General features: G+C 42.8%; 4 protein-coding genes and 1 long non-coding RNA gene across 6 annotated transcripts; all 5 read left to right on the top strand.

Annotated features, from left to right (window-relative positions):
- Window positions 1–31,894: 31,894 nt before the first annotated feature.
- Window positions 31,895–34,175, top strand: ptger1a (prostaglandin E receptor 1a (subtype EP1); the record flags this gene model as incomplete). Its single annotated transcript, XM_084318591.1, has 2 exons — window positions 31,895–32,663; window positions 33,903–34,175. The coding sequence occupies exons 1-2, from the start codon at window positions 31,953–31,955 to the stop codon at window positions 34,173–34,175; spliced, it is 984 nt and encodes a 327-aa protein (XP_084174717.1). The 5' UTR covers window positions 31,895–31,952.
- Window positions 34,176–38,815: 4,640 nt separating this feature from the next.
- On the top strand, window positions 38,816–41,509 carry ap4m1 (adaptor related protein complex 4 subunit mu 1). The gene has a single exon (XM_084318810.1). It carries the CDS (start codon window positions 39,109–39,111, stop codon window positions 40,435–40,437), a length of 1,329 nt encoding a protein of 442 aa, XP_084174936.1. The 5' UTR covers window positions 38,816–39,108; the 3' UTR covers window positions 40,438–41,509.
- Window positions 41,510–45,400: 3,891 nt separating this feature from the next.
- ilf3a (interleukin enhancer binding factor 3a) lies at window positions 45,401–126,554 on the top strand. Of its 2 annotated transcripts, none has more exons than XM_084318119.1 (20): window positions 45,401–45,482; window positions 45,971–46,130; window positions 57,437–57,551; window positions 58,521–58,705; window positions 61,511–61,682; window positions 71,111–71,258; window positions 72,527–72,618; window positions 73,384–73,479; window positions 77,927–78,038; window positions 80,632–80,729; window positions 80,816–80,921; window positions 82,341–82,484; window positions 92,447–92,637; window positions 93,820–93,930; window positions 111,663–111,794; window positions 111,949–112,128; window positions 114,186–114,312; window positions 114,594–114,632; window positions 117,471–117,824; window positions 125,198–126,554. In XM_084318119.1, exons 2-20 carry the CDS (start codon window positions 46,015–46,017, stop codon window positions 125,311–125,313), a joined length of 2,634 nt encoding a protein of 877 aa, XP_084174245.1. In that variant the 5' UTR covers window positions 45,401–45,482; window positions 45,971–46,014; the 3' UTR covers window positions 125,314–126,554. The 2 variants fall into 2 exon arrangements, with proteins under 2 accessions (XP_084174245.1, XP_084174246.1); XM_084318120.1 differs by having other exon boundaries at window positions 45,435–45,482; window positions 45,988–46,130.
- Window positions 126,555–128,691: 2,137 nt separating this feature from the next.
- Window positions 128,692–132,575, top strand: acp5a (acid phosphatase 5a, tartrate resistant). The gene is made up of 6 exons (XM_084318874.1): window positions 128,692–128,747; window positions 129,376–129,466; window positions 129,588–129,787; window positions 130,168–130,292; window positions 131,239–131,587; window positions 131,876–132,575. The coding sequence occupies exons 2-6, from the start codon at window positions 129,376–129,378 to the stop codon at window positions 132,113–132,115; spliced, it is 1,005 nt and encodes a 334-aa protein (XP_084175000.1). The 5' UTR covers window positions 128,692–128,747; the 3' UTR covers window positions 132,116–132,575.
- Window positions 132,576–133,955: 1,380 nt separating this feature from the next.
- Window positions 133,956–140,560, top strand: LOC311231278. Its single transcript, XR_014619855.1, has 4 exons — window positions 133,956–134,083; window positions 137,515–137,613; window positions 140,074–140,159; window positions 140,286–140,560. It is a non-coding gene; the product is annotated as an uncharacterized lncRNA (long non-coding RNA).
- The last annotated feature ends 3,619 nt before the right edge of the window (window positions 140,561–144,179 follow it).

The raw sequence follows: 144,179 nt of genomic DNA, 5'->3' as shown, positions 1-144,179 counted from the left end.
ATAATAATAATAATAATAATAATAATAATAATAATAATAATAATAATAATAATAATAATAATAATAACTGGACTTTTGGAGAAGTCTTTATTCGGCATGCAAGCAGACACACGGCACACACACACATGCAGTTAGTTGGGTTGCCGATGCGATTGAGTCTCTGCACAGCCGGGAGCAGATAGGGGCGTTGGCGAGGGGCCGCGCCCCGGGGACCAATCCAAGTGCTCCTGTCCGTCTTCGTCGTTAGCGATCTGTTGTTGTGCATGTTTTTCCATTGGGTTTCTCTTATCGGGGGGGAAACCCTTGCAAGCACGGGGAGAACGTGCAAACTCCACACAGAAAGGCCCGGGAGATACCCCACCTGGGTACCTGGCAACGTGGAAACCTGGGCCCTCATTCACCAACGTGACTTACGCACAGATATGTGCTTAAGCTGTGCGTACGACCATTTCTAAGCAAAGAGTGGGATTCATCAATTTCAACTTGAACTTGACTTCGTGCTTATGTGTACGCACAGCTCTGAGCATGCTTAGCTGACGCCCAGTGGTAGAATATCGTTACTACGGCACAAGCGCTCCTCAGTACATGCATTCGTTTCAACGCAGAAATAAAGACACTGGCGCGTTCTGTATGACCCCCGTAATTCATTATAGTTCATTGTGAAATAGCGATATTAGTGTAATTATTGTCAAACCCTAAATAGCATGTGGAATAGGTCTTTCTCTCCGAATGAATGCAGGTTTATATATATAGCGTTATCGGGTGCACTGACTGCGCTCGCAGGAACTGTTTTCAGAGCATCAGATAGGGATGAATGAATGAATGAGGGGCAGTCTAATTGCAGAGAGAACATAATATTAACTAGAGTCCACTACCCGAGACACCTCCTTCATTTGTACCGCAATTTGGGACCCAAATTGGAGCTATGAGCTTAAAAGCTTTTCCGTGCTTATTTGAGAAGGTCCAGCTGCAGAGCCGGAGAGACAGACAGCAGAGAGACAGACAGACAGACAGATAGACACTGTTCCACAGTGTGTGTGTGACCACTAGTCTCCTAGTAGAGACCCCCCCCCCCCCCCCCTGGACCACCTCCCAGTAGAGACCCCCCCCCCTCTGGACCACCTCCTAGTAGAGACAAGTTTTCTGAAATTTATGTTTATATATGCAAATGAGGCACTTCCCCATTAAATATGTGGACATTTATGGATGCAATAAGGCAAAATGAAGTAAAATGAACAACTAAATGTGTGTTATTGACGTTTTATTGTCACTAGTTTCATAGAAGACATGTTTAGGAAGCAAAATATAACAAAATCTCAAAATCAACAAAAAAAGTATATTTGCCTATTCACCTGCAGTGTCTCGCCTTAATCCTCATCTTCGTCTTCTTCCTAGAGAAGTCTCTACTAGGAGGTGGTCCAGAGGGGGGGGGGGGGGCTGAGTCTCTACTATTAGACTAGTAGTCACACACACGCACGCACGCACGCACACACACACACACACACACACACACACACACACACACACACACACACACACACACACACACACACACACACACACACACACACACACACACACACACACACACACACACACACACACACACACTGTGGAACAGTGTCTGTCTGTCTGTCTGTCTCTCTGCTGTCTGTCTCTCTGCTGTCTCTCTCAAAATAGTATAAGTGCTATCTTGGCCCTGAGAGTTGCTCTCCGGCTCTGCAGCTGGACCCTTCTCCAATCAGCACGAAAAAAGCTATAAGCTTATAAAACGATTTAATATGCTAAACTTTGTTTTTAAATTCTTTAATTCACTTTTGTTTATTTCATAAGGATTTTCCCGACATAATGCTACCTGCCCCGACCAGATCCGTGACTCTGTTGCGATACAGATGAATTATCTACTCAGAATAGTATTATAAAGTGGCTATCTTTTATGCTGTAGATCACTGCTGGTATGTGCGTGCAGAACCTTTATTTCAGCAGGGACTGTAGTATTTATTTGACGTTACTGTACAATATATGTGTATTAAAAGACGGAGCTGTCTTTTATTGTATTATAATAATTATTAATATTAAAAATAAATTAAGAAAGGCATTCTTATTCCAGCATGCATTAATGACACTAACGGGCAACGGCAAAACAGTGGTTAATGGTCTTTATTAGTGTTTGCGGTGTCCAGGCAGCAATGGTCTTTTAGGAAGTTAATAGATATAATATCCGACAGTGTACAACACCCTAGGCTTAGTCCACTTTTCCACATTTCATGGGGGTGGTCCATTACCGTATATGGTTAATCGGGGCGGTTCTGGTATGCAAATACGTGAAAGTGTGCACGAGCCTCGGCGCAGGGCCAAGGTGATATTTATCATGACAGGTGTGCGTAGAACCTGCGTACGCACGTGTGGTAAATCCCGTTTATTTTGTGCGTGCACTCATTCTAAATTCTGTGCTTACGTGTGGAAATAGAACATTTTCCACGTCACGTTGATGAATGAGGGCCCTGGTCCCCAAGTGGGAATCGAACCCTGGACCTTTTAGGTGTGAGGCGACAGTGTTAACCACTACACCACCATGCCGCCTAGAGGGCAGGAGTGGGAATGGTGACGTAGTAAAAACACCCACAGCCAAATACATCACACTCACCCACTTAATTGTGTTGCTGTCCCCACCCCCAAACCCAGTACCTAATAAAGTGATAAAGTGCCCCTGAACTACCCCTCATACTATATACCACCAAAATACAATAATGCAATAACCCCCATAGCCCAACTGAGTCTGTCAGAACGTCCCGCTCACAATGTGAGGCGATCAGGGGGCTTAGTTACCCTCAACAGGTACCTCCTACTAGTCTCTGTGGATGTTCTGGTTGGCTCAGAGTCAGTTGCCTCGGTGTGCGTGACTGATAGGCCTTTCACACACCGGCCGGGCTCCGAGCCGGAGCCGGTTCCCGAACGTAATCTCAAACCGGCCGGCACGCTCACACCGGGAATAATTGGTTCGGAACTTCGGAACATGACGGAGGCTTTAGTTCGGCCCTCTAAGAAAACACTGAGCACCGATTTTTCATGTTCCAAACCAATTATTCCCGGTGTGAACGCACCGGCCGGTTCGAGATTACGTTTGGGAACCAGCTCCGGCACAGAGCCCGGCCGGTGTGAAAGGCCTATCTGTGACCGGTTAGGGAGGACTCCTGTCCGCCCGCTGGGGAAACGGTCACTGGATCTGGCATAAGGACTGTAGCTGTTTGAGCCAGTGGGGCTGGTGGTGTTGGCTCCCCTGATGTGAGCAGCATCGGGTCACTGGCCCGCATCTGTTCTGTGTGGCGTTTCCAATGCCCCGAGCCGACCCCAATCGTGTAGGACACTGGCCCCTCCTGGGAGACCACCACCCCTGGCATCCACTTCTCCTCCCCCGTCTATAATCATGGACCAGCACCGGGTCTCCCGATGCAAAGTCCTTTTCTGTGGCGAACGGGGCTCTGCGACCCTGCTGGCACCTTTGTCATTAAGGATAGGCTATTAAAGAAAATATTTGCTTTGGAGGGTTTGGTGGGTCGCTAAATTAAATTGACCCTCAGTCATCAAAAACATTGAAAAGCCCTGCTTTAACAGGTTTTATGTCCTTGAGTCAGAATCTCTCGCTGTGCCAATAAAGATGCTTGGCTGGTGTTCTACTTGCTGTTACACAAATGGACAATATATATTTATTACACTCCACACCTGTCAATCTTGACATTTACACTCGTATAGAATCACCATAGCACAATATACCTGGCAGATGAACTAATAAAAGGCTTGTGCTAATGCAATCTTGTAAGCCAAGAGTAGAGAGAGGTTATATTTGAGTTAAGCACAGCATGATAAAGATCTATAGCATTATTAAACACACTGGGGTGTAACAGCGGTAGCCTTATCTTCTGAACATGTTCAAAGGGAGTGTCCGACTGAGTGCAGGGCCTCTACTAGGTCTATCACACATCTGCTACTGCTGCTCAGGGCAGAGAACAAAAGCGTAGGAAGTAAGCGGAGGCAAGGGTTCAGCTTCTTATGTAAGTCCATGCCTAAAAGACTAAACATTGCACAATATGCCATCAAAAACCACTCCCTAACCTAAACCCTAAACATAATTGACCAACTTGTTCACTTGTCAACTATTGACACAAACCAGTTGTATTAAGCTTAATAAACAGTCAGCTCTAGGGGTAACTGCAAACCAACTGACCACAGATTATTAATATTTTGGCTAATTTTAGTCATGAGCTCTTAATGGTATGGGTCAGGCCTACCTTTACAGTGTGTGGGTTGTCTCTATGAGCCCAAGCAAGTGTCCGTATCCACTGGTTAGCCCAAGTCGTAGTAGTATACCTAACTGGGAGTCTGCCAAATCAAATCAAATCAAATGTATTTGTAAAGCCCGCAATCACAAGTTAATGTCCCCATGGGCCGGACAAGTCTTCTTTAAACAAGTCAAGAAGAAACATCACAACAAATCAAGAACAAAAAACCCACCATGAAATCCGAAATAAATGTAAAATAAATAAATTCAACACTTCCAGACATACCCCAGCGAAGGTAAGGAAAACTCACTAAAAACCTAGCAATAGGAAAAAAGCACCACAGGCAATGTGGAGGAGAGAAACCTTAGAACGGCCGTTCAAGGCCAAGCAGTCGATTTAAAAAGAAAGAAAGAAAGAAAGAAAGAAAGAAAGAAAGAAAGAAAAAGAAAGAAAGAACTCCTAAACTACTCATTTTACACAACTACTATCTGCCAACAATTAACCTACAACTCAACCTAGGATCAGATTGTTTACTGTAACATGCAAGAATTCAGTGTGAGAATGCAAGAAAGAAAAAAAGTCTACCCACACATATTTTGGGCTAGCTGATGACAGAGGAGAGAAATGATATGTGAGTGTGTACTATGTGTATGAGATTGAGAAAATCCCAAAACATGTGTTGATGGATTAATCTGGTAAAATCAAGACAGTTGGTAATAATAAACCGTCTCTCATGTTCTGGCTGGGTCCAATACCACACAGCTCTCAGAGTGCTAGCTAATGGATAATTCCAGGAGCAGGTTGCAATGTGTCTCCATTAGGCAGAGCTTCACGTCACCCGGGCTTAGTTGGGTAATCATTCTGCATCGAGCTTTGATGTCACAATCAATGAACAGGAGCTGAGCTGCACTTCAGTGGTCAGCAACACCCTTTTCTGTAATTGTACATTGGGATATTAGGGCCATGCCACACATTGCCACAGTATCCAGAAGGAGACATTTTTATTATGCTCTATTTATCTCAGGGTCAACTGGTTTATACCTGCAAGCTGTCATTGTTTTTACGTGGTTTGGTAGTCCTGTGATGGACAGCTGTCAATCACTGGATTCTGTAGATGTATTCCTGTGATGGACAGCTGTCAATCACTGGCCTCTGTGGTTAATTACTCCTTAGTAGGACAGGTAGGACTTCAGTGCAGCTGCGCCTAATTGTAGCTGGGCCTTTAAGTTTGAATTTTGCAGGGTTAGCTGCTTTCTCATTCTCTTTTGTGTTGGCTATCCTTACGGTCAGGCTTTCTAGAACTAAGTGTAGTGCTGTTCTCTGCCCTGTTGAGCATTTAACCTTTCATGGTAGCTGTTCTTGTGGCTATATTTTGCACTTTGTTTTTAGAAGCTGTTTTGAGTTGAACCTTTTATTGTGTGTTTCATTTCATCACAGTTTCCTTTTGTTTTATTTGAACTGTCATTTTTACATACGTTTTTTATATAAACTCCTTTTTAGGAGATGCCTTTGTGGCTTATTTTCTCTTTATTGAGTGTTAACCTGTTTTATTTTTTATTTGATTTATTTGCTTATCTACTCCTCATTTTCCACTTGAAAAGGTAGTTTTTTTGTTTATTTTCTCCCTTCTCCTTAGTGTCTGCTTAGCATTTTGTGGTTATTTTTTATTAATAATTTAGAGTCCCTATTTTCTGTTAGTGACCCAAACACCCGCAGCATCAACACTGAATTCCAACATGCATAATTATAAAGAGGGTTATTCAACATGTACAGCCTTAACACAACTAACAGATGACTGGTTACAACAGATTTGGTTACAACAGATTGACAGAAAGTTAATGGTAGGGACTGTACTATTGGACTTCAGTGCAGCCTTTGATCTAATAGATCATGGGTTGATACTTATCAAATTATCTGCTTATGGATTTAAAACATCAGCTATCAATTGGATGAAAAGTTATTTATTTAATAGACAACAGTGTGTTTTATTTAATGGTAGGGCCTACCATGTCAAGCTTTAGATCACTATACAATGCGGAATTCCACAGGGGAGCTGTTTAGGACCTCTCCTATACAGCATATTCACAAATATTCTGCCATGTGTCTTAACAAATGCATCTATGGTTTTGGCTATGTATACTGATGATACTACCATGTATGCATCAGCAGACAAGACTGAGGAGCTTAGCAAAGTCCTCCAAAGTGAGTTGATGCTGGTAACGGATTGGGTTTCTAAAATCGAATATCTCAAAAACGAATAGTCTGTTACTAGGCTCCAAGCATGCTTTAAAAATAGACAAGAAGCTAATCATATCTTTACAAGGAGTGATGATTGAGCAGAACGCTTTCATGGTCCACTCACATTGATAAGCTGGTTGCCAAAATTAGCAGAGGCATTTCAGTCATTAGAAGGTGTGCCTATTTCTTAACAGAAATTACAATGATTCAAGTAATACAATCCCTAGTCTTCTTGACTACAGTCCAGCAGTCTGGTCTGGTCTAGTGCCTCAAAACAAGATCTTAACAAGATCCAACTGACTCAGAACAGAGCTGCCCGCCTGGCCCTTCACTGTTCAATGAGGGACAGTCAAGGGATGCATGCCAGGCTGTCATGGTTGAGGGTGGAAGACAGACTGGCTTGTAGCATCATCCTCTTTGGTAGAAATATCTGTACTGTGAGAGTGCCTATATGTTTAAATACACAGATGATAGATACTAAAGTTCAACATGTTTATAATACCAGACATGCAGCTATGGAAAGATTCACGCTTCCACTACCCAAAACGAATTCATTCATTCAGAAAACTGTAATGTATGAGCTATGTCAAACTGGAACAAACTGCCATTACATCAAACACATATTACCAGTAAGACAAGTTTAAAAAAAGAAATTGAGAACAGCAATTTTACAGAAAGAAATCATTTTATGATATTTTTTTTTTTTTTTATCCAAATTAGGGCATTTGTGTGGTGGTAGGTGAGAGTTGGGACCTCTGTGACCTCTCCACTTCTGTGGAGCTTCATTCATGTAGACAGACAAATTACTATCTTTACTGTCGTTATTATTCTTTGTTTTGGTGTTGTTGCTTGTACAATGTGTATGGAAGTATTGTTTTATTCTGATTGTACAATGATTTTATGTTTGAATGTGTTATGTTATTTTGAGAGGACCCCAGGAAGAGTAGTTGTTACTGTGGTAACAACTAATGGGGATCCTAAATAAACTAAACTAAACTAAACACCTGCAGCCCTCACACAAGCAAGGCCCAACAACCATAGGAAGGGTTCAATCCATCATTTCACCAAATGTGTTATGCTAAATTGGTTTCATGAATATCTTCATGTCATTCGGCTGACATAGCCCAATGCAACACAAATACTGTAACCAAAATGTGCTCCAGTCAGAACATGACTCTGAGATGTACAGAAACGACATTATAAAACTGCTTCCCAGATGCTTCTGGTCAAACACGTTGGCTACGGAGTTACACTGGATTTTGGAAAACATTTTGCGAATTATCTGCGAATAATCCTTCAGCCAATTTGAGTAAAAGTGGAGCCAAGGAAGGGACGCGCTGTAGATCCCAGAAAGTATTGCCCTTCTTGCTGAAATGTCCTTGAAGCCATTGTAATGTCATGATTGAATGATGATACCACATACCTTCCATGACTTCCAAATCATTTTAACAAGTGTTGCATCACACCCTGGATCGATGGTATGTCAGTATCTTCCTTGCACTTAGACTCATGTTTGTTGTACATGACTGAATTTATTCATGGTGGCACACAGCCATCAGAATGGATCCAAGCAATCAACATTCTGCTTTGGTACGGTAGGTAGCCAGGCATTCTGCTCTGTCTCTGCTGTGGTACGGTAGGGCTGTAGTATGGTATGATTGTGGTAGGGTAGAGTTGTGGTACGGTAGGTAGCCAGGCAGTGTGGTTCTGCTCATTATCTGCTATGGTACAGTAGGGTTGTGTTGTATAGTAGTTTTGTGGTATAATAGAGTCAGGGGTAGGGTTGTGGTATAATATGGTACGGTAGTGTTGTGGCACGGTAGAGTTGTGGTACGGTAGGGCTGTGGTACGGTAGGGTTGTGGTAGGGTAGGGTTGTGGTACGGTAGGGTTGTGGTAGGGTAGGGTTGTGGTAGGGTTGTGGTAGGGTAGGGTTGTGGTATGCTTTGGCTGTGGTACAATATGGTTGTGGTATGCTTTGGCTGTGGTACAATATGGTTGTGGTATGGTAGGGTTGTGGTACAATAGGGTTGTGGTATTGTAGGGTTGTGGTATGGTAGGGTTGTGATATGGTTGTGATATGGTTGTGTAGGGTTGTGGTACAATAGGGTTGTGGTACGGTAGGTAGACAGGCAGTGTGGCAGCGAGGAGACAGTGCTATTTGTATCCTTAAAACCTGCTGAACCTCTAAATATTTGAATGTTATGTAGGCCTATACGTATGATTTCCTTAGTTGTGTGTACTGTGTGTGTGTGTGTGTGTGTGTGTGTGTGTGTGTGTGTGTGTGTGTGTAATAGCTGTTTTCCCGAAACCCCCCCCACTGTTAGTGATACAACCAATGTGTATAACTACTATAAAGCCAAATGTCAAACTGCACCAAGCGCTGTCACTCCCCTGGCCACGCCCCCTTGGTGCAATTCCATTGACAAAATAGAGCCAGGCTATTTCCCAGACACCCATGATTTTACAACAGAGGAGGTGGATGCAGTTCTGACTTCTCTTCCCAATAACAAGGCTAGCGGATCTGATGGGGTCATCTATGAGACGTTGAGAGCTACCAGGCCCACGTCAACACAGACACTCACACATATCTTCAATGCCTGCCTGATCAATGAGAAGGTGCCTGATTCATGGAAAGGGGCCCTCATCCATAGAATACCAAAAAAGGAAAATATCCCAGATGATCCTTCCACTTGGCGTGACATTTCACTATTGCCCACTATATATAAAGTTTTTATGAAGTGCCTACTCACCCGCATCTTACCCTGGCTGGTGGACACAGGGATTCTCTCCCCCCATCAGAAAGCTTATATCAACAGACAGGGAATGAACGAACATGTGTTTTGCTTAAAAACCGGAATAGACGATTTCAAACATGAATCATCCAAATTCTACACAGTGTTTTTGGACTTTAGAGACGCATTTGGTACACTCTCCCATGAGGTGATGTTAAAAACATTAGAGGAAATACACCTGCCTCAGCCTTTTGTGAATATTGTATCCAGTGTATACCAAGGTTCATTTATCCAAGTTATCTGTGGGCAGCAGCTCACAGAGCCGATTGCACTGAAGGTGGGAATAAAAACTGGCTGTCCCTGGAGTGCCGTGAACTTCATCCTAGCACTCAACCAGTGGATGAAGTGGATTTACCAGTGCGCTCCTCTGCATGTCCGATCCCCAAATCCTGTTCAGGGATATGCGGACGACGTGCAGGTGTCATCACGACAGGAAGATGTCATCATTAACATGCTGGCACGCACTGATGAGTTCCTCCAGTGGTCAGGGCTGGAGGTGAAGCAAGCCAAGTGCGCCGTACTCCATGAGCGCCGCAGTGGAGGCAACCGCTGGTATAAGGCCAAGAACGACAAGCCCCCCTCCTTTCTTGTAATGGGCCAACCCATCAAGGTGTATTCCCGTAATGAGACCTACCCATACCTTGGCCACAGGTTTAACATCGCTGGAGAGTGGGGGGAGCAGGTCGAGGAGCTCACTACAGAGTTTCTCCATCGTCTACACCTGATTGACCTGTCCCCCCTCCCCGTCATCATGAAGTTCCAGGCTGTGAGAGAGGTGGCTCTGGCTAAAATCCAACACCTTTTTGCCAATGTACACATCCCTCTCAAGGCACTGAGAGAAATGACAAACAAAACTGTTCAGCTGGTCAGAAAGTGGGTAGGCCTCAACACACACTCCACACGGGGCATGATCTTTCTCCCATGTGGAGAGGGAGGGCTGGGAGTCCCCAGTGTCGAGTGGACCTACATCGCCACCAGGCTAGCCCACCTGCTCCACATGCTTAACAATGATGATGTCACCGTCAGAGAAATGGCCAGGGCCTCTCTCCTGCTGGATCTACGCAGAAGGAAGATCCCCCTGGCCACCGCAGACCAGAATAACTTCCTCGGCTTCAGGAAGAAAGACTCTGGGAAACTGGACTCTCGGGCCAAGGGCTTCGGGGTCTGGTCTGACTGGCCAGATCTCAATGACCTCTGCAACCAGACCGGAGTTCAGCTGAAATGGACAAGACCCACCAACACACAGAATGAAGTCCCTGTCTCTGATGAACTTATCACAGACCCCTGTGTGGTTGTGAAGGCCAACATCACAACACCGCAGGAAGAGACTGTCGAACTGCACAGAGACTCTGCAAGGAGGGTTCTGCTTAGCATGAAGCAGTCTGAGATCAGGCAGCACTGGTGTGGACTCAGACTACAGGGCAAACTAGCTTGTTTGGAGTTTGCTGACCACTCAGTCTCACACTCAGTGTATAAGAACGCCGCTGTTGGTGAGGATGTTTTAAAATTTACCATCAAAGCAAGACTGCAGGTATTACCCACCCAATACAATCTGTCCACTTGGTATCCTCAAACTCACAGTCCATTCTGTTTAAACCATCAGGATTCACAACACCTAGAATCCATTGCACACATAACAAACGGATGTAATGCATACAAACACCTGTACATCGCTCGTCATGACCGTATTGTGGACATTGTGTCTGATGCGGTACGGAACATATCACCATCTAGTGCAACAATGTACAAACATGCCAGAGTGAAACCAGAGTGGTTTGGCCTTACCAACGATGTTTTTGCTAACATACCCAATACACCGGACGTTGTTTTTGTTGACACCAGCCACGGAGAGGTGCTGGTCATAGAAGTAGGCTGTACCTTTGACCTGTACATGGACCAGGCCTTCCGGGACAAGTATATCAAATACCAACCACTGCTCAGTGTGATGACTGACCTTGGGTATAGGTGTAGATATGGTGTACTTGTGTTCGGAAGTCTTGGCCATGTACACAAATCCACCATGACCGGTCTGAGAATTGCTGCAATGTCTAAAAGAAAAGCCAAACAAATTGCCAAATATTGCTCTGTCTCAGCTATTATTGGCAGCTTAGCCACGTGGAGAAGGAGGTGCTATGTGTACCCTTAAGTGTTCAGTGCTGCTTGGCCCCGATACATTTGATTCCCTGTTTTATGTAATATAATTTGTGGAACCAAATAAAGTATTAAAATGTGTGTGTGTGTGTGTGTGTGTGTGTGTGTGTGTGTGTGTGTGTGTGTGTGTGTGTGTGTGTGTGTGTGTGTGTGTGTGTGTGTGTGTGTGTGTGTGTGTGTGTGTGTGTGTGTGTGTGTGTGTGTGTGTGTGTGTGTGTGTGTGTGTGTGTGTGTGTGTGTGTGTGTGTGTGTGTGTGTGTGTGTGCATGCATGCATGCGTGTATGTGTGTGTGTGTGTGTGTGTGTGTGTGTGCATGTGTGATTGATTGATTGCTGACTTGATTAGCGGCTTACGGTTAATAAATTGCACTGTGCTGCAGACCCACTGGAATTACCTACTCTGTTATATCCCCCCACAAGCCCCTTCATTTGTACTGAGAAGACAGGCGTTCCAGTTTTATTGCTGCACACGCCAGGCAATGAGTTTATGGCTCAGACCATGAGGTATTAGTGTTGGGTTGTGACATCAAAGTGCTCCCTCAAATGGTTAATGTGTTGAATCTAACAGCCAAGCCCCCGTTCCCTTTTATCTGTGCTGGGGCGGGGCAGATTAGTGATGCACTGCAAATGTAGTTTGTCACTTTTTTTATCTCCATGGAATGTCTTCTGGAATTGGAATGTTGGTTGGAACTCGTATATCTCAAGACTGCAGCAGAGAAAAAACGCTTTTCGTCAAGCTCACAATTTATGTCCGTGGTCATTTTCTTTTAAATCCCAGAATTACCTATTAAAAATGAATTAATGAATTCATAAATTTCACCTTTCAGTTGTCAGTGGAGTATGCAATGTGTAGTTGGTTGTTTTGTTTTAGTATGTTTCAGTACTTGAAGCTCAACTGTTACAGTGGCGTTAAACTGGAGCCCATGAGCAGAACAGGGAGAGGAGAATGGAGCGGTTTAGGACGGTTGTTTAATCCGATAGGTGCCATGCAGACAGGTTACAAAGAATACAGGAATGTACAAAGATGCGAGCAGGAGCACTCCTCGTGTTCCGCGGGAGCGTCCAGGCGGGTGGTGTCTCGTGAGACAGCGAGAGTCGGCGGCAGCTGAGCCTGGGCACAGGGAGACAGATGTTAGAGCAAGGCAGAGAGACAAGGTGGGTTACGTCCGCGTACCTATAGGTAGGAGTAGCAACACTCGGACAGTGAGTGGCAGGAAGCGTAGAGCTCATATCAGTGTCGGTGATGAGCAGACGATTCTCAGCTGCGTTGATTGATCCCAGGTGACAGCGTGTGAACGCTGGAGTAGGAAGTTGCCCATATAAGGGCATGGAAACAGCAGGGCAGAGAGCGGCTCTGGCCGTGGTTGTAACATCAACGAGTGTCCGAGGCACCCGGAAAGGTAGAACAATCATGGTGCATAGAATCCCCCAAGGCAAATAATTTAGCAGTGGGACATTAAACACAGCCAGAGTGCGCTCAGAGAAATGGAGGATGTTTTCAGAGAGGAGGAGGATGTTTTCAAAGAGGCCGTGAGTTTGTCTAGGGCACAGGATGAGTGTGGTTTGGCTCAGCCACCATGGAGAGTGCTGGCCTAATTATCAGCGATATTGAGATTTTGTTATATTTTGCTTCCTTAAATGTCTTATTTCAAACTAGTGGCAATAAAATATCAAAAACAGACAATTAGTGGGTGGCGGCTGGGTGGCGCAGCGGACATTGCACTCGTCACCAACGCAAGAGACACCGGCTTGGACCAGTCGTCATACTAACTCAATTGGCAGAGTTAGCAGGTGGAAGTCGATGGGTGGTAATCTGGACGTTGTGGACAGCGACTCGTACAGGTCGGTTGGGGACGCCTGCACAGCAGAGACAGGAAATAGCGGGGGTAGTGTGAGCCTCCCATGCGTTACACCTCGCCAATGAGAGTCCGCACTGGCAGATGAAAAGATGTGACAGGCTGCCTCCTCGTGTATCGGAGGGGACACGTGATGCAAGGCTTCTATCCTCCCTACAACTGGCCAGTGGGGGGCATATACGAGCAACGTTCAAGACAGGGGAGGGGAGAATTGGCACAGTGGGTAATTGGGATGGGAGAAAAAGAGGAGAAAAAGTGGATCAAACAAAAAAAAAACAGACAATTAGTTCTTTATTTTACTTAATTTTGTCTGATTGTGTCCATAGATCACAATTACAATACAGAACTTTGAGGGCGTTTTCTGAAAAACTAGTTTTTATGCATTTTAGATACGGAACTCCATTTCCTTAGTACCTACACACACCAAACTTTCCACATTTCTTCCGATCCATATTATGCTTCTTATTTCAGAAGGGTTTGTTGATATATCATTCATAGCCAGGTTTATAGTACATTTTATACCAAAACTCGGCGAAAATCTACAGTAGACAGTATTTCCTGATGTATGGGCTGATAAGAGGACATCCCTTCTGAAAAAAGTTTCGTTTTGAATGTATTGAACCACTATGATTTATGTAAAAAATTAAATTTGCAGTAATACTGGGTGTGATAATAGACCACAAACTCAACTGGAAACCTCATATCAAATATGTCAGGACTAAATTGGCACGGAGTGTTGGTGTTCTATGCAAGATAAAACACATTCTAAACCAAAAAACACTGTATACTATACACTGTACTGTAAACTCTTCCTACCATATATGAGCTACTGTGCGGAGGTGTGGGGTAATACCTACAAAAGCACTCTACAGCCAATATGCACCATGCAAAAAAAAGCAATAAGAATAATCAACAATGTAGGATATTATGAACACACCAATAACTTATTTATAAAGCTACAAGCATTGAAATGTATGGACCTAGTGGATTACAAAACTGCCCTCATTGTATAAAATATATAAACTAATCCCAGGCAACATTCAAAAATGGTTCAGAGACAGGGAAGGAGAATATAACTTAAGAGGGAGAGGGAATCTTAAACAACCAATGGTACACACTACGCTGAAAAGCATGTGCATATCGGTGTGTGGAGTGAAGTTGTGGAATAATTTACCAGAATACATCAAACAGAGTAAACATGTGGCACAATTTAAAAAGCAGCTAAAAAAATACACATTGGAAAAATACAGAAATGAGTATTGAGGATAAACAAAGTTATGTTATATTGTGTATGTAGTGCTGTACTATATTCACTGCTGTCAAAATAATCAAGTTTTTTTTTCCTTGTAATCTTTTAATATAAGTAAAAGTATATTCTATATTGTAATACACTAAATTATGTTATATCTAGTAAAATTAATGGAAGAACAAATATAAATGTAAGGGGGTAGGGATCAATAAGCTTAGCTTCCCTCTACTCCTTTTTTGGACATGTCTGCTAACCAAACACATTGCTCTTGACCTTTTGTTTATAATTCCTTATTTTTTTTTTGTTTTTTTTATGTTTTTCTCTTAATGTTTTTTTTTATTTGTTGCTATGATTGTTTGGTTCGACGGAACAAGATATCGTGAGTTGTTTGGAGAAATATGGAGAATAACATGTCCAAAAATAAACGCAATCTTTCAAAACATGAAATAAACACAAAAAAGTGCAACTATTGCTAAAAACCCAATGAAATCAAATAATAATAAATAATTATGCTTAGCAGATTTCTTAGCTTAACATAACAGACCTAAGTTTGGGGGAAATAATGGGATAACTGGGGTTGCAACAAAAGTGCAACTATAGGGCTAAAAACCCAATGAAATAAAATAATAATAATAATAATAATAAATAATTATGCTTCTTAGCAGACTTTTTAGCTTATCATAACAGACCTACAGTAAGTTTGGGGGAACTAATTGGATAACTGGGGTTGCAACAAAAGTGCAACTAGGGCTAAAAACCCAATGAAATAAAAATTATAATAAATAATATGCTTCTTAGCAGATTTCTTAGCTTAACATAACAGACCTAAGTTTGGGGGAACTAATGGGATAACTGGGGTTTCAACAAAAGTGCAACTAGGGCTAAAAACACAATGAAATAAAATTATAATAATAATAATAATAATAATAATAATAATAATAATAATAATAATAATAATAATAATAATAATAATAATAATAATAATAATAATAATAATAATAATAATAATAATAATAATAATAATAATAAATAATTATGCTTCTTAGCTTAACATAACAGACCTACAGTAAGTTTGGGGGAACTAATGGGATAACTGGGGTTGCAACAAAAGTACAACTAGGGCTAAAAACACAATGAAATAAAATAATAATAATAATAATAAATAATATTTCCTTCTTAGCAGACTTCTTAGCTTAATTAACATCCCAGGGAACTAATGGGATAACTGGGGATGTTGTTTGCTCCTGACAAGAAGAGTCTTAAAGTCTGGGGTGATGGTAGACAAAGCAACTCTGAGGTCATGCTCAATGTCCAATCTGTTCCTCTTATTTGTCTTCAGCTGGACCAGAGCTGAGGAGGCCACTTTCACAAAGATAGGTAGCGGGAAAAAAAATTATATAAAAAAAGAAAAACATAATTTTTTTTATTTTTATTTTTTTATTTTTTCACACATCCGCGACCCACTCAAGATGGCCCCGCGACCCACTTTTGGGTCGCGACCCACCAGTTGAGAAACACTGTATTAGGGGGTACTGTCTCTTCTTAAGGTATGGAAATCTATCATTGGTTTAGTCTGCAAGATAAATGTCCAGCAATCTTTTTTTAGATTAATGTCTTATAAACAGAAGAGCAAAATATGGATTGGCTGAATAACAATAGTTATAATAAATTTTTTTTAAGATTGTTGACAATTATATGCTTTACACATGACATTTTTATTTTAATCTACAGCAGGTGAGGTGAGTTAAACCAGGGGTTCCCAAACTTTTCAGGCCGCGACCCCCAAATAACGGTGTCAGAGAGCCGCGACCCCCACTATTATAGGAGGTAAAAAAATAATAATAATAAAAAAAGATTATAATTTTTTTTTTAATAAATGGAAATGTATGGTTGAAACAAGCTCACGTTCAAACGCACAGACGCTAATAAGCATTGGAGGCTTTTAACCAGGGCCGGACTGGGGAAATCATTCAGGCCAGGAAATATAGTGCGAAATATAGCCCCAGTCAGGCCACTTTTTAAGCAGGGGGTCTGGGGGTCCCCCACCAGGAAATCTTTTGTTACAAAGACTTAATTTCCTGCATTCTGGTGCAGATTTTCTTTTTATTTGTACCCTTTAAAACAGTGTTTGTGATGGCATCACAAATTATTGTTAAAAAACAGGCTAGCATAATGTATGATTAGCAACAACACTGATTTTGATGGATTTTCTGTTTTTTTGTAATGTCAGATTGAAAAAAATACAATCTTTTATTCAACTTCAGCCCTGATCATAACACCACATATTCATTTTATAAGTCTAACCCTTTAAATGCCAGTGTGTGTGATGGCATATATTTGCAATATATCAAATGCAAAGTAGATTTTTCTGGGGGGGATTATTACTAGCTAGCATGTGTCAATGATTAGCAACAACAGTTTTTTGTAAGGGTCCCGCCTCCACCAATCACATGCGGCTCCCTTTGTGTGTGTGTGAGAGCAAGAGAGAGAGAGAGAGAGAGAGATAGTTCTCCAACTTGTGTGAGTTGCAGTGATCTCCTGGTTGTTCCCCACCTAGGTTATCTAACTATTGCGCTGCTGCAACTAGAAACACTGGCCTGGCCTGCTTCTAAGTTCAGTGGCCTGACTGCATAAAAATAAAAATAAATTAAAAAAATAAAAATAAAAGCGTGGCGGCTCGCAACCCCCACTTTGGGAACCCCTGAGTTAAACTGCTATCCAGCTAGTGAACTCCAGCATTTTCAGGCATACACAACATTTCTTACACACAAAAAATTATAATAATAATAATGAATAATAGTAATAATAATAATAATATAATCAAACATATGATGTATTCATTATTCATGTATTTGATACCATTGTTTGGTGTCATCAAGCAAAGCCTTCTGGAGCTGCTCCATTATCAGGGAATAAGAGGATGTGGATTCATTGAATGACTGTAATAGGAACCAGAAAATCCATTCCTGTAGAGACACAGAGTCTCCTGATGACATCACAGATTTGGTGTTTTGGCTCTTTTGTTTTCATCTTTAGGAGGGACATACATTAAATTGCCCAATATCATACAAATAACATCCGATCATAAAAAACACACCGGAATCATGTGTTTGGGGGTATTGGGGTGAATATCAAATTAACTTAGAGCAGTGTTCAGTGGTAGCAATATCTGGTAGGTCCACATTTCACACTGACTGTTGTTGCAGGCTTGCAGTCATGCACCATGTTCTCTCAGCACCACATGTCGAAGTAACACCAGGAAGAGAGAGAGCGAGAGAGAGAGAGAGAGAGAGAGAGAGAGAGAGAGAGAGAGAGAGAGAGAGAGAGAGAGAGAGAGAGAGAGAGAGAGAGAGAGAGAGAGAGAGAGAGAGAGAGAGAGAGAGAGAGAGAGAGAGAGAGAGACAGACAGACAGACAGACAGACAGACAGACAGACAGACAGACAGACAGACAGACAGACAGACAGACAGACAGACAGACAGACAGACAGACAGACAGACAGACAGACAGACAGACAGACAGACGGACGGACGGACGGACGGACGGACGGACGGACGGACGGACGGACGGACGGACGGACGGACGGACGGACGGACGGACGGACGGACGGACGGACGGACGGACGGACGGACGGACGGACGGACGGACGGACGGACGGACGAGACAGACGGACAGACGACAGACGGACAGACAGACAAACAAAGTGAGAGAGAGAGAGAGAGAGAGAGAGAGAGAGAGAGAGAGAGAGAGAGAGAGAGAGAGAGAGAGAGAGAGAGAGAGAGAGAGAGAGAGAGACAGGAGAGACAGAGACAGAAAGGGCTGAACTTGTTCGCAAAAACCTTGCTTCTTCTTCTCCTTCTCTCATCTCTTGTCTTCTCTCCAGCTCTCTGAGGCGTCTCCTGTCTCCTTTCCTTCTAACTCCTCAAGGCCCAGCTATTAATCCTGACAGGGTCTATAAATTCAGATAGCCGTTTCATCATGTTGGCCTCGCCAGTATCTGGTCAGGGACACATTGCTCTATTCCTTAAACTCTTCCACTAACGCTAATCTCATCTCGTCTTGTTTTTATAAGATCCAAATTGTGAAGCCACATGGTCGTTTCTTGCTTACTCTCAGATCTAGTCATTGTGCTATGTCTTCGGAGAGGTTTATTGATTGCATGGTTATTTATAGGCCCATTGACTGCAGGGTTATTAATACCCAATATATGTGGAAAGAAAGCCAGTAGTTTGAGGAAGTCGTGATCACGTCGATTAGTGCAGCTTGATACCCGCTTGAATTAAAGTGCCAGTCTCGAAGATCTCATCAGGAAACGTAAATAAAGTACTAATCAACCACAGGAAAAAAGGTATATAATGTATGTGACAAAATGGCATCCAATGTAATAAAAAAAGTCAACCAACCGCCTAAGTCTATGCGTCTTTTGAGGATGGATGTGAGAGTGAGTTTAACCCATAGCACCACTACTCACCCCAGCCCTTCTTGACTGCGCTTCATGATACCATCCGTTACTTACACATATACATACTAGATACTTACTACATATTTTAAGTGACATCTTTTCCAGAGAATGTTGCCAGAGAATGACAGTTCATAATACTTGGTAATGCTGCATAGGCAAGGGCTTTGATCAGTGGGCCATAGGCTCATTCACCATTGTCTTACCTCAATCGGCGATAGATAGTGACTTAACAGACATTTATTTAAATATAGATGTTCGAGATGAGCACTTTAAACTATTGATTTGTTTCCAACATTTTATTATATGCTAATATCACAGCTTGAGGTACTTTTTACATGATTGTAAAAGCTGTTTAAATTGAGCCAATGCAGCAAAAATGATCGTTGTGGGGACATTGATATTATTGATTTGTTGCACATTCACCACCACGACACTGTCATACTTTATTCTCTCTGCTGGTCCTGATCAATACCAACAGATCAGGTGACAGGCAGCCATAGCATCGCTCCTTACCAGTTGGCCTTTCTATTGTACTTATTCATTTTGAGGACCATTTCCTCGTCAGGTCTGGGAGCCAGAACCTCAGATCCATGTGGGACCATCCATCTAAAAGAGATGCAAATGTGGTGAAAGACACATTGAAAGAGTTGAATGAAATAGGAGGAATTCAGGGATGTGGATAGTCCTGCAATATGGATCAATTATACACACACACACACACACACACACACACACACACACACACACACACACACACACACACACACACACACACACACACACACACACACACACACACACACACACACACACACACACACACACACACACACACACACACACACACACACACACACACACACACACACACACACACACACCATCTCAGTCTGCCTTCTCCCTGCCAGTTGTCCACAGTGGCAGCAGGTTCACGTGAGCAGAGGACCTCACAGATGAGGAGCGAGGTCTGACCGGATGGTCTGATTTATGCTTGAGGGAATTAAGTTATCCTCCAGACCAGACCTCAAAGCTTGAAGGTTTTACCAGATCATATTTAGGGGCTTCATTTCATATGCAGACAGATGGCTGAGAATTGATGAGAGAAGAGCAGTGGGGGGGGGGGGGCACACTCTACTAAGAAGTCATCATTATCTATATGAATGACACACAAATCATCAGCACTAAATGTTACAATAATTGATACATAGAGGCCCAAGTAGTATTCACCCCATCATTATATCCAGAATGAAAGTATCTGTTATAGGAGACACAGAGGAGCAGTGTCTCCTTAGCCTTTATTTAAACAGATCAAATCACATTGAGACCAAGATCTCATTTACAAGTGCGACCTGTTCAGACAGCAGCCCATACACCAGTTACACAAGTAAACAGCAACAGTACACTCACCAGTCAACACACAATAAATTACAACAACAACACAAAGCATAAAGTGCCAAAGGGGGGGGCGGAGAAAAAAATGCAGCCTTAAAAACAAGAGCAGAGCATAGAAGCTCCTCTCCAAGACACCCAACATCAATTTAAAACTCGCTAGGGGGACTAAGCTGGCCAGACTCTGCTGTAGCGTGTTCCAGGTGGAGGGGGCAGAGTAGGAGAACGCCTTCTTACCACGCTCAGTACGGACTGAGGGGATGGAATAAGTGATGATATTTTGAATGCGTAAGCTATAACTGGTCTGTTTGCGAAGTAGATAAGACAGATAAATAAGTGGGAAGCAGACCTAGGATGGATTTGTAAATGAAAGTATGCCAGTGCAAGGTTCTGCGCATGGAGAGAGATGACCAATTAACTAAGGAATACAGCAAACAGTGATGTGTAAGGGGTTTACAGCCATATTTGTATATAGTGTTGGGACTTTATTCCTCTTTTACTTACTTTATTTACTGTATGAAGCACATTCTCAGGCGCTCATACAGAACCAAGCATTTCACTGTAATGTACATGTACTTTATACGTGACAAATAAAAGCAAACTTGAAATGAACAATATTTGTTCATTAGAACTATAGGATTGTTGGATACTGATGTTCTGTAGTGAGTAGATAGAGAGGATGTAGCCTATACCACATGCTGACCCTGAGTCATAAATGGAGCATGGCCACCACCTCGATCCATTTAAAACACGTGATGATTGTGATGATGACTTAGCCCCAGATTTACAAGCAATAAATTCTTAAAACATTTTATACACACACTATTTGGACATGGCACAATACACAGAGTGCAAAGATGAACAAAGGCATTGCTTTCAGCGCTGGGTGAGAGATAATATTTAGGTTTAGATAAGCTACTGTGAACTCCAAATAAAACACAGTCGCCAAATAAATGTGTGTGGTCCTATTCTACTACCTCACACTGCCTCAATCTAACATCGACCCTAAGGCCTTGGCTTTCCTTCAGATCATATCTCTTCAGGAGCACTTTGTGTCATTGTGTAGAGAGAGACGCAGGCCAATTCACTGTCACGCTCACAGGTTAAACGCCACTGTGCGGAACAGCTGTTGCTCTGCTCAGGAAGGTACTCAACTGCCCCAATAAACAGTCACCTGTGTCAACACAAGGCTCTTGTAGTTACGGATTCCTTCCTGCACATCTGCTCTCGTATCCCGCGTACTTGCTAACATGAAGAAATGTGTATGTAGTATTTGATAGTATCATTATGTATCACACATTTGCCGCTGTGTTTATTGTAGAGAACACTAGAACTATGAGCTGAGCCTGCTGCTGAACATGCGGTGATCCTTCATCAACGTTTCAAACGACGAACATCAAGCAGCTCCCTCTGGTGATTGATATGAAACGTGAAGTTGGTTTTGTCATTTGCATACATTTGCGTTACTTGATTTTATCTGTACACCGGATTAGCGTCATTCCACATTCACACTTCACTGGTGTTGTGACCCAAGACCGTTCATTCACGTCAGCGCTGTTTAGTTTATTGCTGTCTGTGTTTCTACACGAGAGGAGAGATGTTCAGCCATGATAAACATCGAGGTTCCCCCAAAGCTGGAATGAAATGTCGGTGCTCGTGGATTTATACCACATGGAAAAAGTGCAGCAGCTTATTCCAAGGTTGTGGAGCACTGTCAACTGTCAGACCCCCCCCCCCCTCCCCTGACAAATCAAATTGTAATTTAAATATTTTCCAATGATTTTCATTTGCTTGAACTTGCCCCTAGAACCACACAGGTTTGGAGGGTTGCATTTCTTGTGGGGTTTATTCCCCCCCATGTTCCCCACCAGTTCTCATCTACATACCTGCATGCAGACATTCCGATGTTTTTGTTTTGTTTTTGTTGTTTTTGAAGTGGTCTAGACAGATAGCATGTGGCTTTCCAGTCATGGTAGCCACCATCTCAGAATGCACAAGCACACCGCTTGTGGTTTCCTTAGTCGGACTGAATTGAATTTGATGTGATGTCACATCATTCAATTCAAAATAGCACATTTGCAATTGTGGATATATGGACAGTTTGGCGAAGTAAGCCATTATTATGGGAATGAACTTTTTCGCCCCTGGTGTCAACAGTTTTTCACATTTCAAGTATTAGACGACACAGTATTTGTCACCGGCTGGAAGGGTTATTCTAAGGGTAAGACAGGCAGAGGAGAAACTAGTTTCCCGTTACCCAGGGGAGTTAGGGCTACATTGTGTTACATCACATAAACCTACATATTGACATGACTGTACATCAGAGTCTTGGTGGACAGAGTGGAGAGTCACTTTAATCAAGTGCTGAGTTAGAAGCTAGTGTGTATGTGTGTGTGTGTGTGTGTGTGTGTGTGTGTGTGTGTGTGTGTGTGTGTGTGTGTGTGTGTGTGCGCGTGTGTGTGTGTGTGTGTGTGTGTGTGTGTGTGTGTGTGTGTGTGTGTGTGTGTGTGTGTGTGTGTGTGTGTGTGTGTGTGTGTGTGTGTGTGTGTGTGTGTGTGTGTGTGTGTGTGTGTGTGTGTGTGTGTGTGTGTGTGTGTGTGTGTGTGTGTGTGTGTGTGTGTGTGTGTGTGTGTGTGTGTGTGTGTGTGTGTGTGTGTGTGTGTGTGTGTGTGTGTGTGTGTGTGTGTGTGTGTGTGTGTGTGTGTGTGTGTGTGTGTGTGTGTGTGCGTGCGTGCGTGCGTGCGTGCGTGTATGTGTGTGTGTGTGTGTGTGCATATCTATCTATACACACGATCCCCCACCCCTTTCTCTCTCTTTCTATGACACACAAATGCATTCACATAGCCACACATATGCACACACATTGCCTTCTCATAGTCTGCATATCTATAAGTCATAGTCTGTACGTCAAGGTACCACTTAATTTTGTCAACTCTCCAGCAAAAATACGTTGTTAGCTCGCCATTCTACAGATCTAGGCTAGCTGTAACCCAGATAGGTCTCTCCATGTTGCAACATGTCATTCTGTCAGTAAACTCTATCCTTAATCAAAGACTGTTGTCCGCCTCCGTGAATAATCTGGTCAAATTATTCCACATGGGGGGGGGGGGGGGGCAGGAAGTGTAGAATTTGGAATACCTGGCAGTGACCAAGAGTACTAGCCTCTGCTTTTCTTCAAGTATTACATTTCCAACTTCATGAATAGATAGAGATCTCCCTCTCAAACCCTGGAGCCTCGTTTTCCCAACGCCTCCAAGTTGAGAGCCTCTCCATCCGAGAGGGCTTCAAAGGCCATCAGGTTGACTTTTTTGGAGACTTGGGGGAAGAGTCAGTGGTTTTTCAAGACCACTTTGTGGTCAACGGAATTGGGGGAAGGGAGTGAAACGAGCCTCAAACCCCAGACTTGGTGTTGGAAGGGCCAAAGGACTGCGTGGGCCAAATGGCACCATTTGCGAGACCCGAACGATGAAGAAAATGGAGGCAACGGGGTCTCCTTTCAGGGGAAGCTGGAGAAAAAAACTCCACAAAGGGCCAAAACGCTTGACTGCTGCTCTCAGGGTTTGAATAGCGCCATAGAAAAATGGAGGATGACTGGAGATTAAAGAAAGAAAGAGAAAAAAAATCCCAGTGGTGTCTTGGTCCTGAATCCTGGATCCAAGATCAATAAGGGCTGAAATTGTCGGGCTCTTTGAGACGTGCTAAATGGGAAAGGCTGAAGTGTTCCAAACTCTGTCATGTTTTTTCACTTGGTGGATGAAGTTGTCCCACAGCATCCTGCTGAATATTATCAGATTCAGAATTCCGTCCGAGGGCTTTGAAATCAACACGGGTCCTGTCAATGTTCGGCAGGTTTCTAGTGGATGTGTTGGGAGTCAGTTTCTGCTTGGCTGTTACTGTATCCTGTTACTAGGTTTCCTACCTAATTGAAAAGAATATAAGGGGAATTTATTTGGGGGAATGTTCCTTTCAAAGTGTCTCGAGACAACGTTAGATGAAAGAGTTGGTGATACAACACTCCACTTCCTACTTTGTTCCTTTTCAAATTGTTTTCGTGCGAAACAGTGTTCCCTCCCATTCTGAACGTTCCTCTCTCCACACACCATCTCTTCGGAGAGTCTAGTCGGTTTCACTGGCATTATAAACTTGGGTCCATCTACGAATGTTACAGTGTTACTGTTGTCACTTTTGAAAACCGTCTACAACTGCTCCTTTGTAGATCACGCACCGGTTTGGACTATACTCTAAAAAATAAACAAGACGGTTCTCTCACCTTGTAAGTGAACAAAGCTTTCCTCTCTGTGAAAGATGTTTTTGATATTTTTGCCAATTGCTCTTGTCTAGTATACACTTCCAAATGAACGGCTCAAAAGAGTGTTCGTCTAGAACATTTCTGTCAAACCATATTCTAGTGGATGTATTGTGCTGCGGCCAACCTCTAAACACATCTCCTTCCCCCCTTTTGCGCTTCTATCGCTGCCTGTGCCCACCTGTTGTTCTTATGTCTGTTGCCAGACCACAATCCTGTGTGTGTGTGTGTGTGTGTGTGTGTGTGTGTGTGTGTGTGTGTGTGTGTGTGTGTGTGTGTGTGTGTGTGTGTGTGTGTGCGTGTGCGTGTGCGTGTGCGTGTGCGTGTGCGTGTGCGTGTGCGTGTGCGTGTGCGTGTGTGTGTGTGTGTGTGGCCAGTCAGGGTTGCCAGGTCCTGATTGAATTAAAACAAACATGCACATGTCTCTCCAGTAGGCAGCATGAGAACCAAAAGTTGAGATGCACCCATGAATGACACATTCTAACAGTGTAGTAGGATCTGTAGGATCTGGACAAAGAGGAATTAATAATGATATGTGGATGTTTAAAAAAACAAATTGGGTAAAGCCGTTATCTAGAATGAGAACGATACATTCTTAACAATAGGCTAATCAATAAGGGTAAACATTTAAATATTATTGTTCTTCTGAGTGTTTAGTGCATGTGAAACTGCAATCTTCAGTTATATATACAGGTAAGTATTTAATCTTGAGTTGCTTGATATTCAGAGAATAAAGCACCACAACAAGGCATATTCAATATACTGCATCTGCCTGATAACATCATCTCAAGGATTATTTTGACAGCAGCACATTGAGCAACATAATGCATGTATGATTACCATCTAATCAGTTACTGATTGCAGACTAACTCAAGCTATTAGTCTAGCAGGATTTCTGAAAAGTGACCCTGTATAAGGCTCTATGAGCATTTTTGGCATAATTTAGTTTTTTAGCTTCTAATTTGCATAACAAAATGACCACATTTCCCATGTTCTCCAATAACTCTGTAACCAGGGAAGCAAAAAGAAAGTGTCTATACATATGTTTTGAGGGTCAGACCATGTGATTAACCCATCTAGACGTAAAACGCCTGCTATAATGCATTATATTGCATACACACAAATGTGTTTCCCGGTTTCAATGGGTTAAAAAAAATGTTTAGTAGTGGTAATCCTACTGCAATCCTATTACTACTGTAATCCTATGCAAATTAGCGGCCACCATTACAGAAAACATTTTCTCCAATATCTCTGTAACTAGGCAAGCAAACTTGAGAAATTAGTGATATATATGTTTTGAGGGTCTGAGAATGTGATCAATGATAAGCCAGATGCTTAATTATGCAAATTAGCTACCAATGAATTATCAATAATATTCAATAATAATGCAGGACATGCTCAGAGGTCTTTAATTGGCATGCAATTATCCTCAACACACACACACACACCGGAACACACACGCATGCATTGTCTCTGTAGGATCGCCGATGCGATTAGTCTCTGCGAATAACCCATCCCGTCGTCCTTCCCCCCCAGGGGCAGCCGGGAGCAGACAGGCGTCAACGTGAGCCGCGCCAGGGGACCAATCCAAGTGCTCCTGTCCGTCTTCGTCAAGGACGCCACAGCGTTAGCTATCTGTTGTTGTGCATGTTTTTCCATTGGGTTTATCTTATCGGGGGGGAAACCCTTGCGAGCACGGGGAGAACATGCAAACTCCACACAGAAAGGCCTGGGAGATACCCCACCTGGGTACCTGGCATCATGGAAACCTGGTCCCCAAGCGGGAATCGAACCCTGGACCTTCTTGCTGTGAGGCGACAGTGTTAACCACTACACCACCGTGCCGCCCATTACACAACAATCCAACAATGCTCAATGCACAGATTCCCAACTTTAACCCATTAGAACCCACACCCATTTCTACTTCAAGGAAAATTATGAGGGGCATAAGACTGACTAAATAGACTACAAAGAACACATTTCTGAATTTATTTTCAAAATTGTGCCCCCTAATGGCAAAGATCTGAAAAGTTACATATATGTCACATTGGGCGTTAAGCATTAAACTTATTCCTAATTCCCATGTAGTGCACTACATGGTACTATATGGTACTACAGGGTACTACATGGTACTACATAGTACTACAGGATACTACATGGTACTACATGGTACTACATGGCACTACATGGTACTACAGGATACTACATGGTACTACAGGGTACTACATGGCACTACATGGTACTACATGATACTACATAATAATAATAATAATAATAATAATAATAATAATAATAATAATAATAATAATATAATAATGCAGGACCTGCTCAGAGGTCTTTAATTGGCATGCAATTATCCTCAACACACACACACCGGAACACACACACATGCATTGTCTCTGTAGGATCGCCGATGCTATTCGTCTCTGCGATTAACCCATCCCGTCGTCCTTCCCCCCCAAGGGCAGCCGGGAGCAGACAGGCGTCAACGTGAGCCGCGCCAGGGGACCAATCCAAGTGCTCCTGTCCGTCTTCGTCAAGGACGCCACAGCGTTAGCGATCTGTTGTTGTGCATGTTTTTCCATTGGGTTTATCTTATCGGGGGGGAAACCCTTGCAAGCACGGGGAGAACATGCAAACTCCACACAGAAAGGCCTGGGAGATACCCCACCTGGGTACCTGGCATCATGGAAACCTGGTCCCCAAGCGGGAATCGAACCCTGGACCTTCTTGCTGTGAGGCGACAGTGTTAACCACTACACCACCGTGCAGCCGTACTACAGGATACTACATGGTAGGCCTACTACATGGCACTACATGGTACTACAGGGTACTACATGGCACTACAGGGTACTACATGGTACTACATGGTACTACAGGGTACTACATGGCACTACATGGTACTACATGGCACTACAGGGTACTAGTATATGGTACTACATGGCACTACATGGTACTACATGGCACTACAGGGTACTACATGGTACTACAGGGTACTACATGGTACTACATGGCACTACAGGGTACTACATGGCACTAAAGGGTACTACATGGTACTACATGGCACTACAGGGTACTACATGGCACTACAGGGTACTACTACATGGCACTACAGGGTACTACATTGAAATATGACTGATATTTGTTTTAATATGAACAATTGAACAATATAAAATATATTAACTAAATATCATTGAATCAGACAAATTAACTGAGCAGATCATAATAATTGTTCGCATTGTGACATATGTGTCACAGCAAATTTTCATGAACATTTTAAGGTGATATGCCCGGTGTGACGTATGTGTCACAGCGATTTTTATCAATTGTTTTCTTTATCATTTTATTCAAGAAATGTGTTCACAACAGGTTATATATCATAAAGACCATGTTATGTAAGCATTATAATTCTTAAATGGGCAAATCTTACCTTTTAGCAACAAAAATCTAGCTTTTGAATGTTACTTCTGTAATTTAGTCACCACCATCAGTCATCATTGTGGAAAGGTGGTTTATGGGAGCACAACATCACATGATCTGTCACATGACCCCACCAGGATGTTCCACTGGTGTCCCTTTGGGACTTCATGAGGTAAAATCAAGAAAAACGCTTTATATGGACATTTCCAGGACATGCAAAGTACGTGTGACACCTGTGTTAACCCAAAATACTTCTTGATGCTTATTCAGGCATGACAGGGCAACATGTCAATCCCTCCCAATGGCCATTGAGCCACACAAGGACTATTGCGGTCATGGTTTTGAAGGAAGGATTTTTAAATGAATGGATAAAGAATAAACAGTACCATGAAAGAGAGTTGGTTGTAGTTTGAGACACATTTGTAAACAGTTCAATAAATACAAATAAGCAGAGATGTGAGTTAAAAAAAAATAGTCTTACTGACTCCAAACTGAAATCATGATTTAGAATTGAAAAAAAAAGTATATCTGGTAGAACACACTGTGTTGGACTAGAACATATTCATGCCTCGTCCTGATGTCTGGTGTAATCTGTGTTGGACTAGAACATAATGCCTCGTCCTGATGTCGGTAGAATAAACTGTGTTGGACTAGAACATAATGCCTCGTCCTGATGTCGGTAGAATAAACTGTGTTGGACTAGAACATAATGCCTCGTCCTGATGTCGGTAGAATAAACTGTGTTGGACTAGAACATAATGCCTCGTCCTGATGTCGGTAGAATAAACTGTGTTGGACTAGAACATAATGCCTCGTCCTGATGTCGGTAGAATAAACTGTGTTGGACTAGAACATAATGCCTCGTCCTGATGTCGGTAGAATAAACTGTGTTGGACTAGAACATAATGCCTCGTCCTGATGTCGGTAGAATAAACTGTGTTGGACTAGAACATAATGCCTCGTCCTGATGTCGGTAGAATAAACTGTGTTGGACTAGAACATATTCATGAAGGAGTTTGATCACACTCATAATTTCTGAAACACACACATTGCTGTGCATTGTCGTAAACCCGGGTTTGTGACATTTGTAACAACGTGTCTTGCATTGCATGGCATTCACACAAAATAATTTCCAGGCAACCTTCGGGATTGGTCTCAATGACATCAGAATGGGCTGTGGTCTGAATCACAGTGTTTCCATCCCATGTCCACAGGTGCAGGAAGCTCAGGAACGGAACAGTGAGCATTTCTCCAGGCTTTTTTCTTTTATAGTGTATACTCACATCAAATGGAACTGGAGAGCATCACTTGTCGGTGGCATTGCTTCTGGTTTAAGTCTTTGAGGACAGTATATGCCTTGCTGCATCAACAGAGTCTGGTTTGTGCACATCATATTCTGCAGACAAAGCCTTTTGAAGATCTATTGGTCTCCTCTGTGAGTTAACCAATTCCCAAGTATATGAGTAATTGATGGTGTTCTTTGAAGACTTTCCACGATGACCTTTTGGTGTGATTTGCGATGTATATGACATGGTGTCGCAACCGGTTAATGCATGGAATGGTAACAGGGCTGTTACCGAATCTCTTGCATGTTTAAAACCGCATCAATATCGTTATATATCACCGTTTCTTGGTGATACCAGACATCATGTTCACAACAATGTGGGAAGTGGGAAACTAAAAGCAGGAGAACATCAGTGTCCCTTAATTGTTGACACACTACAAGTATTGTGACACAAGCATGAAACATCAACCTCATCAACATTGCAGGCAAATGTTGACGTTTTTTTTTTTTTTTTTTTTTTTTTTACAATAGCTAAATTTTTTATGGCAATTTGCCACATTTTCATCATCAAATAGTTATAATGCAGGATATTTCATATTTGTGTTAAGAGAAGAAGATAATTAGCAGATAATGACGCAGATGACGGTAAATGATGATGACATCAAGGTATACTATACTTCTACTACTTCTGTTAAGTAAACAACAAGAGCGGAGACCTGAACTTGACTCAGTCAGTGCGCAGAGCAGGGCCGCCCATGGAGGCTGCAGGCGGAGGGGAAGACGCGCTATATATAGATGAGCGCTCAGAAGACCTGCGGTGTATAGTGGCAGCATGGACGAATCCAACCACACAACTCATCTCCGATCATGAAACTCTGATCAAAGGAATTTGACACAATGGAAAATGTTAAACGAACGATATCAATTCTAGCTTTCCCCGGCGGACAGCTCGTCGACAGTTATTATCAAATGGAAACATGATTGTTGCTGTTCGGGCCGGCAAAGGACATTTGTTCATCAGTTCGTTGAAGACTTTGGCGAAGGTGTTTCTTCGCTCTTTGGGATTTCTGGATTATTTGTTTGGAAAGGATTAACATTTTACAACGTTCCTTTTGGATATTCTGCTTTACTGAAAATGATCCGTCTCCAATGCTGTGGTGAGTGAGCCTTGATATCTTTCAGTCCAAATCATATAGGCCTTCAGCTAATAAAAGTTAATAAATTAGTCCGCCACATTAGAATACAACTTAGTAAAGTAAGTAAATTAGAGGAAATGTTGATTATGAAAACAACATTAAAGTTTATTGTTTATAGATAACCTAAAGGACAATAAACCAAGTGAAAATGTATCACCAACATGTATGTAATTACGTTATTTAATTTGTGTTTATTGTTTATTTATAAATTTGTCATGCATGAATACCATACATTACAGAAATTATTATGGAGAAATCTACACTACAAGATTTGATTATTTGTTTTGTGTCATGCAAGGTTCCAGTACAGGCAACGCAAAGGTGCATGTATAGCACATAAAACATAAAAGTCAACACCAATATAGACTGCAGGTCACAAAGTGTTCCATGCTTTACATTATTATATTAATAATGTTATTGAATTGTAAAACTATCTATGACTATATGTTTTCTACATGGACTTGCTTCAGCATTTGGAGTGAGCAGGTTGTATAAGAAATCTATACCATCTACGTTTTACTATACATTATTGTGCATATTGATTGCTTTATTGTATTGCCTGAAGGTTTGCCATCAACGTGGCCTGCTCATGAATGAACTTCAATTAAACTAAATATATAGGCTATGTGGTCAGAGTCCATTTTGTTAAGTGGCCTTCTCTAAAACACTCTCAAAGACTCTGACAGAGTTTGAAGCTTGAGGAATGTGTCTTTATTTCTGTGCCTGTCAACGAGAACTGTTATAACTTGCCCTTTGTTCTAACTTGTCGGCCTGGGCAGAGTGCGCAGCGCTGAGCAGCTGTCATGTTGGGTTTAAGAGGTTCTAAAGGATCATTTGTGGGAGATGGATTGTTGACAGAAGGTTCGGTAGCCTAAATCTTGTCTGGTAAATATTTTGTCACCGAGGTATAGAAATTATATGAATGTCAGTCTAGCAATTCTCAATAAAGGTTATCAGTAAATGAGATTGGGTTTAATCACTATAATTTAGTTTAATTTAGATTAAATAAACTGTAAACATGCTGGTGTTCACTGAATCATTTAGCTTACTACATCAGCAACAATAATGCTTTATTGGCTTCCGGCTCATATACCGCGCAAATGCATTGATTGGCCTCTTCTCTCTCTTGCAGCCTCTCTGAGTTAGGGGCCTCGTAACCTCCAGTGATGTTAGCCATGGGCCACTGCAACTCCTCCGCCTTATCGCACCTCACACCCTTCTCCAACCACAGCCAGGGCATGGCGGAGGACGAGGTGGCCATGGAGGGACTGACTCGCCAGGGGAACCTCACCTCAGACCGGCCCGCCTCCAGCGGCCCCATCTCGGCCATGCTGTCCATGACCCTGGGCATCATCTCCAACATCGTGGCCCTCTTCATTCTGGCCAACGCCTACTCGCACCAGCGCCGGCGCTCCAAAGCCACGTTCCTCCTCTTCGCCAGTTCGCTGGTGGCGACCGACTTCACCGGGCACGTGATCACCGGGGCGCTGGTCCTCCGGCTCTACCTCTCCGGGGGGGTGCCCGCCGAGGACTACGACTCGGCCGACGCCATGTGCCAGTTCCTGGGCGGCAGCATGGTCTTCTTCGGCCTGTGCCCACTCTTCCTGGGCTGCGCCATGGCGGCCGAGCGCTGCCTGGGCGTGACGCGGCCCATGCTCCACTCCTACCTGGTCACCACCACCCGCGCCAAGATCTCCCTCTCCGTCATCTGGCTGGCGGTCCTCTGTGTGGCCATGTTGCCCTGCTTCCAGCTGGGCTCTTACGCCTACCAATACCCAGGGACCTGGTGCTTCATCAAGGTGCTGGAAGACACACAGGAAGCCGACGTGGCATTTGTGCTGCTTTTCTCCGGACTGGGCCTGGCCTCTCTGGCTGTGGCGCTGGTGTGCAACACCATCAGCGGGCTGACACTGGTGCTGGCCCGGCTCAGGAGGAAGCCCTGCTCCCACCACTCGGCCAAGTCCCACCATGACATCGAAATGGTGGTGCAGCTCGTGGGCATCATGGTCACCTCCTGTATCTGTTGGAGCCCCCTGCTGGTGAGTAGAGGGATGTAGGAGCAAGACTCTGCATACTGGGTGGATAAAGGCTTTCCAACACACACACACACACACACGCACACACACAGACACACACGCCACGCACACACACACACACACACACACACACACACACACACACACACACACACACACACACACACACACGCAGCAAGCACCCAGATAACTTCTGGGAAAAGGTGTCAAGCTAAGTCAATGTTCATAAAGAATGTCAAAGTAGGAGTGCTTATCTTGGATCAGCTGTGTCAATGTTGTTCCCATCAGAATGTTGTGTAAGAGAGAACATTCTATCAGGAGGCGTTTGGTGCTATTGGAGGTTCTGTATATTAGTACAACTCCATTAGCACTTTGTGCTCATGCTTGTGAGCTGCCTCAGTCTGGCCCTGCTCCCTATGGCTGCCTCAGTCTGGCCCTGCTTCCTATGGCTGCCTCAGTCTGGCCCTGCTCCCTATGGCTGCCTCAGTCTGGCCCTGCTCCCTATGGCTGCCTCAGTCTGGCCCTGCTCCCTATGGCTGCCTCAGTCTGGCCCTGCTCCCTATGGCTGCCTCAGTCTGGCCCTGCTCCCTATGGCTGCCTCAGTCTGGCCCTGCTTCCTATGGCTGCCTCAGACTGGCCCTGCTCCCTATGGCTGCCTCAGTCTGGCCCTGCTCCCTATGGTTGCCTCAGTCTGGCCCTGCTCCCTATGGCTGCCTCAGAAGGCCCTGCTCCCTATGGCTGCCTCAGTCTGGCCCTGCTCCCTATGGTTGCCTCAGAAGGCCCCTGCACCACAACAGAAAGCACATTGTAGTTGTAAGGCACTGGCCGGATACACAGAGCAGCCTAGTCCTAGGGGGGATGCTTCGCCTATTGGCAAGCATCAATAAAGGCTTTATGTCAAATAGCAGACTGGTGACCTCATGCTAGCAACAAAGACAGAACACTGCTTTTTCATAATTCTATTCTCTATTTACAATTTATTTACATTATATTTTATATATGCATTATATGCATCATGGAAATTGATTAATCTATTCAGATTGAATTGAATTTAATCTAAATCTTTGTAAATATGAATGCCCCCAATACAATCTGTGCCTTAGCAACGCCAAATCCCATGTACTGTATATACTGCAATACAAATGAATGTTGGATAATGATATGCTAGCTACGAGTAAACCTCTCAAAACCAGATGGTCTAGTTCAAATAATTCACAGTGCTTGTGCCGTCTTGTTGTACAGATCTTTGGCCTGATGTCGGTGATACACTCCTACAGAGACTCTATTGGGGACGAACTGTCCACCTATAAGACCCTGATGGTGATGGGTGTGAGACTGGCCTCCTGGAACCAGATCCTGGACCCGTGGGTCTACATCCTGCTGCGCCGCGCCGTCCTGCGCAAGATCTACCTCATCACCAAGCGCCAGGCGACCATGAAGGGCAGCATGTTGCGCCGCTGGGAGCCCACCTCCTTCCACAGCTCAGAGAAGAAGAACACAGTCAACCAGATCTGAACTGAGAGAGAGAGAGCGAGAGAGAGAGAGAGAGAGAGAGAGAGAGAGAGAGAGAGAGAGAGAGAGAGAGAGAGAGAGAGAGAGAGAGAGAGAGAGATTATGTTCTGGCTTGACTTGCCTCACGAGTGCTCGAAGGAGTTGACTTTGTCCGAGGGCAGCAACCGTTGTGATTGGAGGATCAACAAAAGAGGGCGGGACTTGAGATAGGTCCGTTAGGCATTTGGGGTGCCAAGAGCAGTGAAAGAGTGGCACAGTTGTACGGTAGCAAGCTCAAGAGTGGCCATGGTGGTGGTGGACAAAGGTGTCATCATTTTCCCCTGGATCCAGACCAGCCATTATATATAATATATGACATCTGGGATGGCCACAATAAGACAGTTTCTTCCATCTCAGTACAATGCTTGTTTACTTTATAACACTTAATGGGGTCTATCAAATGATCCTATGATTGAATCTGTTTCCTACTCCGTCAAAGCTTGCAGATGAGTTTATTCTCTATAAAGCTATCTAATCATGTGATTGCACATCACTTTTGGTCATATGTTTGCTGATAATAGGTGAACATTCCTTGTTTCGTGGATTCAGATGGACTAGCAGTTGTATGTTACCCCTGATAACAAAAATCTAAACGAGAGCCTGATACAGAGGATTGTAACGGATGCCTTTATGAGGGATACAATGTATTAATGGCTTAATGCTATTTGGATGTATGTTTCAACCATGTTTTATTGGTCTAGAAGGCACTTGCAAGAGACGTTGATGTTTCATGGTATTGGGCCCGCGTTTATCTGAAACATTTTGTAAATACACTTTTAGATCCAGCCTGTTGTTTATTATCCCACAAACTATGGTTTAGAAATACTCAATGGACCTATCTCGAGCCCGCCCTCTTTTCTTGATCCTCCCATCACAACTGTTGCTTGAATTGGAAGCTCAAGAGAAGAGGACCGGGTTTGAGATAGGTCAATTGAACTTGCATAATGACTCATTTTGAGGTTTGGAGAGTGTGAAACAATAGAGCTATATCAGCAAAACCTTAGAGAGGGCGTCCCAGAACCTAGAAGGTACATCATATTCATAAGTAGGCCTGCGGATATCACATATCCAAATGATTGTATCTAATTCTGGAATTGTTAACCTTACGTTATGTGGTATTCATATCAAAGATATACTGTACTAAGCAGCCTTGGCTATTTTTAATGTAAGCAATACTATGCTTGTAAAGCAAAAGATAGAAAGTATGATTCCCCTGAATTTATACAGTGTGAAAAGGCTACACCGTGTGAAATATTGTAAAGTTGTATAAGTTATTACTTGAATTGTTCCCTCAATTTTCTGAGGATATGTACCTTGAATGTAAATAAAGTTGTTGAATGTGACATATAAACTGTTGTTCTGGGTTTTGCATTTCCATTTCTGATTAACCGCACCAAGGATTAGGCTGTGAAAGAAATTAAATCGTTTCAGCAACTACTGTAAAGAAAGATATAACAGCAGTGATGGAAAGGCTGTAAGCGATATAGTAGGTTTGGCTGGATCCCCCTGAATCCCCCACTTCTGCCTTTTTTTGCATTATTATTGCATTTAAATGATAATGTATGGCAGTTTAATATAAAAAAGAATTGGAGCAAAGATTTGAGCAAATAATTGCCACTGATTGAAGGGAGGATACCTATAATTAAATCGGCATTGATTTTAAAACTCAAAACTAATTCAAATGTAACGCTATTGAATTTCAATTGTAATTTATGGGCGTTTAATATAAAAAATAAATGGAGCCAAAATATAATTTGGAAGGGAGATACATGGATACATTTTGACTCGATCATTACATTGCGATGCTATTTATGGTTTTATACCCCCGGAAAATATATAAAATAAAAAAGGTTGCTGATTGTTGTCCACCCTACTCTGAATATGAAAATAAACATTTGAACTTCCCCACATGCAAAGGGACAGAGGTATTGAAGATAAAAAAATATATATATATATAGTTGCTGAAGCGCAGGTTTGAGCAGATGTAACAGGACCACATGACGAGATTCCAGGCTGTGCACTTGTACGTGAAGAACCTGGATGATGGCTTGGATGACGAGAATAGTTCTCTCCCTTTGGGTTAGGTAAGTGTTAGGGTGGTTGATTGATTGATTGATTGATTGAAAACTTTATTAACAGATTGCAGAATGGGTACAGTACAGCTAAATACATACAATTGTTAAGGGGATGCAGACCAGAGAAAGACTTTCGTCTTGTTTACATCAGGGTCCCCCATTTTCAATTCATCATAACATATATGACATACACGACATACAGATAGACAGTACTGCTACACTACATCTATACATTTATGACATACCAGATTTTCAAATACAGTACTGTTTGTGATACAAAAAGAGTCCAGAAAAGAGAGTATATATATTTGACGTAGAAACTGTACATTGGAGGAGGTTGGGTAGGTGGGGTGGGGTTGGGGGGGTGCTGGGGGACTGTACATTGGAGGTGGTTGGGTGGGTGGGGTGGGGGGGTTGGGTAGGAGGGGTGGGTGGGTGGGGGACACTGTACAACTGTACAAGCAAAACTGTACATTGGAATATTGACAAAACCATACTTGGTCATTTACTGTACATTGGAGGGGGTTGGGTTAGGACATTTACAGGGGCCAGTTTCGAATTGCAGTCTCCCGTAGGTGTTCTTTGAGAGTGTTTTTGAAAGTGGGTAGTGGTTCACATTCCTTTAAAGCTTTGGGTAGGGCATTCCACATTGATGTGGCATAATTGCGAAATGTGTTTAGTCCCTAGTTTGAGCCAAATCTGGGTTTAACATGATTTCTGGAGCTCCCTCTGGTGTTGTGATCGTGGTATTCACTGACCTTTGGGAAGTATTTTGACATGTACATGGGTACCTTGGTCGTGTAGTGTATCTTGTAGACCAGGCCCATTGCAAGTTGCTGTACTCTGTCGTCTACTCTAAGCCATCCTAGGTTGTCAAAGTGGGCAGGGGTGAGGTGGGTTCTATGAATAAGGTCAAGCAGTAGTCTGACCAGTTTGTTTTGAGATGTTTGTAATTTTTGTTTTTAGTGCCTTTGAGGTGCTTTGGTTTGGTACCATGAGATGCAAGCATAGTCGTAGTACCCTTGAATGAGTGCTCCTGCCAGAGTCTTCAGGGTATTCTTGTTTACCAGTGAGGAGATCCGGTACAAGAATCTAGTTTGTTGGTTGACTTTTTTTTATTACATTGGATGCCATTTTGTCACAGGAAAGATTTGCCTCTAGGATGGAACCCAGGTAGGTAATTTCTTCTTTCCTTGTGACAATATTGTCACCCACTGTAACTGAGAAGCCGTCGGTCTTGCTGAGTTTGTTATTTGAACCGAAGAGAATGGACTCTGTTTTGCCCATGTGTAATGATAGTTTGTTATCAGCAAGCCATATGCAGATTTTGCCTAGTTCCGAGCTGAGGGTTTTTTCAACCTGTAACTTGTTCTTGTCAGAGACCAGCAGGGCTGAGTCGTCCGCAAACAGGAACAAGTTGCAGTCACAAGCTGATGACATGTAATTTGCATAAATTAGGAACAGTAGCGGTCCTAGTATGCTTCCTTGTGGAACACCACAGCTCACTGTGAGGGGGGGGATAGGGTACCGTTTACCTCCACCATCTGTTCTCTCCCCTCCAGGTAGGATTGCATACAGCTCACTGATAGACTATCAAAACCAATTGCTTTTAGCTTGTCAATCAGAATCGTGTGATTGACAGTGTCGAAGGCCTTTTGTAGGTCCAGCATGACTATGCCGTAGTATTTGTGATGGGGATATTGGTGATGGAGGGCGGCCACAGCAAGGGATCCAGCCTCATCTGTTTCTCCTTGCCTGAGGAAGCCACCAAGGCCACGACAGAGATGAACAAGCGTTGCCACCAAGCCGCTCAATGTGACCCTGGCCCAGCATAAAGAGGAGTGCCAGGCCCACCTGACCAACCAGTCCAATCCTGTCATCAACCCCTACCAGCCCACGCTTCATGGCTGGTATTCCCCAGGCTTAGAACCATGCTGCATACTCTCAGCCAACCAATTGGAACAACTCCACTCTAGCCCCCACTGGTCCACGGGTGTGAGACCGTTTTTTTTTCTCTCATTACATGCAAACATCTGATTTTGTATAGTTGCCAGTTGATTGCTTGCATTTAGGTATACAACTTTAAGCACCCAGTGGGTCCATAAAACCAGGCCTGCATTTATTGTCTACAGTACAGACAGCCTGATATTTTACATTCTGAGTTCATTGGTTTGACTCTTTTTTTCAGTCTACAGCAGTCCCAGACCGGAATAAAATAACGCTATGGAACTTTATTTCCCACCAGGTGGCAGCAAAACGCTACTTTTAGAATTGGAAGCCAAGGCATCTTTGGACTATTTCATTTGAATATATTCGTAAACCATGATTTTATTTAATGGTTTCCCCATTTGTTATAATTAATGTCCCATCTGCTGCCTCAAGTGGTCCTAAAGGTTTATAAACCCACCCAACAATAGTAGACTACATACATTTCACTTGGTTAAACAACTTTTATTTTGAAAATGTAAGGGGGAAACTCACGCATTACTTCCAGGTCAGTGTCAGTCTCGGTTGGTGCTGCAGTGTAAACAAAGATGCTGTAAGTAATTGAGTCTTAGCTAACGTTTAGCTAACTTAGCTAAAGTCCACATTTACAAGTGACATTAATTGAATTAGTGTCGTTGACGGGGATCTTAGGTGTTACTTCTTAATAGAAAGAGACGAATGTAGGATCGGTAAAACAACTTGCTGGCCATGGCTTGGTAGAGTGAAGAAGTCAGCTACCGTTAGCTAAAGTCTTGAGACTGTTGGTCGACCACTAAGCACTAACGTTAGTAGCCCTACCACAAATTCAAGTTGAGTTCTGCACGTCTCTGAAGAGTATGATTTCCCAGCTGTTCATCTTGTCCTCCAAGGGGGATCACCTCATCTACAAAGACTTCCGTGGCGAAGCTGGAAACGATACCATAAACATATTCCATGAGATGGTCACTGGACTGACCGGTGACCAGCCTCCAGTGGTCATGAGTCACAAGGAGCTGCGTTTTGTCCACATCAGACAGGGAGGACTCTATTGGGTTGTCACAACGACCGCCAACGCCTCCCCATTCACCATTATTGAATTCCTCAACAGATTAACTGCCCTGATAAAAGACTATTGTGGCAACCTGTCAGAAAAGTCAGTCAGGATGAACTTTGCCCTTATATATGAGTTATTGGATGAGGTTGTGGACTTTGGCTACATCCAGACCACCTCCTCTGACATCCTGAAGAACTTCATCCAGACTGAGGCGGTCTGCTCCAAACCCTTTAGCCTGTTTGATCTCAGTAACGTTGGCCTGTTTGGTGCTGAAACACAGCAGAGCAAAGTAGCTCCCAGTGCTGCGGCCACGAGGCCCATCATGGCTAGCAGGGGAGAGCAGGGAGGGAAGAACGAGATATTTGTGGATGTTATTGAGAGGATGTCCATAGTTATCGGCACCAATGGTGTTCTAATGAAGGCTGATGTTGAGGGGGAGATCAGGGTGAAGTGTTACATGCCCAGCTGTTCTGAGATGCGTATTGGACTGAATGAGGAGTTCAGCATTGGGAAGTCTCAGCTCCGTGGATACGGAGCAGCTGTCCGTGTGGATGAATGCAGTTTCCACCAGGCTGTCAAACTGGATGAGTTTGACACCTACAGAATCCTAAAAGTCTGCCCCAGCCAAGGAGAGCAAACCATGATGCAGTACCAATTATGTGATGACCTGCCGTCGGCCCCTCCATTCCGTCTGTTCCCCACCATAGAGAGGGACAACGGGGGCAGGCTGCTGATGTATCTCAAACTGCGCTGTGACCTCCCACCCAAAGGTGCTGCTATCAAAGTCTCTGTAACCATACCCGTTCCCAAAGGATCATTAAGTCTGTCTCAAGAGCTGAGCAGCCCTGACCAGAGCGCTGAGCTACAGCCCAGGAACAAGGCTGTCCACTGGGAGATTCCTAGATTCCCTGGAGGAGCCCAGCTCTCTGCACTCTTCAAACTGGAGGTGCCTGGCCTCAGTTCTGCCTCTATGTTGGAAGTAGGTCCAGTTAGCCTGAGCTTTGAGCTGCCAAATTACACCTGCACTGGACTACAGATCCGATTCCTCCGCCTGTCTCCTATACAGCCTGGGCCTTCCCAGCGTTGGGTCCGCTATGTGACCCATTCGGATTCCTACACCATCCGCGTCTGATCTGCCACAAGCTTGAAGTGGAAAGGCACTGAATGCTGTTTTGGATCCATTGTTGGTTTTATTTTGGGGAGTAAACGCATTTGTTTGTAAATATTATTTGACCCGTTCAGATTTCCTACACCATCTTACACACCACAGACTTGAAGGATAACAAGGACAATGTGTCATAGATGTGAAGCCTCACAGGGGAGCTGTGGTCCGTGTCTCGTTTAGCTCAGGGTGCCCTTGGCACAACAAACACACATGCATACGTGATCACTGATCAGTGATTCCTGCAGAAATGAAATATACTTTGGGGGAATGACTCCAAATCCTGCATTCTAGTGAATTTTCATAGTAACACTGCACTTCAGACAACCTACAACTGGTGATAATAATAATTCATTTAATTTATATAGTGCTTCTCAATAACCCGAAGTCTAGGTCTTTAAGTGTTAAACAGCTGAGAGCAGTCACTGCTGTTTTTTGTGGTCTTCTTTCATACACACATGACACATCTTATGGGTGGCTCCCCCCAAAGTATAATTTATGGTTTTTTAAAAAAAGAATTACTCACTGAGCACTCATTGCCACCAATGCAAATGAGTGCTCACTGAGTAAAAAAATAAACAAACACAAATTATACTTTGGGGGGAGCCATTATACTTTGGGGGCCCCCCAAAGTATTAACATGCAGCGGGAATCACTGGTGATGAAAGAGTAACATCGTGCATCAACTGTGATACCTATAAACACGGCTCAGAATGTCAGTAAAATACTGTGATGTTGAGATAGTTTGCCCTGGGTGGGTACACTGTGTTGACACAGTCTGCAAGTGTTGTACATGGTGATTGTTGTTGTCGAGATGTAAAGTAATAGATTGAACTGGTTTTACACAATGCAATGCCCTTGAGCTGCCACTAGGGGCAGAGTGGCTAAGTGTGAGTGATTGAATGACTGTGTGAATGAGTGAGTTAGCGACATTGCCAGTTTCCCCCTCCCTTACCTGAACCAGCCATCACCCCTGCACCCATCCCTCCACCCAGCACACACACGCATTCTGGAACACACACAAGGCCCCGCGCGCAAGCACTGATCCAAATTCAGTTTTTTGACAAGTCGTTGATTTTTGAGAATTTTATTTATTTGTAAATAACATTAAAAATGATATTACATTTGAGGATGTTATGTCATATGTAGTATGATGTCACGGTGTTATGTATGGAGTATGATGTCTTGGTGTTATGTCATAATGGAGTAATGCTAATTCCCAGAAAATATACAGCAAATTGCATATTAGATTCTTCTATCACATCAAATTAAACACACAAGAATTTTAAGCTTGTAACACCATAATCATAACTAATGAAATTGGCCATGTCACCTGGATGAAACATCTGTGGCTGCTCCCAGGGTATATAGACAATGAATGGGGCACTGTGTGAACCCAAGGCCAAATTAGGTTTATATTCTAGTATTGCTAGCAGGTGTTAACTGGAATTTAAATTTGGGTGTAAAGAGTTCACACAAACATTTCAAGGGGCCTGAAGTCAATGCCCTATGGAACAGCCCCTGATTTCACATCCAGGTTGTCTCTTATTTAGGCTGTTCCCTAAGCCTATGCACAGAGAAGAAAGGGGTATGTATATGCTTGTCTAACTCCAGGGTAGATAGCAAGTAAGCAAATTTCCCAAAAAGTTGGCGTGTTCCTTTTAATGTGCCACTTTTATCAGTGTCCAACTATACAGTTACGTCCATAAATATTTGGACATCGACAAGATTGTCACAAGTTTGGCTCTGTACACCAGCACAATGGACTTGAACAATCAAGATGTGCTTTAAGTGCAGACTTTCAGCTTTAATTTGAGGGTACTTACATCCAAATCAGTGTAGAAATTACAACAGTTTCTACACGTGCACCCCTTTTTAGGGGACCAAAAGTAGGCCTAATTGGACAAACTAACAATCCACAAATAAAATGGTCACTTTAATACTTGGTTGCAAATCCTTTGCAGTCAATGACAGTCTGAAGTCTGGAACCCATATAGACATCACCAGACGCTGGGTTTCATCCGTGGTGATGCAGCTCTGCCAGGCCTCTACTGCAACTGTCTTCAGTTCCTGCTTGTTTGTGGGGCATTTTCCCTTCATTTTTGTCTTCAGCAAGTGAAATGCATGCTCAATTGGATTCAGGTCAGGTGATTGAATGAATGAATGAATGAATGAAAACTTTATTTAACAGATTGCAGAATGGGTACAATACAGTACGGCTCAATACACACAATTGTTAAGGGGATGCAGACCTGAGAAAGACGTTTGTCTTGTTTCCATCAGGGTCCCCCATTTTCAATTCATATAGACATTTATGACATACATGACATTTATGGCATAGGGACATATAGGTATTTAGTACTGATACATTTGTGACATAAACGGTATTCAAATATACAGTACTGTTACCCCTAGATCCTGACAGAGTATATACATATGATGGGGAGGGGACTGTACATTAGGAGGGGGTGGGTGGGTGGGAGAGAGATATACATACGGCGGGGAGGGAATATATACATGCGGTGGGGAGGAGACTGTCTATTAGGAGGTGGTGGGGGTTTTGGGCATTTACGGTGGCCAGTTTCGAATTGCAGCCTCCCGTAGGTGCTCTTTAAGAGCGGTTTTGAATGTGGGTAGGGATTCACATTGACTTGGCCATTGCATAACATTCCACTTTTTTACCTTAAAAAACTCTGGGAGGGGTCATCGTCCATCTGCACTGTGAAGCGCCATCCAATGAGTTCTAAAGCATTTGGCTAAATATGAGCAGATAATATTGCCCAAAATAGTGATACCGATAGTGACAGCTCTTTGGACCTCAAATTGAGAGTTGACAGCAACAGATTCCAAATGCAAATACCACACTTCAAATGAACTCTAGACCTTTTATCTGCTCCATTAAAATTAAATAACACATGACCTTTTATCTCTTAAAAAGGAGGCACATATAGAAATAGTAATTCCTACGCTGTTCACCTGATTAGGATTTGAATACCCTTACATTAAAGTCTGCATTTTAAAAGCACGTAGATTGTGGTGGCGTTCAGAGCCAAAATGCAATGCCTGGTGGATGAGAGAAACCTAGAGATTATTTAGCATGGAGCATATTTCTAAACCATTGCAGTCTCATTCATCTATGATTCACCAACCAATAACCCAGCAGTAGATCGGTTGATTGATTGATTGAAAATGTTATTAACAAATTGCAGAATGGGTACAATACAGTACAGCTCAATACACACAATTGTTAAGGGGATGCAGACAAGAGAAAGACTTTCGTCTTGTTTACATCAGGGTCCCCCATTTTCAATTCATCATATGACATACAGATACAGTACTGCTACATCTATACATTTATAACATACCAGATTTACAAATACAGTACTGTTTGTGATACAAAAAGAGTCTAAAAAAGAGAGTATATACATTTGACGAAGAAACTACATTGGAGGAGGTGTGTGGGGGGGTTGGGTAACTACATTGGAGGGGGTTGGGTTAGGACATTTACTGTACATTGGAGGGGGTTTGGTTAGGACATTTACAGGGGCCAGTTTCGAATTGAAGTGACTAGTTAGCTAGCTAAGTATTTTAACAAACATATATTATATTAATTGAATTCCCATTGTAGAAGGCTATCATAACGCTAGCCTCTCTAACTCAACTAAAAGAGGCAGAGAGTCATTATGAATTGAAAAATGGGGGACCCTGATGTAAACAAGACGAAAGTCTTTCTCTGGTCTGCATCCCCTTAACAATTGTGTGTATTGAGCCGTACTGTATTGTACCCATTCCACAATCTTATAAAGTTTTCATTCATTCATTCATTCAGCTGAGCACAAATCAATCAATCAAGCAATCACGCTACTACATGGCTAATGCGGTGGGGATTTATAAAGGGATAATTCACAAAAAGAAATGCTGATTTATTTTGGGCATGATCTCACAGTCACACATCCAAAACCTCAAAACAGTTGTGCACACATTATTTTAGTTTGACAGATTGGAAGTAGATGAGTTTGAATACGGCCTCCAACTAACTCGTGCTGTTAGTTACAACTCAATTAAATGATAAAGTAGCATGTATATATTCTCTCCCCACCATATGTATATTTCTCTCCCACCCACCCACCCCCTCCTAATGTACAGTCTCCGCCCCACCGTATGTATATATTCTCTCCCCACCATATGTATATTTCTCTCCCACCCACCCACCCCCTCCTAATGTACAGTCTCCATATTCTCTCCCCACCGTATGTATATTTCTCTCCCACCCCCTCCTAATGTACAGTATCGTCCCCACCGTATGTATATTATTCTCTCCCCACCGTATGTATATTTCTCTCCCACCCACCCCCTCCTAATGTACAGTCCCCTCCCTATTTTTCATTTAATGGTGCTGTAATTGACACAACACAAGAAGAAGCCAATGTCCCCGACTGATCACTGATGGCCATACCACCTTTACTCTCAATAACTGTCAAACTAAATTAATATATGCAAAATTGTTTAGATTTGGGATGTGTGTGAAATTATGTGGGGGGGGGGAATCTGCATTGTTTGATGCTGTTTGGTGAACTGGCCTTTAACAAGCACACTGGAGGCGACATTATGATGAATTGAAAATGGGGGACCCTGATGGAAACAAGACGAAAGTCTTTCTCAGGTCTGCATCCTCTTAACAATTGTATGTATTGAGCTGTACTGTACTGTACCCATTCTGCAATCTGTTAATAAATTTTTCAATCAATCAATCAATCACACTACTGAGTAGGGTATATCTGCAGAGCCGCAAGCCCAACGTCCAAGCCCCGCGAGATGCTTCCAGCTGCAGACCTTCAGACCAGCGCTTACAAGCCCCGCACATACAAGCACCGCACATAGCACGGTACTATTGGGCCCCGCTCAGACGTTGGGCTTGCGGCTCTGCAGATATCCCCTATTGACACCACTGCAGTCAGCGAGCTAACGGAGCTGAAGCGGCACGAGTGACTCTCTGCAGCTCATTGTACCACCAGGTGAGCTTTGAAACAACAAATGATGCACATCGCACACACATCGCCAACTGTCTAATACGACGTTGCGTGAACTTAACGTTACTTAACAAACAGTAGTTAGCTGTATGTGGCCACCAAGCTAAGCTAGCGAGTCGTTTAGCGTCAATCGTATAAATGGTGTTAGCAAAACTGGCGTGAACGTAAGATGGCCAGTAGCTACTAGCTACTACAAACGTTAGCTTCCCTAAAATGGCGATTCCTTTGCATACGTTACCTAACCAATTTATGTGGCCCTTGTGCAATGAAACCAGCACTCGCATGTCGATTCGTTGCACGATAACAAGTTCTGATGTGAATGCAGTATAAACAATAACGTTAGTTAATTTGGTAATGTTACGCGTTAGTGCAAGGCATGCCTGTTGTGTTGAGCTAACTTGGCTGTCTCCTTACTTTGCTTGCCTGCTTGACCAGTTGTACGGTACCTACTGTGATATTTTACTCCACTGCAGTGTTTTCTGCAAAACAGGTAGAAAACATCCTGATATTGCAAACAATGTCCCAATCAGCGCCACCAATTGGGTGGGATGAGCGCAAGGCCTATGAAGAGCTCCTTTACTGGGACAACCTGATACAACAGGGTCATCGCCTCCTTCCACCCGATTTTGACAGGTAACGTTGAAGATGCATTGAGTGCAACAAGGAAGCAACAGCTGTTACAGTACTTAATAACACGCGAGGCTAAGTGATGTTGTTGTAACAACGTCTTGTTTACATCAGGGTCCCCCATTTTCATTCAATTCATCGTAACATGCATGACATACAGATAGACAGTACTGCTGCATCTATACATTTGTGGCATACCAGATTTGCAAGTGCAGTTCTGTTTGTGATACGAAAAGAGTCCAGAGAAAAGAGTATACATTTGACGTAGAAACTGTACATTGATTGATTGAAAATTCCCCTACCCAACCCCCCCTCCCCACCCACCTCTTACAATGTACAGTTTCTTCATCAAATGTATATACTCTCTTCTTCTTTTTGTAACACGTCACAAACAGTACTGTATTTGTAAATCTGGTATGTCATAAATGTATAGATGTAGCAGTAATGTCTACCTGTATGTCATGTATGTCATAATATGTTATGATGAATTGAAAATGGGGGACCCTGATGTAAACAAGACGAAAGTCTTTCTCTGGTCTGCATCCCCTTAACAATTGTGTGTATTGAGCTGTACTGTATTGTACCCATTCTGCAATCTGTTAAAGTTTTTCAATCAATCAAAGTTGCTTGCTTCATATCACATTTGATCTCCCAGGTGACTCTTACGTCATGTAATTTTACTTTACTTACTCGGAAGCATTTTATATGACTTATAATACCTAAACATACAATCATAATATTATGCTACGTTTGATTGATTTGTGAGAACAGATGGTGGAGGTGAACGGTACACTGCCCCCCCTCCCCCCTCCCAGTGAACTGTGGTGTTCCACAAGGAAGCATATTAGGACCTTTACTGTTCCTAATTTATGACATGTCATCAGCTTGTGACTGCAACTTGTTCCTGTTCGCGGACGACGCAGCCCTGCTGGTCTCTGACAGGGACAAGTTGCAGGTTGAAAAAGCCATCAGCTCTGAACTCGGTAGAATCTGCACCTGGCTCGCTGATAACAAAAAAAAATGGAATCCATTCTCTTTGGATCAAATAACAAACTCAGCAAGGCCAACGGCTTCTCTGTTACAGTGTGGGTGACAATATTGTCACAAGGAAAGATTAAATGACCTACCTGGGTTCCATCCTAGAGGCAAATCTTTCCTGTGACAAAATGGCATCCAATGTAATCAAAAAAGCCAATCAACTAACAAGATTTTTGTACAGGATCTCCTCTCTGGTAAATAAGAATACCTTGAAGACTCTAACAGGAGCACTCATTCAAGGTTTCTACGACTATGCTTGCACCTCATGGTACAAAGGCCCTAAAAACAAGGCTCCAAACATCACAAAACAAACTGGTCAGACTACTGCTTGGCCTTACTCCTAAAACACACCTTAAGTCCAACGCACACGGCGGGCGGTTTTTGCCAGGCGACCGACTTTTTAAGCGAGGCGACCGACAGAATTGTATCGTGTCCATTGTTATGAATGAGACAACCCACACGGCAGGAGATTTTCGAGCGACGATCGCGCAGCAACTTCTGTCGCCTGGCTAAATATCGCCTCAATCCTATTTTTTGAGGCGACGGCAGGCGACACAGCAAGGACAATGAGGAAATAACATGACTTCTACTGGTGTATCATTTGTAATATAAATTAATTTATCAATACATTCATTGATCAATAACTAGGGGTGCACCGATGTATCGGTATCGGCCGATAAGTGCCTTGTTGACTGCAATCGGCCTATCGGCCGATAAGCTCGAATGTGCCGATGGCAATAGCCGATAAATATCCATCAATTTGTGTAGCGTCAAGACAAAAAAAAGTTCACTCGCGAGTCGCGACCTACCTGCACAACGCCGGCCCACACACACACACACAAGCTACTGCATCAAAGTTACTACTTATGATTAACAAGGCATTCGTTTTGTGGCATTAACATTATATAGTTAGTGTTACACATTCATAACATCAGCATATTATTTACCCGATCGTAGCAAGCGTTCATACTAGCTCAGTTCCTTACGTTGCTCACAGAGCCCTGAGTTTTACCCATTCTGCAATCTGTTAATAACGTTTTCAATCAGACACATGTATAGAAAGGCTTTGTTTTATTATAACATGGCAGTAGTCGATAAATATCCATCAATTTGTGTAGCGTCAAGACAAAAAAAAGTTCACTCGCAACCTACCTGCACAACGCCGCCCCCGGCCCACACACACACACACAAGCTACTGCATCAAAGTTACTACTTATGATTAACAAGGCATTCGTTTTGTGGCATTAACATTATATAGTTAGTGTTACACAGTGGTGCAGTCCTAATATGGGAACTGGTAACACGCCACGCCACGTGCACGCGCGGGTACGTGCATGCGCACATAACTGATTTATACACACACACACGCACGCACACACACACGCACACACACACACACACACACACACACAAGCGCATATACGCAAGTGCAATCTTTCTATCATACAAGCTCTTCTTGCTCTCTATTTGTGTGAATGTGCGCGTGGAAAGCTGGCGCGCAGCACAGACGCTTGATTCAATATCATAAGCAGGTAGACCCCATCACGAATTCCGAGCCACATTAGTATTCACCTCCACTGCCTGTGTCACACAGAATGAAGGGGGAGATGCATTCAGATAGCCAACACCCAGACACTTAGTCTACCTGCGCTTTTTGTTATGTAAAACGGTGGCCGGGTACTAGTCACAACGAATGGATACAGCGCATTTTTGTGTGCGCGTACACGCGAGTACACATCCGTGCGCGATCACGCGTACTTCTGCCTCAGTGATCTGGTAACACGGCGTGTAACCAGGTGTGACCGCGACTGCACCACTGGTGTTACACGTTCATAACATAAGCATATTATTTACCCGAACGTAGCAAGCGTTCATACTAGCTCAGTTCCTTCCGTTGCTCACAGAGCCCTGAGTTTTACCCATTCTGCAATCTTTTTTTTTTTTTTTTTTTTTTTTTTATATATTATCATTCTTCCCCTCCTTTTTCCCGATTTTTCTCCCATCCCACCCTTCCTGGTTGTTGCGTACTTTCCCCTACTGTTGGTCCGGGAGACCGGAGACTGTCACATGCTTTCCTCCGACGCATGTGCAGCCTGGGGCAGGCCAACCTGGCCGCGCAGGTTCTCACCGGGGAGAGTGTAGCGTGTGGGAGGCCACACTATCTCTCCTCAGATCCAACCCTCGCTGAGCAGGCGCCCCGACCGAACTGTAGGGGTCGCTGTCCACAACGCCCAGGACCCACCCTTCAGCTTCCCACCCCCTGATACAGCCAATTGTATCAGCGTGAGAGGACAGCCAAGCTGATAGCAACGCCGGGAGCTGGATTCGAACAGCGAATCTGCAATCTGTTAATAACGTTTTCAATCAGACACATGTATAGAAAGGCTTTGTTTTATTATAACATTAGTTGCAGTAAAATCATTATACCTCATTTAAGTCATCCTGCGGAGCTAAAAGCTAAACGTCAGCCGAGCCGTGTTGTTGTTCTAGAAAACCTTGTCAACTCAAAATCAATGGCGGACAAAAGCAGGAGTAAAAAATGCAACACGCTTGCCGATTGGTGGTAACAGCAGAGGCGGGTGCAAGCGGTGTGTGACGTAATTGGCAGAATCGACTGTCTATCAAAATGTCATTGGTTGAGACAATAGTATCTCGCTGCAGCCCAGCAGGTAGACCATGCTGGGAGAACTAGTATCTAGCTGCAGCCCTGCAGAACATACTGGGAGAGAGATAGTGCTATTTCTTGATGTTTCCTTTTTTTAAGTAAGTAAAGAGGCCTATGTTCATATCGGTGAGCACAATTTGTAAGACAAATATACAGTAGTTTCATAAAAAAAAGATTACAAAAAAAAAAGATTACAAAAAATATCTATATTTAAAAAATATTTAAAAAAAATATTTTGCCACAAGTATCGGTATCGGCCGATTGTGTTAGTTGAACAATCGGTATCGGTGGCAAATTTTCATTTCGGTGCATCCCTATCAATAACCTATGTATTATTACCATGCTACTTATGTTTATTATTAACAGGAACAATTTAAATAAATAACGTTAGTTTGAGAACTTAAGGTTTAGTGGCCGCTTGTCATTATCTAATAAATTGACAATGCGCCACGATGCACCTACTAGATGTTTTTATACTCGGGTAACAAAAGAAGTTGTGGATGTTGACAGAGTTTAATGTCCAGGCTGCAGCTGATGTAGTTTGTAAGGTTTATTGTCCAAAGAAAATTATGGTTGAGAACAGAACGGGCATCTTCCGTGAAAAAACATTCTCTCTCAGCAGGTGCATAACAATACTTGTCCAATCGGTGGTAGTGAACGTATTGTAGTGATCAGTCATGCAGTAATGTCAGGAAGAATGAGGAGAGGTTGTATTCGTATATGGTGGTTTAATTCCAGCTCAATATGGGTTTTACAGGTTAATACTTCCCTCGTAATTCACAACACAGCTACCTGCTAATACACTCGCTTCACGACAACCTAACATCCGGTCCGTCCTCTCATATCTCCCGGGGGGAAACAACACCCCCAGCTAATTATTATACCTGAACGGTCTGGTGTGGGGTGCTAAGGCGTCTGCGGTCGGCTTTAGCCCTGCCCATTTTGACAATCTAGGATGGTTTAGAGTAGACAACAGAGTACAGCAACTTGCAATGGGCCTGGTCTACAAGATACACTACACCACAAAGATACCCATGTACCTGTCAAAATACTTCCTAAAGGTCAGTGAAATCCACGACCACAACACCAGAGGGAGTTCCACAAATCACGTTCAACCCAGAATCGCCTCTAACAAGGGACTAAACACGTTTAGCAATTATTCCACAATAGTGTGGAACACCCTACCCACAGCTGTAAAAGAATGTGAATCCCTACCCTCCTTCAAAACCGCTCTCAAAGAGGACCTACGGGTGGCTGCAATCAGAAACTGGCCCCTGTAAATGTTAAAAATCCCCCCCCACTCCCCCACCCCACCCCCTAAGTCGAAAGTATTTTTCATCTTCTTAGCAGTTGTTTGTATTGAGCCGTACTACCCATTCTGCAATCTGTTAAAAGTTTTCAATCAATCAAACGTTTGCATTTAGCACTTACCCCGAAGTTGTTGAAATGGCCCAACTTCTCTAAATTTCAATGGAGTCTGTCTGTTTACTGGGGGCTGACATCTTGAGTCTTTCCACTACAAGTCTAATTTGATTCATTATGGTAGTGCTCAGTATTTAGGTAATATTAAATGGTTTTAAGTAAGCAAAAATAAAATTACATGACATAGATCAAAAGTTAATTTCAGTCCATGTTAATTTGCCTGGCTGTGATGTGAAGTGAGCAAAGCGTAGTGGAATCATTACTATGAAAAGATTAACCACGTATGTGTGCAGGGCCAAATGTCATAGTCTGGGGCAAAAGCAAGTATCCAACTATACAATTTGTTATGTTCAGTCGCTAGGGCTGAACGATGAATCGATTTTTAATCGAAATCGCGATTTGAAATTATGCAATAAAAAATTAATTAATATATTTTTTTATTTTTTATTATGTGGCTCCCTAAGGATTTCGACGAAAATTAGCCTTTTTTCAAAGCCATATAACTTTAACTGTTTACTATTTTTTTTAAATGTTTTCCCCCATGATTAACAGTAATAGCCTAATCTCAATATATCTCTAACAGATTACTTATATTTCGGAATTATAACCACTTAAATCTGTGTTTGTTTGATACCACGTCTTTTTTCATCGAAAAAAAAACTGATAAATAGCCATATTTATCATATTTCTACACATTTCTGATGCCACATTACACATTATGTAATCTCGACGAAATACCTCTGAATAAGAATCAGAAAAAAAAGAAAAACGATGACTAATTCGGCCAGAAACAGCAGAGACGCGAGACGTTACTAGACGCTTATAAATACCACAATCTCCTGCGGGCGTTTTCAAGGTGGAATCTTGAACTCTGGTCGCTGGTGGGCAGGCGACCGGAGGTGGTCCGTGAAATGCACTTCCTCATTGGAGCGCGGCGGCTCTGGGGGGCTCGTGTTTCGGCGTCTGGCACGCTGTGGACCACGGGGGTCCGGTTCACGTCCGGTTCTGTGTTGAAAATACGCTCGCTTCCCCCCCACCACCCCAAAGCATGTATCCGCAGTGTCAGCCACTTCAGCCCGCAAGAGCACCTCCCATCCTTCCCCTGAATTGTGGCAAAGTTAGCTGTAGAGCAATTACGCCACCATGTGTTTTACATCGGTAACAGCACATCTTAACGCTAGACGGGCTTCTTGGGTCGTGGAATATGCAAAGCATTTGGTAATTATATCGAGAATTTAACGAATGAGAGCAGATTAAAAATGGTTAAAAATGCCATTTAACATGGGAGCGGATGGAGTAGAAAACATGACCAAGTCCACCTGGGGACTAAACACTATAACTTTTTTTTAGAGTGTTTCAAATTATAAGCTTTTGACACAATGAACATATATGTAAAATGAAGATATTTTCCCAATTTCATGAAATAATAATAAACAGACACCGCTGTGCTCACACACACACACACACACACACACACACACACACACACACACACACACACACACACACACACACACACACACACACACACCCACACACACACACAAAACTAGTTTTCATGACCAGGGAGCCACAAGGGTTAACCAGGAAGTCCCTTCCTTACGCCTGCTACCCCTTCTGGGGCATAGGCCGTCAACAAGTGATCTCCAAGCATCTCTGTCTTGAGCTGTTCTCTCCAGTTGGTTCCAGGTCATCTTCATGGTCTTGGTGTCTGCCTCCAGGTCTCTGCGCCAGGTGTTTCTCGGGCGGCCCCTTTTCCGCTTGCCCTGCGGGTTCCATGTTAGGGCTTGTCTGGTGATGGTACTTGCGGGCTTTCGCAGGGTGTGGCCTATCCAGCGCCATCTGCGTTTCTTAATTTCTTCTTCTGCTGGCAGCTGGTTTGTTCTCTGCCAGAGTTCGCAGTTGCTGATGGTGTCTGGCCATCGGATGTTGATGATCTTCCGCAGGCAGCTGTTAATGAAGACCTGCACTTTCCTGATGGTTGCAGCTGTAGTTCTCCACGTCTCTGCTCCATATAATAGGACTGCCTTGACGTTGGTGTTAAAGAATCTGACTTTGGTGTTGGAAGTCAGTTCTTTTGAGCTCCAGATGTTCCGTAATTGCACGAATGCTGTACGTGCTTTCCTTATTCGTGCTCTAATGTCAGCATCTGTGCCGCCCTGCTTGTCAATAACACTGCCAAGGTAGGTAAAGGCTTCAACTTCTTCCAAAGCCTCGCCATCCAGCATGATTGTGTTGGTGTTGTTTGCTGCATTGGTCTTGAGGATCTTAGTCTTGCCTTTGTGGATGTTGAGTCCCACTTGCGCGGAAGTGGATGCCACGTTGTTGGTCTTCTCCTGCATCTGTTGTTGGGTGTGCGACAGTAGTGCCAAATCGTCAGCATAGTCCAAGTCGTCAAGTTGCGTCCAAGGTGTCCACTGAATCCCGTACCTTCTCTGTGCTGTGGAGGTCTTCATTATCCAGTCAATGGCCAGCAGGAAGAGGAAGGGCGAGAGCAGACAACCTTGTCTGACCCCGGTCTTCATTTGGAATGCCTCTGTGAGCTGCCCTCCGTGGACCACCTTGCATGTCAGTCCCTCATAGGAGTTCCTGATGATGGAAACAATCTTGGTCGGCACCCCGTAATGTCGGAGAAGCTTCCAGAGGGTCTCTCTGTCTAGGCTGTCAAAGGCTTTCTCATAGTCCACAAAATTTATGTACAGGGGCGAGTTCCACTCTATCGACTGCTCCACGATGATGCGCAGCACTGCAATTTGGTCTGTGCAGGATCGGTCCTTGCGGAAACCAGCTTGCTCATCGCGGAGTTGTCCATCGATGAGGTCCTTCATCCTGTTCAAGATTACTCTGTTAAAAACTTTCCCTGGCACTGATAGCAGTGTGATCCCTCTGTAATTTGCGCAATTGCTAAGGTCGCCTTTCTTTGGGATCTTGATGAGATAGCCCTCTTTCCAATCTCCTGGCACGTCTTCTTCCTCCCATATCTTCATGAAGAGTGGGTGGAGCATCTTCACTGTGGTTTCTATATCCGACTTCAGTGCCTCCGCAGGGATGTTGTCTGGTCCTGCAGCCTTTCCGTTCCTCAGCTGCTTGATAGCCTTCCTAATTTCTTCCCTGGTTGGTGCGTTGCAGGCTATGGGTAGGTCTGTGTCAGCCTGTGCGATGTCTGGTGGGTTCTGTGGTGCTGGCCGGTTTAGAAGTTCTTCAAAATACTCCATCCATCTGTTCTTTTGTTGCTCCTCTCCCGTTATCGGTCTTCCCTCTTTGTCCTTCACAGGTCGTTCTGGTTTGCTGTACTTTCCTGCCAGCTTCTTGGTGATGTTGTACAGTTCTCTCATATTCCCCTCTCTTGCTGCTTGCTCTGCCTCTGTTGCCAGGTCATCCATATACCTTCGCTTGTCTGCTCTGATGCTCTTCTTTACTAGCTTGTTTCCTTCTGCATACCTTTCTTGTGCCTTGGCCTTCTCTGCTCTTGTCCGGCTGTTGTTCACTGCCGCCTTCTTCTCCCTCCTCTCTTGGATCTTTCGCAGACTGTCCCCTGAGATCCACTCCTTGTGCTGGTGCTTCTTGGGGCCAAGAACTTCCTGGCAGGTAGACGTTACTGCCTCTTTTATCTCCTTCCAACTGTTCTCCAGGGTGCACTCGTCCTCTTCCAACAGCTCCTGTAAAACTTGGAACTTGTTGCTGAGTGTTACTCTGAACTCTTCCAGCTTACTGGCGTCTCTCAAGGAAGCTGTGTTGTACCTGTGTCGTGTTGTATGTGCCGACATCCAATTCTTTCTCAGCTTCAGCTTCAGGCTGGCTACGACAAGGTGGTGGTCTGAAGCCACATCTGCTCCTCTCTTTACTCTTATATCCTGCATGGACCTCCTGAATTTCTTGCTGATACAGACATGGTCAATCTGGTTCTCGGTTATGTGGTCTGGCGATACCCAAGTGGCCTTGTGGATGTTCTTATGGGGAAAAACACTGCCGCCAATGACCAAGTTGTTCATAGCGCACAGGTCCGCCAGCCTCTCCCCATTTTCATTCATGGCCCCCAATCCGTGTCTTCCCATTATATCTTCGTACCCCCTGTTGTCACTTCCGATCTTGGCATTAAGGTCTCCCATCAGGATTGTGATGTCTCTCTCTGGGTGCTTTTCTATAATGGACTGCAGTCTGTTGTAGAACTGGTCTTTGTCTGCTTCCTCGCTGTCATTGGTAGGAGCGTAGCACTGTATGATGTTCATATTGATCCTCTTCTTCTTGGTTCGAAAGGATGCGGTGATGATCCTTGGACCATGGGCTTCCCATCCTATGAGCGCCGTCTGTGCTGTTTTAGATAGCAATTTAGATAACAATCTCTCTACTGGTTCAATTCATGTAGAAAAACGTTGCACTATAAAAACGAACTGGATAGTTGATGATAATAAACATTTAACTTCATTAGCTGAAGTATTCTAAAATCATTTAAGCCATTCTCCTTTTCTGTGTGTGTGTGCACGCGTCTCATATCTGGTCTGACATCAGAGCAGTTTGATAGTATTTACTGAGGATTGCCAGATAATGTTTATATTTAAACACAAAAAAAATTATAATACAAAATAAATATACATGATCATGCAACATAAAAAAAATTGTTCTAGGAACAGTTTGGGAGAGGGAGGTAAGGGGTTTTAGATTGTGTGTTGTGAAGTTTAGACTTCAGAGAGGGAGAGTAAAGTACAGAAAAAAAGGTACCGTTGGGTACCGTACCGGTATCGATTCCCAGGTAAAAAGAAACATTTTCAGACTCGGTGTTCCGAACAGACCCACCGCGTAGGTCAGATGCAAGCCGCGTTTTACAATAAACCTCAGTGGGGCTGCTTAAAAAAATATATATAATCGCAAATGTAATCGCAATCGCAATATCTGTCCGAAAAATCGCAATTAGATTATTTCCCAAAATCGTGCAGCCCTACCAGTCGCACTATTTACTCAATCAAAGGTCACTTTGCAAGGGTCATGCTTAACTTAGACACATGTCCCCAACGGAAAACCTTTTCAACATCTGCAATAAAAATATATATACATCATCTGTTTTTTATAATAATTAAGGCTGTCAAAGTTAACACGGTATTAACGCGTTATCGCCCGATTCTATTAACGCCACTATTTTTTTTAACTCACGATAAACCTTTAAGAATTTTTTTTTTTTTTTTTTTTTACACTAGACTTCACTCAGGTGTATTATTGATGCTCTCATTGATACTATGTTTGTTTCTGAAGTGTGTGTGTGTGTGTGTGTGTATATATAGAGAGAGAGGGGGGTGAGAGAGATGAGGAAGGGGCAAGAGAGAAAGAGAGCTGGGAGAGTGTGTGTGAGAGAGGGGGGGTGTGTGATTACTCAGCCCTTGTGTGGGTGAATGTAACAAGTTCCTAACGTTTTCTTTCCCCTATTATTTCATGCACACTTTATTCTTTTTAAATTATTTTCTTTTAAGTTATTTTGTGCATCACTCTGTTTTGAAATTTGCGATTTAAAAAAAAATGCGATTAATTTGCGATTCATCACGAGTTAACTATGGACAATCGATTAAATATTTTAATCGATTGACAGCACTAATAATATTTTCAGTCTGTTCACCTCACTCCTATCATTTTCATTACAGCAAAATAAGATTCTTGAGCAAAAAACTAATATAAATAAATGTATAGCCTAATGGATGCACTGCACCATTACATATATATATAATGGTACTTGACATCAGTGTATCGATATATCGGCATGCAAAATATCCTAATATATTTCTGTATCGATCCCCCCCCATCTCAAATACCTATACAAAAAAAGAAGTTAAGAAGTTGGCAGATATAATCATCAACGCTTTTCTTTAAAAAAAATATTTGCCAGACTTTTTTAATCATGCTCCATATCAGAATGCTGCAATTAAATGTGTTGTACTGTTGCATTTCCACACAGTGCCAAACGCCCCACTTCAGCTAATCAGAACCTGCCTGTGGATTATATTGACTTATCTCAAGCCCTGCCCTCTTTTCTTGATCCTCCAATTGCAACTTTTGCTTCCCAGTTTTACCAACTAGTGATCGGGGCTATATAATGGCATATATAAAACATATAAGACATCTTGTTAAGACATTGCTTTTATCTTGGAAATTGCAATTGGTTGAGCATAGCACCTTAATCCTGAAACGTTTTTCCTTGTAGATATGAGGATCTGCGTTACTGGTATGACTGTCTGTGCTACGAGGAGGAGCTAAGGCAGTATCATGACTTCATCTCAACCATAGAAGAGATCGAGGACACGCCGCGGAGTCACAAGGTTCATGTTCTTCCTTTTTTTCTTTCTAATCTTCCTTGAAATTCAGTTTACCCAGTTTATCAAAACCAGATAAATGAGTCGTCATTCATTTTTTTCAGTGGTGGTTATTTCCTTAATGTCTGATTCCTTCACTTCTGTTCATTATGCTCCTTGATCACCACCAGTCTTTCTGTCCTTTCCAGGTCTTTTAATACATTCAAGTTGAGCCAGATTACTTAATACATGTGGAACACATGAAAGCAGTGTCAATAGACAAGATATGGTACTTGAGCGCCAAATGTCCTAAAGGTACATTAAACAAATTTTAAATGTGTTTTTGAGGGAACTTGATAAATAAAAAATAAAGATTTGGTTACCACCAAGTACATCCACCAAAAGTGCTTGTTTTTGCCCCTGAAACAGTAATCTCGCTCTGAAATCCCGCTCTGAAATCCCACAAGGCGTCAGTTGTTGCAGGAAGATAACACTGGAAGCTGTGGAGCATGAGAGTGTAAGGAGGATTCTATGAATAGTACGCTGCAAAAAGCTGCAAAAAGTTTGTTGCGTTGATATACAGCTAACTTGGCATTATCTAAAAGATAAAAATTGATTCAGAAATATGCCGTTTCATGATCGGAGAGACCTGCTGCAGACAGAGTGGAGGTAATGTAATTATTGCAAATGGTAACTTGACTGCTTTGACTCAAACGCATTAAGCATCTGGTATATATTGCTGTGCATTGTCATTGCTGCTGCCAGGCTCTTTTAAGATGCGTTCCAAAAATAGATTTCCCTAAAAAAGTACTCAAGCACTACTCGAGTAATTCATGCGAGTACTGGATCTAGGGAAAACATTACTCACGCCTTGAAAAAGTAAACTTTATTTATCACACCTAACCCCCCCCCATCCCTTTCCTGCCCTTTTCAACAACTTCTCCATCACTACTTCCAGACTTCATCACTACTTAACCCTTTTGATTTCCCCTCAAGGTGCAGCCCATCCTGCGGCCTTACGACCGCCACATGATGGCCAAACACTCGTCCGTGTACCCCTCCCCGGAGGAGCTGGAGGCGGTGCAGACGGTCATCTCCCACGTGGAGTGTGCCCTCAAGGCAGTCTCCGACCTGTTCGACAAGCAGGAAGAAGACGCAGAAGCAGATGAAGGGAAGGAGAGGTGAGAGGCTTCCCAACTGGTGCTAGGAGGTTCTACTGTATTTAAAGGTTTACCGGACTTCCGGAATAGCCCGTCCATGGAGTAGGTCGCATGTGACAGAGCTGCTCACCTGTTTATTTTTATTTTAGTTTTAAAAACATATTTATATACCACCAATGCGTTTAAAACTTGACGCATATATCAACTGAGATTATCAACTAACTATATTGACTGAAAGACTCGTGATGTCACCGAAGAGAGATAAAACGATTGCAAAACCAAGCTCAGAGGACCCGCCTATGGTCGCGGGATACGTGCGTAAAGCAGCAGAGGATATTGACGAGATGGCCTCCTCCTCAACCGCTATAAACACCTCCGCAGATACAGAATATATCATCCGGGAAATGAAAAGAATGGAGAAGACAATAACCGAAAAAGTAGATGCTATCAAAGAATCTATCGAATCCAATATCGAAGCGCTAAGGGTGGCTGCCGATGCACATATCAAGCGCACCGTAGCATTGGAAACTTGTTTGGAAGAACATCAACATAATTTCGGACTCATCTACAAAGACATAGCTGAGCTCAACGATAAGCTAACGGTTGAGATGAAGGGAAACTACAAAGAACACAAGCAGGGATTCGAAATAATGGACGTATCCATAACGGATCTCAACGATATAACGGCTGAGCTTAAGCGAAACAATGAAGAACAAAAAGCTAAAATATTCGAGCTCGAATATCAATTTCGTAAGCTGAATATCCGTATAGTTGGACTGGACGAGTCGGTGAGCTGCGCACACCCTGAAGCGTTTGTGACAGAATTACATAAAATCCTGGGATCAACTATCCTTCCTATGGTACCTGAGGTGGATCAGTGTTACAGATTGGGGACCCGATCTAACGACAACAACGGCAGACCTAGAGTGATTATGGCTGTCCTACGTCAAGTCAGAATAAAATAAATTATCATTCTGGAGACGCGCAGGATGAAAGGCAACCTGAAATACAAGGATGTATCAATATACTTCTTTGAAGATTATTGTCGGGAAGTGGTGCTTTTTTTTAAATCTTTTGTGTGGGAAGGCTCCCGGATGGCATGGTATCCCACCAGAACTTTACCTCATGTTGGGAAGCAATTGGACCCCTATTACTGGATATGATTTTATACTCAATCAAAGAGGGGAACTTCCCCAGGGACGTCAATATGGAACTCATATCTGTCCTCCTTAAAAAAGACAAAGACCCCAGTGAACTACTGGGAGCATGTACTCTGGTCAGATGAGACCAAAATGTTACTTTCTGGCTGTCACACAACACACCATGTTTGGAGGAGAAATGGCACTGCACATTACCCGAATAACACTATACCAACAGTGAAGTTTGGAGGTGGAAGTATCATGGTGTGGGGCTGCTTCTCCTCTCCTGGTACTGGCAGACTTCATGTCATTGAAAGAACAATGAATGGAGCCATGTACAGAGACATTCTTGAGAGGAACCTGCTACCATCCACCAGGATGCTGAGGATGACGTGGGTGGACCTTCCAGCAGGACAACGATCCAAAGCAAACAGCAAAGGAAACTCGCAGTTGGTTTCAGAGAAAGAAAATCAACTTGTTGGAATGGCCCAGTCAATCACCTGACTTAAACCCAATTGAACATTTGTGGAAGCATCTGAAGATCCAGATTCACAAGAGGCCCCCTCCGCAATCTTCAAGATTGAAAGACAATCTGTAGAGGAATGGGCCAAAATTACACCTGAATAATGCGGGTGATTAGTTACATCATACAGAAAGCGTCCTTGAAGCTGTCATTACAAACAAAGGCTTCTCCACTAAGTATTGAATTAATTTCAGTTAATGTGTTCAATGCTTTTTTCCTATGTCATTCCACTTTATTACACATAACTTTATTTATGTATGGACTTTAATGTTTAGATTTTTTCTGGATTATACCAAAGTCTGGTGAAAATGTCACTTGAATGGCCACATTGGAAATATATTTACGGGACAAAATGCTGATGTGTTCAATACTTATTTCCCCCATTGTATACAGGAGAGTAGACAACACGATGTTGTACCTTGATGTACAGACTATGAGTTATAGATATGGTATGAAGAAGGCTATATAGAGAGAGGGAGAATATGGTATACTATGCAGACAGAAGGCTGTTTTGGATGTGAGTATATGTGTGTGCAATATGTGAAGGTTATGTCCGTGGCTGTGTGTGTTTGAGAGAGAGTGAAAGTGTGTGTGTGGGTGAATCTGTCTTATCTTTGCTAAATTTATCTCTAGAACATTCAATTTAGGTGTGTAATAATAATCCAATCCAACTTTATTTATGTAGCATGTTTAAAAACAACAAAGTTGGCCAAAGTGCTTCACAATCAATCAATACAGTAAAAAAGCACATGGACTAATCACAATACAATGCACACAGAACTACAAACGGATTACGGCAGTAGATTGTAAATTCTTTTTAAATGCTAGGGAGAACAGATGTGTTTTTAGATGGGATTTAAACATTGGGAGTGTTGGGGCCAGCCTAATGTAGGGAGGCAACTCGTTCCAGAGTTTGGGGGCTATAACCGCAAACGCACGGTCCCCCCTGTTCTTTAGCCTGGATTTGGGGACAACAATGAGGGACTGGTCAGCAGACCTCAGAGACCGTAATGGGGTGTAGGGGTGCAGGATCTCTGTGAGGTAGGGTGGGGCCAGAGACCACTCATTGCTTTTATAAGCAAACAGGATCTTAAAATGTATCCTAGACTGCACAGGCAGCCAATGAAGTTATAATAATAAGTTACCTCCCTTTCCTGTGTCAAGTGGTGACGTGAAGACCCAGCGTGTCCTGCGTGGGGTGATGAGGGTCGGCCTGGTGGCCAAAGGCCTGCTGCTGAAGGACGACCTGGACCTGGAGCTGGTGCTGCTGTGTGCCGGGAAGCCCTCTGTCCTGCTGCTCAACCAAGTGGCAGAAATGCTCACTGCCCAGTTAGAGGTAGGATGGATTTCATCCTTCTGGTGTCCATATGTGGGCCGTCTTGTCACATTCTTGGAAAAGAGACATTGCAGATATTACTAGGGTTGGGTACCATTCACATTTGAACCGGTACCTGTGAATCGATAGCGGTACCCAACGGTACCTTTTTTAGGTACTTTAGTCTCTAAAAATGTAATCTACCTACCTCAGTTGTAAAAAAAAAAAAAAAAAAAAAAAATCATTTTATTTAGAACTATTTGTTAATATATTATATAATATTGCAGTGAGCGTTGTCTGCATCTAGCTTTGTAAAGTGTAACAACACTTGCAACTAGGGATGTCCGATATTATCGGCCGATATCGGCATTAAAATGTGATATCGGAAAATATCGGTATCTGTTTTCAAAAATAAAAATAAAAAACTATTTTTTTTTACATTTCTATAACCTTTATTTACCCAGGCAAGCAAGTAAGAACAAATTCTGATTTTATTTATTGTCAAAAGTATGCATAATGTTGTGTTAATTCCACAACAAGAGATATGTAATGTTAATTACCTGAAATTATTCAATTTTGGGGGGGGGGGGGGGGGACCCTGCTGCTGCATATATCGGTATCGGAAATTAAGAGTTGGACAATATCGGTGTATCGGTAAAAAAGCCAATATCGAGCATCCCTACTTGCAACGTTTTCGACTTGCCATTTCCCCGACTGCTTTGTTGTTGAATCAAGTCAAATCCTAGGTAAGTGTGTATTGTGTGTGTGTTTATTTTTTTTTATTATTAGTATTTTTTACAGTGCCAGTTTTTTACGTGAATCTGTAGTACCGATGTGATTCGGTCGGTAGTACCCTTAACTCATTGAGCGCCACCCTCTTTCCCCATCTGTACTGCCTGGCGGCAATTTTTCTGACCATTTTCACGATATTTCACAATCTTTGCGGAGCTATTGTATATTCTAATCTATGTTATAGCTATGAAGAGGATAGTATGGCTCATTTGACGAACACTATTTATAGTCCAACGTTTTGTGCAGCGTAAGCGCAAATCTTGCGGCTGCTCGCTTGAAACCTATATTATTGCCAGGTCAAAGGTAAACACATGACCTTGTTTCATCACAAAGCCGGGGGGGGGGGGGGTCGTTTATCCGACGCTGCGATCATATAAACACATGTTTTATGATGGAGTTTCTATAAAGTACACGTAAAATAGACGTTACCTTTGGTTTAGAGGTACTCCATTTCTTACTTCAAGTCCAAAAGTGTCTTGAATCGGAACAGGATCAATACATATAACGTTAGGTAGCCCTCATCCGTCTTCTTCATCTGCTCGGGCCAGACTATAGACGGAGCCGAATAGGTTTCCTCATCGGTCGGTTTGATTATAGTTTTTTTTACGTTTTACCAGTAGTGCTGAGTCCAACATAGTCCAACATCATAGTCTGGTGGAAACGCACCTTATCATCCATAATCATCATCATCCATATAATCCATTTTGTCTTCTTCATAATATCCAATAGTTCGCTCGCCATTGCATTGCAGCCAGGTTACTATTGTGTGCTCGGGCCAGACTATACCACGGAGCCGAATAGGTTTCCTCATCGGTCGGTTTGATTATAGTTCTTTTACGTTTTACCAGTGGTGCTTAGTCCAACAGAGTCGGGTGGAAACGCACCTTATCGTCCATAATCATCATCCATATAATCCATTTAGTCTTTCATAATATCCAATAGTTCGCTCTAGGCGATCGCGATTGTCGAAAGTGTCCTGTTCACTGCTGCTCACAACGAGTACCTAGTTGTTTGGGGGCTGGCACTAACGCACTAATAGCTGGCCCATGATGTGCATAAGGTAGGCGATACTGCCACCTGGCGAGATTCGATCGGCATTGCAATTCCAACGTAGGTAGATGTGCCAGGGAGTGTTTAGAACGGGATCAAAGGAAAAAGATCAAAGCATCCAAAAACTAGTATACTCGTTATTGGCGCTCAAGCATTTTGTAATTTACGTGACAAAGATCTCACCATGAGCCGGTTGGATCCCCCCGAGCATTTCCCAGTTATCGATTGCCATCTGGTAGATCGATATGTCCATTGGCTGATGATAAATCCCCTTATTACATAGTGAAATCCGCGATCCAAAACGTATTCCGTGCAACAGACAATAGCGCTTGCTTCAGGTGAGTAGAAAACTACATTAGAGATCCTAAAAAAAAAGACAGCTTTTGCCACAGGGAACACTGCATTATCGATACAGCGCCCCTAAGAGGATCTGGCCGGTAATGCACTTTCTCGAATTCAAAGAGTAGGGTAAATCTGCAGTGCCGCTCAGCGACCTTGAATAGGTTATTAACACTTTGGCTGCCATGGGTTAAATTCATGATATACCATAGATTGCCAGCTCTATTTGTCTATGGAGAAAGTCCCCTTCTTTGCAGGGCTATAACTTTTTAAATTCTATTGCTACATTGCCATTATTAGGGCCCATTCAAAGTCCTATATGTATTGTTCATTGTGTAGCAACGTTAAACTTTTTCATTCACATATTCATAGTAAAGTATGGTCTAATGTATAAGTATGTTTTGATCTCTTTCTGCAGCTTTCTCCAGAACGTGATATATAGCCCCAAATGCATTATATTGATGATGAAATACAGTTTGATGGCAATCAGCGCGATATAAAAAATTCCAACTAGACGTACTTCTAGAAGTTACTACACGTCATCTGATGTTGACCGGATGGGCGAGGGGGCGTTTATAATTCCGTGGGCAGCGTTATACCAATCATCTAATGTGGGTCAAATGTTGATAATAGCAGTTAGTATCGAAGACGGTAACGTTACACGCTAAAACTCACCCCAGTCTCCGCGCGCCGTTGGGCGATCATCGTAGAGTAGAAATTGTATCATTATGGGATGGCGATTTACCCGGTCCATCTCCAGCTTGTATAATGGTATATACGTCCAAATCATGTTGTTTATCGAGTTATTGGCAATCGATCGCTATTTAGTGTGACGAGCCAGAGTCCCGGGACATGTACCGAGTGCCCGGAAGTAATACGGCCGTCCAGCAAAACCTCTACTGCGCTTCCTGTTAAGCGATTGCGCCGATCGGCCACCAGATGGCGCTCCTGAACCGCCAGAGAGCTCAGTGGGTCCTCCTGGTGGATCTCAGGCCAGCGGAGGGGACATATGAATCCGATTCCAGATTTTTGAAATATTGATATTAAAGACGCTGTAAAGCGTCATCGGCAACTTGAGCATGGCCGGGAATGACGCTTTAACACGGCTCCTGGCAGCCAAAGTGTTAAAATTAAATAAAAGCCGAAACAACTTGCCACGGATATATCCGTCCTTGGGCGCCATTGTGTTAATCCCCAAACATGCACTAATGCACGCACCGCAAGTACTACATACGTAACGTTATGTAACATAGCCTATAGTCCAGCGTTTCCGTTAGCCGGTAATTACCGGTATTTGACTGGCAAAATCTGTTGAAGTCCGACATATTTAATCTCTCCGGTCATAATGTCCGGTGAAAATAATTCCCTCTAAACACAATTAGATTATTTGAATTGTATTAAAATAGGCTAAAATTATATAGCCTATGCGATGAACGAAACAATCTCACCAAGCAGCCGGTCTAATAATGACATCCTGCTGTCAGCGCGAGCTGGCTGCTGATATATTTACGTGAAGCATGGCTTGGCAGGGTGCAGTACTCCAATTCAGCCATTGGCAATTCAGCTGTTGGGTGGGGGCGCTGCTGACACCACTGCTCTGCTCTGCCTGCTCCAAGTGCTCCATGCTTCACGTAAATATATCAGCAGCCAGCTCGCGCTGACACAGCGGTGCCAAATTTCTCAGTTCTTCGCTTGATATAATTAATACAAATGTCCAATATAACGGAATTAGTTAGCTCATAAAAATGTGATTATAACAGACTGCTGTTTATTAAGGTCGGGCAGACTGCCCACCGACACCTCAAGTCGGCAGCAGCAGCACGAAGTCTCGAGGGACTTATTTTATTTGGAATATATTAATGACTGATACGCAAAAGTAGCCTAGTTTTAAGTTAAAATATTATAAATGCCTTGATGATGTCATTCTTTATATAGGTCTATCAATTGTTTTTAAGCTCAATAAACTCTGACCGGAATTTATCCCATTTGTCCGGTAGATTGAAATCTACCGGACACTCAGACCTGCAAAAAAAAATTCTAACGGAAACCCTGCTATAGTCTAGACCAGGGGTTCTCAACCTTTCTGCTGCCAAGGCACCCCTGTGTTCAATAAAATATTCCAGGGCACCCCTACATACGATAAAGACTTTCCCGGTCCTGTCTTTTTTGCTACAATGATGATACAATGACTCTTTATTTGCCGTGCTGTCGTTGAGATGTTTTGTTGTTTGTTTGTCTTTGTTGCTTGTTGGTGAATCTGCAAATATGAATTGCCCCACGCGGGATCAATAAAGTTGTCTGAATCTGAATCTGATGACAAACGTTTTTTTTTTTAAATACAGAAAAGGATCACTAAAGTGCTATCTGTTGCAGCTGCACTGTTCTCCATAAAAATAGCATATTTGGATAAGTTTGACAATTTCTCAAAAACAGAAAATCACCAAGTTACCATTTCTCAAAAAATATAAATAAATACAGAAAATAAGCACTTGTTCACTCAGTGGACATTTCTAGCTCAATGCGAGGTCCGCTGCTGCTGGCTAATAATACGGTCAATACGTGGGGAGATCTTTGACAAGGCAACACGCATGTCATCATCAAGGCTCAACTTGGCCCTATATTTTGTTTTCAGAGCTGTCATGGATGAAAAGCCAGCTTCACACAGATATGTGGGGCTGAATGGTATCAACACCTTAACTGCAGCATCATGAGATACTTGGTACTCAGCACCACACTCTGAAACTAGCTCTCCAGGTGGTATCAGATGAGATTTCAATGAGTTCTTCCAAGAGTTTGGATGGAGATGTGTCAGGAAGCTTTGTCTCAATGTTGTCTGTAAAGTTTTTTTTTATCCAGAGTAACTTGGTGATCCTTTTCTGTGTTTTATTAAATAATGATTTTCAGATTTTTAGAAATGGTCAAACTTATCCAAATATGGTATTTTCATGGAAAACAGTGCAGCTGCAACAGATAGCACTTTAGGGATAATTTTCTGTAATCCAAAAAGAATTAGGATTCACTATAAAGTGCATGTTCACTATAAAGTGCCACGTTTTGATATATTGAGCTTTAAACTTTAAGTACATTTTTTGGAACACGCAACCTAAAACACCTTCCTCTCCCAAACCGTTCCTGCAATTGTTTTATGTTGCATGATGATCATGGATACATTTATTATGTATTGTATTTTTTATGTTTAAATATCAACATAATCTGTCTGTCCACCCTCAGTACATTTACTATCAATATAATATAGTAGTCTGCCTTCATCATCTTTTAAAACGCACACACATAGAGGGAGAATGCCCCCCCCCCCTCCTTCCCAGTCATCCTTCCAAGTCCCCACCCTGCTGTTCTCTGTCGCTCTGAACAGGGCTTTAACTTGTTGTTAGCTTATGGTAACGGGACATTAATTCCGGTCTTAAACACAACGTGGTCATAAAGGAATGGCAAGGATTGCAAAGCATGTTATATGCATTTGACCCGTTGCGGAATAAAACAGCAGGGATTTGTTTTGGGTCGCAAAAACACTACCCTTGCTGTGTTTCAATGTCCGCGTTCCAGATCCAGACGCTACTGCTGCTGCTGAGCTGAGAGACGCTACTGCTCACTGCTCAGCTGCATCCTATTGGCTGTGTGCTGGAGCGGATATGAGTCACGACACCACGGATTTTCAAAATAAGAGTATCATAATGACCTTAATGTTGCTAGCTTTTGGAGCCTAGTTATTATAGCTGGAGCTGCGCGTGGGCATAAATGAGACCCGCTATAGGATTTTCAAAATAAGACTGTTGTCATTCTATATTTTTAAAGAACATTGCCAGGCATCTTGCGGAACCCCTGACAGCTCTCCGCGGAACCCCTGTGTGCCGCGGAACCCCTGTTGAGAACCGCTTGTCTAGACCAGTGGTTCCCAACCTTTTTCCCCCCAGGGACCCCCAAACAGCTCTGATGAAATTCGCGGACCCCCTCCTAATAAGATACCATAAAATACTTTTTTTTTTTCATTTTAATAACAAACTGCTTATACACAGGCATATGCATCACAATTAGACCCACTATGCTTCTTTGACTTGTGCCTTCAATCAACAAATCTCATCTTGCACCATATGCATTTCAAAATGTTTGGCCAATATTCAAATGCTGTATTCATCCTCTCAAATCAGGCCCTAATGGTGAACGGTTTGCATTTATGGAACAAATCAATGCAACAAATTAAACTAAATATGAGACAGGAAATTCCAATCAGTAGCAGAGAGAATCTGTCCTAGCTGGGTTTAATACCTTTTTTTTGTCATTTTAATAACAAACTGCTTATACACAGGCATATGCATCATAATTAGACCCACTATGCTTCTTTGACTTGTGCCTTCAATCAACAAATCTAATCTTGCACCATATGTATTTCAAAATTTTGGCCAATATTCAAATCCTGTATTCATCCTCTCAAATCAGGCCCTAATGGTGAACGGTTTGCATTTATGTTGAATGAAGTAAGAATCCACTGCAGTAAAAATATCCTCACCTCGAGTGGTGGTAGTAAGGTTGACTGACATGAGAATGTCCTGCTTCAGATCCTCATTTTCGATATATTGCACATAAACGATGAGCACAGCCTCGTCTGCGACAGTTGTAGTTTCATCAAGTTGTATGGCAAATGGACCCTTTCTAAGCTTTTCTGACAGCTGCTGCTCGCAATCACTTGACATCTTATCAATTCGCTCTTTCACTACATTGTTCGAGAGTGGTACTGATTTTAGTTTATCCGCCACCTGTGGGCCGCACAGTTTCTAAACCATTTTGATGCAGGCTGGTTTGATGAGCTGCTCGCCAATATTGTGCGGTTTCTTTGCTTTTGCAATTAAAAGCGAACACTCAAAGGAGGCTTCGGTAGCCTTCTGTAAATCACTGCCACCCCTGCTCCACGCTACTCTAACATCAACAGGCTTGTTCGCCTTGAGAGACTGTTCTTTCCTCCGAAAAAAGTCCGGATCTTTCCCAACGGTTTCTGGGTGCTTAGACGCCTGATGTCTCTTCAGCTTGCTGGGCTTCAGGCTCGAGTTTGCCAACTTTTCTCCACAAATCACACACTCAGGTCGTTTGTCTGGTCCCTCAGTGAAGCCCATGGTGATGTAATTTTCGCGATTGCTTTAGGTCCTAACTTTTTTTGCAGATGAGCTGCCGTCATCTCCTTTTCGTTTGTCACACATTTTCGCCTCTGGCGGCTGACTGCAGACGAGCCGAGAAAGTTAACTAGCGTGCTAGGCTAGCTACAGAAAGTGATACAGTCAACTGATTCGCGTTTTAGCGGCTACCCGGTAGCCTACTGTTAACGTTCAAAAATCATGTCTAGATGTTTATTTATTTATCTTTATTTTTTATTGTAGTGGAGAGACTATTCATGCTTCTGATGATACAAATATGCTAATTAAATATTTCTCTGAAAGAAAAAAAATAATAATAATAAAAAAAAAAAAAAAAAAACTCAAATCATCTGTGGTCTGGCGGACCCCCTGCGCCCCCTGGCGGACCCCCAGGGGGTCCGCGGACCCCAGGTTGGGAATCACTGGTCTAGACTCTAACCAGCACGAGCGCATTATATAGTACCTGGCGCGAAGTTGCGTGGCAATAAACAGCTTGCGCCAGGTACTATATATAATGCAAGCTCTTATTGGCGCCTTTAGTGTACAACAACAACAACAACTGTATCTCCACTCATGCTGGGGCTGCCTGCGATCATAGCTGTCTCTCTACCCTGCGTGGGAAACTCCAGCAAAGGCTCACGGATTCCTTCTTTGGAACAGAGGCCAGTGTCCTTCTCCGCCACTTCCCAGATGCGAGAGTGGCAAAGACAAGAGCAGACTTCACATCCGTTCTACAGGTCTGCCATCGTCTACCTCGAGAAGTGGTTCGATTTCTCCGATGAGAATGATCTGAAGGCTCTTTCTGTCATGTCTCTAAAGAGAAACGTCAGCTTCATTGACCTGTGCGCTACAGCTGAAGCCCTTATGGTTAGACATGGATGCGCTCTATGAGGAGTTTTGTTTAATCGTTCCACGTCAGAAGGAAGTGTTGGAGATGGAGGCGACTGTTGGAGTGAAGTGGGGGCTGCTGTTGAAGGACATCCAGACCCCCAACCTGACCCAGCTGGCTTCATTCTTCCTGAGCATCCCGGTCACAAATGCGTTCGTAGAGAGGTTGTTCTCCCTCATGACCGGCGCGTGGACGGACCAGAGAAATAGATGCAGCGTGGAGCTCGTGAAGAGAGAAATACAAGTCAAAACTAATTTCTCTCTCACATGTGAAGCTTTTTATAAATATGCTCTTGGTCAGAAGGCTCTACTGGAAGCTGCACGGTCCAGTAATATAGATTCCTCAAGCACTAAGGCACTATGGTGCTCTCCATGGTGCTGAAACTTTCCAGCATATGTCCAGGCCAATGCGAATGGTGTGTTACAGCTATTTGCTTAGCCTATAGCCTACTGTTCCCCATAGGCTATATTTTGTATATATAGTTGTTTCCTGTTGTTCACTGCTGTTTTCATTTGTATATGTATTTCACTTAGAGGATAACACTCTAGAGGCCATAACACAGGCCTACTAATGCTCTTGTTATTATAGTCATCCTGTATATAACTATTTACATTTAACCTGTTAATTAAAGTTTAAAAAAATGTATAAATGATAAAAAAAAGTATTAAGTATTATCATTTTAATAATTGTACAATTTTGTCAGATTATCATTGAATGAAAAATGAAATGTTTGTAGTGTTCTGCACAGGTTTAGAATCAAGGAAGCCACTACCATTGTAATTTGTAGACAATGTAATACATGTATGCACTTCAGTATCACATTACAAGAGAGATCACAGGGTACATGTATCTTAACTCTATAGCCATATAACCTCTAGGAGTCGGTAGGTAATTTAACAGCATGTTGGATTGCATGGTATTCTTCTATACAGTGATCATGAGTATAATAAGCAATTAAGACGCAACACTATTGTGTTTTTAATACATTAAATGCTTATATTTTTATCAAAATGAATACATTATGTAAACATGATTATTGTATACATATTCATTACTGTCCCGCAATTTCAACAAATGTCCCGCAAAATCGACACGCTGTCCTGCATTTAGATCATATGGATTTGGTCACCCTACTGTCTTCTGTTTTATAGAAGCTGGTGTTAGGAGAGCTCTTCTTTCTTTTTGAATCCACATTTGCCATCTAACCCTCTGTCCCCGTTCTATTCTTTGAATAGGTTGTCACAGAGGACAAGTATGAAGTAACCCAGAGCCCCGAGGACGCAGCCATGATCGTGAAGAGTATCAAGGAGCCCGTCCTCATCCTCACCATCCACCTGACGTCCCCCCTGGTCAGGATGGAGATGGACGATGCTGAAGCGGGAGGTACGCTTCTTGGCCACGCCCTCCATCCAGGGAACCAGCCTCCACCAGCCCTGCAGTTCCACTACTGAACTGTTTTCTCCTCCACAAGCGGGTCCTGTGCCGCTCCACTGATCTTACATCCGTTCTGTCCATCCTCGAGATGCAGAAATCAGTGAAGCTGCACAGTGTGCCCTCTCCGTCCGATGCCAGTGAACAGTCAACAAACGTTGGCTCTTCACTTGAGCTTGGATGTTCTGCCGTCGCTTACAAGTAGCAAGTTGAAAGTAGCAGCGCTGCAATGCCTCTGTAATCGTTAATGCATTGTGTAAATGTTTTTTATATGACAATGGCACAGTAATGAACGACTTTCTTTATTCCTGTAAAATTGTATTTAAGTTTAAAGTGAAGGCTTATTAAGAATAACTAGTTGAAGCGCGAAATGCATGTGTTTTATGCAGAAATTGTACGTTTGGCTCTAATTGCAGCAAAACTGATCGGCACAGAGTGGATTTCCTTTGGCTCTGCCTTAGGTGAATCAAAATTTAACCAGACATATGAAAAGAAACTAGAGCAGCAAGTCAGTGTTTGTCTATCTTAAGGGAGTGTTTGGTTCTTGTGTGAATGAGCATGGACTGTATGAAAGGGAGAGGCAGAAATGGGCTCATTTGGTGAAGATCAGAAGAAGACACTTAAGCTAACTTGAGCGTATCAATCGGCAAAAGAGACCCATTCTAAATGGACGCTTGGATCTTAGGTAATATCTGGGTAAGGGAAGCCATCAGTTTTGCTGCAGTGTGGAGCAGATTTCCAGACTCTTTAAAAAATGCTTCTGATTTTACAACTGATTGTTGTTACAAATCTTGATTCTCTCCACTAAGCCTTCTAGTGTGTCAAGTCTTTTTAGGGACGCTGGACCTTTGACCAACTGGAATACACTCTGTCTCGGAAGGGGTTAAACAGCAAACCCAAGCCCAAGGGGCTGAGGGAAGGGGACACATATTTTAGCATACCAGGGTTATGGGACACGTTAAGGATGACAACATGGCACTTTGTTATAAATAGTTATAAAATACTGATAACATCATCTTCTGTATACCATCATCTTCACCGTGTAGGATTTGGCTCACATTTATAATGGGTAACTACCGGACTACATTATAGTGGGGAACCCTGCCCCCCTTCCCTGCTGCTGGTGCTTTGGGGAAGGCTGCTACTCCCTGAGCTGCGAGACAGAACCAAACCCCCTTGGTCAAACTGTACCTTGTCTTCTTACTCCACCTCGCCAATAGAAACGCAAACAGTCAGCGATCCGCCGGACGTTCTGGACAGGCAGAAATGCCTAACTGCCTTGGCGTCTCTCCGCCACGCCAAGTGGTTCCAGGTTTGCATCCTCGTCCTTTTACTTGTCCATGAATCTGTGAGTTCTTAACTCTCGATAATCTCTTGTTTTCCATGCATTCACCTAGAAAGTGGAAATTGCAAAGAAAATGTTAACTCTGCCCTCCGCTCTCTGCTATTGCTGACCGATGGCATACTACATTAATGGATGGTCCATCACTGTAATGTCAATGGATTCTACATATTAAGATAAATGTTTGTTCCGTTGGTCCGTATACCAGTGATTTTAAATCAACAGGTTCACATAAATCACCGGTATGGACGACAACCGTTTGTGGGATATTATACCAATGGTATGCAGTCCATGCAATGTTCCTGATGCCATTGTCCGTGAAGTTCTCTGAAAATGGTCGACCTTACCTTATATCTATCAGACAGAGCTGTATCGTTTTCATTTTCGACTGCACTAATATTGTGAAAGCCACCTAGTTACACATCATATCTTAGATCAGATAATATATAAATATTATTTATTATTATAAATTTTTTTAACACACTGTCCAGGAATATTGCCTCTCAAAGATCTAATTTTCCTTCTTTGCCAAAAACAGCATCCAAAAATGGCATCTATAATGTAACTTTTCAATCATTACAATTGATTGATTGTGAGATGCCGCAGTTATACAGGACCTAATATGCCCACTAGTTGGGGTTCAACCTCACGTTGTTGAACCCCAAAAGGGACAGGGGGTTGTGCCACTGAAGGCGATGGCTCCTCTGACTCAGCTGGCCATGCTTGTGTCTCCAGGCCAAAGTGAACGACCTGAAGTCTGCCGTCATCGTGATCCGCATCATGAGGGACCTGTGTAACCGTGTTCCTACCTGGGCTCCACTGTCAGGATGGGTGAGTATCGCTTACTGTTAATAACCACCACTACTCCCTATGTACATTGTAGGGCTGACCTCGACTAGTCAAATAGTCGACTAATCGATCGAAAGGAGCCGTAGTCGACTGCCAATCTCTGTTAAATGCACACACAAAAAAAAGATTTTTCCTAGTTCCGACTTCAATGGAATGCACCATTAAGAAGCATGGAGGTGGGCATGGATAAGCAAGGATGGTGGCGCTCTTATTTGTTTTAAAACAATAGAAATGCCATTTTAAACAAATGTATTTTTTATTGGAAGAGACGATACAATGTACTAGGCCTGTCCCCGACTAAGGATTTGTATAGTCGACTTTGATTTGCCAACATTTGCAGATAGTCGACTGGCCCTATTAAAAAATAATGTATCATTCCATTTGGGCTGTGGAGGGTGCTTAACACATTGGACGCCAAAAACGAGTATACTCGTTATTGCCCGCCATGCGTTGTGCGCCAGAAACAAGTTACTATTTCATTTTTTCGCCATGGCATTCATAATTCATCCAGCCTCCCTCCGTGACTGCAGCTGGACCCGGTCTGATATTGCAACGCCTCAATACGCGGTACGCCTGGTGGATGTCGGGCGAGTTACACTCCAAGCCAAACCGGAAGTGGCGCTCGGTGCATCGAGGCAATTCCTCCGGCAGTAATATCTTGTAACGTGGGTCTAGATACACACTCGAGTGCATGGGATCGCTTTCGAAACGCAATAATCAATATGATTTTGCCGTTTATTGCGTCATACAAACGGGAAATGGATCTAGCAGATCGACTTCAAATAATTGGAATATTTTTCCTCCAGTCTCATCGGCGAACGGTAAGAGGAATATAACGTTATTTTCAGCCCGATTGTTTATTAATTTCACGGCAATCCATCTGATCAACATATCAACCCATACTAAATAAAGCCGTTACTGACTATCAAGGAATTATAAACGACCCCCCCCCCCCTTTCCTTCACGCATGATGAAGCATAATGTATACCGATTGTAACTGAGGGGTACAATTCCCTGACTGTATTGTTAAGTATGGTAATATTAAACCACTACCTCTTGTACTTTAACTTCTGGCCATCCAGTACATGATATAAATATGATGAACACTTTCCCACCTGATGAAACGAAGTCCACACAAATGTACAAATCGAATATTTAATATAGCAAAAGGTATATACAACGTTCACTTGTTTACACTTATGATTTGAAATGCACTTGTATGGCAAATGAGTATTCGTAGGTAAATCAACATTGAATGTCCAATCTCTGGTTACGCAGGGAGTAAGTATACAACCTGTTTCTTTAGGAAACTATAGCGATGGTACTTAAATGATTATAGCTGGATACACTAAGGGGGGGGGGGGTCCCGCTGGTTGTAAGACAGTAGGAGGGGGGGGTTAGAGAAGCCGCTGGCGGTATCCCATCTGGCCGACGATTTCTTGGGAGAATTCAAAGTCTTGAACACGGTGCCCACAGAACCTCGGTCCGCAGACGAATACAGCTGGACCCTCTGGTGGACGGTAGCTGCCGGTCCACAACGGAGAGACGTGAGGCGACCTCACTGGTGTAGAGCGCCGTCTCACCTTGCTCCTCTCCGGGGGGTAGTTCCAACACTCCGCAGTGTTGGCCGTTATCCATGGAATAATCAAAGCACCCAAAGCATAATCCAAGCCGTAGAAGGCTCGCCGTCGTCCGGGTAGAGTAATCCAATATACAGGTCCAGTCGCCCTGGCCCGGAGCTCCTCGGATGCAAGCACCACTAGTGGTCTGCCCAGCCTGGTTAAGACTCCAGATAACGTCAGGAACGATGGGGGTACTGATAACTTTATAACTCTAACCGAACGATGCACCATACATAAATAGACTATTATTAGCTTAATAGAATACGTCCAACTCGACGGTATAGTGCCAAACTATGACTATTCAACTATTAATCCACACGATATCTCAATGCCTATTCTGAGGCCAAGTAGGCCTTACTGCACCACACGTGCGTCGTGGGTGAGGCTTCGCGTCTGTTACTCGGTTGGAGGGTAAAGAACTGGACTAAAAGAAAGTTCTACTTTACTTGCGCCATATATATATGCGCTATGAACAAATAGTACCATTCGTATTTCGCCAGACGTATTCCTACGCGGAACCGGGGCTTGCCACGACATGTTGGGCGGCACGATTGAACTTGAACCTAGGGGTATGGCTGCTGGCGCCAGGTTCTCGTCCAATGGTAGAATGAAACTATTATGGGCTGTTTAGTAGACTAAAGGGATATTCAGTGCATATTGTACAAGGAATATACAGGGGATATCAAACGATATACAAATACTATTTAAATATATATATATAAATAAATATATATATTCGGTTTAATCTGATCCTTCACAACACCGATCATATACATTTGAATTTTTTAATATAGCGTGTATAGGAAAGAAACGCCAATAGATAATCTATCATATGCGTCAGGGCCTATAACTCGCGTTTTAGGAATTACTGCAGAAAACCTTAAAAACTAACAAAACTTATATTCTCGACGGTACTAACACGACAATGTATGAATGAAAAAATATAACGTTCCCACATCCGGAACGATGGATACCCGATGTTGAATGGGCCATAGTAATGTCGATATAGCTATAATATTTAAAAAGTTATAGCCCTGCAAAGAAGGTAAACATCTCCATAGGGTTACAACACTGGCAGACTGGGCAGACTGGGCATAAGGATGTGTACAATGCCTGGCAGACAATGTGTTAACTCATTCAGAGCCACGCCCATATGACCAAATAAGGTGCTTCCATGCCAGCACTCTACTCAATGGGAGGACAGGGATATTTGCGAACGCTTAAACTATATCTTAAATTATGGCTATGGGTCTAATACACCCGTCGCTTATCAATGACTTGCTTGCAGTCAACATGTACGAAACGGATTGTTTTTTCACAAAACATGTTGTCATTTTTCGGCTGATTTATGAATCGTTTTCAAATAACCGCTAGATAATCGAGAGTATATGTGTCCTTATGCACGATACAAAAGCGGGCTGAAAAATCGCTTATTCGTGACTTGCTCAGCGCTAACGTCACACACACACACAGTCCGATGGCGTAGAAAGGAACATCTGATTAACCCAAGATTCTGAACATAAATTCCTGACCTCACATCAGATGTTCTGCATTCCATTGAAGTCGGAACTAGGAAAAATCTGACTTCTTACTAGGAAAAATGCAATGGAAGGCCCCTTGATACTATCTTGTCTAGCACAGTCTCTGGAGCGTAACAGTAAGAAGCATTTTGTATGAAAGTATTCTGTACTTCTGTATGACAACTATTAAAGAAACTTGAACTTGAAACTTGAAGTCAGAATTCCAAGTAGGAAACTCGGGCATGGTCCCTTAACTCCCAACGTTATCTGACACCATGTTAACATGGCTGTAAACAACATTTATGCTTATGTGTCACACCACGTACGTGCCCCATGAAGCTGAAGGGTAACGTTAGTCAAATGTATTTTATTTGAGAACAGCACAGCCTGGTGTCACCAGCTGTCTCAAGTTTAACTCCTGAATATTATGATCTCTGCTCTGCAGGTCTGGCAGTTTGACAGCTCTAAAGACAATTTGTTTATATCCTACAAACAATGTTATTTACATTTGACCAATAAAATATGGTTACAGAAAGTACAAAACTCCTATTTTATATGGATTCTAACTGGGGGAAAAGGGTATGAATGGCAATTTCAATTGGACTGCAAGTTTTATTTAATTATCTTGACCTTTTTGTTTCTGGGATCTGGTTATTGTTATTGGTCTTTAGGGCTGCACCGATTAGTCGACATAATCGACGTCAAAAAATCGTCGACGAGGAATTGTTGCGTCGATTAGTCATTAAAAAAAAAATATATATATATATATATATATATATATTTTTTTTTCTTTCTTTTTTTTTGCACTACCTATCTTTGTGAAAGTGGCTTCTCAGCTCTGGTCCAGCCAGCTGAAGACTTCTTAGCTTAACATAACAGACCGACAGTAAGTTTGGGGGAACTAATGGGATAACTGGGGATGTTGTTTGGTCCTGACAAGAGTCTCAAAGCAACTCTGAGATCATGCTCAATGTCCAATCTGTTCCTCTGCTCTGTCTTCAGCTGGACCAGAGCTGAGAAGCCACTTTCACAAAGATAGGTAGTGCAAAAAAAAATATATATATATATATATATTTCTTACATTTTTTTATTTGAATTTTTTTTATATAATTGTTTTTCGATTAGTCGACTAATCGAAAAAATAATCGACAGATTAGTCGACTACCAAAATAGTCATTAGTTGCAGCCCTAGGTCTATTAATGTTGTCCACTTCATGAAAGCAGGTTGTAGCAGGTTCTATCTTTTCCGTAGTCATCAATGTTCTGTCACCTTTAACTCCAACCTAGCCCTTGGAGCTGCTGGTTGAGAAGTCTATTACGACCTGCGAGAGACCGTTGGGAGCAGGCGAGGCTTTCCGCAGAGTCCTAGAGTGTGTTGCCTCCGGAATGCTCTTGGAAGGTAGGCTTTTAAATACTTCAATGAATATGTATTAATATTCACAATGTTGAATGTACTAGGTGTTGGGTAGAGGCTGGGACCCTGTACCACTGTATGTGGGAATGTGATAGGATGCAGGAGTATTGGAAGGAAGTTCTGGAGCTTATCTCCGAACTGACGGAGATAGAAGTCCCGATCGATCCTAAGATATGTATACTACACGTGTACCCAGAGAACTTTCCAGCTAACACTAGAAAGAGGAAATTGATAAATGCTTGAAATGAGTGGTTGCTCTAAACTGGAAGGAGATACAGAGACAATGATTTAAACCAGGGGTGGGCAACTTTGTATATGGTGAGGGCCACAAAATGTCCACAATCAATCTGGGGGGCCGCATTGTTTATCGGCAGTCCGGCCAGTAGCCCTAATAGTCACACGGTATTATAAACAATTAAAATTTGTTGTAACTTTGTTTTTATTCCATTTCAAATGCATTTAGTAATGCAATTTCAACTTTATGAATTTATAAACAGCTGAATTTAAAAGTATTGCTGTGTAACCCCAAATATATACAAAAATGATCAATTATAATTAAGGCTTCTAATAAAATAAATGTATGAACTTAAAGCCCACTGCTCAACAAACACAAAGCAGCATTCCTGCTGCATTTCACTACAACAGTAAATCAAAAGTGCAATAATAAATGATTTTGTTAAATGTATAAACTTTTATCCTGCTACTAAACAAAACATTATAACACTGAAATACATGTTATGGATATGAAGCACTGCAATACTACATGCCTCCCATTGACCCTTTATCAAACTGGCATGACATTCACCCTCGCCCCACAGTGGGTCAATAATGGTTATAATAATAATAATAATAATAATAATAATAATGGTCCCCTCTCTACACCTCTCCATCATCTCCCCCCCCCCTCTCTACATCTCTTCATCATCTCTTCCCCCCTCTCTACACCTCTTCATCATCTCCTTCCCCCCCTCTACACCTCTTCATCATCTCCTCCTCCCCCCTGTCTTTAATGAGACACTTGTGGTCTCTCCATTTGGCGCACAATAGCAGGAATGTCAACTTCAATGTTTGTGCATGCAATCTGCATCAGATGAAATAATGTTTCATCCGACAGCCTGTTTCTCTCCTTTGACTTGATGTGCTTCATGTTTGAGAAATTGCTCTCACATATGTATGTGCTCCCAAACATACTGGCCATAGAGAGGGCAAAGTCCCTGAGGAGTGGGAAGCGGGGCTCAGGTAGCAGTTTCCAAAACGAAATTCCCCTCTCATTTCTCTTTGCTTGAAAAAAAGGATCTGACTGTAGCTCGCACAGTTCAAGCTGCAACGGTGGGGGCTGCTCTGACACCGTAGCGGTGAGGGGGCCGGCAAACAGCGCTATCCGTGACTGCATGCCGTTGAAATCTTCAAACCGATCATTGAATTGCATTTGCAGTGTTTCAATGTCGCTCCTGTACTTTCCGACGGCTCAGCCATTGGATTTCTGTGTGTAGCTGCAAGTCGCCATAATCAGTGTCCATTTCTTCCAAAAAGGAGACAAACTTTCTATGGTTTAGTGACCTGTTGCCTCCACGAATTAGATTGGTAACCTTGGTAACCAAATCCATAACATGGCTGTAGTAGTCAAGCTGCTTGGCACAGAGAGCCTCCTATATCAGATAAAAAAAAATAAAAACTATTTAACGACTCTCGCATATAATTTGACTACACTCGACTCGCATTGGTCATTATAGTGACCCACAATAGATGGAAATTATGTTAGCGAACTTACCTGATGTATAATGCAGTGCAGCATTGGACACTCAACGCCACTCTGCCTTAGAAGCCCGGCGAATCCTGTGCGTTTTCCTTTCATTGCCGGTGCTCCATCGGTAACAACAGCCGACAGTTTATCAAAACCCCCATATTGCTGCACGGCACTTTCAACAGCGTGTCAAATAGTCGACTAATCGATCGAAAGGAGCCATAGTCGACTGCCAACTATTCTTAGTCGAATACAATACAATACAAAAAAATTAAAAAAATTAAAAAATATTATATTTTTTTTTTCTTTTTTTTTTTTTATATTGGCCTGGGGCCGCATGGAACGTCGGTGAGGGCCGCATGCGGCCCGCGGGCCGCCAGTTGCCCCTCCCTGATCTAAACAATGGTTAAAGGAAGTGTCAGAGAATTTAGCAATGGAAAAGCTAACTTACATACAAAAGGGAAAACCCAACAATTTGAAAAACGTGGGCGACATTTATACGTTTCTTGAAAGGTGTGCGTTTAAAGGAAAGGGATAGGAGGAACGTGAGGTTAGGGATAGGAAAGAATAAAAGATGGAGGTAGAGAGGCCGAAGAGGGTTTTTAATTTTTATTATTTCTTATAATTAATCTTACTGTACTTTTTTGTTGAATGTTCATGTGAATGTCAGTTTGAATTATAATTAGGGAATGGAGGGGGTTGTAATGTATTTTTGTCTTGTATTTTTGTTTTATGTGTATGGAAAAAGAAAATGCAATACAAATATTGTTAAAAATATATATATATACATTATATTCACAATGTTAAGACTAATTGAACATTCCTTGTGCAAAGATGGTCCAGGAGTTAAAGATCCGTGTGAGAAAGAAAAGGTTGATGCCATTGCGCATCTTGAACCACAACAGCGTGAAGACATCACACAGAGTGCCCAGGTAAAACAAGATAACCCATGGATGCTAACTCCACACTTAAATTGTTGGACTACACAAATGGAACCTAACTCTGCTGTCCTCCGTAGCATGCGTTGAGGCTGTCCGCATTGGGACAGATGCACAAGGTGCTGGGGATGGACTTGGTGCCTGTTAAACCACGGAAGTTTGTCAAACCCACCAAATATGCAACAGGTACCGAGCTAGCTACTCCAGTAATGATGCGTTTCGTAATTAACCACAATGCATTAAGCGTGTTCATTATTGTAGTTCAAAATATATTCTATCGTTACATTCCTGAAGATAAGAGCACATCTGTCATGAGTAGGGAGAAGACGAGTGCACATTCTATCCACAATCGCACTCGCTGCAGAATAAACTCTGAAGGAACTGATGTCGCTGTAGAGATGTAGGCCTTTACTAGCACAGTGTGGGGTAGGCTATCGATGGACATTTTTATTCTGACATAAAAGTTCTGGTTTTCTGGTCTGCACTGGTCTTTGGCATATTTCTCCATCTCTTGTCATTATCGGGAATGTTTGTTAAGTTTTCCTCTCAAAATAAACGTTTGGCAGCATTTTAGAAGAACGGGTTTCCATATCCCTTCACTGAACACTGTTGTCTCTCTTAACATGTGGCTGCTATGTTCTCAACAAGCCCACGGGTAGGAACGCATATTTGGCAGCATTTCAAAGTTAGCAGCTAAACAGGTTTTTACCGTGGCTGAGGCATGGGCCCCCGCGTTCTAACCTGCCCCACCAGCGACAGTAACAAGCGTTCTATTGATTTGAGATTTGAATACGTAATTGAACAAATACTGGAATATTCAAAATGATCTATCTCCCTTCACTGGTGTAAACTCCTCAGCCCAGAGCTTAACACATTGAGTGCCAACGACGAGATTAGTCGTGTTAACTCTCCATGCGTTGAATGCCAATGACGAGTTTTCTCGCTTTTGCTTTTATTAGCAATGTCCATAAATTTTTCATCCATCCAGCCATGGGTTAATCAGATGTTTTTTTCTCAGCCATCGCAGCATGTCTGTGTGTGTGTGTGTGTGTGTGTGTATGACGTTAGCGCTGACCAGGTCATGGATAATAGATTTTTCAGCCCGCTTCTCTAGCGTGCACATATACTATCGATAATCTAGCGTTTATTTGAAAACGATTCATAAATCAGCAGAAAAATTACAACGTGTTTTGTGTATTCCACTAAAGAGCTATTATCGTGGAATTTCTCTGGAATTACTAGAACTCTCCAAAACTATACTCTTATTCAAAACGGAAATGTACCAATGAAAAAACAATCCGTTTCGTACATGTTGACTGCAAGCAAGTCATTGATAAGCGAGGGGTGTTTTAGACCCATAGCCATAATATAAGATATAGTTTAAGCCGTCGCAAATTTCCCCAACCTCCCATTGACTTCCTTATTGGCACTCTAGCCCATATATGGTCAAAGGGGCGTGGCACTCAATGTGTTAATAGTGAGGTATTTCTCCTTCACATGTGGCTGCGTTAGATGGCCTTATTTCTCACCTCCATTTTGAAGTTTGACTTACATACCGGTAATACCCAATTACTTATGTGAAATAATTTTTTTTGTTTGATCCAGGCCAGGTCACCCCTTCTGGGTCAAGCGGTCTGCCAGCTAAGAGACCCTACTCAGAGGTGGATAAAGAAGGGGAGGACCGCCTCAACAAGAGGAAGTTCAAGTTCCAGAAGGATCGTGATCGTAATCGTTTTCAGAGGAAATCAGGTCAGTTTTATCAAAGATATTAAAGGGGACATGCATTGCTATTCCTTGCACTATTTGGGCAACTTTACACAATTCCTGAGAGTCTATGGAACACATCAGAAAGGTTTATAAAAAAAATGCATTGTTTTATATTTTTGATCAAGTACTCAAAAGCATAATTTTTCAGCCTCAGGATTTCAGGCTATATTTGGATGGGCTCCGCCCATAATCGCTTTGAGTGAGGCCATGGTTACACTGGTGAATACAGCAACGTTTTTGTTGCTGAATGATTACGTTTGCTGTCCAAGTTAAAAAGAAACACCGTTTTGGCAGGAAAACGCGTTGTCCTACTGGCAACGCTGAAAAGGTGTTTCCGTTTTGGATACTCGCCAAAATGGTGCCATGTAATCTGCGTGATACGGAGCCGTTGTTGCTCAACGCCCATGCGCAGTAGAGACCCGCACGGTTATTTCCAGTGTTTACAGCAGAGCTGTCCCAAGTAGCTGCGGCTACCATGTGTTGTCAAGTTATTGTTATAAGGAGCCCAGTCCAAGCTACAACAGTCTGCATTCCCTTAACACTTTAATCGCCGAAAACGCTGGAACTCGTCTTTCCCCGCCATGCTCATTCTGCCGAAGACGCCGTAACTCGTCTTTGATATCAATATTTCAAAAATCTGTGATCGAAATCATATTTCTCCTCCGGGGACCTGAGATATACTGCTGATCTCCACTCAACTCGCTAACGGTTCAAGAGCGCCACCTGGTGGCCGATCGGCAGATCGCCCAAACAGCAAACCGGAAACAGGAAACTGGTGCTCATCCAAATTCGGTCCGACCACTCGCTATAGCTCCCGGGACTCCATCTTGACACACTGGATAATCGATCGCTCACCCTAACTCAATAAACAACATGATTTGGACGTATATACTATTATACAACCTGGAAATGGATCCGGTATTTCTCCATCCCATAATAGTTCCACGCTCATCCCCCAACGGCGCGAGGAAGCCACGTGAGTTTCAGCGTTATTTTCTAATGTGTTCCATATAAACTGCTCTGATGATCATATGACCCACACTAGATGAATGATATAACGTTGCCCACGAAATTATAAACGACCCCCCGCCCATCCGGTCAACATCAGATGATACGTAGTAACTTCTAGAAGTACCTCCAGTTGACATTTTTTATCTGGCACCGATCGCTACCTAACTGTATTTGATCATCAATATAATGCATTTGGGGCTATAAATCAAGTTCTGGAGAAAGCTGCAGAAAACGATAAAAACATACTTATACTTTAGACCATATTTTAGTATGAATATGTGAATGAAAAAGTATAACGTTGCTACACCCTGAACAATAGATATAGGACATTGAATGGGCCATAATAATGTCAATTTAGCAATACAATTTAAAAAGTTATAGCCCTGCAAAGAAGGGGAACTTCTCCATAGACAAATAGAGATGGCGAGGGATGGTAAATTATGAATTTAACCATGGCGATCAAAGTGTTAACAATTGTTTGTATTGAGCCGCATTGTATTGTACCCGTTCTGCAATCTGTTAAATAAAGTTTACATCATTCATTCTGCTAGCATTAACGTTACCAAGCTGCTAGCCACAATGCTATACTGTTATAATGCCATATACCAATCACGTTAGCACGTAAGCTAACAAACTTCGCTGCTAGCCACAATGCTAAACTGTTATACTGGCATATCCCAATCACGTTAGCACGTAAGCTAACAAAATCGGCGACAATCTTTTTGTGAGACTAAACTCCGCTCTTGGTGGTCAATTGTGTTGATGTTAGTTTTGTTTCATCAACAAATGAGAGGCAGAACACACAGTGAATGTATCCGTTTTGTTTATTGCACTTTCTTTGCTTAAAAATAAATGCTACGTTGGCTAAATGGCTCACGCGAGGCATTTAAAGATGGTGGATTGTTGATTTTTAGCACATTGGCACATTTTATTGGCACATTCAACTTTTCTCATTGGTTGAAAATGCCCTTCATGTTTGAACTACATCGCCACCTACTGCCACCTCACTGTGCTCAGGAGGCAAAAACAATGTCTAACTTGCCTGCCATTACATTGCGTTCTGAAAAGCGAAACGGACCCTGAAAACGAAACGAAAACTGGCCATTAGTGTAACCGCAGCCTGAGAGTCACCAACAGTCTGCCACTGGCAGACAGATCGAGAGAGAGGGACACGAGCATAAAGTTATCTCTCCACTGCTTCCCCCGCATGGTCCAGGTTGCGTCTATGCTTTTACCAGCGTGTTCGTGTTTCCGGGTTCCCGCTTTGCGCTCTGATTGGCCACTGACCTACGCTAGTAGTACGCCCCCCTTGTTATCGGATTAATAAAGTAATATCTTATCTTAGGACGCTGAAATGCAAATGCGTATCACAGTACTGCCTCCAGGAACAGCTGTACAACTGTACAAGCAAAACTGTACATCCCAATCATACTAGGTAATTTACATTGGAGGGGGTTTGGGGGGGGAACACTGTACAAACAAGCAAAACTGTACATTGGGGGGGGGGGGGGAACACTGTACAAACAGGCAAAACTGTACATTGCAATATTGACAACCATACTAGGTAAATTACTGTACATTGGAGGGGGTTGGGTTAGGACATTTACAGGGGCCAGTTTCGAATTGCAGTCTCCCGTAGGTGTTCCTTGAGAGTGGTTTTGAAAGTGGGTAGCAGGGTTCGAAATTAACGGGGGCTTGGGGCATAATGCCCTTGAAAATGGACAAAATGCCCTCGAAAATCAGTTAAGGGGGGCACTTAATGCCCCCGACAGTTTACTAATTATATATATATATTTATCCGGTAATGGAGCATCTGTGTATCGTACGGTTCAGATGACGCGCAAATAAAAAAAATCATTTGGCGAGGCGGTGTTCTGCACTGGCTGCAGGCAGCAGCAGCACTGCAGCCAGGTGCTAGTCAGTTTGTGTAAAAATGGCACGCACAATATAAATCGATCTTCATTACGACTTTAAAAACATAGCCATTAACATTACATAGGCCTACACACATCTTGCCATAGCGTTAGCAGTTTGTAAACACGACGCACGTTTTAACTATGGTAGCCCGACGCAGCCCGCAAGCTAATACTGTACAGTCAATGAAATGTCACCGTAGCTACTAGCTACTGTAGCAGAGGAGGAAATGGGAGTCTGAGAGGCGGGGTGTTTAAAGACAATGATTTTATTGTTGATGCGTTTATTCAACATCCAAGAAGGCTAACATACAACTGTGTTTTACTAACTCCAACCGGGACTATTGCCGCTTTTCCACTGCATGTTGATGTTATGAACTCCTCCTAACGTTACCGGAGCTGATAACATTGCCTGAGCTGGTGGTCCGTGACGCTAAAATGTCCGTGGGGACCCGGCGCCAACCCATAGATAGTTCCAACTCACCGAATTACGTAATCCACCACAGTTGCACTCAATATTTAAATAATGTTAGTCTAAATAAATGTAGACCGAAAACATTTTTTTGATCCACTTTTTCTCCCATTTTTCTATATTTTCTCCCATCCCAATTTCGTATCATCCAATTCAACCCTCCCCTGTCACGAACGCTGTTTCTTGCCTCCCACAAGCCGGCTGCAATGTGGACTAAGTCATACATAGCACAAGTCCCCTCCGGTACTTTAGGTAACAGCAGTCGCATCTTTTCACCTGCGCAGCTCGATCTCTCAGTGGCGAGGAGTAACGCGTGGGAGGCTCACGCTGCCCCCGACACTTCCTGATTCTACTGCGCAGGCGCACCAACCGACCTGTAGGAGTCGCTGTCCACAACGCCCGATCCCCACCCATCAGTTTCCCACCCCAATACGGCCAATGTGTATTAGTATGAACGACCAGCTAAACTGAAAGCAATGTGGAGCGCTGGGCTCGAACAGGCAAGCCCAGCGTCTCCGTCATTCGTGGCGAGCGCCTTGCCCACTACGCCACGTAGCCGCCCATAAATGTAGACCGAAACATAATAATTTCAAGCAGAAAACGAATCTTTCCATTAAGAACTGACAATCAGGTAATTTAAACATGGTTGACATTGTTTTTGTGTGTTTATATTAAAGAAAGGAAAGTCTAGTGCTGGCTGAGCATATTGTTTGTTTGCACTAAGTTAATACTTTGACAAATGTAGCTTATATTTTTCAGTCAGTTCGGTCTTTCTGTGCCAAACATTATTTAAGGCTGTAAACACTGTAAACCTTTTATTTTATTTTTAATAAATGAGAAGCATGTTTAGATTTGAGTGTTAAATATTTTTTTAATAAAAATTTAGTTATATCGAACTGAAAACCGTGACCCCAAAATCGTGATACGAACCAAACCGTCCATTTTGTGAACCGTCCCACCCCTACCGTTTATCATAAAAATTCAGTGCCCCCGAAATACAAAAAAAAGCCCACGAAAATCAATTAAGGGGGGCAAAAAAAGCCCTTGAAAAAAAATTTAAATTTCTAACCCTGGTGGGTAGCGATTCACATTCCTTTACAGCTTTGGGTAGGGCGTTCCACATTGATGTGGCATAATTGCGAAACGTGTTTAGTCCCTTGTTTGAGCCGAATCTGGGTTTAACATGATTTGTGGAGCTCCCTCTGGTGTTGTGATCGTGGTATTCACTGACCTTTGGGAAGTATTTTGACATGTACATGGGTACCTTGGTCGTGTAGTGTATCTTGTAGACCAGGCCCATTGCAAGTTGCTGTACTCTGTCGTCTACTCTAAGCCATCCTAGGTTGTTAAAGTGGGCAGGGGTGAGGTGGGTTCTAGGAGTACGGTCAAGCAGTAGTCTGACCAGTTTGTTTTGAGATGTTTGTAATTTTGTTTTTAGCGCCTTTGAGGTGCTTTGGTACCATGAGGTGCAAGCATAGTCGTAGTACCCTTGAATGAGTGCTCCTGCCAGAGTCTTCAGGGTATTCTTGTTTACCAGAGAGGAGATCCGGTACAAGAATCGAGTTCGTTGGTTGACTTTTTTTATTACATTGGATGCCATTTTGTCACAGGAGAGATTAGCCTCTAGGATGGAATAGGGCTGGGCGATATAACGATAATGATAAATACCGCGATATATTTTAATAATCAATATCGGGGATTTTTTATTTAATTTTTTTTGTGACCTGCAACAGGGCAGTTTTAAAACCAGAGACAGTGGACAGACTTGTCTTTCTTGCCTGCAACTTAAAGTAATGGCTTTGCTCGTCCAAATGACAATACTGACCAAATTGAGATTTCTTTTTCTCTTGTCCATTTATTTTGTTTGCTTTCTAATTTAAAATACAGTTTGAAACCGTCTGTACACAGTAGGCTATGTGTGCTAGCAGAGCTAGACTCCAGTTACGAGTCACGGTGCACGTGGTGGTTTGTCCACCAAAAAAACTGGAGTGTGAGGGGATGTAACACTAAAGATGGCGGCAACGACAAAGAATTGCTGCAAGATAAACCTTTTTTTTCTTTTTTTTTTTTTTTTTTTAACTTATAACAATTTCGATAATTATCGATATCGAGTGATATGATAACATTATCATATCGTTATCGCGATATGATTTTTTGCCATATCGCCCAGCCCTAGGATGGAACCCAGCTAGGTAATTTCATCTTTCCTTGTGACAATATTGTCACCCACTGTAACTGAGAAGCCGTCGGTCTTGCTGAGTTTGTTATTTGAACCGAAGAGAATGGACTCTGTTTTGCCCATGTATAATGATAGTTTGTTATCAGCGAGCCATATGCAGATTTTGCCTAGTTCCGAGCTGAGGGTTTTTTCAACCTGTAACTTGTTCTTGTCAGAGACCAGCAGGGCTGAGTCGTCCGCAAACAGGAACAAGTTGCAGTCACAAGCTGACGACATGTCATTTGCATAAATTAGGAACAGTAGCGGTCCTAGTATGCTTCCTTGTGGAACACCACCGCTCACTGTTAGGGGGGGGATAGGGTATCGTTTACCTCCACCATCTGTTCCCTCCCCTCAAGGTAGGATTGCATCCAGCTCACTGTTTGTGTTTCTCTCTCTCTCTCTCTCTCTCTCTCTCTCTCTCTCTCTCTCTCTCTCTCTCTCTCTCTCTCTCTCTCTCTCTCTCTCTCTCTCTCTCTCTCTCTCTCTCTCTCTCTCTCTCTCTCTCTCTCTCTCTCTCTCTATATGGGTAACGCATGTATTCCCGGTAACCTGCCCCATTTCTAAGCCATATAACCCAGGACGTTATACGAACAACATTAAAATCTTTTCTCATGTCAAGAATGATTGTTATAGATGCCAAATAATTCACCTTTAAAAAAAAAACATCATGTAATGAGGGATGGCGGACCTCTAAAGTTTACCTAAGTTACCGGGAATACCAATTCACTATCTCCTCCAATTTAAGAGAGAATAAAAAAAATTTGGTTGTTTTGTAGGGATATCATCATCATGTAACATAATACCATAGTTCTCCCCGAGTTATCAAGAGAATTCAAATTTAGCTGAATCTGAAGGAAAAATCCGGGTATGGGATATGAGTCAACATAGTTCATGGCCTTCAATTGATAACAAACAAAAAAGGCTTAATTTTCATGGCAGATGCATGATATGTTTTGGGCATGATCTTGGCACCCCAATGAACAACCAAAATGAGTTTCGTCTTTTGTGGCCAATTATTTTAGGAGATAATTACGTTTCACATATTGATCCCAGGTTACCACGAATACCTATCCTCACAATTCCAGATAAACACTTAAATCTCCTATTTTACTAAAGATTGGTGAGATTTTATTTTTGGAAATCATAACAGCAATAATAAGGGTTAGGTGTAAACCAGAATTACTAGAATGTCTTGTGTTTTGTCTGTTAAAATGAGCAAAAACAAGGAAAGGGTATTCCCAGTAACTTAACAAACAAGTGCAAAAAATACAGTTCTAGAACAAGTATTTAAATTTTTTCTATATTCAAGAAAGTGGAAAGGAACCCAACAGTTTCAATTGTCTGCACACAATCGTTGTTTTGTTATTCCAAGATGGCATTTGAACAGAATTTTGGAAAAAACAGGTATTCCTGGTCACCATGCCCCTAGTGTGTGTGTGTACTGTATGTGTGTGTGGGTGGGTGGGTGTACACTGTATGCGTTTGTACAATATTTGTGTGTACAGTATGTGTGTGCAGTATGTGTGTGTACAGTATCTGTGTACAGTATGAGTGTGTACAGTATGTGTGTACAGTATGTGTGTGTACAGTATGTGTGTACAGTATATGTGTGTGTGTACAGAATGTGTGTGTGTGAGATAACACAGTATCTTCATTGATCTCAATCAGCTCACATATAGGGGGGGGTCACATGTAGGGGGGGGGGCACATGTAGGGGGGGGCACATGTAGGGGGGGCACATGTATGGGCGGGCACATGTAGGGGGGGGGGGTCACATGTAGGGGGGGGTCACATGTAGGGGGGGGGGGGGAGTCACATGTAGTGGGGTGTGTGTGTAGCTTGTAGCTAACGGCCTGGGCCTCCAAGATGTGTTGTTAGCTTGTAGCTTGTAGCTAACGGCCTGGGCCTCCATGATGTGTTAGCTTCAATTAATTAATTACCGGAATACATATCAATACATAAGTTACCGTGAATACCTATATGGTAATGGTATTCCTGGTAACCTCTCCTTTTCACAAGTCACCGGAATACATATCAATATCTAAAGTTACCGTGAATACCTATCAGGTTACGGGGGTATACCTATTTAGGTAACCAAGAATACCTAGGCATGGTATTCCTGGTACCTCAAGGTATTCTCTCTCTCTCTCGCTCTCGCTCTCGCTCTCTCTCTCTCTCTCTCTCTCTCTCTCTCAAATGCGTGTGTTTGTTTCCCCGACAGAAGCTTCTCTCTGCCTCGCTCTGTTTGAGGAAGTGAAGATATTTCCACTCGCTCTGCTGTCGCTGTCAACCATAGTTAGTTATGCAAATCAGTGCTATATTCACATCAGCAAAACTGTCAAATCAGAACAGCTTAGTTGAGTGAGGGAAGATCTTGTGAACTCGAGACTATCTTAAGCCCCACCCTCGTTTCTTGATCCTCCAATCACAACTGTTGCTTCCCTTGACAGGAGGGAGGATGATTGGAGGAGCTTAGAACAGTGTCATCCCCATCTGTCTGAAAAAGTCCACCATTATCCCTGTACCCAAAAAATCCACGCCCGCTTGCCTCAACGACTATTGCCCTGTAGCTCTCACCTCCATAGCCATGAAGTGCTTTGATATCTGTTCCTCTCCCTCCCCAACACCTTGGACCCCCTGCAATTTGCATATCGCCCCAACAGGTCCACGGAGGACACCATAGCCCATGTGCTGCACACAGCAGCATCACACCTGGACAAGAGGCAGGGGAACTATGTGAGAATGCTATTTATTGACCCCCAAGCTCGTAGTCAAACTCAGAGACCTGGGCTTGAACTACGACATCTGCCAGTGGGTCTTGGACTTCCTGACAGGAAGACCCCAGGTGGTGAGAGCAGGCAACTGCACTTCCTCATCCATCACTGTCAACACGGGTGCCCCCCAGGGCTGTGTTCTGAGCCCCCTCCTCTACTCGCTGTACACGCATGACTGACACAAATATCAAGTTTGCTGACAACACAGTTGTGGTGGGCCTGATCTCTGCAAACGACGAGAGGGCCTACCTGGGAGAGGTAGAGAACCTGACGCTGTGGTGCCGGGAGAACAGCCTCTCCCTGAACGTCAGCAAAGTGAAAGTGATGATTGTGGACTTTAGGAGGTCGGGGGCCAGGGACTACAGCCCCCTCAGCATCGACAGGGCACTGGTCGAGAGAGTGAACAGTTTTAAGTACCTCGGAGTCCACATATCCGAGGACTTGACATGGACCACACACATTGACAGTGTTGTGAAGAAGGCACGACAACGCCTCTACTTCCTTAGGCGCCTAAGGAAGTTCAAAGTGAGTCAGAAGATCCTTAATAACTTCTACTCATGCACAATAGAGAGCATCCTGACTGGTAACATTACCTCCTGGTTTGGGAATAGCACCCCACACGACCGCAGCAGACTACAGAGAGTGGCCTGTTCAGCCGAATGCACAATTGGAGGTGGGCTTCCCACTCTCCAGGACATTTATAACAAGCGTTGCAGGGCCAAGGCTAAGAGAATAACCAAAGAATCTAGTCACCCAAACAACTGCCTCTTTGAACTGCTGCGGTCAGGCAAGCGCTACCGGAGCCTCATGGCCAGTACAGAGAGACTCGGACTGGGGATCCCCAGGCCATCAGGATGCTCAATGACTCCATGTAACAACCCATCATCTACACTCATTGCACACACATCCACATACACACACTCACTTTTAAACAAACACTCACCATAACTCATTCACTGCCAGCTATTATCCATATCCTGCTCTACCTAGGCCACGCTTTAAAAGATAGATATATCTATATTCTATATTATAGCTATGGATACAATACTATGGTCATTTGACAGTAACTATCTTCTGTCCAAGATGCAAAAAAGAATAAATGTTTTTATGAATACGTTCGTGCGTTATATTTATAAGTATAGTTTCGGAGTGATCCGGGCTAATTCCTGGGAGGCTGAGTTATAGGGCGCAATGTGAATTCTACTAAAAGCATTGGCGTTTCATCCCTGGACACGCTACTATTTCCAAATCAAATGTATATAATGGGTATTATGTTTCATCATGAATGCATGAAAGGGGGGGGGGGGTCGTTTCTGATGCTTTGATTGACTTTTTACTTTCTTACTTTTTTTTGTACTGTATGAAGCACACTCTCAGGGGCTCATACAGAACCAAACATTTCACCGTAAAGTATGTGTATTTTATTGTGATGATTAATAAACGAACTTGAACTTGAAACTTTAATCAATAAAAGAGGGCAGGGCTTGAGATGGGTTCATTGTCCCAGGGACTTAATTATCATTCTGCAACCTCTCCTCCTCTTTTCCTCTTAGTCTCGGATGACTTGTGCATGAATGCCGTAATGCGTCTGAACCAGGTCCAACCTGGCCTGGACTACAAGCTGACATCCCAGACAGGCCCAGTCCACGAGCCCGTCTTCACAATGACTGTCGAGTTCAAGGGGAAGACCCATGAAGCGACAGGGTCTTCCAAGCGGACTGCCAAGCTCAATGTAGCCACCAAGGCAAGGCTCTTGCATATTCCATTGAGCCAAAATGGCTGTTTTTTTGTTTTTTTTGTAGACCAATCCAGTATTCCAGGTTGTCTCTATTGTATGCTGTCGATTGAAACAGTCGGCCTGTAAAATTGCATCTAGCTGCAGTGGAAGTTCTCTGAAAAGACGGCCCATGAGGTTATTTAACACTCTTCCCCCTCCATTAATTTGAACAGTTTCATTCAGCTGAATAAGTCAAAAGTTATTTGTCATATACACAATATACATGTACATGTATAATGGCAGTGAAATTTGTGAGCCTTCCATAGACTTTGTATGCATCAGAAAAAAATTACTCGATAAACAGTAAAACTATTAAAGGTAAATTCTACCGCAAAGCAATATTAAACAAATGTACCAGATTGTGGCATAACTGATTCATTCTCTTATCAGGCTGGCCAAAGCAATCTCTACTCAAATCAGCAGTTTAATTTGGTAGAGCGATATGTCATAATGACACGTAGCTCTACCGTCATTACATTTCAAAGAACTACAATGGGCTGGTAATTTGAACTTTCGTGGTTGTCTCTCAGATAAGCTTCATAATCTTTCTCAACAGGTAACAGAGTAACCAGAAGTAAAAGCTCAGCCCTATCCTCCTTGTGTGCGTTTGGTAGGAGTGGCAGTCCTTGGTTGGCATTGTCTGACACCTACCTATTTTCACCTCAGTGTACTCTTTTGTAAAGCAGGAAGCTGGACCATTTGTAGTAGTTTTTGGCTACATCCCTGGCCTGACTATATGTACAGAGCTGGCTGTGAACTACTTTGACAAAAGTTTTTTTTAGCAACTTTTCTACAAATACAAGAGACCCAGAATGGAATTCCCCTTTTAATAAACTCTAGAAACTGTAAAAAAAAAATGTATTGCAATGTAAGGTCTGTAATATAAACAGTCATAAGTAATTAAAATCTAAACTAGATCACTAATGTAGAGTTTTAATTATGTATTCAAATTTAGGAATCAGGAATATGGAAAGATGTGCAAATGAGTACAAATGTAAATTCATAAAAAGAAATGCCTGCATTGATCTTAAATGTGAGAGGAACTTTTTTTTTGTCTTTTATTCATTGTATTTAACCAAGTCACTTGTGAGTTACTGCCAGTCAGCTCCTTAGTGATTATTGACCATGATGACTCCATGTCTATTGCAGGTCCTGCAGGACCTGGGTCTGCCCATGCCCACAGGTCCTCCGGAACCCAAACCTGCCTCTGCTGAAGCGGCTGAGGGAGGCGAGGCAGCGGGACAAACTACATCAGAAGATGTAAGCGCTTCCTTCCTTATCCAGAGCAACTTACAACAAGGGATATTTCACTATAGTAGTACTTTCAAAATTCAGCAGTCTTACCTCTATCTAAGGTCATCTATAAGTGGGCTAGTGACCACTGCTGTCCCTGTTGTCCACTGTCAACACCACCATTCCTCCCAGGCGTCAGGCTCCTCATTCACTTCCATTAATTTTGGGATCCTAGTCTAATATACTTAGAAGTATACTTCTGAAGTATAAACAAACTACACAGCAGTATTATTCTGTGTAATATATTTGTCTATATATTCTGAAAGGTACTTGTTTTTTATGAGATAATTGCCATTTTCAAACTATCAAGAATAATTTCTCATTTGAGTTGTACTTTGACGAGAATGTTTTAGAATCTTTCTTCCAGCAAGGCAGCATGTAACCACGGTAACCACTCCCCAAACATTCCACACAAGGCAAAGATACACAGCAGTAAATCTGTATAGACTAGGGGTGTAGCGGTACGTGTATTCGTCCTGCGACTTCACGGTACGGACGTCACGGTTCGGTACATCCAGCCATACAACAAATACGTCTCATACGACACTAGGTGAAACTAGGGTTGCACATTTTACAAATGCATGCTCAATATCTTTACTTTACACTGGCTTACTTTGATCTTTAATGTTGAATATCAAGCTTGTATTGCCACATTTAGATGATAAAACGTTGAAGCTTGTAATGGCATGATGACAAGCGGACAGAACAAATTAACAACCGTGCACTGCACTGGGCTGTTTCTCCCCCCCCCTCCACTACATGAATGAATGAATGATAATGTTTGTAACACAGCAGGGTCATTACAATACAATACAATATAATTTCTTGTTCGCCTAAATATTTTTTTGGCATTCGAAGCTTCGGGGCCGAGATTCGATTTAACCCATTCTCTGCCACCACTTTGATCCATCCTAAACCATCCTCTGCCAGCGCTATTTGTCTATGGAAATGTTCACCTTCTTTGCAGGGCTATAACCTTTTAAATTGTATTGCTAAATTGACATTACTATGGCCCATTCAACATCAATTATCTATCGTTCAGGATGTAGGAACGTTTTACTTTTCATTCACACATTCATACAAAAATACCGTCTAGAGTATAAATATGTTTTTATCGTTTTCTGCAGTATTTCCTAGAACGTGAGATATAGACATAAATGCATATATTAGATTATCAAATGCCGTTTGACACCGATCAACGTTATATTAAAAATTTCAACTGTACATGGTCCTAGATGTTATGACTTATCATCTGCAGGTGAACGGAGGGGGGGGGGGGGGGGGGTCGTTTATAATTCCGTGGCCGACGTTAAATCATTTATGTAGTATGGGTGATATATAGATCAGAGCAGTTTGTATCGAAAATGTTCATCAAAAAACACTGAAACTTACGGCAGCTTCCTCGTAGCGTTGGGCGATGATACTGGAGTAAACCGATCCCAGTTATGTGATGTTGATCGAGGTGATCCAGTTCCGGTTTGTATAATACTAATATACGTCCAAATCATGTTGTTTATTGAGTTATGGCAACTGATCGATATCCACGGTGTCTGGATTGAGTCCCGGGACGATAAACTAGTGGCCGGACGGAATAGGGAGACACACCGGCGTCACAATTATCGACGTCCGGTTGCAACTCGCCGATCGGCCACCATGTGGCAGTATTGAAGCGTTGCAGAGTTGAGCGGAGTCCTACAGCACCAGCCAAGACTCCGTGGGTGAAATATGAATACCATGACGAAAATATGAAATATTGATCTCAAACACGCCTTACGGCGTGATTGGCAGACAACGCATGGCGGAGAAACGCACCTTAACACGTTATTGGCGGAAAAAGGGTTAATTCGAAGCTCCGAGATTTAAAAAAATATATATACCGTAATTTTCGCACTATAAACCGCACCTGAATATAAGCCGCAGCAGCTAAATTGAATGATGTGTACATACCGTAATTCCTCTAATAGTAGCCGGGTCTCAAATACAAGCCGGGTCTCTATTAATGGCCGGGTGCGCTCTTGAGCTAAGCAATTATAAGCCGGCCTCCTAATACAAGCCGGGTTACTAATATACTGAGCTGCATACTGAGCTAGTTACTTGATTTCACTTTGAAAACGTTGAAATGACCAGTGACCACCTGTAATTGCACTGTTTACTATTTCATACAGTACTTGGTTTCAATAAATGAACCCAGTACATTTTACTGGGTTCAAACTGACACAAAATGTTGATTTATTCATTATGATCCTATTGAAAATTTGAAATATAGGCCTCCCTCTTATACAGGCCTCCTCCTAATACAAGCCTGGTACCCGCTACAGTTGAAACAAATACAAGCCGGGGTTACTATTAGAGGAATTACGGTATATAAGCCGCACTGGACTATAAGGCGCAGGTGTTTTAATGTTTAATTAGTCTTCCCACCAGCATTGGGACACAATACTGTCAGACAAATAACAATAATTAACTCATTTACAAGTTGTATTAAGTTTAGCAAATAAGGGAACAGATAAATAACATTTCAATGCAGTCAAAAAAGCAATATTTAGATTTTTACATTTTCGGGTTTGGTCACGTCAAGTCACATATAAGCCGCACCGTTATATAAGCCGCAGGGTCGAAAAATGGGGGGAAAAGGCGCATCTTATAGTCCGAAAATTACGGTATATATAAATAATAATAAATAAAATAAAATTAACAGATTGAGTGCCACGCCCCTTCCGGGAAGTGCATCTGGCCTAGAGGCTGACATGTGAGTGGATTTTGACTCCCGCTCCTTCCCACTCCCACAGAAATAATCCCATCCCATCCCAATCCCAAGTGAGAGTTTAGAAAAAATCCCACTCCCTCCCACTCTCACAGAGGACTGATCCCAATCCCGTCCCAATCCCGAGCCAAACTTTTATAGAATCCCACTCCCGTTTACCAATCCTGCTCCGTTTTTCGTCCTCAGTATAAAATATGCAGTACATGGGTCACATCATGTCTGTAGGGCTGTACGTTAACTTTTTTTGCACATAGCACTGGTGCTACAGAGGTTGATAGTTTTGTAGCACAGGCCAAAATCTTGTAGCACAAGTATAAAACGTGTATTTGTAACAGTCACAAATGTGCCTATTGTATTTGTGTTATTTAGTTGCAGTGCCATGTTTGGCTGTCATTTTCATGCTGACAAGTTGACGTCACACAGCCAGACACGTTACGTGTAAGGAATTATGGGATTTGGTGTTGGATGTATGGACTCTACTAGGGGTGGCAATCGCCAGTTTCATCACGATACGATACGATATCGATTATTTGGACAACGATACGATATTTGCCGATATCACAAAGTCTGCCACGATACGATACGATGCAGGTGCCTGCAATCGATATGAGATGATGAGCCCATTTAACACAATCAGTAACATTTAGATCAACTCAAAAAAGGTAACGAAAATATAATTTTTTTTTTTTTTATTTTGCTCTTACAGACATTTAAATGAAAAACAATATTGTTTTTAATACAAATAGACCTCATGTTCACTGTAAAGTGCCACGTTTTGATATATTGAGCTTTAAACTTGAAATAACTAAGTTACATTTTTTGGAACTCAACACAACCTAAAACCTCCCTCTCCCAAACAGTTCCTAATTTTTTATGTTGCATGATCATGTATACATTTATTATGTATTATATTTGTTATGTTTAAATATCAACATTATCTGGCCATCCTCAGTATCAAACTCCTTTGACCTCACCTACTTAAAATCATTGACGTAGAGAGAGGGACCGAGAGAGGCTGAGGCTCCCCCGCCCCCTCCCTTTCCTCACTGTTTTCTCTGTTTCTGAGCCAGTTTAGTTTAGTTTAGTTACCGGTAGCAGCTAACTAGTTAGTTTTGGTGAGGATGCAAAGCATGTAAGATGCATTGGAAGCGTTGCAGGGAAAAACAGGCTGGGACTTATTTCCTGGTCGCAAAATGCGCACTCTAACATAACATAGCACGCTGTTGTTGTTGGGCTGCCGGAGCTGCGCTTGGGAGGAAATGAGACTTGCCACAGGATTTTCAAAATAAGAGTATCGATATGAACCGAATGCCTATCGCTAGGGTGCTAGTGCAGTAAATTCATTCATCGCACAGACCGATTTTTTCATAGCACGCTGTACAGCCCTGATGTCTGCCTTAGTTAAATATAAAACCACCAAACATTTACATTACTGAAGCACCGATGTATCACTCTCGTCCAAATCCCGTTGATTTTGTTGTCATAGTTCCCACTCCCTTCTGCTCCCGTTGCCTTTTACTCCCGGTCCTGCCCAATCACGGGATTCAAAGTGAAATTGAATAAGCGACGTCGATTGTCAGTGAGTTGCTTCCAGTCAACGTGCAAAAAACTGATTATTTTTTCATCCGTACATTTCCATTTTATATCATTTTGAATATGAATATAGTTTGGGTGCTTCTGAGTAATTCCAGGAAAAAGACGCGAAAACAGCGTTTTTGTGTAATTCAATAAACATGTTGTCCTATTTCGCCTGATTATCGAATCTTCCTGAAATCAACGCTAGATTATCATTATTATCCTTCCTCGTGCATACATGAAATGTGCCCTGGAGCGGGGAGCTCCCCCCCTCCCCTCCTGCACCCAACGGTAAAAAGCCACACACATAAAACACAGATAGCTTCAATCGCGGTAGAAAAAAATATCGGATCAACGCAAGATTTTATATATAGAGTCCTTACCTGGTCTCTGATGTAATGCAAAAAAGATAATCCAATAATCTGATCGCCATTCCAGTTATCCACAGCGATCCTGTCTCCGACGTTATTGGGCATTGCACATGAACCGTCGGCGGGGTCAGTTGTCCAAGCCATCCCTACAAGCGCGTGTTTTGCCGGAGTGTTTAGGACCCGCCCCCACGCCGTAGCTCGGTAGAGAAAATAAACTACACAGTTTCTAATGGAGTGCGATAGCGGCCGAAGGCGTTAGAGGGCGGTATAAGACCGTCTGCTAGCTCAGACACATTCAGAACAGTGCACAAGGTGCCCCGCTGAATTATGAATGGCAATAGCGATTAAAATAAATACTGTGAGAAAAACGTAGTTCTACGTTTCCGGCACTCAACCGTCAGGCGACAGAAACGTAGTTCTACGTGAACTGCACCGAATGTGTTAATGTTGTGGGACTTGTACAGCACTTTGGTCACCTTTGTTGTTTTTAAATGTGCTCTATAAATAAAGTGGATTGGATTAATTAATTAAATGAATAATGAGTGCCTGGGCGGCTGCTCTCCGTTACACAGCCAACAACATTACATTACTTAATTATGTTGCAACCTTCGTCTATAAAGCAAACAATTATATAAATATTTATATTTAGTTAATAGAGACAAAGACAGAATTCGACAATTTTTTTTATTAAGACATGTTTTTATATAGGTCGGGACTATAGAGAATTGTCAGTGCTGTAAAGTTTAAACCTTTTAAAATGTTAGACAAACGAAACACTTTGCTTTCATGAAATATTGTAAGCCGTCATTTGAGGCTTTATAAAAGCAGCACAATGAACACAAATCTGTCAGTGCAGAGTCGACCTCATCTTAAGTTCAAGTTCTTTAATAGTTGTCATACAGAAGTACAGAATACTTTCATACAAAATGCTTCTTACTGTTACGCTCCAGAGACTGTGCTAGACAAGATAGTATCAAATAACATAATAACATAATATAGCATGAATTTAGAAGAAGAAAATGAGATCACAGTGTTCGGTATAGACATATGTACAATGTTCTGAGTTACCATATAATATACAATACACAATACTATGCAGTGTACTAATGTACAGTACTATCTAGTGCAAAGCAGAAATGGGATGAGGTACAATTTTAGGTACAATTTACAGTAAGGTGTACGAGTTGTAGTGCAATCCTTCATCCATAAATATAAAGTGTGGGGAGTGGGTGCTACAGTGTGTTTGTTTAAAGTGGGTGTGTGCTATAAGTGTGTGGAGTGGGTGCTACAGTGTGTTTGTTTAAAGTGAGTGTGTGCGTGTGGATGTGTGTGCTATGTGCATTTGGTGGTTGTTGTTGTGTAGTGTTCATTCATTGTTCGTTTAGCAGCCTGATGGCCTGGGGATAGAAGCTTCTTCTGAGTCTTTCTGTGCTCGCCTTGAGACTCCTGTATCGCCTGCCTGACCGCAGCAGTTCAAAGAGGCAGTTGTTCGGGTGACTGGAGTCTTTAATGATTCTCTTAGCCTTGCCCTTGCAACGCTTGTAGTAAATGTTCTGGAGGGTGGGGAGCCCCCCTCCAATTGTGCGTTCGGCTGAACGTGTCACTCTTTGTAGTCTGCTTTGGTCTTGTGCAGTGCTATTCCCAAACCAGGAGGTGATGTTGCCGGTCAAGATGCTCTCTATTGTACATGAGTAGAAGTTCTTAAGGATCTTCTGGCTGACTTGGAACTTCCTTAGGCGCCTGAGGAAGTAGAGGCGTTGTCGTGCCTTCTTCACAACACTGTTAATGTGTGTGGTCCATGTCAAGTCCTCGGATATGTAGGCTCCGAGGTACTTAAAGCTGTTGACTCTCTCAACCGGTGCCCCGTCGATGCTGAGGGGGCTGTAGTCCTTGACCCCCGACCTCCTGAAGTCCACAATCATCTCCTTTGTTTTGCTGACGTTCAGGGAGAGGCTGTTTTCCTGGCACCATCCCGCCAGGACCTTGACCTCTTCCAGGTAGGCCCTCTCGTCGTTGGCAGAGATCAGGCCCACCACCACTGTGTCGTCAGCAAATTTGACGATTGTATTGCTACTCCGCTGAGCCACACAGTCGTGTGTGTACAGGGAGTAGAGGAGGGGACTCAGAACACAGCCCTGGGGGGCCCCTATGTTGAGGGTGATGGATGAGGAGGTGCAGTTGCCTGCTCTCACCACCTGGGGTCTGCCAGTCAGGAAGTTCAAGACCCACTGGCAGAGGTCATAGCCCAAGCCCAGGTCCCTGAGCTTGGCTATGAGTATGGAGGGGACTATGGTATTGAATGCCGAGCTGTAGTCGATGAATAGCATTCTCACATAGTTCCCCTGCCTCTTGTCCAGGTGTGATGCTGCTGTGTGCAGCACATGGGATATGGCGTCCTCCGTGGACCTGTTGGGGCGGTATGCAAATTGCAGGGGGTCCATGTTGATGGGGAGGGAGGAGCAGATGTAGCCCTTTACTAGCTTCTCGAAGCACTTCATGGCTATGGAGGTGAGAGCTACAGGGCGGTAGTCGTTGAGGCAAGCAGGCTTGGATTTTTTGGGTACAGGGATAATAGTGGACTTCTTCAGGCAGGTGGGGATGACAGCCTGTTCTAAGGACAGGTTAAATATGTCAGTGAATACTGGGGCCAGTTGGTCGGCACAGACTTTTAGGACGCGGCCGGGGATGCCGTCTGGACCTGCTGCCTTCCTGATATTCACTTTTTTAAAGGTCCGCCTCACCTCATGCTCTGTTACCCTGAACACTGCGCCTCCATCAGCAGCCGACCCCCCCCCCCCATTGCCGAGGCTTGTGAGCTGGTGTTGTTATTACCAGCATCAAACCTCGCATAGAAGGTATTGAGGTCATTTGCTAAGGAGATGTCACTGTTCAGTTTGAGGGAGGCGCCTTTGTAGTCTGTCATCGTTTTGAGCCCCTGCCACATAGCTCTAGAGTCAGCTTGTTCAAACTGGAGTTCAATTTTATCCCTGTAGCGTCGTTTGGCCTCTGACACTGTCCTCCTTACGTTGTATCGCGCCACCTTGTGGTCATTCATGTTGCCTGCCTCTAGGCCGTCGTTGTATGCTTTGGTGCGCTCTCTCAGAGCTTCACGGACGGATTTGTCTACCCAGGGTTTTTGATTTGGGTAAACTTTCATTTTGGTAGTGGGGATTGTTTCTTTCACCCTAGTACAAACATAGTCCAGCACTGTCTCCGTGTAGGCATTAATGTTATCTGTGTCGCGGAACACAATCCAGTCTGTGTGGTGAAACACTGACCGGATCGTCTCCTCTGACGTCACATCCCATTTCTGCACCTCTCGCGAGACTACGGGAGTACTTTTAATTCTCTGTCTGTACTTTGGTGAAAGAAAAATGGATGCGTGATCTGACTTACCAAAGCCACTATCAGAATGAGCCTTGTAGCCACCTTTAAATTGCGTGTAACAGTGATCTAGGATGTTACCGCCTCTGGTGTTGCAAGTCACATGCTGATAGAAGTCAAGTTCAAGTTCAAGTTCTTTAATAGTTGTCATACAGAAGTACAGAATACTTTCATACAAAATGCTTCTTACTGTTACGCTCCAGAGACTGTGCTAGACAAGATAGTATCAAATAACATAATAACATAATATAGCATGAATTTAGAAGAAGAATGAGGTCACAGTTGTTCGGTATAGACATATGTACAATGTTCTGAGTTACCATATAATATACAATACACAATACTATGCAGTGTACTAATGTACAGTACTATCTAGTGCAAAGCAGAAATGGGATGAGGTACAATTTTAGGTACAATTTACAGTAAGGTGTACGAGTTGTAGTGCAATCCTTCATCCATAAATATAAAGTGTGGGGAGTGGGTGCTACAGTGTGTTTGTTTAAAGTGGGTGTGTGCTATAAAGTGTGTGTAGTGGGTGCTACAGTGTGTTTGTTTAAAGTGAGTGTGTGCGTGTGGATGTGTGTGCTATGTGTGTTTGGTGGTTGTTGTTGTGTAGTGTTCATTCATTGTTCGTTTAGCAGCCTGATGGCCTGGGGATAGAAGCTACTTCTGAGTCTTTCTGTGCTCGCCTTGAGACTCCTGTGTCGCTTGCCTGACGGCAGCAGTTCAAAGAGGCAGTTGTTCGGGTGGCTCGAGTCCTTAATAATTCTCTTAGCCTTCCCCTTGCAACGCTTGTTGTAAATGTTCTGGAGGGTGGGGAGCCCCCCTCCAATTGTGCGTTCGGCTGAACGTGTCACTCTTTGTAGTCTGCTTTGGTCTTTTGCAGTGCTATTCCCAAACCAGGAGGTGATGTTGCCGGTCAAGATGCTCTCTATTGTACATGAGTAGAAGTTCTTAAGGATCTTCTGGCTGACTTGGAACTTCCTTAGGCGCCTGAGGAAGTAGAGGCGTTGTCGTGCCTTCTTCACCACACTGTTAATGTGTATGGTCCATTTCAAGTCCTCGGATATGTGGGCTCCGAGGTACTTGAAGCTGTTGACTCTCTCAACCGGTGCCCCGTCGATGCTGAGGGGGCTGTAGTCAGGCAATACCTTTCTCAGATTGGCGCTATTGAAATCTCCCAGAACTAAAATGGCGGCGTTAACATTCGCCACTTGGATTCTATTTACCTCGTCGTGTAGTCTGGAGAGCGCAACCTTGTTGCTGGCTTGCGGTGGAATATACACTCCGACCAGGACGATCGCCGTTAACTCCCTCGGGAGGAAGAAAGGACGACACTTGATGGTTATATATTCCAGTTCTGGGGAGCAGTGGTTGGATAATTCCTTCACGTTAGTTGGTAGTTATTTAGTTAGTAAATAACAAACGGCATTGCTTGTTGTAGTTAACAAAGAGAGGCAGAGTTGATTTTGCAGGTAAAAAAAAATGCGGTATTGAGCCGTTGCAATATCAGACAGAGTCCAGAGTCTTCCAGAGCCTTGCTGGATGAATTATGAATGGCAATAGCGAATAAAGGAAATAACGATCATAAAAACGAGTAAACTCGTTCTTGGCGCAGAAGCAGTTAATTTACTACTTTATAGTGGATTACTGAACACAGAATGACACCGGTATCACTGACTACCGCAGCAAGCCTAGGTGGAACTAAGTATAACTTAATAAAAAATAATTGTATTTAATAATAATTATAAATATATAATAATCAGGCGGCTGGGTGGCGCAGCGGACATTGCACTCGTCACCAACGCAAGAGACACCGGGTTCGACTCCGGCTGTCGGCGTTGCCTCCGGCTTGGGCCAGCCGTCATACTAACTCAATTGGCAGAGTTAGCGGGTGGAAGTCGATGGGTGGTAATCTGGACGTTGTGGACAGCGACTCCTACAGGTTGGTTGGGGACGCCTGCACAGCAGAGACAGGAAATGGTGGGGGTAGTGTGAGCCTCCCACACGTTGCACCTCGCCAATGATAGTCCGCGCTGGCAGGAGGTGAAAAGATGTGACAGGCTGCCTCCTCGTGTATCGGAGGGGACACGTGATGCAAGGCTTCTATCCTCCCTACAACTGGCCAGTGGGGGGCATATACGAGCAACGTTCAAGACAGGGGAGGGGGAAATGGCCACAGTGGAATTGGGATGGGAGAAAAATAGAAAAAGATGAGAAAAAGTGGATACAAATAAAATATTTATAATAATCATTATAAATATTTTTTTCCCTGTTGTACCGAACCGTGACCCCAAAACCAAGGTACGTACTGAACCGTGGCTTCTGTACCGTTACACCCCTAGTATAGACACATCAAATGCCAAAACAAATGCATACCCTTGACTCAATTGTCTGTTTTATTGAAATCCACACAGCAGTAGTTTGTTTATAATTCAGAAGTATTATATTTAGACTAGGTCCCCAAAATGAATAGAAGTGAATGAAGAGTCGGACACCTGGGAGGAATGGGGGTGACCACAGTGGTCACTAGCTTATTTATAGATGATTTTATATGATTTCACTTTCTACTAAAGTTAAATATCCCTTTTTTAAGTTCTAGTATCGTCAAAATAACAAGCAGCCAAGAGGAGCAGTACTAAGATTGAGTAAACAAATACAATTAAAATGCCCTATGTAAATAACCTGGCGGCTGACCTAGTTTTTTTTGTCATCTTTGAAACAAAACAAGCATGTATCATGTGATGGACTGCAAGCCTTGGTTATACATTTTATTATACATAGCCTTGGTTATGCATTTTATATACATATATTGTGGTCAATTCTTAATGTAAACATTAATATCTTTAATAATTCACCAAGCCTTTAATCTCTCTGTCGTTCTGTGAAGTCTCTGCGTTGTGTTGGTTACCTCTACTCGGGGCACGAAATGGGAGCCCGCCATTGGCGGCAGATTTTCGGTTTGGCGAGTGACACTGAGAGGTCTGTTCGCCACATGGCGGGTAACAAAATGAAAATAGTCATGTAAAATAATTAAAACTGCGGTGTGTTTTGATCTTACGACAGTCTCCTTTTAGCAAATCGCAAAGCCTGCGATTTGGGATACGTTATACAGCGAGTTTGATTCAAGTTTTTTTCTTGCGTGCCAGTCATGCTTACCAATCAGAAGTGCTGTGCTCTCATTGCTCACCAATCAGAAGTAGCCCAAGGTAGCTACGTATACGCCCAACAACAGCTTGTGAAACGTGACAAACGTCTGTGTGTGAAGACATAAAGCATAGCTCCAGAGTGCTTTGGTCGCATTTTGCGAACTAAATCAGTCCCAGCTTTTTTTCCCATGCAGTTTCTATGTGCAGTGTAAATTCCAATGCTTCTAACAAGCTTGGCATCCTAGTCATTCATTTCCGTTGGGGTAAATAACGTTAGCCGCTAGCTAAGCTAAACTAGCCAATCCTGTTCAGACAGAAAACAGCTGAGCGGGGCTCTCTCCACCCCTCTCTCTACTTGTTCAATTAAGGAGCCCTTTCTGTGTGTGTGTGCACGCGTGGAAAATACCAGATGACATGAGTTTGATAGTATTTACTGAGGATTGCCAGATAATGTTGATATTTAAATGTTAAAAAAATTATACAAAATAAATGTACATGATCATGCAACATAAAAAAGAAATTGTAGGAACGGTTTGGGAGAGGGAGGTAGGGAGGGGTTTTAGATTGTGTGTTGTGAAGTTTAGACTTGAGAGAGAGTACAAATTTAACTCTGGCCTCCTTAAGTGTGTATTCTTCAACGTAATAGTAATAGCTTATCTACTTGAAATGTACTGAAAAAAATGTATATATATATGTGACACAAAAATGCGTTTTTTTTTGGTCGGTAAGAAATATGCTTGGCGGGTAGAATTTTCCCATCTACCCGCCACTGGCCGGTGAGTCAAAAAGTTAATGCAGGGCTCTACAGTGCGACCATTTTACTCTCATTTGCCCCTAAGAATATGTGTGCGAACCGGAAAAATCAATTACTCGCACACTGCAAGTGAAGATTACAACCTCAGTTGTGCTTTTTTCTCTCCGCTGCTAATCGTTCAAAAACTACAAGTCCCACATTGCACTCAAGCCAACGGTCCAATCACAGTAGAGTGATGTGACTGGTTTCAAGGGAACGAAAGGAAATTACCAAACGGAAGCTTTCATTTGCTTTTTTACTTCCGGAAAGTCCACCATTGCGCTATGCGAGAGTTTTCCGAGACAGTAACATTAAATTAATGTAACTTATTCTAGTCTTACCAATAGCAATAGATTTTAGAACACCTAGATTTATCGATAGCAATAGTAATATAACGTTAATGCAACAAAACGAATGCCTTGCTTTGTTAATCATAGCGTTGATGCAGTAGCGTATGTCGTTGTATTGGCTGTAATGGACATGAGAATAACATAACACTGTGTACACATTAAAATTGCGATAATCGATTCTAACATTTTCAAATCGATGCAGTTGAATTTTCCCCTCAGGATCGATGCATTGCGATGCATTGTTACACCCCTACACCAAAGTCACTGGCCCACTGTGCGTGTGTATGTGTGTGTGCTAACTTGGCTAGCGTTATCAACAGCAGAGGTGGGTGAAAGCGGTGTGACGTAATTGGCAGAATCAACTGTCAATCAATGGTCTACCTGACACGCAAACTCATAAACAATGTTTCTGTACTGGAGGTGTACAGTATTTCAATAGGCAACCCTGAAAGGATTCTTTTTCTAGAAGAGCAACTGTTACTTTTGTAGCAGTAGTTTGATTTGATAGTTTATTTGATAGGGACAGCACATGTTAATGAACATCAAGTACAAAATACAAAATACAAAATGTAAACATGCAGGGTTGTAGCAAGAGCTAATTTACACCCGTAGTCCTTAAACAGGAGACAGCAAAACTCTTTCAATAAATAAATAGCCTGCTTAGGGTAAAAGCATTGTGACAATCAATGATAAAAACAACTATTAAAACAAGAAACAAGTTACATAAACTAAATCAGATTAAAAATGATCACAGTTCTGGTTTGCCTTGAGATGCAGTTTAAGATGGGTCTTGAACATGGAGTATGTGGGGCACTCTCTAATCACAACTGGTAGGTTATTCCAGTAGTTACCACCTTTAACAGAGAACACAGTTTTAGCAAAGGTAGTATACCGAAAAGGCACCTTACAGTCCCCTCTACTGATGGCCCTGGTGGTAATGCCAGTGTCTCCTTTTTGTTCAATGTCACTGCCTTTTTTATTAGGCCTAGTTGTTGGCTACAACTTTGCCACAGTAGGCATTAATCACTTAATAGTTCAAATGTCTGTGTCCCATTCCCGTTTGCACACGCAGATACACACACGCACACAGTGGGCCAGTGACTTTGGTGGTATGTGCTATTGCACAGATGTGTGTCCCGTTTGCACATGCACGCACAGTACAAATATACATTTATTTTAGAAAGAAAAAAAACTGTTACTTGAAATATTTTCACTGTGCTCCTAAATATTTTTGTGTGCTCCTAAATTTCTTTGTGTGCTCCTAAATTTTTTCATTTACCGGTAGGTGCTCCTTGGGAAAAAGGTTAGCGTAGAGCCCTGACATGGAAGCTGTCCTCCTCATTTAAGATCTATAGATCTAGGTTATAAACCATACATTTCATTCATTTCGCTCAGCTTTAAAGGCCCTTTAATATAAAGCCTAAGTGAAGTGGAACCGAGTAGATGTCTGTCTCAGCAAGTTAAAACTAATATCTATATAGGTTATAAACCAAATGCAAAAAATCGATTTCCTTCACCAGGTTAGAGTGTTCCTTGTACAATTTACAGCATTAGTTCTTAGAATCTCTTTTCATATCCAAGCAAAATTGGTATTGTAACTGAAATATCCCTAACCAAATCAATATTGAATCAAATCGAATTGATTCAGGAAATCAGTAGTAATACTCAGCCCTACTATATTGTAGTTCTGTTACCGACCCAAATTAATGAGCACTGGAATGAGAAATCTGTTCTGTTGTTTTTATTAAACGTTTATGAACTAAAGCAGCATTTGTCGTCATTTTACAAGGATATGCAATGTTATTAAACAGGGTATTGGAAGTGGAGGTGAATTAGGGATGGGGCTCCAAAACCTTACCATGGTCAAAGGGGGAAGGGAAAGGTTTGAGAACCACTGCTGAGTAACTTTAGAAATGTTTGAATTTATAACTTTTCATTGTGGAAGCATTTTCCACACCAATATCAGTATCTATAATGTATCATCTCGCAGCATGCTAAAACTGCATTATTTTGCTTTGACTAAGCAGCTAGTAAATCAATTATATATATTGAAATATATATACCGTAAATATGTCAGTCTGTACCAAAAAAGTTTTTGCAATGAGATCTAAATTTGCATTTAGATATTGGTGAGCCAATGCATCACAACAAATATCACCACAATCGGCCTAGTGGCGCTATAATCAAATGTCAAACTTCGAAAAGCCATACTCATCCGACTGACTGAGGTTTTCCAATCCAATCCAACTTTATTTATAAAGCGCTTTAACAGCCACAGGGGCACAAAGTGCTGTACAGAGGGAGCATATTAAAAAAAACTATAAGCAGCACTAAAAAATAGACAAAAGAACAAGAGTGGGGAAAAAAAGAAGAAAATAAATAAAAATGTAAATAGATAAGAGTACTTAAAAGTATTTAAAAGCAAAGGACACAGTAACAAAACGATACAACAATAACACAATAAAACAATAAGATCATAAAATCAACAAGCTACATAGTGTCGAAAGCCAGAGAGAAAAGGTGGGTCTTGAGGAGGCTTTTAAAATGGGACAGTGAGGCCTGCCTAATCTGCAGCGGCAGCTCGTTCCACATTTTAGGGGCGACAACGGAGAAAGCACGGACCCCCCTGAGCTTACGCCTAGTTTTAGGCACTACAAGGAGCAGCTGGTCAGCTGACCTGAGCGAGCGGGAAGGTGCATAGAACTGCAACAGCTCAGAGAGGTAGGGTGGGGCAAGGTAATTTACTCATTCAGGGCCAACGGCGCCCTCTGCTGATGGCCCTTCTGGGCCAACGCTGTATCCAATGGAGAATAGGACTTATTTGCGAGTACTTAAAACTAGGGATGCTCGATATTGGCTTTTTTACCTATACCGATATTGTCCAACTCTTAATTTCCGATACCGATATCAACCGATATATGCAGGGTTTCCCCCCCAAAAAATTGAATAATTTCAGGTAATTAACATTACATATCTCTTGTTGTGGAATTAACCCAACTATGCATACTTTTGACAATAAATAAAATCAGAATTTGTTCTTACTTGCTTGCCTGGGTAAATAAAGGTTATAGAAATCGCATTTTAATGCCGATATCGGCCGATAATATCGGTTGGCCGATAATATCGGACATCCCTACTTAAAACATATCAAATATAATAGCAATAGATCTAAATAACACAGTGGTCGTCAATGAGTTGCTGCCAGTCAACATGCACGAAACAGATCATTTTTTCATACATACATTTCCATTTTATACCGTGATGAATATCAATATATTTCTAGAGTGTTCTGTCTCATCTCAATAAACTTCAGCAAATCGAGCTTAAATGTATTTCCTTAGAAATCGTGCCATTTGTCGCTTGATTTATGAATAGTTTTCAAATAAATGCTAGATTATCGCTATTATATGTGTACTTATGCACGAAGAGAAGTGGGGTATGAAAAATCGGTTCTCCGTACTTTGGTCGGCGCGAACCTCACACACGCACACGCTCCGATGGCGGTGATAGGAACATCTGATTACCCCAAGACTCGTAACATAAAGGCCTTACCTCACATCTGATGTCATGCAAAACGATTAATCCAATTCCTGATCGCCATTCCAAATATTGATCGCATTTATTGATCCAACGTTATATCCAAAAACACATAGATCCACGCTGCTCCCAGTCCCCACAGTCAATGCAATAGTATCCAGCTGCATCCCGAGAAGTAAAACCTGGACCGGACAAATTTTTTTGCTGCACAGTCCCATCCAATCCAATGATGTGCAATACCATCCGGGAGACGATTAGGGCTGTCTTAAATACTTCGAAGCTTCGAAGCTTCGTTCGATGGCACAAGCACAATGGTGGAATGAACTACCCACCCCAGTTAGGACAGCCGAATCCCGTCCAATCTTTCGCCATCGACTAAAGACGCACTTCTTCAACCATTATCTGAAATTAAATTAAATTAAAAAAATCTAACCCTAACTAACCTTACTGTCATGCACTTGTCCTAATAAACTAACCTACACTGTAACACGCAACACTTTGATGAATATTGTTACTCAGCTGATAGAGTTGTATCCTTCCTGATGACCTGTCGTACAGAACTTGTAAGTCGCTTTGGATAAAAGCGTCAGCTAAATGTGAATGTAGATGCCTTGTAGAATTCCACACATAAGAAAGAAAGATACTGGGATGAATAAACAAAATAGGAAATAAAATGTAGAAATGCATGCAATACATAAATAAATATGAATCTCCATATATGAAATAGAACATTTAGATAAGGTGCTACTGAGATGTTTTGGTGAGTTCTTTGTTTTTTTGTGGAAGTAGCCCTTCTTAAAAATGCATGAACATTCACTGATAATTGGTCTGTAGTGGAGTCTACAAGATCTACATTGCCGGACCATGTAGAATTCGGACCTTGTAGACTGACATAATTATGTGCATAGTTTAGTCTACACAGGCCATATTTCAAATAATCAAAATCTTACTTCATTGTTATGAGATGTGCTCATATTTACGAGTGCCAGTTAAAAGACGCACAGCGGCGTTCTACACCATCTGAAGGCGAGCAACCGAGGATCCACTCACCCCTATATAAAGTGCATTGCAGTAATCCAGCCTAGTAGTCACAAATGCGTGGATTACTGCTTCAAAATGCTGCGCCTGTAGCCAGCTTCCTCAACTGGAAGAAGCTTGATTTACCACAGCCTTGATCTGGCTGTCAAATTTAAGGTCCGGGTAAATTTGTACACCTAGGTTCTTCACTATCGGTTTGACATGTTGTGCCAGCGAACCCAGATCTAGTAGTGAGGTCACAGAGGGGCCACCAAATACCATGACCTCACTCCGTCTTATTACCATTCAAATTAAATAAATTCACGTTTTGTACAAACGTACAGCTATTATTTGCCAGTAGGGCCACCTATGTCTACCATCTGTGCTGTTTTGCTTTAACTTTTCCCCTAGGTTGTCCACCCGATTCTCACGAGACCTGTGTGGCATCTTAGGGACAATCTTTCACTATGTAATTCTGAAAGTTTCTAGGCCAACCCAAATAACCACTACATCCAATTGAATCTTGCATAATAATAAATTGCATAAAGATAATTGATACAGTGCTCAGATGAAAGCACATATCCAGGCAGCAAAAAGCAGTAGACATGAGGGAATACTGGTTGCAGTTTATCACGAACTGTTAGACTAACTTATACTATCTGCAGCTAAAACCCTGCTGGGAACTGATGTTAGGCTCTTGGAATTGGGGAGTTAATGCCAAGTGGATTTAACAGCTACCCTTTGTCTTCCTATGAATAGAGTGGCCAGGGCCCCATCTTGACCAAGAATGGGAAGAACCCTGTGATGGAGCTGAACGAGATCCGCCGCAGCCTCAAGTACGAGCTGTCTGATGAGTCCGGCGGTTCTCATGAGAAGTGCTTCATCATGGAGGTGAGTCAACGATCCCACACACGAGTCCTCTCTCCCATTACGCTACACTAATAATGGCTCCCTTGCTTTGACAAAGTGAAATGTCAGACTATTGGTTTCAAAGTACATGGTTAACAGTGATAAGTAGTAATAGTTTCCTGCCCCCATCTTTTAGGTGAAAATTGATGGGCAGAAGTTCAGGGGGAGAGGCTCTAATAAGAAGGAAGCCAAGGCGTTCGCTGCCCTGGCCGCTCTAGAGAAGCTGTTCCCGGAGCCTGATGCTGCGGATGCTGCAGATGCTCGGCCACGCCCCCACAGAGACCCCTTAAAGAAAAAGGTCACTTACACTGACATGGTAAGGCTTCATTCATGCTTGGGCACTCTGCACACTGTTGGGCACTGTTGCTTGATAGAAATGCAACATTGGACTTCCGGTTTGAGATGTTCGGGTAGACGGCCATTGTTAAGAGCTCCCGGTCAAAGAACAACGAAAAAGGAAGTTAAAATATCTAAAACAAAATAAAAAGTGACAATTCAATGATATAAGAGAAAAGGAAGGATGAATGCTAAAGAAAAGCGACCCCAGAAGAGATACAAACACCGGAGGAAAGTTATCGACACGAGGAGGTGACGCAGGAAAATCAGGCTAGCATGGCGCAAGGCGACAGAGCAGAGGTGCCCACTTGGGTAGAGGAGCTACAAGCTAGCATACAGACTAGCATCCAATCTAACACGCACAACATCCAGAACAATATTGACAGACTCAGGGAAGAATTAAAGAAGGGTCAGGACGAGACAATTGATGGAAAACTAGAAATACAGGGCAATTACATGCCAACACAAAAGCCATGTTGGAGAAAATGTGGGCAAGAAGTAGCGAACCACACACACATATTCTGGGAATGTCCGAAAATAAGAAACTACTGGGAGGAGATAGGAGGGATAATAAATGAAATAGGATATGAAATACCCCAGACAGGTCAAGTACTATACCTAGGGAACTTAACACAGAAAGAAATTCAGGGAGAAGACAAGTATCTGATTAAGATACTATTAGTAGCAGCCAAGAAAGCTTTGACTAAACTTGTGGTACAGGGTAGAAGCACCGACGAAGGAACAATGGATAGAGATAATAGAGGGGATACAGGAAATGGAGAGAATAATGCTGAGGTTACAAGAGGAGAAATTTGAGTCAAAATGGGAAAAGTGGGAGGAATATAGGAAGAAACAACATCACAGAATAATGAAAAGGAAACAAGAAAAGAAATTGAAATGTAAATAAACAATGTAAAAATAGAATGGACCGAAGAACCCATGTCACCCTTTTTTCTTTTCACATTTTTGTCAATCTTTTATTTGTTTTAATTTAAAAAAAATTGATATTATGTCTTTATAATTTTGTATGTCGAAATGTACTGTTTCGAAAAACTGCAAATACAAATTTAAGTAAACATTTTTTAATTAAAAATGCAACATTGAACGGTTTGCTCGATACTAAATGTCTCGGCCCTCCAGTATTTTGTCACAGATTGACTTTAGGCAAATTTTACCCTCAATTCAGGGTAGCTAATTCAGTATAATCTTTTATATCACATCTTAGTTAAAACATACTTTCACACTTGTTTTTATTGTAGTGTTTTTGACTTTGCCTACTTTTTAATATTTTGTTTTAAGACTTGTATTTTTATGCATTTTTTATTGTAAGCATTTCTTCAAGTTAAGTGCTGTAGAGTTTATCATTAATACAAATGAATAATGATTAATCAAATTAATTGTTAGCCGCAACATCCTCCCAGTTTGCTTGTGCAGTGCACTAAGCACTCTCCTACCACCGCAGAGACTCTGGGATCGAATCCAGCTGTCAGCGTTACCTCCGGCTTGGTTAGTCATCCCTACTAACACAATTGGCAGTGTTAGCGGTTGGAAAGCTGGTGGGGTATGTGTCCTGGTCGAAACTACGACTCCTAGACTCCTACTGGTCGGTCTGGGCACCTGTTCAGCAGGGAGTGGATCTGGGGGAAATGGCGTGAACCTCTGCACGCGTTATGTTCCCCCAACGAAACTCCTCTCTGTCAGGTGAAAAGAAGCGGCTGGCGACTCCACATGTATCCGAGGAGGCATGTGGTAGTTCTACACCCTCCCCAGGTCGACAGTGGGGCAATACGCGCAGGAAGGGAATTGGCATAATGACTAAATTGGGATGGGTGAAAATACAGAAAAAGTCCAGAAATATATAGAATACAAAAAAAATCTAATATTAAAACAAATCAAATGTGAACAAATTCAATTTAACAAAACTACACAGGGAAATTGTATAACATTATCTATGGCCCAGATATGTGCTACCTGGGATGATGTTGCAGCTAATTAAATGTGTGACTAGACAGTTAATCTGCATACCTTCCCTATTAGCATATACCAGGGTTTGGTACTATCCGTGGCATCCCATCCGACCCTGCATCTCAGCAATGGGGTCGTGGTCGAGGGCGGGGCAGGGGGCAGGGCAAACCCAACACCACAGGAAACACCTATAATAAGGGTAAGGAACTTGACTTTAAATTGCTTTTCTTAATCAAGCAGAACTTGAGCCTACAATTGACTCATCTCAAACCCTGCCCTCTTTTCTTGATCCTCCAATCACAACTGTTGCCTCCCTGTTGCTTCAATATTTCTTGCTAGGAGGGTCAACAATGAGGGCAGTGTTTTAGATGGGTCAATTATTATTTTCATAATTTTGTACCTACCGTAATTCCTATTGAGTGATGACATTTTTAGGGGTCTGCACACTTGATAATTTCTGTTTTCTACTTTTTTTAACAGCAAACTACACCTATGGAAACGGTGCTGGCTCTGGTTATCGTGAGTGTCTGCTTCTTTCCCTTTCTATCAGGCCACTGCTTATAGGCTTAGATAAGATGAGTCTTTATGGGTCCCGGGGGGGGGGGGGGGTGTCTTGGAACAATGCCAGAGTTGCTGCTACACTCGTACATCAACTTCCAACATAACAACATCACATAGAACATGTTCAGTTTGCCTGTCGCCTCACTGCATTTCACAATGTCATACATTTCACAAAGTCCTCTGCCGCCAGCAGGTCAGGATATGAAATTAGTTGTTCCTGTTCAAGTAACCTGATTGACAGTGGAACTAAGCAGAATTTGTCCCTGTTCAACTTGCAGTTCGGTAACCAGTACCATCTGCCAGATGACATAATCGGATCCTTTTTTGTAGAGAGCATGGTTTGGATAAAATGTAATTTTGTGTTTTTTTATTTTTTTAAGAAACAAGCAGCAATTCTGAAGGGACACTGACTCAAATCTGACTGACTTGACTGCATTGCTGTTGCCTCACCTCCATAAATTTACCTTTCTGGGAGCAAACGTTTAATTATATCTCTGAACGACCACTGCAGCAGATCCTATGTGTGATGCTTTCATTCGAATCTTTTCAAATTTTCTGTGCATATTCATGACTCCTAGAGGAAGAACCCTATTGCTTTTGGTGACCCCATGATCTTTTCTCTCGGCCAAACCTTTAACATTTTTTAAATTAGTATCTCCTGATTTGTTTGTCATAAAACTTATACCCAGAAATATGTCTCCTCATGGACAACACATTTGCCATAAGGACCTAATGAAGACCTTAAAAAAAATCCCTACTCCCCCTAGTCTGTTCACCTGATTCTCACCAAACTTGCTGTGTAGAATATGGGGAATATGACATCTATAAATGTGTCATTTAGATACTTGATATCCCAAAGCATAATGACCGCCAGATCCAAAAAGAATTTGGGAAAACACATGGTTAACAGGAAGTGATGCGTTACTTGTGATTGCATGGTCCGATTTGCACCAAACTTGACATAATGTTTTTACAATGGCAAGGAGGCCTGTGATATTTTGAGTCATTTGACCTCATGGTGGCACTATTCTCACAAAACAAATAGTTTTATAAACTATTTGCCCGATCAAGATGATATTGGAAATGTGTAAAAACAGTTGGTAGGCCGAACCGTTTGACCAGATTAGGGGCATGATCAAAACATGTCATTGATGATTTGTGCCGTTTATGGGATATGGCCACTGTATAAATTCTAGTTCGAATTTGCCATCAGCCATGTAATTTGGACTCCTCAGTTGAAAATTATTGCAGAATTGAGTTTGAAAATTCAATGGCAAATTGTTACAACAAGCTGGCGCACATTTCACTGTCTTAATTAGGGCTGCCCCCTCATAGTCGGTTTAGTCTTAGTCTACCAAGATTTTTATATTTTTATGCTTTTAACCATGCTGAATGAGTTATTTAGTCTGAATGGTTTTAGACAGCCATGTCTTAATTTAAACCAGTGGTTTTAGTTGAGGACAGTCCAAGTCTTAATTTAAACCAGTGGTTTTAGTCGAGGACAGGCCAAGTCTTAATTTAAACCAGTGGTTTTAGTCGAGGACAGCCAAGTCTTAATTTAAACCAGTGGTTTTAGTCGAGGACAGCCAAGTCTTAATTTAAACATGTGCTTTTAGTTGAGGACGACTCTAGTCTTAACTTAAACAGGTGGTTTTCACATCAATCTGCCGTATTTATAATCAGTATTTATCGTTTCAGTTTGTCAGCTTGATATAATGTTAGCTAGCTAGTCAAGATGGTATTCACCAGTTAAGTTATCTAGTTAGTTAATATCAGCATCTCTATCAAAGCAGTCAATTTGTGTTTCTAAATACAGTGGAAACTGATTGTACATACGATGACAGATTGACATTACCGTTTGGAAATGCAAATATCAGCTTTATTTAGTGTTCGTTTATCACATTTGTTTCAACCCGGAAGTAGGTTGGAAGGGATTTTGCTACGAGAATAAAGTTGGTACCACACTAAGAATAGGGTTGGGTACCTTTCACATTTGAACCGGTACCTGTGAATCGATACCGGTACCCAACGGTACCTTTTTTCGGTACTTTAGTCTCTAAACAGTACCTCGGTTGTAAAAAAAAAAAAGTAAAATAATTTATTATCATTATTTATTTACAACAATTTGTTAATGTATACTGTATATAATATTGCAGCAAGCGTTGTCTGCATCTAGCTTTGTAAAGTGTAACCATTTTCGGCTTGCCATTGCCCCGACGGCTTTGTTGTTGAATCAAGTCAAATCCTAGGTAAGGGTGTATTGTGCGTGTTGATGTGAACGTGCGGCACACTTCATAGGTTTCGTTTCGCGGTAAAAGAAATGTTGATTTTTTAACAGTACCGAAATGTGGCACCGGCGGATCTCACGTGAATCGGTACTCGGTAGTACCGACGTGATTCGGTCTGTACCCTTAATTTGGTTCGGTTCGGTACCCATCCCTAACTAAGGAGGATGCAGAGTGGGAGCTGTGAGAGCGAAAAGCAAGTGAAGGCAAAGGACACCACACGGCCATGGGAGCGCTGCTCAAACGCTAAATGCAGCACTTTAGTCAGTTTGGCAATCGAAAATTCTTAAACTAAATTATTTGTTTTGGGTGATGCATTTAAACCAATTTCATGTCATCTTAGTTTGTTTCAGACTGTTTCCTTAAATGGTCACAGGATATTGCATGAAACCCTTTTTTGATCATAGCTTCTGAAAGATTTCTCAATTTATTACTCTGGAAAGCTGCTTAAAAGTGAAGACCTATGTCTCCACTTTACGAGTGAGACTCACTGTCTTGTAATCTCTTTCAGATAAGTTCTATGGCAGTAATTCAGCCCCAGCTGCCCCCGTCGCCACGGCATATACAGGAGACCCCTCCGGCGCGGCAGACGGCACCACCGGCTATGGCACCTTCTACCCCGAAGCGTGCACTTACTCCGCCCCGCCCACCTCCGACACGCCAGCGGGAGGAAGCTACCAGGCCATGCCCCCTCCTCCTGACCAACAGAGTCCTTACAGCTATGGCTATGGAGACGAGAAGAAGAAGCTGCTGACCCAAGGGGCTCAGGCCGCTGCTCAGGGCGATGCCCAGGGCCAAGTAGACTACTCCATGTACAGCACGGCCTACCCCAGCTCGGTCACAGGCGGACAGATGTACAATTATGGTGAGTCAAGTCATTTATTTATATATGTAACGGATGGTACCGCGAAGCGCAGTCACGAAGGACTTCAGATGTTGTGAAGTGACTGGGGCGAGCAGCGGTGCTATGGGTTAAACTCACTCTCACCCTTAAAAGACACGTTGCAAAGCAGTGAATTCACCTCTTGGTATAGCGGTCTGTGCTGTTGCCCGTGGCGTGGGAGACCCGGGTTCAAAACTCCCTCTGGGCATCGACGTTTAAGGTGCCGATGTCACAACCGTTACATATAGCCCATGTAAAAGCTCAAAGAGCCGACCAAAGTGCTATGCAGTAACTACAAAATTAAAGACTATAGACATAGTCACACAGAGGACAATACAACATGATAAAAGACAGGATGGTCAGTCAATACAGTAGGACCACAAGACACTAGGGAGTATATAACAGACGATACAGTAAGACATATAGCCTAGTGACAATGCCCCCAAAATGTTGAGATACCCCTACCGGAGGTAGAACAAAACACAACAATGTTTTTCCTCATCTCTAAGGTCTCCCATATGTGAAATGGATTCTTGTATACAAATATTTTACTGCAAAAATGGTTAAATTGATAGATATTGTTATACACCCCCAAAGGAAAAAACAACCCAAATATAGCCTGGCCGTATGGGAGTTGAGACATATAAACTCATGTAGATTAATAATACAAGCTCCAAGAGCTTTCAAACTTGACATGCTAGCAGTCAGACAGTTGCTTAACCTAATAGAAAAACCTGGATGCAGGGCTGTACGCTAAGCTTTTTCACTAGGGGCACACTTGCCCCTAAATGAGAAATTTAGGGGCAAAAAATATTTTTTAGGGGCAAATTTTTAAATAACAATTTTACCATTATTTATATCGATTGTTTTTGATTTAAAAAAAAAAAGAAAAAAATTATTTTATATAATTTCTTTTTAATAAAATATACATATTATATAATCATACTTGTAGTTGTATTATCTGCGAGACATCGCCACCACGCAACAAGTCTAAATGCTCGCTATATGCAACCAGCTCCAGAGAGAGAGAGAGAGAGAGAGAGAGAATCCCCGTCTGAGCTGTCGTCGACAGTTGATGATGTCACACACTAGACTAGGTCACTAGGATGCGTCGTCTATACTTTCCGACCGCTCCATTATGTCAACAACACGGAGGCAGCCAGCCTGGATGGATTGCATGAAGCGATATAATTAAGAAATGAATAAACCAATAAATGTGAAGTTATCTTTGAACCCCTGTTGTTAAGCGTCTTCAATATACCCCCCCCTCCTCACTAATGGTACTGGTGTTGCAGAGTCACTTTAGTTAGACACTAGTTTAGCGTTAGCTGAACGGCTAACTGGCGTTAGCCAGAGGCTACTAGCGTTAGCATGTTGAGCAATTCTATTCATGTCTCCTCGACTTCCACTGTTTGTTGATAACTGTGACGCGGCTCTCGCCTTATATGTAGTAGCGAAGCAATAGTATCTGCTGTGTGTGTGTGCAGTCACAGTGCACTGCTGACAAGTGGATGAGAGGAAATTATATCAATGCATCGGTTTTTGATGATGCAAAGACGCTACAACAAGATGCATCGCGAGTTCAGCCTGACATTTTGCCGACGCGGGGACTTATTCCACCGGTACACTTTGCCCTATCAGAGTGAGTGCTCAGTCGATTGTTCCCGCTGATCATACCTGCTGAGTGCTCACTGCTCAGCTTGCGTGAGTGGCGTCATCACACGCCTTGGATAATTTAGGAGTGAAATGCGAATCCAAGGCTTGAAAGCACTACTCGCAAGCCCGCCCCCAGATAATATTTACCAATCGCAACGGCCAATTAAAGGGGCAATTCGCGATGATATCATCGCAGTGTACAGCCCTGGGATGTGAATATCTTTATGCATGTAGGAAATATATACCTATATGTACACATACTTAAAATAAGCGGAAATGTAAAAAATGAATATCTATGCAGAATGTTCTCATTTACTTTGTAGTAGCTCTGCCATGGATTGTCATAGAAACACAGATGAGGGCTTTTTCGGAAAGGTGTGGTTATGCTGAATCCAGCAATACCACATGTGTAAATATAGCATGGATGGTCCGGGAGTTACATCAGTAAATGTATGAGGTGTCCTAGGGCTGGGCGATATAACGATAACGATAAATATCGCGATATATTTTAATAATCGATATCGAATATCGAAATTAAAAAAAATCAAAAAATCGTGTCTTTCTGCAACTTAAAGTAATGGCTTTGCTTGTCCAAATGACAATACTGACCAAATTGAGATTTATTTTTCTCTTGTCCATTTATTTTGTTTGCTTTCTAATTTAAAATACAGTTTGAAACCGTCTGTACACAGTAGGCTATGTGTGCTAGCAGAACTAGACTCCAGTCACGAGTCACGGTGCACATGTGCGGTGGTTTGTCCACCAAAAAAGCGCCAAAAGATCAAAAATAAACTAGCAGAGCCAGAACTGTTCAACTCCCCTGGAGCCACAGCCAGCAGAGAAGCCGGTTTACTTTCGCTTTTAAACCAGCTGCAGCCTGAGAGTGTGAGGGGATGTAACACTAAAGATGGCGGCAATGACAAAGAATTTCTGCAAAATAAACATACATCTGTTGTTTATATATAAAAAAATATATATATATATATATTTTTTAATACTTATAACAATTTCGATAATTATCGATATCGAGAAATATGATAACATTATCATATCGTTATCGCGATATGATTTTTTTCCATATCGCCCAGCCCTAAGGTGTCCTAAATGAAAGAAAATTAAACATTGACATAATGAAGTCTTCAGTCCAAAGCCCATTATCAGTGGTGAGAAGCATGTTGACAAATTCAATGTTACTGCAAAGTAAAGTCACTTGAGGTCTATATTGTTAATATATTTATGATACATTTAATAATTTATATATTTCATACGATACATTTTATGATACTTCATATGGAAACAAAGATCCAATTGAATCAGGTTGAAATTGAAATAGAACACCTTTATTTCAATCTACTGCGTTCTGAGCCCCCTGCTGTATTCACTGTACACACATGATTGTGTGGCCAGGTTCAGCTCCAACTCCATAGTGAAGTTTGCGGACGACACACAATGACGAGAAGGCCTATCGGGAGGAGGTTGATGAACTGGCACGCTGGTGCCGGGATAATAGCCTACTCCTGAACATTGGTAAAACCAAAGAGCTGATCGTGGATTTTAGGAGAATACAGCAGGAGAACACACACGCCACTGCGGATAAATGGGACAGGGTGAGCAGTTTCAAGTACCTGGGAGTCCACATCACAGAGGACCTGACATGGTCAACACATAGATTCTGTGCTGAAAAAGGCGAAACAGCGCCTCTATCACCTGAGACAGTTAAGGAAGTTCAGAGTATCGGGGAAGATACTCCACTCCTTCTATTCCGGGGCTGTAGAGAGCATTCTGACTGGAAACATCACTGCCTGGTTTGGAAACAGCACAGCACAGGACAGGAAGGCCCTCCAGAGAGTGGTGCGCTCAGCAGAGTGTACTACGAGTATTGCACTACCACCCCTGCAGGACTTATATAACAGGAGGTGCAAATCCAGAGCCTGCAGAATAATGAAAGACCCCCACCACCCCAACAACAGCCTGTTCAAGCTGCTGCGGTCAGGCAAGCGCCTACGTACACACGCTACAAGCATCGATGAGGGCATGACCACCCACATTTCACTGTATGCAACACATCACCGTCACTCATCCACATTATCATCAGTGACTAAATGGATCATATTTTGGCAGTCAGGGAAAGAGCAAGAGCAAAACTCAGTGCAACTCAAGCCCACGATGGATCTTTCCTTTGGGCCATGTCCAGAGTGCATGAACACTGTTGAGGATCCAAACATCCCTTTGCTTGAATAGTACACAAGCAAAACCAGTACATCTGTATCATCACATTTGACAATGAGACGAGAATGTGACTGTGCAAGGTGTATTGCATGAAACACCAATCTTGTGTCAGCTTCCTCCTGGTCACTATAAAGATCTGCCAAGCAGTCAACGCCTGACTTGCTAACCATCTTAACCTCCTCACCATTTTCAAAGCCACCTGCCAAGATGACTGTGTTCTCTGAAGATATTCTCTGTGGCCCTTTCAAACATACAATGATCTGGGTGAGTGTGTCTGGAAAAGGATCGCAACGTTAATGGGAAAGGAAGGCATCAACTGTGTTGTTAGTGTTTGACAGATATGACCATCAACACTCAATCAAAGACCTTGAAAGGCAAAGAAGAGGCACCATCCAAACCAGCAGACCAACACATTATCACAGGACAATCAACTGTTCCTAACTACAGGAAATACCTGAGGATCAGTGGAAACAAGGCTGCTCTATGTATCTTTGTCAGCAACTACATAACCAATACAGGGCCACAGAGAATCTCTTCAAAGGACACAGTATGCCCTCCTCCTGTATGGCCAAAAGAAAATGGAGAATGGACATCCTTGCACCAACCTAGATGAGCTGAGGTACACACTAGCATCTACCACAGATTCATCAGCTGCAAATCTACCCCCAACAGAAGATGCCTTCCAGCAACATGTGTTGAGAGCCTTGTACCAAACAGCAGTGTGGCGTCACAGCCATCTGGCCAAGCCTCTTCTCTGGAACCCAGTTGGTAGAGGGTGGAGGCTCAGAGAAGATGGATCCATTGAACCTGTTATGTTCCAGAAAGCACTGGCACCTAAGGAAGTTCGAGACATCACCCACCTGTACTGTAAAGATGGAAACTGCAATGATGCCAGCAAATGCCAATGTCTTTCAGTGGGCTTGACTTGCACTGAGTTTTGCTCTTGCTCTTTCCCTGACTGCCAAAATATGATCCATTTTGTCACTGATGATAATGTGGATGAGTGACGGTGATGTGTTGCATACAGTGAAATGTGGATGGTCATGCCCGCATCGATTGTGCAATAATACAATAATAAAATGGACATAGAAAAAAAAACAGGTAAGTCATAAGATGTGCATGATAAAAATAGACATGCTAAATTCCTGAGAAGGCACTGGTTCCTATGTACACTACTATACAATATACAATTTTAACTCCATCATTATGTTTTACTTACTATATCTAAACTATACTATACAAGAACCACATCTGTTCTTTCGTGTGTGTGTGTGTGTGTGTGTGTGTGTGTGTGTGTGTGTGTGTGTGTGTGTGCGCTCATGTGTACTTGTGAGTGGGTGTTCTGATGGCCTGGGGGAAGAAGCTGAGCCGAAGTCTCTCTATGCTTGTAGCGTGTGTACGTAGGCGCTTGCCTGACCGCAGCAGCTTGAACAGGCTGTTGTTGGGGTGGTGGGGGTCTTTCATTATTCTGCAGGCTCTGGATTTGCACCTCCTGTTATATAAGTCCTGCAGGGGTGGTAGTGCAATACCCGTAGTACGCTCTGCTGAGCGCACCACTCTCTGGAGGGCCTTCCTGTCCTTTGCCATGGTGTTTCCAAACCAGGCAGTGATGTTTCCAGTCAGAATGCTCTCTACAGCCCCGGAATAGAAGGAGTGGAGTATCTTCCCCGATACTCTGAACTTCCATAACTGTCTCGGGTGCTAGAGGCGCTGTTTCGCCTTTTTCAGCACAGAATCTATGTGTGTTGACCATGTCAGGTCCTCTGTGATGTGGACTCCCAGGTACATGAAACTGCTCACCCTGTCCACGATAGCCCCATTTATCCGCAGTGGTGTGTGTGTCCCCTGTTGTATTCTCCTAAAATCCATGATCAGCTCTTTGGTTTTACCAATGTTCAGGAGTAGGCTGTTATCCCGGCACCAGCGTGCCAGTTCATCAACCACCTCCCGATAGGCCTTCTCGTCATTGTCAGAGATCAGCCCCACCACCATGTGTCGTCCGCAAACTTCACTATCGAGTTGGAGCTGAACCTGGCCACACAGTCATGTGTGTACAGTGAATACAGCAGGGGGCTCAGAACGCAGTAGATTGAAATAAAGGTGTTCTATTTCAATTTCAACCTGATTCAATTGGATCTTTGTTTCCATATGAAGTATCATAAAATGTATCGTATGAAATGTATAATTTATTAAATGTATCATAAATATATTAACATTATAGACCAGAACATTACCTCAAGTGACTTTACTTTGCAGTAACATTGAATTTGTCAACATGCTTCTCACCACTGATAATGGGCTTTGGACTGAAGACTTCATTATGTCAATGTTTCATTTTCTTTCATTTAGGACACCTCATACATTTACTGATGTAACTCCCTGACCATGTATGCTATATTTACACATGTGGTATTGCTTGATTCAGCACAACCACACCTTTCCGAAAAAACCCTCATCTGTGTTTCTATGACAATCCATGGCAGAGCTACTACAAAGTAAATGAGAACATTCTGCATAGATATACATTTTTTACATTTCCGCTTATTTTAAGTATGTGTACATAGGTATATATTTCCTACATGCATAAAGATATTCACATCCAGGTTTTTCTATTAGGTTAAGCAACTGTCTGACTGCTAGCATGTCAAGTTTGAAAGCGCTTGGAGCTTGTATTATTAATATACATGAGTTTACATGTCTCAACTCCCATACGGCCAGGCTATATTTTAGTTGTTTTTTCCTTTGGGGGTGTATAACAATATCTATCAATTTAACAAGTTTTGCAGTAAAATATTTGTATACAAGAATCCATTTCACATATGGGAGACCTTAGAGATGAGGAAAAACATGCTTGTGTTTTGTTCTACCTCCGGTAGGGGTATCTCAAAAACTAAAGCCCTTTTTGACAGTTTGTCACAGCACTAATATGAGACTAGACGATTTTGTTATGGCAGTAGGACTATGCAACAGACAGTATGGTAAGACATAAGACACAGGGAATGACAATAGAGTAACTGGACACTGTACAGAACACAGAACAGCAACACAAGGGGGACAGAATAAGCACTAGGCTGACAGAGGAAATTGTAGAGAGAATGGTGAGGGAGCGGGGATTAATCCTAGTCGAATGCTATGGAGTAGAAGTGGGTTTTGAGGCTGGATTTAAAGCATCCACAGAGGGAGCAGCCTGGGGGCCACTGCTGCAAAAGAGCGGTCACCTCGAATCTTAGACTTGGTGCGAGGGCCATGTTTGATGTGTGAAATGGAAGTGTGAAATTAGTCTGAGTGAGGAAATGGCTAGTTTGAATCCTCAGGATCAGTGAACACCATGTGTTGCTCCACACACACACACACACACACTTGACAGCGTGGTCTTCCTCTCTTGATACTAGTCTTCCAACCTTGTGATTTTGACATTTTGTTGAAACAAAGCCTGTGATCTTATCTTGGTTTCATTGATCCGTCTACAGGCTGGGGCAACCAGGCGCCCTGGGACGGACAGCAAGGCACGTATAGCACGTATCAGAGCTACAGTGGACAGGACCAGACTGCCTACCCTGGGTACGGAAACGTGAACAATCAGTAACTGGCAAACAACCCAAGCAGCACCCACCCCTCATCCATACTACCTGACCATATCATCCTTTAACCCAGAACATTCTTCAAAGCTGTAATTGTTAAACCCACCCTTGTCGATGATCCTTGAATGCCATTTTCCAGAGGAGGAAACTTTATTTTCACTTCCATTAATATCCAAGCCTCCATGCTGCAACCACTTTATTGCCAGTTGTTCATATGCAGGCAGTGTCTCTTTACTTGGTAATGTGTCTGTTACCAATATTATTTTACAGTAGGAAAACAATGTGAATCATGAATGATGCAGAAGCAATGCTATCTTGGGTCCTAGACTTCCTGTTTTAACTGCTTCCCCCCCCCCCCATTATCCCTAGGTTGATGTGAATGTAAACAGTCGGGATCTATAAAAGTCATGTTTGTCATTTTCTTAAAACATGTTTGTCATGGGGTTGTTTCTTTTTTAAGTAGGGGCCTTGTGTTTTCTTATCCACTATACTGGCAGTGTTGGTATGTTTTAGTGATAATTTTAAGTTGCCTCATTTTGAACTATTGACAATGTGTTAATTTCTGTGTCAGGGTTTCCGTTAGAAAAAAATGGTGCCAGTCCACATTTCCTGGACGATTTCAATGTCCCGGACAAATGGGAGAAATTCCTGTCTAATATTATCTGTGTTTATTGAGCTTAAAATAAAGCATAGGCTATATAAAGAATGGCATCAAGGCATGTAGAAATATAATAATGTAAATCTATTATAACAATATAATAGTAGTCTACCTTTGCTTATACATTATATTCCAAATAAAATAAGTCCCGTCAGTAGACTAACGTACATCTACTCAAAAACACGGGCAACAGTCTTGAGTCTTCAGTCAACAACATTATGGCTGAGCTAGTCTTCAGGGATGAGTTTCAGAATTTCAGGATGCACCTGAATCTATTGAGTGGAGTGGAGTTAAATACATGGAGAATTAAAGTAGCCTCCAAGCTCCGCTGTCCAGTTCAGCACCATGGACAGCCCCACACGCACACCGAGGACCTTGGGGAGAAACGGAGAGAGAATCATCTCTGCTGGCACACTGGAGACGGGGATCAAGCTGACTTCTTTGGTCCACTCTGGAATTATTTTCACAGGACATTTGTCGGACTTCAACAGATTATTCTTTTTCTTTTACCTCATAACGGAAACCCTGTTTAGAGTTGTAAAATGCCCTAATCTGGTCTTTGTAAAAAAATAAATGTCTTTAATTTTGGACTGGAGCATAGTTTATAATTATGTATCAGAAGATCTTAATGCATTTGTAAAGGTAAAAAATATGTATAGGTGGTGCAGAGATATTACAGCTGTATTAGGATCACATAGATGTCGGAAATGGTCTGTTGCATCTACAGCTCTGATGTTGAAGTTGACTATTGTCGGAGTTGGGCTACTATTGTTGGGCCCTATTATGCTTTTTGTTTTTTCCTTTTGCTTAAGTTTGTTATATAGCCGGACATGTAAAATGTCTTCAGAGTTACAAAGATATTCAATACTCTCAACAGAAAACACTGCTCCTGAACTGCCTAAAACGCCTAGTTTGTACTCCAGCCTTTTCTTCCATCACTGCTCTATTCACTATGTACCACATTGCATATGGGTGGTCCTTGACTTCTGTGTCCGTTTTCCAAGATGGCGGCTTGCTTGTAAACTTAAAAAACGGTTCACTAAAATATGTTTCGGACAAAAATAGGACATGCAATTGCCGGATCTTTATTCATATTTGACTTGATTTGAATTCCATGAGCCAGACGCCACTGTGTGTGCATGCTACGGAGTGGGAAGCAGCAGCTCATTTGCATTAAAAGAGACGGGAGCCAAAACTGAGTGAGTCTCAGGTACTGCACACACAGCCTGTGCAGCTGGAACTAAGTGCTTTCTGAGCAGACTGGGGTCCCTTTAATACAAGTATACTGTATATATATATATATATATCAAGACTTACTTAATTGAGATCCTTAAGGGAACTTAACAGCAGTATGTTACTGTCCCTACAATATTACTATGTCACCTTGAGCTTCCCTTACAAATGCCAGGTATATTCCTAACACCAATGTCACAGCAGTAGCATCTACCCAAGACTGCGTGAGAGGCCCACAAAGCCCGGCCGCTCTACAGTCCCAGGTGCCATCGGTGTGCAGTATGCATGGGCTAGCCAGTTCAGTTCAAACCGATCTAGTCTATGTGCAGCACAGTCTTCCCATTGTTAATGCCTTACCATTTTCTTTCTAGTCCGCAAGCTTGCATCTCAAGTATGCATTGGTCATATTCCATTTTGCTCTTGTGCCATGCACCCCAAGGCAACTGTGTGAATATGGTCAATGACCTAGGTGAAGAATAAATCTGTACTATTTGTACACATACTATCACTTAGGTCATATTGCACCTATTTATCAAGCCTCAAGAAAATGCATCGGGTTGTGTGCTCCACTGCCAATTGAGGCAATTTCAGTCAATGTACTCATGTTTTTTATCTTTTGCCATATATGACGCAGTCATTGCAGTGCCACACAGCTCATTGGCCATGGTTGTCATTTGGGGGGGGGCAAGATGTCTGATCAAATACTATGCATCTCCGTACTATGTACTGAAGTGAAATGGACACCCAGCCGTCCTTTTGTTTTGTTTTAATATACTGTATTGGCATTTAGGTGAGAAGATTGGACTGAAGCCGGGGTCATGTTGCAGAATTAGTAGGTTGATCGCTACAAGGTGTGAGGAGGCTCGAGGTAGTAGGTCATCCACCCTTAAATGCCGTGGATGACCTGATGGGGTCACTGAGGATTTATCACCGTCTCAATATGCAGCATACTGGGAGATGAGACACAGGATTGTGCTTTTATCTGCGACTGGGTCTGTAGGTGAGTGATTGAGTACAGTAGCGTGTCATTTACACTCAAGTGATTGATTTGATTGGATTGACTTAACCACTGTAAAGTTGTGGGTTGTGGGCTGTCCAAAATAATTCAAAACGGGGGTATTGTCCCTTATCTCAAGGGCAGGGGTCAACTGATGCCATCATTTATGTCTCAACTGACTTGAAATGAATCAACCACACGATGCTTCATGATACGTGAAAAGAAGGGATAGGAGGAGGGGGGGTACAAAAGGAGAAGGAAAATGAGAAACACTGATTAACACCAAGGTGGGAAAAGTAGAGTCAGGACACCAGCTATTATAACCATTGTGGATCACGTGGCCTAGATGACCCTGTTGAGACTGAGTCAGGGTGTGAGCAAGGACCATGCTCCGCCAGCGTGGTCTTGGTGCTGGACGTCCCACAGGCCTCTCTCCTGGGACGACTGATAAAAGCAGGGCAAGGAGGAGAGGCAGCGCAGACCTGAGGAGAGTTGACCCATCGAGGCGTCGTGAGGACACCTCACCGTTCTGCTGCTCTGCGTTATCAACAGTGAGTGTCTGTCAATTGCCATTGACACTTATTGTGTTTTTACGGTCAGTCGTTTCCTTTTGGATAAAAATAGATGTTTTGGATCCTAGTTACGTTTAGTAACTGCCTTGTTGCTGAATGTCTATTCTCTGGTGTGACTAATAATGACTTTAATAATAATATTATCTTTGGCTCTCAAAACGTTGAGGTAGTTCTCTGAATTAACAATTAAATAAATTATAAATGAGTGCATTAAAGATATTCACTTAAAATGCAACTGTGAGGGCAGAGAGACATGACCTGCTGACCCCTCTCTGCCTCATTTGTAGAGTTTCCTTGATTACGCCTTAATTATCTCCAGCTGCATCCTATTAATTCAGGCCACAGCCAAACACTAGTTCTGTCTTTTGACTTCAAACCAAGGGGTCTTGCTGTTGGGAGGTGGAAGGGGGAAGAGAGGGAACCTAAGAGGTACATGGTGAGCTCAGGCTTGGGTTATCATGGTTGTTTCATGTTTAACTTCTGTTTTAGTGTTGCTACAAAAACCATCTTGGCTTCTTTCAGATTTTAATCAGTGCTGGCACTTTTAAGCTGCTCTTGATTCTCTTGCCAATCTGACCATGAGTTTTCTTTTAATAAAATTTCTTAGATGGCACTTGCTCTGTTAACCATCCTTCTTACTGCTATCCCTGGGGGCACCTTGTATCCAACAGCCTTTCAGGATCTTGAGCAAAGTGGCAGTAAGTAATGCTTCACGTACATGGTGTTTTGGAAACCACCCTGTACTTCTCACAGTGACTACACACTTTTGCTTGAATGCAGACCCACTCTTTTAATTTGGGTTTGTTTTACACCGCATAGAAAACAGAACCTCCATACGGTTCTTGGCTGTGGGAGACTGGGGTGGCGTGCCCCATCCTCCTTACATCACCCCTGTGGAGAAGGCTACAGCCGAGGAGATGGGCAGGGTAGCGGAGCAGATTGGAGCAGATTTTGTTCTGGCCCTTGGAGATAACTTCTACTTCACAGGTGTGGACAGTGTGGATTCTCCTAGGTTTCATGTAAGTCATGAGATTTCTGGCTGTTTGATTTCATAGGCTTTTTGTCTTTATTTAAAAGGTGCATTATCCAGTTTGGGGACAGACATTTTGTTTACATTTACAGAGCCTGCAATTATGCAATTTGTAGAATTATTCTAACAACCATGTGGAGGCACTGTGAATCAGACCTAAGCCTAGGGGATATTTTGAATAGCTTGTAAACTTTTCGGGTAGCTTTCTAGCCTCAAAACTGTTCCAGGGATTAACTTTTTCCTCTTGACTTTTTGTTAAATGCCTACAGTTTCATATTCCTCTCCCAAATGGTGCACTTATTCCCCCTGACGCAAGAGTGCACTTCATCAGCTGAACAAGTGGGTTCATAGTTTTGTCTTTCTACCCAGGACACCTTTGAGTCTGTGTACACGGCCAAGTCTCTCAACATCCCTTGGTATGTGCTTGCTGGCAATCACGACCATGCAGGGAATGTAAGAGCGCAGATCGAGTACAGCCACAAGTCTGACAGATGGTGAGTGGGTTCATGGTTTGTTGTTGTGACCCTTTCTTCCCAGGACACCTTTTTTTAGTATTTTGTATATTAGTCTCAACATCCCCCTGGTATGTGGCTTGCTGGCAATCGAGTGCAGATTGAGTCTGCAGGCTAGTGAAGAATAAGTCGGGGAAAATCCACCACAAGGTTATTCGTATTTGTTCTGTGATGTGGTTCTGTAAGGCTCAGATCTGTAGAGCATGGCACTAACACTGCCAAGGTTGGGGATTAAATTCAGACAGGAGCCACTGATGCTAAAATATGTGCACATATTATAAAGGTATCCATAAGATGGTGTATGATCTTGACTGGTAAAGCAATATTTAACCACAACTGCTCTCGTAAAGCAGGAAATTGAGTTTATTATCAAGACATGGCCTTGAGTTCCATTGATGGTGAAATGATGACTCATTTGTGGAATATTTTCATAAGTGTGAACAATACTTGAACCAGCCAAAAACATGTGGAAAATCAAAGTAAAGTCCAGCTCCATATCAATCGGCTATGGTGTGAAATGGATGATTAGACTTGGCATCACGCCGGCTTTTGTAGAGAATGAGATCACTAAAATGTCCAAGATCATGCATATAATGTGATTAGTATTTGCGCTGCAGTCATAGCTTTTATCCTCCTGTCAATGTTAACTTTTCAAACACCATGCTCATCTTTTCAAACGGGCCCCTATGTTAACTGGCTTCAAAAAGTCTGTACGAACGTGGCTATAGGAAAGAGGGTAGCATATTTATTTTCTATACTGTATATGCATATTGTCTCAATGTTTTATATTGATGTATGTCCCGTCTCTTAATACCAAGGACCATGATGGAAATAAGTGCTTGCATTTTATCAGGTTTTTATCCCTTGGGATGATGTCTCTAATCTACAATAAAATCAATCTTCTGTTTGCTCGTCTCGCTTCCCGTAGGCGCTTCCCTTATTACTACTACGAGCTGGACTTCCGCATCCCCAACACGGGCGGCCGGACCCTGACCATCATCATGTTGGACACCATCATGCTGTGTGGAAACTCGGACGACTACGAGGACGAGAAGCCCAGAGGCCCCCTGCATGCGGTGGACGCCAACCGCCAGTTGATCTGGTTGCAGCAGCGGATGGCCCAGTCGAAGGCGGACTTCCTGCTGGTCGCGGGCCATTATCCCGTGTGGTCTGTGTCGGAGCACGGCCCGACCGAATGCCTGCTGAAGAGGTTACGGCCCTTGCTGGTCAAGCACAACGCCACTGCCTACTTCTGTGGTCACGACCACAATCTGCAGGTGGTTATCTCGAGTATACCTAGGATCTGTCTGGAGACATAAGTGCTTTGTCAGTTTAATCAGACCCTCTGTTGCAAAATTACAACATAACTTTTAGCTATTAAAAAAAAAAGTCTGTAAATTTAATTTTTTTGCACATTTACATAGTCAATGGATCCTGTTGTTCAGCCTCGCAATGCTATAGGATAGTAAATGTGTTTTATAGGTCCCACATTATGGCCTCTGAAGTTGATGTCAATTTAATTTGGGCCTTACATGGTTAATGATGACATAATTTCTTCTCCCCAGTACATCAAAGAAGCCGGTGTGGGCTATGTGGTGAGTGGGGCTGGAAACTTCCTGGATCCTGATGTTCGTCACTGGCACCATGTTCCCAGAGACTCCATAAAGTTCTTCACTGGCCAGGCCTCCACACTGGGTGGGTTTGTACATGGAGAGGTCACAAAGGACAACATGATCCTCACCTTTGTCCAGGCTAAAGGCACGTCTCTCTACCGCACCGTCCTGCCACGACGAAACTTGGGCTAGAGGAGCATGTCTGAGGGAATCGTGGTTTGTTTATGTACAGTAGAGAGGAGTTGTTGCAGTCTGTTTTTAAAGGGGCACTTGTAAAACTACATATCCCAAATCACTAAATGGTTTTGCACACATTAATTTAGTTTGACTGGTGAGAGTTGCTGTTTAAATGTCCTCTAGCAATGTCATCACATTAAGACACTTGCAGCTAATTACAGCTCAATTAATTTATGTAGATGAAAAAATATCGATTGCTATTTTATTTTCATCTACATAATTTCATTCAGCTGTAATTAACACTACAAGGATTCATCACTGGAGGTCATTTTCAAACTTAATTAATTCATAACAATAAATTGTCAAACTAAATGTGAGCGAACGGTTTACAGTTTTGCGATACGTGTGGCTTATGTGCAAAATAAATCTGCATTTGTTTTCGGGGGACCCTTGACACTGAAGATGGTGGCTGGCATTTCAGGTGCAAGTTTACTTTTTAAACTTTGGCGTTATTACTTCAAAGCCATTATTGCAATTAATGAATTGTGTTTTTTTTTAATGTGAAAAGAGTTTTATTCTGAGGATAAAAATAAAATGCTGTTTGATGGAATGCCCTGTCCTGAGCGCCTCGTGTTCTGGGAGGGGTGGATATTAAGAATTGTATCCCTATGTTCTAGTACAGCCCATGTTGAATACCAACAATTTCCCCCAAGTCAGAAATATAAGAACCAAGTCCAGAAATTGTCAACATGAATGTACTTCTAGTTGTATAACATATTGTATATTCAGTCTAATTAAGACTGATACTGTGGGCTCACTTGTCCATTATTTAACCCTTTCACTACCACAGTAACCTTTCACTACCACACTACGGACGGTGTTCTGTTAACCCTTTGTCGTGTGGCAGTGAAAGGGTTAAACTCATTCTGTAAGAAACTGCTCCAACGTACGTTTTAATCAACGTACAGGTACATACACGGTCCGTGTACGTTTTGATAGTTCGTTTTTCGTTTCAAAAGGAAAAACGGAAATACGAGGTGTTTCCTATTTCCGTTTGAAACCAAACTCGAAAAAACGGGGAAAAACTGAAATACGGACCTGTTTTTCGTATTTTGGTATCAGAATCAAATGAAAAAAACGAGTCAATAATGGGCCGTGTAGGGCCGTTTTGATAGTTCGTTTTTCGTTTTTGATGTGAAGAATGGAGAACGGAACCACGTGACAAGTACATTTTTCAATGTAAAAGCCATGCACAATCTAACGTGAACGAATATGTATAACGTTATGAATAAATACATGCATACAGATCTATACCAGGGTAACGTTATGATACATACATTTTTTGTTTTGTGCATTTCATTTAGACATTATATTTATTGTCCGTGTGATTGAAAACTTTATTAACAGATTGCAGAATGGGTACAATACAGTACAGCTCAGGGGATGCAGACCACAATAAGCCGTGACATGGTCGACAAATCATATTGATTTGCAGTAGGCAGGCTTTTTATTTGATCAACAGAAAAATAATCGTAACTATACATTATAATCTAGGTATTTTGGCGCATTATTTAGTAGCCTCCGGTATTTCATCAGTGCAATACATATGCCTAATTTCTATGCGCAATTTGTACACATCCATCGTTTTTCATGAACGCCGTGTCGTGATTGGCTGTTCGGATGCCAATTTAAAATGCTCTACGTAATGGATGACGTCAAGCATTTTAAATTAATAGGCATCCGAACAGCCAATGAACGAGGTTACGTCAGGTACGCAGCCATCCTCACGTGATCGAATATGACGCAAATTTAGGGGCGTGGCTTTGCGAAGTGTTTATATAAAAGTGTCAACGTTAACTCATTCTAGTATTCAGAACCTTCAACGGAACTGAATAACACCAACTTTTTGCAACAGAACTGAACCACCTGACTGACAACAGATTGGATTATTTCTCAAGCAAGATGTCGTTTATCTGTGGAAACGTGAGTTACATTTATTTTACATTTGGGAGCTAAATATAATATACGTTATAATTTAGGGCTGTCGCGGTATTTTAAACTATTTTAAACATGTTGGATAATGTTTAATGTTATAGATAGTAACGAGCTAGCCTAAGAGCTAACGTCACTATGCTAACGGCCGTCAACGTCATCAGTTCAGTTGATAGTAGGCTTGTTCAAGATGGGATAGGCGGACGCAGATCTGCGCAGGTTTTACTACGGCCTCGCCAAGCGCGTTGCATGACGGTTAGAATGTTGTCCGATTTGGAGTAGGGTCGAGCTGCAACCTCGGAGCCTCGAGGTCCAGATTGGTACTTCCGCCCTGCCACAGGACTATTAGTCCTGTGACAGGGCTATGCGCTGATTGGCGGAAAGTACGGAAGTATCTCGAAGTACGTCTGACGTATCTCGAATTACGTCTGACGTGTACGGAAGTATCTCGAAGTACGTCTGACGTATCTCGAATTACGTCTGACGTTTCTCTACGTTAGCGAACATTAAATGTTGTATTCATAAAATAATATAAAATCAGCAGCATGGGGAGGGCCGGGGGGAGGGGAGGTACAGGTAGTAGAAGACATAGAGGTACAGGTCACATAATTATAGTACAGTGGAGAAGTAAAAATAGAATAAAAAGGCAGTGTAAACAATATACAATATTATTAACTCTAATAATAACACGCCTCGCGGGTCATTATAATACGAGAGCCGTGGGTCTGCATTGTATAGAGCGGATCCCCCGGCCGTATTCAAGCGCTGGAGCGCTTTGCGATGGATCAAACTGTATTAGTAGTAATAATAGTAGTTGGCTAGTTGCGCGCTTCTGGCCACCTCCCGCAGTGCGCGCATACACACATACTGTCTGTAGGCTGTAGCCAGGCATGCGTTGTTCATGGCACGGGGTACCACTCAGTGGTACCTCACTGAGTATTAAAGATTTGAGCAGAAGCGCGTGCACGCACATGCACGCGCTCGCGAGAACGCGCTGCGCTCGGCTCGGATCGTTGTGTTTACCTGCGGCGCTACCTCGCATTATCATAACAATAGCCGCTATAGGCTGGTGTCTTCAACCAGTCTGGGACTCTTTGTTCAACCCCCCACCCACCACCACTCACCCCCGGACAACAACACACTCTGCAAACAGCAGCAACCCGGGACATTCCATATCTACATCACAAACTTCGGGACTGAGTAGATAATTAATTAATCTTCTCTTTATTTTTATTATTTATATTAAAACTGAATCAAACCATAAACAAGGTTGCCTGTTGGGATGTTAGATCCTAATGTGAAAAACTGATTTTATATGTCTGCACTTTATGTGCTCATTTTATGCCTGTCTTAATTCTGTTGTGAAGCACTTTGAGCTGCAGTTTCTGTATGAAAGGCTATACAAACAAAGTGTATTATTGTGCGCGAGGGAACATATGCGCATGCGCGCGGGGCCGCGCGTGCGTGTGCGCGCGCGCGTGCGCGCGGCGTCATTATCCTGCGTGGCGGCTCAGCCCATAATAACAACGCAACGCTGGCTGTAGCTATACAGTACGTGCAAAATTAATTGTCAAGAGCCAATCGCACAGGTTGCCTCATCTCATCTGGCTCTGCAAATAGATCTAGAGTCTGAATATCATATATAGCTGCTGATGATCTCTCTCGAGTCAAATCCATTCTGAGAACGGAATGCAGTGCCCGCGACGAGGGTCTTGATTGATTGATTGATTGATTGAAAATTGTATTAACAGATCATGCTGGACCTACAAAAGGCCTTTGACACTGTCAATCACTCCATTCTTGATTGAACATTTTATTAACAGATTGCAGAATGGGTACAGTACAGTACAGCTCAATACACACAATTGTTAAGGGGATGCAGACCAGAGAAATACTTTTGTCTTGTTTACATCAGGGTCCCCCATTTTCAATTCATCATAACATATGACATACACGACATACAGATAGACAGTACTGCTACATCTATACATTTATGACATACCAGATTTGCAAATACAGTATTGTTTGTGATACAAAAAGAGTCCAGAAAAGAGAGTATATACATTTGACGTAGAAACTGTACATTGGAGGAGGTTGGGTAGGTGGGGGGGGGGGACTGTACATTGGAGGTGGTTGGGGGGGGGGGACACTGTACAACTGTACAAGCAAAACTGTACATTGGAATATTGACAACCCTTAACAATTGTGTGTATTGAGCTGTACTGTACTGTACCCATTCTGCAATCTGTTAATAAAATGTTCAATCAAGAATGGAGTGATTGACAGTGTCAAAGGCCTTTTGTAGGTCCAGCATGATCTGTTAATACAATTTTCAATCAATCAATCAATCAAGACCCTCGTCGCGGGCACTGCATTCCGTTCTCAGAATGGATTTGACTCGAGAGAGAGATCATCAGCAGCTATATATGATATTCAGACTCTAGATCTATTTGCAGAGCCAGATGAGATGAGGCAACCTGTGCGATTGGCTCTTGACAATTAATTTTGCACGTACTGTATAGCTACAGACAGTATGTGTGTATGCGCGCACTGCGGGAGGTGGCCAGAAGCGCGCAACTAGCCAACTACTATTATTACTACTAATACAGTTTGATCCATCGCAAAGCGCTCCAGCGCTTGAATACGGCCGGGGGATCCGCTCTATACAATGCAGACCCACGGCTCTCGTATTATAATGACCCGCGAGGCGTGTTATTATTAGAGTTAATAATATTGTATATTGTTTACACTGCCTTTTTATTCTATTTTTACTTCTCCACTGTACTATAATTATGTGACCTGTACCTCTATGTCTTCTACTACCTGTACCTCCCCTCCCCCCGGCCCTCCCCATGCTGCTGATTTTATATTATTTTATGAATACAACATTTAATGTTCGCTAACGTAGAGAAACGTCAGACGTACTTCGAGATACTTCCGTACTTTCCGCCAATCAGCGCATAGCCCTGTCACAGGACTAATATAGTCCTGTGGCAGGGCGGAAGTACCATTCTGGACCTCGAGGCTCCGAGTCTGCAGCTGGACCCTATTGGGCTGAGAGGTACTGTGGAGCCTCGCTCTGAAGGCTGCGCGCGGCTCGCTCCCGCGGGAGTTCCGCGCCTCGCCTCGTCAGACTTTCAGAGCAAATCGGACAACATTCTAACCGTCATGCAACGCGCTTGGCGAGGCCGTAGTAAAACCTGCGCAGATCTGCGTCCGCCTATCCCATCTCGAACAAGCCTTTAAATTAAGCCTACTGACTGAAGCCCACGCGTGAGCCAGCGATAACCCTTTATTAGCACCAGCTGACCGATATGACGTCAGCTGTCAGCATAAGAGCGTTCAAGAGATGAATCGTTCACGACAGTTTAACACCCCCACTTGATCTTATTCTGACACAACCTTTTACACATTTGTTCCAGACCCCCGTCCGGAGCCAGGGCCGGCGGCACGTCCGGCGGCGTCTGGAGGGAACGCACCTCGGGCCGCATGAAGGGGACCAGGCAGAGGAGGTGAGGGAGGTGAGTAGGGAGGGAGTGCTGACCCACAGTGGAGAGAAGCCCCACCAGTGTGAAGAGTGTGGGAGGGGCTTCAGTAAGGTAAGTCACCTGAAGAAACACCGCCGGATCCACACAAGACTGATGCCCCCCCAGTGTAAACAGTGTGGGAGGGTCTTCAGTCAGGTAGGTCACCTGAAGGTCCACATGCTGACACACACAGGAGAGAAGTCCCACCAGTGTGAGCAGTGTGGGAGGAGCTTCAGTAAGTTATCTAACCTGAAGAAACACAGCCCGACCCATCATTTTCATATTAGGATCTAAGTATAAGGACCAGAGTATAGTCGTGTTTTCATCGTTGTTTCTTTTATTCGATATTTCCATTCATAAAGACATGCCGGCAGCCTGTGTTATCACTGGGGATGGGTCAGAGAAGAAACCTAGTGCCACCTAGTGCCCTTGAATTGAATTTTTTAACCCTTCTGCCTTGTTAGGTAACTGACAGATTTGGCACACCTCCGCCCCCCCCCCCCCCCCCCCCCCCTTTTCTGTGATAATTCGTTTTCGACCCTCAAGAACATCGCCTTAGTATGCTTCATCGACGCAAGGCCAATTTAATTTAGTTGGCATTTGAGAAGGACTTAACAAAAAAGTTCAGGAATGAGTGGAGGGGCAGTGTTTTAAGAAGATTTCACTCTGTCCCCAAACGCCGCTTGCCGCTCTACTAATGATGGTGAGTAGCCTGTGGAGGAATTTTGTTTGCTTTTTTTATGCACCTTATTTTTGTCAGTTCAGTTCAGTTTGTCAGTGAATTCAGAAGTGTTGAATAAATGGAGACTTTTCAAAGATATAGAATAGAATAGAATAGAAATGTATTATCCTGAGGGAAATTTGACACTGCAAATCACTCAACATTAAACATTTAGACAGTACAAGTCACGAATAAGAATAACAAAACAAATAGAGAATAGAATAAAATGAAATAGAATAAAAGATACAGTAAAAATATACTGAAGTCTACAGTAGGTGTAATATTGCACAGTGCTGTTTAAAAAGTAAGAGTCCAGGAAGATGGTAACTGTCACTCTGTGCTCAGTGATGCAGTGAGGCACAGTGATGCATTGTATAGTCTGATGGCTGTCGGAATGAAGGACTTCCTGTGCTGTTCAGTGCTGCATTTAGGTAGTGTGAGCCTATAACATGCTCCTCCTGTCAGCCAAGTCTGTATAGTGGGTGGGAGGGGTTTTCCCTGATGGCCTGGAGCTTAGCAAGGCTCCTCCTCTCCGCCACCCTCGCTAGAGTCCAGCTCCACCCCAACCACGCTACTGGCCTTCTTGACCATCTTATCCAGCCTGTTTGTGTCCCCTGCTCTCAGTCCGCTGCCCCAGCAGGTCTGTTATATATATCTGTTCAGTCTGTTTTTGTATAAGTGAATGTTCTTAAGATAGAGAGAAATTAGATTTTTCAATTGCCTCTCTGCTGTTTAGTTCAGCACCGTGGGCAGCGCCAAGCAAGCCACAGCGCCGCTGTCCCAGCTGAAACGTATAAAAGGGAACCTGTGTTGAAAAACCATTGTGCCCCCCCGAGAACATTGTATGCCCCCCCACTAATTTGTTTCTGCAGCCTGGTCTGCTGTAGTGTCTGCTGTCTTCATAACCACACTGTGTGTCTGACTGTGTACTAGTGCTTGTTGTCTTCACTGTAGTGTCTGCTGTCTTCATAACCACACTGTGTGTCTGACTGTGTACTAGTGCTTGTTGTCTCCACTGTAGTGTCTGCTGTCTTCATAACCACACTGTGTGTCTGACTGTGTACTAGTGCTAGTTGTCTCCACTGTAGTGTCTGCTGTCTTCATAACCACTTCCCTACTCCCACTGCTTTGCAAGAGCTCTGTATAGTGGGTGGGAGGGGTTTTCCCTGATGGCCTGGAGCTTAGCAAGGCTCCTCCTCTCCGCCACCCTCGCTAGAGTCCAGCTCCACCCCAACCACGCTACTGGCCTTCTTGACCATCTTATCCAGCCTGTTTGTGTCCCCTGCTCTCAGTCCGCTGCCCCAGCAGGTCTGTTATATATATCTGTTCAGTCTGTTTTTGTATAAGTGAATGTTCTTAAGATAGAGAGAAATTAGATTTTTCAATTGCCCCTAGGCTTCATAACCACACTGTGTGTCCGACTGTGTACTAGTGCTAGTTGTCTTCACTGTAGTGTCTGCTGTCTTCATAACCACACTGTGTGTCTGACTGTGTACTAGTGCTTGTTGTCTTCACTGTAGTGTCTGCTGTCTTCATAACCACACTGTGTGTCTGACTGTGTACTAGTGCTTGTTGTCTTCACTGTAGTGTCTGCTGTCTTCATAACCACTTCCCTACTCCCACTGCTTTGCAAGAGCTCATAACCAAATGTCTTTGCATGTTTAGTTTTCATTTCAGGTATTGAAAATAAATCTATAGCCTTTTTCCCCCTTGTATTTAATTTCCCCTTGTAGCCATGGAAGTACAGGCCCACCCCCTGCTCCATCGGCCTCCACCCCCTGCCCCAGTGAGCTGAATAAAAAAGGACCCTATCACAGTGGTAAGATATATTATTGTATATACAGTATGCTGTGGTGTAACATTTTCACATGGTCAAATGTACATAATGTGATTGTCTGCATTATGAGGAGATGAATGCTAACACATGTTTGTGTTTGTGTGACAGGTTCTCTGCATGGCAGAAGCAGGGACTGGGGGTCATGCCTGCTCCGAGCGCCTCCGCCCAGCCTCTGCCTCCACCGATGGCACTGTCCCTCCAGCAGCAGGTGGGACAAGGACAGCCCTTCACCTTCTCCGTGCCGGAGGACCAACAGGCAGGCCCCTCCACCACCTCTTCCTCATGTCCCCCAGACCACGGCCTCAGGACCAACAGGCAGGCCCCTCCACCACCTCTTCCTCATGTCCCCCAGACCACGGCCTCAGGACCAACAGGCAGGCCCCTCCACCACTTCTTCCTCATGTCCCCCAGACCACGGCCTCAGGACCAACAGGCAGGCCCCTCCACCACTTCTTCCTCATGTCCCCCAGACCACGGCCTCAGGACCAACAGGCAGGCCCCTCCACCACCTCTTCCTCATGTCCCCCAGACCACGGCCTCAGGACCAACAGGCAGGCCCCTCCACCACCTCTTCCTCATGTCCCCCAGACCACGGCCTCAGGACCAACAGGCAGGCCCCTCCACCACCTCTTCCTCATGTCCCCCAGACCACGGCCTCAGGACCAACAGGCAGGCCCCTCCACCACCTCTTGTCCCCCAGACCACGGCCTCAGGACCAACAGGCAGGCCCCTCCACCACCTCTTCCTCATGTCCCCCAGACCACGGCCTCAGGACCAACAGGCAGGCCCCTCCACCACCAGGAAGCTGCACAGAGAGAATTTGCTCTGCAGTACCCTGATGTGACCATACTGTTGGACAATGCTGTAAACAATCAGCCAGAGCCGTTTAAATCTGGGCTCAAAAGCCTGATTGACATTACAAGGAGACATTCTCAGCATTGAGAGCCTATTTCAGGGGTGGCCAACCAGTCAGAGACTAAGAGCCACAAAAATTACTGTGGTACCACAAAGAGCCACACCATATACCAGCGTTTCTCAACCTTTTTTTTCAGTCACGGCACCCTTCATGTGTTTATAGGTCTCACCCTCTGGCCTCTGAAGTTGCTAATGTCTTTTTTATTTGGGCCTCACAGGGTTAAAAATTACAAAATCACTTTTAGCCATTTAAAAAAATTATGTTTATAGGGCGGTCAGGTGGCGTAGCGGAGATTGTGCTTGTCACCAACGCAGGAGATGCTGGGTTTGAGCCCAGCTCTCGGCGTTGCTACCAGCTTGGCTGGTCGTTCATACTAATACAATTAGCAGTATTAGGGGGTGGGAAGCTGGTGGGTGGGAATCTGGCGTTGTGGACAGCGACGCCTACATGTCAGGTATCGGCGCTTGCTCAGCGGGGCAGGACTTGGTGGAGATAGCATGCCCTCCCACGCGTTACACTTCACCAATGAGAGTCCTCGCTGCCAAGTGAAAAGACGTCACTGGCAGTCGCCACACGTATCAGCTTCGGGACGCCCTTGTACCGACTCGTAGGAGAACATGCATACAGCAGCCAGGTAGGGGGGGGGGGGGGAATTGGCATGACTAAATTGGGACGGGGAGAAAAACTGAAAATTGGAGAGAGAAATAAAAAAATTAAAATTTAAAAAAAGTTTATTTAAAAAATGTTAAGCACATGTAGGCCTATAGTGAATTGGTCCTGTTGTTCAGCCTCACAATGCTATTTGATAGTAAATGTGTTTCATATGTCCCACCCTCTGGCCTCTGAAGTTGCTAATGTCTTTTTAATTTGGGCCTCACAGGGTTAACCTCTTAAGCCCGAGATATACAGTAAAAGTGTATATTTTCAGCATGACGTTTGTTTACCAATTATTTTAACTGTTATTAGTGAAATATAAGATTATAGAAATCTCAGGGCATTGAGTCGGAAACCGGCGCATATTGACAGGAAGAAGTGGCACATCCAAAAGTGAGTGTAGTCTTTTGAAGGAAGAGACTCAGGGCTTTCGAATTTCGAAAAACTACCCTACCCAGCTCACACCAGCCCCTGTCAATCATCTGACTTACTTTTTTATTTCTCTTATTTTTGGGGATTATCTCCCACAAACTTGAACGTTATTGCCATAAGACAGAACGCAGTTAGTTTCTCTACCTTTTTGTGAACGTCTTGCAAAAAACGGTGTTGCAATACGATGAAAAATGGTGGAGAAATTTACATTATAAAAAAGATGGCAGAATTCAGTACTGTATCTACAAAACCTTCTGTTTAATAATCTTCCCTTTATTCATTTGCTTAGATTTTTCAGGTCTGGTCAATTTTAGCATGGTGTTATTCACAGTCAAAGATACAAAAAATTAAATAGAATTGATATTCTCCTTTGGTTCATTACAATTTACTCAAGCCTAGTAACAGACACACTATTTCTGACACTGATCTATTATGTCCCTAGATTCAGATCCCAAGAACATGCCAATGGACCATTTAAAAAAAATTGTAAATGTTTATTCTATGTCCTTATGAATGACGTGAAAAAAAAATTATTATTATTTTCTATTTTTTTATGGATGGAAGAGCTGCGAGCCGCGGGTTGGCCACCCCTGGCCTATTTCAAGGATGGCACAAAAAGTCACAGACTTATTTCCACTGTGGTCCTTGGTCTCAGCAGCACATACATAAACATGTATTACACATAATATCATCAGCCTACAGTATATTGCTAAAAGTAAAATACAACATTATTAATAAAATATGTACAGACACACTAAAACTACACTACATTAAAACTAGAACCTTCCTTAGTTACTCTGGGACATTTTCTAGGAGCCATTTCCTAACGTTCACTGTGAAACTATACAAGTTAGTATAGAATTAGAAACTGGCCCCTGTAAATATCCTAACACAACCCCCTCCAATGTACAGTAAATGTCCTAACCCAGTAATACACAAGACCCTCTTCTTGGACCAAGTAAGGTTGTCGATAATCCAATGTACAGTTACCCCCCCCCCGCCCAACCACCTCCAATGTACAGTTACCCCACCCCACCTACCCAACCCACCCCACCTCCTCCAATGTAGTTTCTTCGTCAAATGTATATACTCTTCTTTTTTTTTCTTTTTTTAAACTCTTTTTGTATCACAAACGGTACTGTATTTGTAAATCTGGTATGTCATAAATGTATAGATGTAGCAGTACTGTCTATGTTAGGGATGGGCGTGAGTAATCGATTACTCGTAGCTATGAGAAAAATCGATCTTAAATTAATAATTTTTATGGAAAAAGAAAATATTAAAAAAATATATTTTTATATATTTGTTTCACATGTATGTGTAAGATTATAACTGTTTGTTGGTTTCCTTAAACATATACGTGAATGAACAAAATTAGGTAAAAAAGAAAAGATTACATTTATATTTTTTTGTTTTTTCGAGTAATACACGATCACTCGAGTATAGCATGCGATCAATCGATCTGGATTTTTCTTTAAAATGCCCATCCCTACTATCTATGTCATATATGTTATGATTAATTGAAAATGGGGGACCCTGATGTAAACAAGACGAAAGTCTTTCTCTGGTCTGCATCCCCTTAACAATTGTGTGTATTGAGCTGTACTGTATTGTACCCATTCTGCAATCTGTTAATAAAATGTTCAATCTATCAGGTTCAAGCTTTGTTTGGTGGTCAAAGGCAACTCATTCCACTCCTGTGTGTTTCCACCTCATGGCTATCAATATTTCTTGGCTGCTGTAACGCCTGCCAGAATGATTCTTTTTTTGCTGTATGGAGGCCGGCAGTATACATATAATTTAGGAGCAGTGTTGCTGCTGCAAGTGGAATTGTCAGGTTACATGTTTGAAAGTATGGTTGTTATCCAGCATACAGCCCTCTCAACATGTCCCTTGCAGTAGTTCTATCTATTACTTAATTTCACAATTTTCTTATACTTTGATTCTACTGTCGCCATGTATGCATATGCCCACTACATGTATTTATTGCTCCATCTCCG

This window comes from Notolepis coatsorum (genome assembly GCF_963971535.1).
Source record: "Notolepis coatsorum genome assembly, chromosome: 7".
NCBI classification, from domain to species: Eukaryota; Metazoa; Chordata; class Actinopteri; order Aulopiformes; family Paralepididae; genus Notolepis; species Notolepis coatsorum.
Note: the sequence above shows the minus strand (reverse complement) of the source record. Positions and strands in the feature narration are given on the sequence as shown.

Excerpts from the sequence above, each read along its gene's own strand:
- ilf3a (XM_084318119.1), top strand. The coding sequence starts at position 46,015 with ATGTCCCAATCAGCGCCACCAATTGGGTGGGATGAGCGCAAGGCCTAT. Across the intron at positions 46,131-57,436 it reads CTTCCACCCGATTTTGACAG|ATATGAGGATCTGCGTTACT; the intron begins GTAACGTTGAAG and ends TTTTCCTTGTAG. Across the intron at positions 78,039-80,631 it reads CTCCGGAATGCTCTTGGAAG|ATGGTCCAGGAGTTAAAGAT; the intron begins GTAGGCTTTTAA and ends CCTTGTGCAAAG.
- acp5a (XM_084318874.1), top strand. The coding sequence starts at position 129,376 with ATGGCACTTGCTCTGTTAACCATCCTTCTTACTGCTATCCCTGGGGGC. Across the intron at positions 129,788-130,167 it reads TGGATTCTCCTAGGTTTCAT|GACACCTTTGAGTCTGTGTA; the intron begins GTAAGTCATGAG and ends CTTTCTACCCAG. Across the intron at positions 130,293-131,238 it reads AGCCACAAGTCTGACAGATG|GCGCTTCCCTTATTACTACT; the intron begins GTGAGTGGGTTC and ends CGCTTCCCGTAG.
- ap4m1 (XM_084318810.1), top strand. The coding sequence starts at position 39,109 with ATGATTTCCCAGCTGTTCATCTTGTCCTCCAAGGGGGATCACCTCATC.